Source organism: Tetrahymena thermophila, assembly GCF_000189635.1.
Source record: "Tetrahymena thermophila SB210 genomic scaffold scf_8254420, whole genome shotgun sequence".
NCBI classification, from domain to species: domain Eukaryota; phylum Ciliophora; class Oligohymenophorea; order Hymenostomatida; family Tetrahymenidae; genus Tetrahymena; species Tetrahymena thermophila.
Window position 1 is genome coordinate 157629 of NW_002476202.1, and position 144179 is coordinate 301807.

Sequence of the window (144179 nt, forward strand, 5' to 3'; positions counted from 1 at the left end):
AGTTAATTTCAAATTCTCTTTAAATGCCATCATATTTCTTCACATATTCCATAAATAATAAATACTAAAAATTTAATAAAACTAACTGAATACAAAATAAAAAACTAACATGCTAAGTCATTTACTTGCTCTATTAGTTAAAAACTTTTATCTTTGGAAAAGAGATATAAAAGGTACATTATGCGAAATCTTTGTTCCTTTGATATTTGCTTTATTCTTATACATCTTTATGGCTTAATCAGATACTTATGAAGTAAAATAAACAAGCTATCTAAATTAAGCAGTAACTCTCACTCCTGCATGGGATCCTTCTCTAATAAGCAACGGTATCTATAGCACAATCAAAAATTGCTCAGACCCTTATAGAGGAGGCAAAATAGGTATTGCTCCTAATATTCTCATTACCTAGAGAATCTCTTCAATCTTGTTAAGTAATTAACCTTAAATTAAAAAAAAATTTAATCCATATTTTAAAATAAAATAGATTATCCTGGAATACAGGTGCAATTTTTTGATAGTACTTAAGAGTTTGATGATCACATAACATCTTAAGGCTATCCTGTACCTAATTCTCCTTAAATTTGCTTTGGTATACTCTTTGACAGTTGGTAAAATGGAATATATAAGTATACTTTAGCTTTTAACTAAACAGATACTCAAGATATTCCAGAAAAATACAGAACCGATTATGTTGATTTTGAATAGAATGATAAATTTCTGCAATATATTAATTCTGGATTTACGAGAATCGTAAATTGGATAGATAATATCATTTTACAATTAGAGAGTGGGAATCCTAGTTTACAAATAGTACCTAATGTTGCTATAATGTAGACAGAAACATTTTAAAAGTCAAATTTATACTCTATTGCAGGAAATTTTATGAATGTCTTTATAGTGATTCCTATGATTGTCCCTTTCTTGAGATTGTCTTCTCGTATCTTAAATGAAAAGGAAAAGAGAATCAGAGAGGGTATGATGATGGTTGGTCTTGGAAAGACTGCTTTCTATTCAAGCTGGATATTAACATATCTTTTACTATATATAATAATTTCTATATTGGTAAGCATTATACTAAAAGCTTATTTTTTGACTGTCGTCGACTATGGTGTAATTCTCATCTTACATTTTTCTTATGCTGTTTGCAATATGGCTTAGAGTTTATTCATAACTGTCTTTTTCGATAAATAAAGAACTGGCATTATTGCAGCTACTTTTCTTTTTCTTATTTAGTTTTTGCTATCATCTAATCAAGGAGATGAACTAGTAATATAATTTTTATTTCTATCTATATTTAATTAATTTTAATTATAATTAAAAAGACCACAAATAATGCAAGCTATTAAGGGTAGGCTGCTATAGCTGCTAATGCAATTAACTAAGCTATGAGAATACTAGCTGTTTACCAATCTAGAGATGAAAATGTATCTATCGATATGATGCATTAGCTATGTAACAGATCTAAACTAATTTATTCAATTAATTCAAGTTGGATTAATTTTGCCTTGTTCTTTGTTCTTTTCCTCTATTTTGATTAAGTTATTCCTAACGAATTTGGGTAAAGAAAGCATTTATTTTTCTTTATTGGATGCCATTTAGAAAAAAAATCATAAAAAACCTAATAAAAATTATTGGAAGAAGAATAGTTCATAGAAAACATAGATATATCTTTGAAATAATAGGAAGTTTAAAATAAGGTAAAATAAATAAGTTTGGTTTAAAAAGTTGTTATTTAATTTAATTTTTTGAATAGACTATCAGAATAGAAGGTCTCTCAAAGCAATTTAAAACTGATGGAGTTATAAAAAAAGCCGTTAACTAGATAAACCTATAAATGTACTCTGGACAAGTGTTCTCTTTTCTTGGACACAATGGTGCTGGTAAATCAACAACGATCTCTATGTTAACAGGTATGATACCTCCTACATCTGGCACAGCATATATTAAAGGTTTTGATGTTACAAAAGATTTAGAAAAAATTAGAACTATTTTAGGTAAGATTGATCTTTTAAAAAATTAGATAATTTACAATTTTATTTATATAAATTAATGAATAGGTGTTTGTCCATAACATGATATTTTATTCGATTAATTAACTGTAAAAGAGCATCTTTACTTCTTTGCCACATTAAAAGGAATGCCTTTTAGAGAAATTGCATAAGCTGTTGATAAAATCATTAAAGATGTAGACTTAGTAGAAAAAACTAACTCTTTAAGTTGCAGCCTCTCAGGAGGATAAAAAAGAAAACTCTCTGTAGCTATTGCTTTTATAGGTATTTATTAACTTAAAAAATAGAATATTTTTATAAAATTATTAATAATTAAAAAAATTTTTTTTTACAGGTGATAGCGAAGTAGTTTTACTTGATGAACCTACCAGTGGCATGGATGTATAAGCTAGAAGACATATTTGGGAGATGGTCAAGAATTATAAGTAACAAAAAATTATCATATTAACTACTCATTTCATGGATGAGGCTGATTATCTTGGAGACAGAATAGGAATTATTTCTGATGGTTAAATTAAATGTGTTGGATCAAGTGTTTTCTTAAAGGAGAAATTTGGAAATGGATACAACTTAACATTTGTCAAAGAATAAAATACAACACCTTCTGAGCCTATAATTTAATTCGTATAAAAACATTTTCCAGACAGCAGTTTAATCAGTGATTATTCTGCAGAAATAGCTTTTTAAGTTCCCTATAAATATATTCCACAATTTGAATAGATGTTTAATAACCTAGAATTGTAAAAAGAATAGTTAAAAATAAGATCTTATGGAGTTTCTATAACTACACTAGAAGAAGTGTTTCTAAAAGTTGCAAGTATGAATGAAAATCATGTAGTACAAGCTAAAAAAGTCGCTATCAACTAATATATTGATATAGAAAACTAATCATTAAACAATTAGGATGAAAGAATTACAGATCCAGCTAAACTTTTTTTTATTCATTTTAAGGCACTTATAATAAAAAGATTAAACTACTTTAAAAGAGATAAGAAGGGACTATGCTGTGAAATGATTCTTCCAATTATTCTTATTGCATTTGGTCTCTTAATTCAAAAGGTATTAAACTTTTATGATTCTTCTGGGTATGACTTAACTCCCACAATATTTTTTGATGAAAACCCAAAGATTTATTATGGAGGTTCTTCGTCATACAATGCTATTGTTAACAACTTGTAATAATTTTCAGATACTACCTATACATAATTTAATGATATTGTGAGTTTATAATAATTTAACGATGAGTTATTTTCAGTTAAATCTACCGAAACTAAGTTTGGCTACTATTTTGATAGTAATTTAGGTGGTATTTATACATACACTGCTTTGATAAATACTGTAAGCTTAGATGGTATTCCTATGTCAATCCATCTCTTAAATAATGCAATAATCAAAAGTTTGACAGGAAAAGAAATTAAGATATCTGTAACTAATAAAGCTCTTCCAAAGACTTATAACACACAACAGTAATCATTAAAATTTTTTAATTATTAATCATATTTAAAATTATAAAATAGGTAACAAGGGTTGATATAAGGAATTAGTTCTGTTGTGTTTTTCTCAATGGGTATATCATTTATACCAGCTAGTATAATTTCTTTTATTGTTAAAGAAAGGGCTGAACATATAAAACATTAACAGATAGTCAGTGGCGTATCTCTAAAGTCTTATTGGATTTCTAACTTTGTTATAGATTATATAAAATTTTTAATTCCTACTATTTTGAGCTCTTTACTTGCTTTTGTGTTCCAAGTAGATACTATGACATAAGATGGAAATTTTGGATACTTTATTTTACTCTTTGTTTTCTATGGATTAGCTTTAATGCCATTCGTATATTTGTTTTCATTTGTTCACTCAGACTATGGCAATGCACAAATCATATAATTCTTTCTTCATTTTATGGTAGGAGGAATAGGATCTGTTATATTCATAATTTTAAGTTTTAGCGACTCAACTCATGATATTGGTGTAAATTTAGCTTGGGTTTTGAGAATATTCCCAAGCTTTGCTATTTATGATGGATTCAGTAGGTTATCAAGTAGAAAAAATATATAAATATAAGAAAATCTAAGCTAATTGCCATCATAAATGAATTTAAATGTGATTGGTGGTAATTTCATGTTCCTGATTATTTCTCTCTTTTTATTTACAGCAGGTCTAATTTATTTAGAGAGTATTAGAAATAAGAAGTCAGTTTTTTCTAATAATTTAGAAAGTAAATATCCATATAAAAAACCTTCTTACATCGATTCAGATGTTGAAGAAGAAATGAGTTATGTTCAAAATAGTAATCCAAAAGATTTTACAGTTCTTGTTAGAAATCTTCGTAAAGTGTTCCCTCCAACTGGCGGTTCTTAAGAGGAAAAACCTAAAATAGCTGTAGATAATTTAAATTTTGGTGTTTAAACTGGTGATGTATTTTGCTTTCTTGGTGTAAACGGTGCTGGAAAAACTACGACTATGCGTATGCTTACAGGTGAAGAAACTATTGGATCTGGAGAAGCTTACATTCAAGGGTGTAAAATTCCAGAGTAAATTTCAGAAGCTTAGCAGTATATTGGGTATTGCCCTCAGTTTGATGCATTGTTGGATAATCTAACAGCACGAGAACACTTGGAGCTCTTTGCTGCTATTAAAGGGATTCCTGCTAATTTAAGAGAATAAGCAGTGAATGAAAAACTGGATGAGTTAAATCTAAGAAAGTTCGAAAATGTTGTTTCAAGGACTTATTCTGGAGGTAACAAGAGAAAATTAAGTGTAGCTATTGCTATGCTTGGAAATCCTCCTATTGCATTTTTAGATGAACCTTCAACAGGTATGGATCCTGGAAATCGTCGTTTTATGTGGAATGTCATCAGCGACATAGCAACTAATAAGAAAAAGACCTCAATAATTTTGACAACTCACTCCATGGAAGAAGCTGAGGCATTAGGAACAAAAGTAGGAATAGTAGTTGGAGGTAACTTTTAATGTATGGGAAGTATTTAACACCTAAAAAATAAATTTGGAAAGGGGTATGAAGTATCTATTAAAACTGTAATCCCTAATCATTAATAACTTTAATAAATTGTTGGAGGTATGAATGCTACCACTCTTGTAACTTAAGAAAATCTGTAAGAAGTACTAAAATTTATTGGTTAAAGTTAATTTATTGAATAAATAAACGAAGAAGGATTTGCATCATCAATTTACTTCTAGTTAAAGTCGAAAAAGTAAAATGGGATAGAGCTTTAGTTGTTGGCTGAATCAATTTATAATTTCATGGTATAGCAAAGAATAGAATAATTTTTTGAAGAAAATTTTGATGGGTATGAGATTCTTGAGGGTTTAAATAACTATCTAAAAGTGAGAGTGCAATCTAAATAACATTTAGGTTATCTATTTGGAATTATGAATCGCTTTTATGTGGGCCTTAATATTGCTTCTTATACTGTCTGCTAAACTTCCCTAGAGCAAGTATTCTATGACTTAACAAAATAATCAGGACTTCTAAAGAAGTCTAGCATTTTATAAGAAAAAAAGTTAAGTTTAAATGAAAAATCAGTTGACTAAAACTAAAATCAAACTGCTAAAATAATGAATTCTCTAACCTAGAATATTTAATAAACATTGGTAAATGAGCAAATATAACCTATTTAATCTATTGAATTGAATTAAATTAAAATTAATCAATAAAGACTAAATAAAAATATTTGAGATCATTATAAAATCTAGTTTTATGAAAAAAAATATATTTTTTATTGTAAGAATAATTTGAGGAGTTTTTTACTAATTATTTAAACAAAATCTATTCATTTTTAGTATTTATTCAAATTTAAACATTTTAAATTTAAATTATAAAAAATGATATTAAATTTAAAATTTGGTATTAATAAATATTAATGAATGATATGAATGATACTTATGATAATAATCAATTACTAAACAATACCTCCTTTATAAATAAAAAAGAAATTGTATTTTTGGCACTATAGATTATGTAAGTTGAAGTGAATTTATCAGAATTAAATGAATGAAATTGATTCAATATATTAAATACTATTTGAATTATTTTATTATTTCTTTCAATTTATTGCTTTTAATTTTTTCTTTTCTTTTATAATTAACAAAGCTACATAAAATATTTTTTTATCAAAATTTACTAAGTTTTATTTTTTAATGTTTTTAATTTTAATAGAGATTTTTGTAAATAATACAAGAATAGATAAACTATTATTTTTACTTTTTTAAGGTTTTTATTTGAACAAATTATATTTAATTCGAGCGAGAACATTTTAATTTCCACATTTTTTTTAAAATTTAAATTTTTACAAAATATAATTTTTTTCTGATTCATTCTGAGATTAATTTGAATATCTAAAAAATAGATTAGTTCTCACCTTAAAATAAATTTATAATTTTTCAAACTTAAATTATACTAAATTCACTATTTTATTATTGTAAAATAAAGAATTTTTAAATAATTTACATTAATTACTAAATCTTGTTTTTTAAAACTATTTAAGATATTATTTGAAAAAGTTTAAATATTCATTGAAAAATTAGTTTAGTTTTTTATTTCTTGAAATGCTATTTTTATTTGATAATTTAATTTGAACGAATTTCTTTAATTAATAAAAAAATTTTTTGTATTAACAAATTCTAAAAAATCAATATTGCTTATTGTAATTAATAATATAAATTCTGTTGATTCCTTATAACTAAAACAAATAATTTAGATTAATTTATTAATCCAATAAATTCCATGCATTAATTTAGTAATAGTTCGATTTTTTCTTATAATTAGTATAAGAAATTTGTCTATCTTAATTTTAAATTTAATATTTGTTTGTTACATCAAATATTAATTTAAATAGCATTTTGCTAATTTTACATATAATTTTAATTTTTAAAATAAAATAAATAAATCTCAAAAATGATTACTCATATAATAGCTCTTATATTTAAGAACTTTTACCTTTGGAAGAGAGAATTGAAAGGAACGTTCTGTGAAATATTCACTCCCTTGATTTTTGTCTTTATCCTATATATTTTCATGTCTCAATCTGATAATTATGAAGTCAGTTAAACAAGCTATCTAAATTAGGCTGTTACTCTTACACCAGGATGGGATTCATCACTTATTAGTAATGGGATTTATAGCACTATCAAAGATTGCTCGGATCCTAAAATAGGTGGAAAAATTGGGATTGCCCCAAATATACCTTTGACCTAAAAACTATCATCGATATTATAAGGTATTAAAAATTTTTAAATAAAAAATTGTTTATTTTTTTATAATTTACAAATTATAAAATATTTTTTATTTAACATTAAAAGAATATCCAGGCATATAAGTAGAGTTTTTTGATTCATAAGATTAATTTGTAAACCATATCAAATCATCTGATTATCCATTCTCTAATCCTCCTCAAATTTGTTTTGGAATTCTTTTCAGCAGTTGGACTGATGGAGTTTATGAATATACTTTATCATATAATTTAACTGAGTCTTAAGATATTCCAAGAAAATATAGAACAGACTACATAGACTTTGAATAAAATGATTAATTTCTTAAGTATATTAATTCTGGTTTTACAAGAATAGTTAATTGGATTGATAACATCATACTACAGTAAGAAAGTGGAAATCCAAATATTCAAATTGAACCTAATATTACTATCATGCAAACAGAGTCATACTAAAAATCAAATTTATATACTTATGCTGGCAATTTTATAAACATCTTTATTGTAATCCCTATGATAGTTCCTTATTTGAGACTATCATCTCGAATTCTTCATGAAAAAGAAAAAAGAATTAGAGAAGGAATGATGATGATGGGTCTCGGAAAAATTGCCTTCTATGCTAGCTGGTTTATAACATATCTTTTTGTCTACGCTTTTATTTCATTATTGGTTAGTGCAGGATTAAAAATCTATTTTTTTACAACACCTGACTTTGAAGTTATTTATGTCTTGCATTTTGCTTATGGTGCCTGCCTTTTAGCTCAGAGTTTATTTATAACGGTTTTCTTTCATAAACAAAGAACAGGAATTATTGGAGCAACATTCCTTTTCCTCTTTTAATTTTTGTAAACTTTCAATCAAGGAAGTCCTGAAGTAAATTTTTTTATTCTAAATTACTTTTTTTCTTTTTAATTACTTCAAAAAGGAGATTTAAAAAATTAATTTTATTTACTTATTTAATTTTAGTTTTTTTGAAATAAAACGTTATTTTTTTTAATTAAAAGACTTTAAATAACAGTGCATACTAAGCTTAAGCTTTTATTGTTTTTAATGCAATAACATAAGCAATGAGAATACTTGTGATTTACCAATCTAGAAATGAGCATGTTAATATGGATATGCTCAGCCAGCTCTGCAATAGATCGAAGCTTATTTACTCAATTAATTCAAGTTGGATTAGTTTTATTGTTTATTTTGTTCTTTTCTTATATTTAGATCAAGTAATTTCTAATGAGTTTGGATAAAGAAAGCACTGGCTTTTCTTTATTGGATGTAAACTAAATAATAAAAATTAGAAAAAACAACAAACAAAAGTATGTGCTGATTAAGAAGCATAGTCTAATGTTAATGAAACAGTAGATATTTCTTTATAAAATCAGGAAGGGTAGAACAAAGTAATTAGATATTTATTTTAAAAATAAATCAAACTCTTATTTATTAATTTATATATAATTTTAGACAATCAAGATAGAGAATCTATCAAAAGAATTCAAAACAGAGGGTGTACTCAAAAGAGCTGTTGACTAAATCAACTTGTAAATGTATTCAGGTTAGGTTTTTTCTTTTTTAGGACACAATGGTGCAGGAAAATCTACAACTATATCTATGCTAACTGGAATGATTCCTCCTACTTCTGGAACAGCCTATATCAAAGGTTTAGAAATTACAAAAGATATGGATAAGATTAGATCTATTTTAGGTAATTTAGTTTTTTTTTTTTTAATTTTATTATTTTAATTGAATTATTTTTTAATTAGGTGTATGCCCACAGCATGATATATTATTTGACTCACTAACTGTTAAAGAACATCTTTATCTATTTGCTGTATTGAAAGGAATACCATTTAGAGAAATATCAAATGCTGTTGAAAAAATTATTAAAGACGTAGATTTAGTAGAAAAAACGAATTCTTTAAGCTCCAGTCTCTCAGGAGGATAAAAAAGAAAACTTTCTGTTGCAATAGCTTTTATAGGTATTTATTTATTAATTTTATTTTTATTTTAAACAAAAATTTTAATCAAATGCAGGTGAAAGCTAAGTAGTTTTGCTGGATGAACCTACAAGTGGTATGGATGTACAAGCTAGAAGACACATTTGGGAAATGGTCAAGAACTACAAACAGTAAAAAATTATCATACTCACTACTCATTTTATGGACGAAGCAGATTATCTTGGAGATAGAATAGGAATTATTTCTGATGGATAAGTTAAATGTGTCGGTTCTAGTGTTTTCTTGAAAGAAAAATTTGGAAATGGATACAACTTAACTTTAGTAAAAGAATAAAACACAACTCCTTCTGAGCCAATAGTACATTTTATCAATCATCATTTTCCAGAAAGCAGCTTAATCAGTGATTACTCTGCTGAGATAGCTTTCTAAATACCCTATAAATATATTCCTCAGTTTGAATAGATGTTTAATGAAATAGAGAGATTAAAACACTAATTAAAAATAAGATCATATGGAGTTTCAATAACTACTTTAGAGGAAGTTTTTCTAAAGGTGGCAAGTATGAACGACAATCATATTGTATAACCTCATAAGGCATAATAAAAAAATCAATATTAAGATATTGAAAATTAAGATGATCAAAAATTTATTGAAAGAATAACAGACCCCTCTTTACTATTTTTTACTCATTTTTGGGCCCTAATTAAGAAAAGAATACATTACTTTAAAAGAGATAAGAAAGGCTTATGCTGTGAATTGATCCTACCTATCATTTTAATTGCATTTGGTTTATATACAGCATATGCATCTAAATTTAAGGATTGGAAATCGTATGAACTTAACCCAACAATATTTTTTGATGAAAAGCCTAAAATTTATTATGGAAGCTCATTACCACCTTCTAATTATTAATCAATAATAAATAATTTTCAAAAATACGACGATACCTCATTTGATCAAATACAAAATGTTAATAGTATCCTATCATTTGATAATTCCTTATTATAAGACAAGACAACTGAAGTAAAATTTGGATATTATTTACAAAATACTCAAGGAAATAATATTCAATACACTGCTTTTGTTAATACTGTTAGCTTAGATGGTATTCCTATGTCTATCCATCTTATGAACAATGCAATTATTAAAAGTGTAACTGGAAAATAAATTCAAATAAACGTAAATAATAAACCACTTGCTATTACGGCCAGCACCAAAAAGTAAAAAATTATAATTTAAATAGTTGATTCTTAATTATTTTTAAATTTAAAAAGTCTTATTGGTATAGTTTAGGGAGTTAATTCAGTCTTGTTCTTTTCAATGGGTATTTCTTTTATCCCTGCTAGCATTATTTCTTTTATTGTGAGAGAAAGAGCTGAACATATCAAGCATTAATAGATTGTCAGTGGTGTTACTCTTAAAGCATATTGGATTTCAAACTTTTTCATAGACTACATTAAGTTTTTGATTCCAACAATAAGTAGCTACTTCTTAGCATATGCTTATTAGATAGATTCAATGACTGAAGATGGCAACTATATATACTTTGTTATACTTTTTATTTTTTATGGATTGAGTCTAATACCTTTTACCTATCTATTCTCGTTCTTACATTCAGACTATGGAAACGCATAGATCATACAATTTTTTATTCATTTTATGATTGGAGGGGTTGGAGCTGTAATTGTAGTTATCCTGCGCTTTTTTGACTCAACTCATTCAGTTGGTGACATAATCGCCTGGGTATTAAGAATATTTCCAAGCTTTGCAGTGTATGATGGATTTAACAATATTGCTAGTAGAAAGTTTATTTAATATTAATAAAATCTAAATAAGGAACCTCCTCAAGTAGATTTCAATGTAATGGGTGCTGATCTTATGTTTTTAATCCTTTCTTTCTTTTTGTTTACAGGAATGATTATTTTTATTGAAAAATACAGAAATAGAAAAAGTGTTTTTGATTCAAATATTTAAGATAAATATCCTTATGTGAAGCCTAATTATGTTGATTCTGATGTTGAAGAAGAAATTAGTATACTTCAAGATAGTAATCCAAAAGATTTTACTGTTCTTGTTAGAAACTTACGTAAAGTATTCCCACCAACTGGAGGTTCTTCAACAGAAAAGCCAAAGATTGCTGTAGATAATCTTAACTTTGGTGTTAAAACAGGTGATGTATTCTGCTTTTTAGGAGTAAATGGAGCTGGAAAAACTACTACTATGCGTATGCTCACTGGAGAAGAGACAATAGGCTCAGGTGATGCATATATACAGGGATGTAAAATTCCTGAATAAATATCTGAAGCATAGCAATATATAGGATATTGTCCTTAATTTGATGCCTTGTTAGATAATTTGACAGCTAGAGAACACTTAGAGTTATTTGCTGCTATAAAAGGAATTCGTCCTGATTAAAGAGAGTAAGCTGTTAATGAAAAGCTTGATGAGTTAAACCTCAGAAAATTTGAGAATGTAGTAGCACGTACTTATTCAGGAGGTAATAAGAGAAAGCTAAGTGTAGCGATTGCAATGCTTGGAAACCCTCCTATTGCATTCTTGGATGAGCCTTCAACTGGTATGGATCCTGGAAACCGTCGTTTTATGTGGAATGTGATAAGCGATATGGCTGCAAATAAAAAGAAAACTTCTATAATTTTGACAACTCATTCTATGGAGGAAGCTGAAGCATTAGGAACAAAAGTAGGAATAGTAATTGGTGGCAATTTTAAGTGTATGGGAAGTATTTAGCACTTAAAAAACAAATTTGGAAAAGGATATGAAATTTCTATTAAAAGTAATGTTCCTACTATAGATTAATTACAAAAGATGGCAGGAGGATTAAGTTTGAATACTATTATTGAAAAATAGAATTTATGTAAAATGCTTGATTAAATTAAATATAGCTAGTTTAATGATTAAATTAAAGAAGGAAAATTTGGATCTAGTATTTACTTTTAATTGAATTCTAAAAAATGTAATTAAGTTGAACTTGCTGTTTTGATAGAATCCATATATAATTTTAACACATAATAAAGAATAGAGCAATTTTTGTCTTAGAATTTCAATAGATATGAGATCTTAGAAGGTCTAAATAATTATATAAAAGTGAGAGTATAATGTGAATAAAATTTGGGTTACTTATTTGGAATAATGAATAGATACCAAAACGAGCTAAATATATGTTCATATACAATATCATAGACTACACTTGAATAAATATTTCATGATATAGCTAATCATGAAATAAAAACAAAAATTTAAGATAATAATTCAAACTCTATTAATATTGAAAGAATAAGTAATAATTAATTATAAACTTCATCTATTAACAAACAAATTAATTTTTAGGATTAAATTATCTAATATCCTCTCTTGAATAATTCATTCTAACCTATTCAAATTAATCACGTTTAAATACATTAATTTAAGCAATAAAAGAAATGATTATTTTCTAAACTTTATTCTCACTTAAAGTAAATAAAAATTTAGAATTTTAAGCTTTGTAGATGTGTATTTTTGTATTTTTTTCTATTTATAGAAAAATATAATGCATTCTAATAAATTATGATTTTTAAAAAATAAATTTTTTACTCAACATAGAAATCTTAAAAAATTTTTTTTTAACTTTTTAGTAAAAATTTTTAGCAAATAAATTGGTAAAAGAATAATAATTTTATATGTATTTTATTAAATTGAAAAATAAATTAAATATTATCATATTTAGTTTTTTATTAACTAGAACAGAAAATATAGATACAAGTCATAAAATACTGGATGTATAATTAAGATATATTAATTGATAACCGTATCCTTTAGAATTTAGATAAAACTATTAAAATTTATGTTTTCTATATCAAACCTTTTAAATCTATTTCAATATTATGCTTTCGGAATTTAAAAAGAAATCAATCAGGCTTACTTTTTAAAAATTTCAATAATAATTAACTAATATCACCTTTTGGTTTTCAAAGAAAAAAAAATTAATCCTATTTGTTCCTTCTTGAATAAGATAATATACTAAAAATACAATAAAACAATAAATATGATATCTCAATTTTATTAATTTTCTTTATTGATTAAATTTGAGAATTCTTTAAAAAAAATACACATATAAGATCATAATCTAAAATTTTATTACTATTCTAAAATTTTGAAAAGTAAAATTTAATTAATAATACCTAAACTATTCAGAAATATTTTACTGAAGATACAATAGTGGAAATAATATAGAGATGATTATTTGCAAAATAAAAATTATATTATAGCTTGATTTCTATTGTTAAAAGTTTAATAAATTTATCATAAAAAATTTGTTATTCATAGTTCAAATTTAAATAAAGAAATTACACATTTAATTTATTTAAGTGTGTGGTGATCAATAAAAATATTCAAAATTTTTTAAAATTTAAATTTATTTGAAATATTAATATTTTTCTAATCTATTCTGATATTATTTTAAATATTAAAATAATATAAGCTCACTTTGATTTTAATTAAAGCAAATTATTTTTTAGAATTATTATCCAAATTATGAAATCAGAATAAACTGTAGAGAAATATGAATTTTTGATGGGTTAAATTATTTAGTTTCACTTGAAGAGGATTTTATGATACATAAATGGATATTACATTTATAAAAATTATAATTTAAATTAATACCTTTTATTATTTGCTCATATACTTTTACTTTTTGCAAACTTGGTTTTATCTATTTTACTTAATTTATTAAAAATTTTGATTTTTTTTATTAACAAATTTAGGATATTTAGTATTATTAATTGTAATTTTTTTTTTATTGATTCTGTTAATTTCTAATTTCATTAAAAATCATTCCATTTCAAATTAATTATCATATCTAATAAATTCTTTTAATTATTTAAATGATAAATTTTTGTATTAATAACAAGTAATTATCTTTGTCTATCTCAATTTTAAATATTGTTTGTTGCTATGTTTAGCTAGTACTTTAAAAGTATATCTTAAAATTTATAATTTTTTTAAGTCATATAAAATAATTAATAAATAAATCCCAAAAATGTTTACTCATATACTAGCTCTTATTTTTAAAAACTTTTATCTTTGGAAGAGAGAATTAAAAGGAACTTTTTGTGAATTATTCACACCTTTGATATTTGTTTTTTTCCTTTACATCTTCATGGCTCAATCTGATAGTTATGAAGTTAGCTAAACAAGTTATCTAAATTAAGCTGTTACTCTTACACCTGGATGGGATACATCTCTTATCAGTAATGGAATTTATAGTACGATTAAAGATTGCTCAGATCCTAAAATAGGCGGAAAAATTGGAATTGCACCAAATATTCCTTTCACTTAAAGACTATCATCAATTCTACTGAGTATGAAATATTTTTAAATTTAACTTTCTTATTAAAAACATCTTGTCATTTTATTACTATTAAATAGATTATCCAGGTATCTAAGTATAATTTTTCGATTCCCCTGATCAATTTAATAATCACATTAAATCATCTGATTATCCTGTATCTAATCCTCCTTAAATTTGTTTTGGAATTCTTTTCGACAGCTGGACTGATGGTGTTTACAATTATACATTATCCTATAATTTAACTCAATCTCATGATATTCCTAGAACCTATAGAACAGACTACATTGACTTTGAATAAAATGACTAGTTTCTTAAGTATATTAATTCAGGTTTTACAAGAATAGTTAACTGGATTGATAACATCATATTATAGTAAGAAAGCGGTAATTCTAACATTCAAATAGAACCAAATATTGCAATTATGCAAGTAGAGGCTCACTAGTAATCAAATTTATACTCTTTTGCTGGTAGTTTTATGAATATTTTTATAGTAATCCCTATGATTGTACCTTTTTTAAGACTATCGTCTAGAATTCTTCATGAGAAAGAAAAAAGAATTAGAGAAGGAATGATGATGATGGGTCTCGGAAAAATTGCCTTCTATAGTAGCTGGTTTATAACATACCTTTTTGTCTACTCTTTTATTTCATTAATAGTTACTATAGGATTAAGAGTTTACTTCTTTACAAAAATTGATTTTGCAGTTATTTATGTTTTGCATTTTGCTTATGGAGTCTGTCTTTTAGCTTAGAGCTTATTTATAACAGTTTTCTTTGATAAGCAAAGAACTGGAATTATTGGAGCTACATTTCTTTTTCTCTTTTAATTTTTGTATTCTTTCAGTTAAGGAGATTAAGAAGTAAGTTCATTTTTTTATTTATTTTTAAATAATTAATTTTTAATTATTAGACATAAGATAACTCAAGCTATTAAGGCTAAGCAATAATTGTATCTAACGCAATATCTTAAGCAATGTAATTGCTTGTGATATACCAATCAAGAAATGAATAAGTAACTATAGATATGCTTAGTTAACTTTGTAATAGATCTAGACTTATTTACTCTATCAATTCTAGTTGGATTAGTTTTGTTGTTTATTTTGTCCTATTCTTATATCTAGATCAAGTAATTTCTAATGAGTTTGGACAAAGAAAGCACTGGCTTTTCTTTATTGGCTGTAAATTGAGAAATTAAAATTCAAAAAAACACCAAATCAGAGCAAGTAGTAATTAAGAAGAACAATCTAATTTCAATGAAAATGTAGATATTTCTTTACAAAATTAGGAAAGATAGAACAAAGTAATTAGCAAATTTTTCATTTCAAAAATTCTAATAAATTAATAAATAATATTAGACAATCAAGATAGAGAATCTATCAAAAGAATTCAAAACAGAAGGCGTACTCAAAAGAGCTGTTGACTAAATCAATTTGTAAATGTATTCAGGTCAAGTTTTTTCTTTTTTAGGACACAATGGTGCAGGAAAATCTACAACTATATCTATGCTAACTGGAATGATTCCTCCTACCTCTGGAACAGCCTATATCAAAGGTTTAGAAATTACAAAAGATATGGATAAAATTAGGTCTATTTTAGGTAATTTGCTTTATTATTAAATTTTTACTTATTTAATTGAAATTTTTTTTTAAATAAGGTGTATGCCCACAACATGATATATTATTTGACTCACTAACTGTTAAAGAACATCTTTATCTATTTGCTGTATTGAAAGGAATACCATTTAGAGAAATATCAAATGCTGTTGAAAAAATCATTAAAGATGTAGATTTAGTAGAAAAAACGAATTCTTTAAGCTCCAGTCTCTCAGGAGGATAAAAAAGAAAACTTTCTGTTGCAATAGCTTTTATAGGTATTTATTTATTTATTTATTAATTTTATTTTTATTTTAAACAAAAATTTTAATCAAAAACAGGTGAAAGCTAAGTAGTTTTGCTGGATGAACCTACAAGTGGTATGGATGTACAAGCTAGAAGACACATTTGGGAAATGGTCAAGAACTACAAACAGTAAAAAATTATCATACTCACTACTCATTTTATGGACGAAGCAGATTATCTTGGAGATAGAATAGGAATTATTTCTGATGGATAAGTTAAATGTGTCGGTTCTAGTGTTTTCTTGAAAGAAAAATTTGGAAATGGATACAACTTAACTTTAGTAAAAGAATAAAACACAACTCCTTCTGAGCCAATAATTTAGTTTATCAATCACCATTTTCCTGAAAGTAGTTTAATTAGTGATTACTCTGCTGAGATAGCTTTCTAAATACCCTATAAATATATTCCTCAGTTTGAATAGATGTTTAATGAAATAGAGAGATTAAAACACTAACTATAAATTAGATCTTATGGAGTTTCAATAACTACTTTAGAGGAAGTTTTTCTAAAGGTGGCAAGTATGAACGACAATCATATTGTATAACCTCATAAGGCATAATAAAAAAATCAATATTAAGATATTGAAAATTAAGATGATCAAAAATTTATTGAAAGAATAACAGACCCCTCTTTACTATTTTTTACTCATTTTTGGGCCCTAATTAAGAAAAGAATACATTACTTTAAAAGAGATAAGAAAGGCTTATGCTGTGAATTGATCCTACCTATCATTTTAATTGCATTTGGTTTATATACAGCATATGCATCTAAATTTAAGGATTGGAAATCGTATGAACTTAACCCAACAATATTTTTTGATGAAAAGCCTAAAATTTATTATGGAAGCTCATTACCACCTTCTAATTATTAATCAATAATAAATAATTTTCAAAAATACGACGATACCTCATTTGATCAAATACAAAATGTTAATAGTATCCTATCATTTGATAATTCCTTATTATAAGACAAGACAACTGAAGTAAAATTTGGATATTATTTACAAAATACTCAAGGAAATAATATTCAATACACTGCTTTTGTTAATACTGTTAGCTTAGATGGCATTCCTATGTCTATCCATCTTATGAACAATGCAATTATAAAAAGTGTAACAGGAAAATAAATTCAAATAAATGTAAATAATAAACCTCTAGCTATTACAGCCAGCACCAAAAAGTAAAATTTTTAAATTAAATTTTGTAAATTTTAAATATTAAAAATTACTAATTAGTCTAATAGGTTTAGTTTAGGGAGTTAATTCAGTCTTGTTCTTTTCAATGGGTATTTCTTTTATCCCTGCTAGCATTATTTCTTTTATTGTGAGAGAAAGAGCTGAACATATCAAGCATTAATAGATTGTCAGTGGTGTTACTCTTAAAGCATATTGGATTTCAAACTTTTTCATTGATTACATAAAATTTTTGATTCCAACAATAAGTAGCTATTTCCTAGCATATGCTTTTAAGATTGATTCAATGACCGAAGATGGCAACTATATATACTTTGTTATACTTTTTATTTTTTATGGATTGAGTCTAATACCTTTTACCTATCTATTCTCGTTCTTACATTCAGACTATGGAAACGCATAGATCATATAATTTTTTATTCATTTTATGATTGGAGGTGTTGGAGCTGTAATTGTAGCAATTCTACGTTTTTATGAATCTACTCACTCAGTTGGTGTCATAATAGCCTGGGTTTTAAGAATATTTCCAAGCTTTGCAGTGTATGATGGATTTAATAATATCGCAAGCAGAAAATTTACTTAACTTTAAGAAAACTTAAACGAGGAGCCTTCTCAAGTAGATTTCAATGTAATGGGTGCTGATCTTATGTTTTTAATCCTTTCTTTCATTTTGTTTATAGGATTGATTATTCTTATTGAAAAATACAGAAATAGAAAAAGTGTATTTGATTCAAACATTTAAGATAAATATCCTTATGTGAAGCCTAATTATGTTGACTCTGATGTTGAAGAAGAAATTAGTGTACTTCAAGATAGCAACCCTAAAGATTTTACTGTTCTTGTTAGAAACTTACGTAAAGTATTCCCACCAACTGGAGGTTCTTCAACAGAAAAGCCAAAGATTGCTGTAGATAATCTTAACTTTGGTGTTAAAACAGGTGATGTATTCTGCTTTTTAGGAGTAAATGGAGCTGGAAAAACTACTACTATGCGTATGCTCACTGGAGAAGAGACAATAGGCTCAGGTGATGCATATATTCAGGGATGTAAAATTCCTGAATAAATATCTGAAGCATAGCAATATATAGGATATTGTCCTTAATTTGATGCCTTGTTAGATAATTTGACAGCTAGAGAACACTTAGAGTTGTTTGCTGCTATAAAAGGAATTCCTCCTAATTAAAGAGAGCAAGCTGTTAATGAAAAGCTTGATGAGTTAAACCTCAGAAAATTTGAGAATGTAGTAGCACGTACTTATTCTGGAGGTAATAAGAGAAAGCTAAGTGTAGCGATTGCAATGCTTGGAAACCCTCCTATTGCATTCTTGGATGAGCCTTCAACAGGTATGGATCCTGGAAACCGTCGTTTTATGTGGAATGTGATAAGCGATATGGCTGCAAATAAAAAGAAAACTTCTATAATTTTGACAACTCATTCTATGGAGGAAGCTGAAGCATTAGGAACAAAAGTTGGAATAGTAATTGGTGGCAATTTTAAGTGTATGGGAAGTATTTAGCACTTAAAAAACAAATTTGGAAAAGGATATGAAATTTCTATTAAAACTAATACTCCTAATATGGTTTAACTACAACAACTGGCAAAAGGAATAAGCTTGAATACTATTATCGAAAAATAGAATATTTGTTAAATTCTTAATTAGATTTAATAAGATTAATTTATAGAATAAATAAATGAAGGAAAATTTGCATCTAGTATTTACTTCTAAATGGAATCTAAAAAAAGTAATTCAGTTGAACTTGCTGTTTTGGTAGAGTCCATATACAACTTCAATACATAATAAAGAATAGAGTAATTTTTGACTCAGAATTTTAATAGATATGAGACTTTAGAAGGTTTAAATAATTATATAAAAGTGAGAGTAGAATGTGAAAAAAACTTAGGTTACTTATTTGGATTAATGAATAGATATCAAAATGAGCTAAATATATGTTCATATACAATAGCGTAGACAACTCTTGAATAAATCTTTCATGACATAGCTAACTAAGAAATATAAATAAGAGTCGATGATAAAATCTAAAACTCTATTAATGCTGAAAGACTAAGCATTAATCAACTATAAATTTCTTCTATTAGCAAGCAAATTAAAGTTTAGGAATAAAATATCTAATATCCTCTCTTGAATAATTAATTCTAGCCAATAAAAATTAATCATGTTTAAATTCATTAATTTAAGCAGTAAAAAAAATGATTAAAATCTAAATTTTATACTTATATTCAAAGAATAACTATTTTGAATATTTATTGTTTTCATAGTGTTTAATTTTATGTTTTCAAATTTAATTTTACCTACATTAGATTTTACTAAAAATAAATATTTTTTCCTCTTCATAATGAAGTTTTTTGATAAATTTCAAAAACAAAACTTTTTTCTTAAATTTCAAATAATATTGAAATATTAATTTTTTTCTTATATATTCTGATATTATTTTAAATATTCAAATAAGAAATATATTTCATTTTAAATTATAGCAAAATATCCTCTTAAAATTATCATCCACATTTAAAAATCATTACAAACCATTTAGAAAAAAAATATTTTTGAGTGATAAATAAATCTATATGTGTAGGTTTACTATGTAGAGTGAAGTAAATTTATAATTTTTAAAATACAAAAAACCTAATTTGAATTAAAGTTTAGTATAATCATACATTTTTAGTTTTAAAAAACTTGATTTTATCAATTTTTTAATTTTTTCTAAAAAAGTATAAAAATTAAATTTTTTTTTATTAAAAAATTTTCGAAATTTGGTATAATTCATTGTAAATATTTTTTATATAATTCCGATAAATTCTAATTTTAATAAAAATCATTCAATTTCAAATAAATATTCATTTCCGATAAATTCTTTTCATTATAAAAGGAAGACAATAAATGTTTTAATAATAACAAATTATGTTTGTCTATCTCAATTTTAAAATTTGATATGAGTATTTGCTTCTTTAAAACTAAGGTTTAATATGTATTCATTTTTAGTTATATAAAATAATATAAATAAATAAATCAATAAATGTTTACTCATATACTAGCTCTTGTTATTAAAAATATTTATCTTTGGAAGAGAGAATTAAAAGGAACTTTATGTGAAATATTCACGCCTTTAATATTTGTCTTTTTCCTATACATCTTGATGTCTCAATCTGATAACTATGAAGTTAGCTAAACGAGCTATCTTAATTAGGCTGTTACTCTTACACCTTCGTGGGATAATTCTCTTATCAGTAATGGAATTTATAGCACTATTAAGAATTGCTCAGATCCTATAATAGGTGGAAAAATTGGAATTGCCCCAAATATTCCTTTGACACAGAGGCTATCATAAATTCTTTTGAGTATAAAATATTTTAATACCAGTATAAAATACATTATTTAATATTATTATTATTATTAAAAAGACTATCCGGGAATCTAAGTACAATTTTTCGATTCCACTGATAAATTTAATAGTCATATCAAATCATCTGATTATCCAGTATCTAATCCTCCTTAAATTTGTTTTGGAATTCTTTTTGACAGCTGGACTGATGGTGTTTATAATTATTCGTTATCCTATAATTTAACTCAATCTCATGATATTCCAAGAACCTAAAGAACAGACTACATTGACTTTGAATAGAATGATTTATTTCTTAAGTATATTAATTCAGGTTTTACAAGAATAGTTAACTGGATAGATAACATTATATTATAGTAAGAAAGCGGAAATCCTAACATTTAAATAGAACCAAATATTACAATTATGGAGGTAGAGGCTCATCAGAAATCAAATTTATACTCTTATGCTGGTAGTTTTATGAATATTTTTATTATTATTCCTATGATTGTTCCTTTTTTAAGACTTTCATTTCGAATTCTTCATGAAAAAGAAAAAAGAATTAGAGAAGGAATGATGATGATGGGTCTAGGTAAATTTTCCTTCTATAGTAGCTGGTTTATAACATACATTTTTGTCTATGTTATTATTTCATTAATTGTTACAATAGGATTAAGAGTTTACTTTTTTACAAAAGTTGATTTTGCAGTTATTTATGTATTGCATTTTGCTTATGGAGTCTGCCTTTTAGCTTAGAGCTTATTTATAACTGTTTTCTTTGACAAGAAAAGAACTGGAATTATAGGAGCTACATTTCTTTTTCTCTTTTAATTTTTGTTCTCCTTCAGTTAAGGAGATTCTGAGGTAAGCTCATTTTTTTATTTTATTTAATAAGATATTTTTATTTATTTAAAACTATTTTTTTTCAAATCAACCTTATTATTTAAAGTCTTAAAACAACTCCAGCAATAGAGGTTAAGCAATGATGGTATCAAATGCTATATCTTAAGCTATGTAATTACTTGTGATATACCAATCAAGAAATGAATAAGTTACTATCAATATGCTCAACTAACTCTGGAATAGATCGAAGCTCATCTACTCACTAAATTCTAGTTGGATTAGCTTTATTGTCTATTTTGTATTTTTCTTATATTTAGATCAAGTAATTCCTAATGAATTTGGACAAAGAAAGCACTGGCTTTTCTTTATTGGATGCAAACTAAGAACTAAAAATTTGAAAAAGCAATAAACAAGAGTAAGTGTTGATTAAGAAGAACACCCTAATATCTATGAAACAGTAGATATCTCTTTATAAAATTAGGAATTATAGAACAAAGTAATCACTTATTTTTCATTATAAAAGTTTTATTAATTAATGCATAATATAGACAATTAAGGTTGAAAATCTTTCTAAAGAGTTCAAAACAGAAGGTGTACTCAAAAAAGCTGTTGACTAAATCAACTTGTAAATGTATTCAGGTCAAGTTTTTTCTTTTTTAGGCCACAATGGTGCAGGAAAATCTACAACTATATCTATGCTAACTGGAATGACTCCTCCTACTTCTGGAACAGCCTATATCAAAGGTTTAGAAATTACAAAAGACATGGATAAGATTAGAACTATTTTAGGTAATTAAGTGTATTTTAAATATTTTTAATTAATATAATTGAATTCTTTTTAATCAGGTGTTTGCCCTTAGCACGACATATTATTTGACTCACTGACTGTTAAAGAACATCTTTATCTATTTGCTGTATTGAAAGGAATACCATATAGAGAAATATCAAATATTGTTGAAAAAATCATTATAGATGTAGATTTAGTAGAAAAAACTAATTCTTTAAGCTCCAGCCTCTCAGGAGGATAAAAAAGAAAACTTTCTGTTGCAATAGCTTTTATAGGTATTTATTTATTTCGTTTATTTTTTTAACTAAATATTTTAATCAAATATAGGAGAAAGCTAAGTAGTTTTATTGGATGAGCCTACAAGTGGTATGGATGTATAAGCTAGAAGACATATTTGGGAAATGGTCAAAAACTACAAACAGTAAAAAATTATCATACTCACTACTCATTTTATGGATGAAGCAGACTATCTTGGAGACAGAATAGGAATTATTTCTGATGGATAAGTTAAGTGTGTTGGTTCTAGTGTATTCTTGAAAGAAAAATTTGGAAATGGATACAATTTAACTTTAGTAAAAGAATAAAACACTACTCCTTCTGAACCTATAATATAGTTTATCAATCACCATTTTCCAGAAAGCAGCTTAATTAGTGATTACTCTGCTGAGATAGCTTTCTAAATACCCTATAAATATATTCCTCAGTTTGAATAGATGTTTAATGAAATAGAGAGATTAAAACACTAGCTATAAATTAGATCTTATGGAGTTTCGATAACTACTTTAGAGGAAGTTTTTCTAAAAGTAGCAAGTATGAATGGTAATCATATCGTATAAGTTGATAAAGCGCAATAAAATAATTAATAATAAGACATTGAAAATTAAGATGATCAAAAATTAATTGAAAGAATAACAGATACATATTTACTATTTCGTACTCATTTCTTGGCCTTAATTAAGAAAAGAATTCATTATTTTAAAAGAGATAAGAAAGGATTATGCTGTGAATTGATTTTGCCTATTATTTTAATTGCATTTGGCTTATATACTGCTTATTCTTTTAATTTTTAAGATTGGAAACCATATGAACTAAACCCAACAATATTTTTTGATGAAAAACCAAAAATTTATTATGGAAGCTCTCAACCATCTAGTAGTTATCAATCAATTATAAACGATTTTCAACAATTTGAGGACACTTCATTCAATCAAATACAAAATGTTTACAACATCTAATCATTTGATAATTTATTATTTTATTAGAAGACCATTGAAGTAAAATTTGGATATTATTTACAAAATACTCAAGGAAATAATATTAAATACACTGCTTTTGTTAACACTGTAAGCTTAGATGGCATTCCTATGTCTATCCATCTTATGAATAATGCTATCATAAAAAGTGTGACAGGTAAATAAATTCAAATAAATGTTAATAATTAACCACTGCCTCTTACAGCTAGTACCAAAAAGTAAACTTTCAAAATAAAATTTAATATTTTTAAGTTTATTTAAAATTAAAATAATCAGTCTTGTGGGCTTAGTTTAAGGTGTTAATTCAGTCATGTTCTTTTCAATGGGTATTTCTTTTATCCCTGCAAGTATTATTTCTTTTATCGTGAGAGAAAAAGCTGAGCATATCAAGCATTAATAGATAGTCAGTGGTATTACTCTTAAAGCATATTGGATTTCAAACTTTTTCATTGATTATATTAAGTTCTTGATTCCAACAATAAGCAGTTATTTCCTAGCTTATGCTTTTAAGATTGATTCAATGACTGAAGATTGCAACTCCTTATACTTTGTTGTACTTTTTATTTTTTATGGATTGAGCTTACTTCCATTTACTTATCTATTCTCGTTCTTACACTCAGACTACGGTAATGCATAGATCATATAATTTTTTATACACTTTATGATTGGAGGGGTTGGAGCTGTAGTTGTAGCAATTCTGCGTTTTTCAGATTCAACTCATTAAGTTGGTGTTATTATTGCCTGGGTTTTAAGAATATTTCCAAGCTTTGCAGTTTACGATGGATTTAATAATATTGCAAGCAGAAAATTTACTTAAGTTTAATATAACTTAAACAGCGAGCCATCTTAAATAGATTTAAATGTGATGGGTGCTGATCTAATATTTTTAATCCTTTCTTTCATTTTGTTTACAGGTATGATTATTTATATTGAAAAATACAGAAATAGAAAAAGTGTATTTGATTCAAACATTTAAGATAAATATCCTTATGTGAAGCCTAATTATATTGACTCTGATGTTGAAGAAGAAATTAGTGTACTTCAAGATAGCAACCCTAAAGATTTTACTGTTCTTGTTAGAAACTTACGTAAAGTATTCCCACCAACTGGAGGTTCTTCAACAGAAAAGCCAAAGATTGCTGTAGATAATCTTAACTTTGGTGTTAAAACAGGTGATGTATTCTGCTTTTTAGGAGTCAATGGAGCTGGAAAAACTACTACTATGCGTATGCTCACTGGAGAAGAGACAATAGGCTCAGGTGATGCATATATTCAGGGATGTAAAATTCCTGAATAAATATCTGAAGCATAGCAATATATAGGATATTGTCCTTAATTTGATGCCTTGTTAGATAATTTGACAGCTAGAGAACACTTAGAGTTGTTTGCTGCTATAAAAGGAATTCCTCCTAATTAAAGAGAGCAAGCTGTTAATGAAAAGCTTGATGAGTTAAACCTCAGAAAATTTGAGAATGTAGTAGCACGTACTTATTCTGGAGGTAATAAGAGAAAGCTAAGTGTAGCGATTGCAATGCTTGGAAACCCTCCTATTGCATTCTTGGATGAGCCTTCAACAGGTATGGATCCTGGAAACCGTCGTTTTATGTGGAATGTGATAAGCGATATGGCTGCAAATAAAAAGAAAACTTCTATAATTTTGACAACTCATTCTATGGAGGAAGCTGAAGCATTAGGAACAAAAGTAGGAATAGTAATTGGTGGCAATTTTAAGTGTATGGGAAGTATTTAGCACTTAAAAAACAAATTTGGAAAAGGATATGAAATTTCAATTAAAACTAATACTCCTAATGTGGTTTAACTAGAACATCTGGCAAAAGAGATGAACTTGAATACTATTATCAAAAAATAGAATATTTGTTAAATTCTTAATTAGATTTAATAAGATTAGTTTATAGAATAAATAAATGAAGGAAAATTTGCATCTAGTATTTACTTTTAATTGGAATCTAAAAAAAGTAATTAAATTGAGCTTGCTGCTTTGGTAGAATCCATATACAACTTCAATATATAATAAAGAATAGAGTAATTTTTGGCTCTGAATTTTAATAGATACGAGACTTTAGAAGGCCTAAATAATTACATAAAAGTGAGAGTAGAATGTGAAAAAAACTTAGGTTACTTATTTGGATTAATGAATAGATATCAAAATGAGTTGGATATATGTTCATATACAATATCTTAGACTACTCTTGAATAAATCTTTCATGACATAGCTAACTAAGAAATTAAAAAAAAAGTTTAAGAGAATCATTTAAACTCTATTAATAATGAAAAAGTAAGTAATAGCGAAATATAAATCTCATCTATTAACAAGTAGATTAATATATAAGAACAGAATATCTAATATCCACTGTTGAATAATTAATTTTAACCAATTCAAATTAATCATGTTTAAATACGTTAATTAAAGTAATAAAAGAAATGATTAAAATCTAAATTTTTATTTCTTCAAAGACAAAAGTATTAATATTTTGTGTCGTTTATTATGAAGTTATTCATTCTGATATTAATAAAATATTACTATAAGCTATTTGCTAGTTTTTGAGTTTCTATTTGTTTGTTTGATTGAAAAATGATCAAAACTTTAAAAATTAAGTAAAACTCTATACAAGTGAAATAACTTAAAGGATGATAATATTTTTCTTATTAATTATTTTCTTAATGATCTAGAGCTAATAATTACTTTTTTATTAAGAGAATAAAAAAATTTTTAAATAAATTTAATTAAAAATATTCAAATCTATTTAAACATGATTCATTTTTATAATATATTTGTATTTAAATTAATAAATTTTAGTAAAGCGATTTAATATAAAAATTTAATTTACATTATTTATTAGCTTGAAAAATTCTCCTTTTATGCAAAAATCTAAGCTATTATATGAAAAAAAAAAACAATTTAAAAAAAACTAAAATTATAATAGATTAAATAATACGCAGTAATTAAAAATGAATCATCTATTTGATGAATATATTTTCATTTACCCTTTTTTTGATGTACTTATTAGAGTTTTAAAAATAAATATATTATTAAAAGCATAGATATCCGTTTAATACTAATAACTTATTTGAATATTAATATTTAATGTTTTTTTCCAGTCAAATGAAATTTAATATAAAATTTGAATTTCTGATTTTTATTTACTAAATAATGTAATTTATTAAAATTTCATTAATTCTGAAACATTTGAACAATTCAAAACTTTGATTATTAATTAAATAAAGGTATAGTCTTTAACTAATCTTTATCTATTACTACTGATTACTTCTACACTCATATATAAGTAGGAAATTAATTTACTTAAAATCACAATTATTGAATTTAATACATTTTAAAATCCTCACTTTGAGAATTTTGTATAATATAAAACAATAATAATATATCATTAATTAATAATATTTAGCAATTATGATAACCCATACTGTAGCCTTGACAGTAAAAAATTTTTATCTTTGGAAGAGAGATCTGAAAGGAACTATATGCGAGATATTAGTCCCAGTCATTTTTGTTTTCTTTCTCTATATTTTCAAAGCTCTATCAAACACTGAGTAAGTAAGTTAGAGAAGTTTTTTAAATGAATCTGTTTCTCTTACCCCAGGATGGGATTCTTCTCTCATCAGTAATGGAATACATAGTACTATAAAAAATTGCTAAGATTCAAATGTTGGTGGAAAAATTGGGCTGGCTCCTTCAATTCAAATCACTTAGTAGCTTTCTCAAATTCTTTTAAGTAATAAATTTCTTAATGTTTAAGTAACTTAAATTATTTTTAAAAATACTTACTAAATTCGATATAGATTACCCTGGAGTAGAAGTACAATTTTTTGATAACCCTGACCTATTTATAAAACATATTACATCTTCCGATTACCCTGTTAAGGAACCACCTTAGATTTGCTTTGGAATTCTTTTTTATAGTTGGGAAAATGGTGTATATAACTATACTCTCTAATATAATCTTACCTAATCTTTTGATGTTCCAAGAACATATAGGACCGATTACATAGATTTTGAGTAAAATGATTAATTTTTAAAATACATCAATTCAGGATTTACCAGAATAGTGAATTGGATTGATAATATCATTCTTCAATTAGAAAGTGGAAATTCTAATTTAAAAATATTTCCTTAAATAACAATCATGCAGACAGAGTAGTTCTAAAAATCTGACCTGTATTCATATACAGGAAGTTTTATGAATTTATTCATTGTAATACCTATGATAGTGCCTTTCTTAAGGTTATCTTCACGAATTCTGGATGAAAAAGAGAAAAGAATCAGAGAAGGAATGATGATGATGGGTCTCGGAAAATTTGCCTTCTATTCAAGCTGGTTCATAAGCTATCTAATAATCTATGCAATAATATCTTTTTTTGTTTGTCTGTTCCTCAAAATCTACTTTTTTACTGTAGTTGATATGAGTGTTCTTTATTCTATACACTTTTCATTTTGCATATGTCTCCTTGCATAGAGTTTGTTTATTACAGTCTTCTTTCATAAATAAAGAACAGGAATTATTGGAGCTACTTCATTGTTCTTAATTTAATTTCTATATTCCTTCAGCTTAGGAGATTAAGAAGTAAATTTTAAATTAAAAATATTTGCAATAAATAAATTTTTTTTTTTTCTATAAAAGACAATATCAAACTCAGATTATTAGAGCTAAGCAAGAATTGTTCATAATGCTATCACATAAGCTATGAGAATTTTAGTTATACACTAAGCTAGAGATGAAAATGTTTCACTTGATATGTTTGGAGAAACTTGTAATAGATCTATGCTCATTTACTCAATTAACTCAAGCTGGATCAGTTTTATCATATACCTCATCTTATTCTTATATCTAGACTAAGTTATTGCCAATGAATTTGGTTAAAGAAAACACTCTCTATTTTTTATTGGATGTGAGTTGAAAAAAGAAAAATAAATACCAGACAACATTTAAAATTATAGATTTTAATAAGAAAATCCCTTCATTGAAAATGTCGATATCTCTTTAAAAAAATAAGAGACTGAAAACAGAGTAAAATAAATTTTTAATTCATTCAAGTTATTTTATATATAATTTTAATAATAGACTATTAAAATTTAATGCTTGACGAAAGTGTTCAAAACGGAAGGAGTTGAAAAATGTGCTGTTAATTAGATTAATTTATAACTTTACAGTGGTTAAGTTTTCTCTTTTCTAGGGCATAACGGCGCAGGAAAATCTACAACGATTTCTATGCTAACTGGGATGATACCTCCAACCTAAGGAACAGCTTTAATCAAAGGTCTTGATATAAGAGAGGATATGGATAAAATTAGAACAATTTTAGGTAAAAAAAATTATTTAAAGACAAAAATAATATTAATATTTTATCAAAAGGTGTTTGCCCATAGCATGATATATTATTTGATTCTTTAACTGTTAAAGAACATCTTTATCTATTTGCTACCTTAAAAGGTATGAGTTATTCTGATATACCTTAAACAGTAGAAAAAATCATTAAGGATGTTGATCTAGTAGAAAAGACAAACTCTTTAAGCAGCAGTTTATCAGGAGGATAAAAGAGAAAGCTCTCAGTTGCAATAGCTTTTATTGGTAAAAAACTAAAATATTTACTAGGCATAAGTTAAATTATTATTTTATCTTTAATAGGTGATAGTGAAGTTGTATTACTAGATGAGCCAACTAGTGGGATGGATGTTTAAGCCAGAAGACATATTTGGGATATGGTTAAGAAGTTTAAATAATAAAAAATAATTATATTGACCACCCATTTTATGGATGAAGCAGATTATCTTGGAGACAGAATAGGAATTATTTCAGATGGCTAAATTAAGTGTGTTGGATCAAATATATTTTTAAAAGAAAGATTTGGAAATGGATACAATTTCACTTTTGTAAAAGAGCAAAATAACACTCCTTCTGAACCAATAATTCAATTCATAAAATATTTTATCCCTGAAAGTAGTCTGATTAGCGATTACTCAGCTGAAGTAGCTTTTCAAATTCCTTAAAAGTACATTCCACAGTTCCCAAACTTATTTGATTAAATTGAAAAGCAAAAAACTAACTTAAAAATAAGATCTTATGGAGTCTCAATAACAACCTTAGAGGAAGTATTTTTGAAAGTTGCTAGTATGAATGAAAATCATGTAGCATAACCCAAAAGACTAAAAACAAAAAATAATTTAGGAATGTATGAAGATTCAGACTAGTAAAGTGATTGCGAAAAAATCACAGATCCTTCAACTCTATTTTTAACACATTTTTGGGCTCTTATCAAGAAAAGAATTCACTATTTTAGAAGAGATAAAAAAGGACTATGTTGCGAATTGATCCTTCCAATTCTTTTAATTGCATTTGGATTATACAAAGCTTACAAAACTAACTTTTTTGACTGGTCAGCCATTGAATTATGCCCAGACATATTTTTTGATGAAAATCCGAAAATCTTTTATGGAAGCAACTAACCAATTTCTAGTTATTAAAATATTATAAATAATCTGCAATAATTTTCTGATACAAGCTATAACTAAATAGGAAATATTAATTCTATCTAAGAATTTGATAACTAACTATTTAATAGAAAAACTACTGAATCTAAATTTGGATATTTCCTTTCAAATATGTAAGGAAATATATTTTCATACACTGCTTTTATAAATACAGTCAGTCTAGATGGAATTCCGATGGCCATAAACTTGCTAAATAATGCTATTATCAAATCTATCACAAACAAGCAAATTTAAATAAATGTTACAAATAAGCCACTTGCAACTACATCAAGCACTAAAAAGTAACTATACTTTTTATTATTTCTATTTCTTTTATTAATTTTAATTTATATTTATCTATAAATTCTAAATTTTAAATAAATTTATGAATTAAGAAGTATTAAAATTCAATATTTTTAACTATTTAAAACAGCTTAGTTGGACTTACTTAAGGCATAAATGTAGCTTTATTCTTTTCGATGGGAATATCATTTATACCTGCAAGTATTATTTCTTATATTGTAAGAGAGAGAGCCGAACATGTGAAGCATTAGCAGATAGTTAGTGGAGTTTCTCTTAAAGCTTATTGGATTTCTAATTTTGTAATTGATTATATAAAATACTTGATTCCTACAGTTATCAGCTGCTTTCTTGCATTTGCGTTTTAAGTAACTTCTGTAACTGATAATGGAAATTTTGGTTATTTTCTTTTGCTTATTTTCTTATATGGATTGAGTTTACTTTCTTTAGTCTATGTATTTTCTTTTCTACACTCAGATTATGGCAATGCTTAGGTGATTTAATTCTTCCTCCATTTTATGTTTGGAGGAGTTGGTGCTGTAATTTTTGCTATTTTGCGCTTTTACGATTCAACTCATAATTTTGCTGTGAAAGTTTCTTGGGTTTTCAGAATATTCCCTAGTTTTTCTATTTATGATGGATTTACAAATTTGACTGGAAGAAAGTTTACTTAAATTCAAGAAAATCTTAGCCAGCTACCTTCTCCATCTGACTTAGATATAGTTGGTGGCGATATATTATTTTTGATTATTTCTTTCTTTTTATTTATGGCTATTTTAGTTTTTCTTGAAATGTATAGAAACAGAAAATCTGTTTTTAATCGTAATTTGGAGTAGAAATATCCTTATGTAAGAACTTCAAATATCGATTCTGATGTAGAAGATGAGATGAATTAAATCCAATATAGCAATCCTAGAAATTATACTGTTCTTGTCAAAAATCTTCGTAAAGTTTTCCCACCAACAGGAGGTTCTTCTAAAGAAAAGCCTAAAATCGCTGTAGATAATTTGAATTTTGGTGTTAAAAGAGGTGATATATTTTGTTTCTTAGGTGTGAACGGTGCTGGTAAAACAACTACTATGCGTATGCTTACTGGTGAAGAAACTATCGGATCAGGTGAAGCTTATATTTAAGGTTGTAAAATTCCTGAGCAAATTTCAGAAGCCCAATAATATATTGGCTACTGCCCTCAATTTGACGCTTTATTAGATAATTTAACTGCAAGAGAACACTTAGAGTTGTTTGCTGCAATTAAAGGTATTCCATCAAATGAGAGAGAATAAGCAGTGAATGAAAAATTAGATGAGCTAAATCTTAGAAAGTTCGAGAATGTTGTTTCAAGAACCTATTCTGGTGGTAACAAGAGAAAATTAAGTGTAGCTATTGCTATGCTTGGAAATCCTCCTATTGCATTTCTAGATGAACCTTCAACAGGTATGGATCCAGGGAATCGTCGCTTTATGTGGAATGTAATTAGCGATATAGCAACAAATAGAAAGAAAACTTCAATTATTTTGACCACTCATTCAATGGAGGAAGCTGAGGCATTAGGAACAAAAGTAGGTATAGTGGTTGGTGGAAATTTCAAATGCATGGGAAGTATACAGCATTTAAAGAGTAAGTTTGGCAAAGGGTATGAAGTGTCTATGAAAACCTATATACCAACGATATAAATGTTATCATAACTTGTTAATCATGCTAACCTTAATACATTAATATTTAAATAAAATTTGCAATAAACATTAAGCTTCTTAAATTGTAGCTATTTTTATAATCAGATAAGTGAAAATGGATTTGCTTCTTCTATTTATAACTAATTGAACTCTAAAAAATAAACTGGTATAGAGCTTTCCCTCATTGTTGAAGCTATTTATAATTTTAATGTCTAAAAGAATATAAAGTAATTTTTTTAGATAAACTTTGAAGGATATGAAGTACTTGAAAGTCTTAATAATTACATAAAATTGAGAGTAGATTCTAAATAGACTCTAGGCTATTTATTTGGAATTATGAACTTACACCAGCATGAGCTTTAAGTATCTTCATACACTATATGCTAAACCTCACTAGAACAAATCTTTAATGATATTGCGAATTCCTAAGAAGGTTAAAATAAAGATAATTAACCTATAAATATTTATAATATGCAAAATAATCAAATGTAAGAAATGGATGTTATAAATAAATAAAACCAGATACCAATAGACTTAAAAAATATACAAATTAGATCCTAACAATTTAATAGGTAAAATAAATGAGATTTAAAAAACTCTAGTACCTAATTTAAATTTTTATTTTTTGTATGAGAATAATTTAATTTTTGTTACATTTGAAGGAAAAAAAAATTAAATTTCTTCTTCGTATTTTTTTGATTATTTTTATAAATAAACTATGATTTAAATGTTTTTTTGATATTAATAAATAAGTAAATTATTTTAAAAATATCAATTTTACAACTTTAAGCTATTTTATTGATTAATTTTTTTAATTTATTGTTTTCAATAATTCTTTTAATTTTTTGAAATACTTTAAATACTCATTCGTTGAGATACTATTTAATTAAAATCTTTTTATTTATTTTAAAAATATTTTTTTGATAATAAGATCTTGAAGAGCTTAAAAGTATTTGAAAATCAAGGGTCTTAACTGATGCTAACAAAAAGTTAGGTCTTATATAATTTAAAAAATACTTGATATCTATCTAACTTTAAATATCTAAATTATTAAAATTTCAATATTAAAAAATAATTATCTTTTAACTAAAAAAATATGCCTTAAAAAAATTAATTTAAGAAATGAATTAATTAATTTATTTGAATCAAATTATTTTTGTAGTAAATACTTAATTATGTATATAAAAAATACTTTAATTAATAGTGAGTAAGATATATTGATCTCATCATTATAAAAAAAAAATTTAAATTCTGTGTTTAATAAAATAATTTTAACTAAAATTTTAAAAACAGTAACTACAATATGTGAATTTTTTTCATCAAGCAATAGCAATAGATATATATCTATTTTATTACTACTTTTTACATTTTATAAAATTTTATTTAATTAATTTGAGATAGTTTTATTTATAGTTAATTCAATGGTAATTTTAGTTTGGATTTGTATCATAGTTATTTTGTCTATTTTTAGCTATTTTAATTCAAATTAAATTACTTTTAGTCTCTCATCTAAATATTTGTAAGAATTTAATCCTAAATATATCCATTTTGGCTCTGCTAATATCTAATTACAGGTGAAAATTATTATTTCTTTGAGAAATTTTACTACTGAAGATCTGATTGCTATATCATTTGATTATTACCTGCATAATTATTCATTAAAACTTTTGTGTAAGGGTTGAAATTTTAGTTAAGATTATTATTACTGTAATTTTATATAACGGTTGGAGTTTTAGAACCATTAGCGTTACTTATTTTTTTATTGATATTATTGCCACTATTGTTATTGTGTCCTTAGGCGCTTTAGACTCTTGCTGTACTGCTTCCATTTTATTTTTACTCATTAATGATCATTTCTTTCTAGTATTATGAGACTTAATTATATCCAGGTCTATCTGTTTGTTGCAAGTAAAGTTGTTAATCATTTTGAGTTTGTAAATATTATTATTATATGTTTTAATATTAATTATTTTTAGGAAAAATTTATTAACCTATTCCACTGTTATTCATTTCAGTGATTCGTGTATTCATAGTACCCTTAGTTTGATTCCAAAAAACATTAGTATTTAAGTTACCAGTATATTAAACAGCAGATACATCACTTTTAGTTTTTGTGTGGCCTTACGTAGTTAGTTAATTAGTAGATTTATAATTTAGCTTGTTTGTATTGTTACGAAGTTCATTAATTTATTATTGCAAATATTACTCATATTAAGAGCTTTTCTTATGTGGTTTATTAAAGTTTGTTTATATTTCAGACATTTTATTAATTTGACTTTTTGTATTTTGTTTTAATTATTATTGCTAATACATTTATATTTGTTATTGTACTTAACTATTTTTTTTTACATTTTAAGCATAATGAGTCCTATCAGTTAAAAATCCTGCTACTGGATTTTGAGCTTGATTATTATTTTTTTAATTGTTTATTAAGTATTCATAATTATTAATCTCGGTAGGTTGAATTATATTTATATCAGTATTTAATGTACCACCAGTATAGTTGAAGTTTGGATTTGTGTTTATATTTGAAACAACAGTTGACCCTCTGAGGCCACTTGGGTAAGCCTAACTGCTGTTGCTGATTAGGTTATTAAGGATAATATTTGAATTCAAAATTATGTTTTCTTAATGATTCTTACCATTATATTCTGTCATTAGAATAGTTGCTGCATTGTTATTTTATAAAGTGTATTACTTGCTACTATTAACACGAGACAAGATACTTTAGTTAGATTTTTATTAAAATTAATATTAATTTTTGGCTAGTCCATCAATACCTTTTGTTGAATTATTTCTTGAGTGATGAGTTGAGTAGGATTTTTACATTTTCTTATTTACATTTTGACCTTACTTTGTATTATTTTAAGCTACTTTATTACTGTTGCTGTTAGTGCTTCCTCCTATATTGCTGCTGGAGTTCTGCTTATTAAGACGACTTGTATCAGCTCTTTTCTTTTCTTCTAGTTATCTATTCGAACTGAGCAAGGGCTGCTAGTCGTTACTGCAGCTATTTCTTTATTGGAGAAGTGTTAAATTTAAGTTCAGCTTCTTAGGAATGGTTCTATCTTCAGCCAAGTTATTAGATAGCAAAGTTGAAATTAAACCTTCATTTTATTTATTATTATTCTATTGGTTTTCATTTACGATATTAAGCAAAGCTGAATTATTTGGTTGTAAATCATTATTATTTCTTGAAGATTCGTTATGACTCATTTTAAGATTAGAATTATCTCTGCTATTTGGCATAAAAGAAGTTCTGTTAGATAGCGAAGCTATTTTAGAAACTCCAGTTCCGTTACCAGTGATACCTGTAGAGTTTTTACCCAACCCGTTTGATGATGAAGTGCAATTATTATTCTAAATACCATGCGATATTCCAACAGATTTTATGTATGGTGATGCTTTACAATTTATAGAAGAAGGAGAACCTGAATTCAATTATGAAGATTGTATTAATTAGTTTCCACTGACTTACTGATTAGAATAAGTAAGATGGTTATGGTAAGATTTGTGCCTTCCTTTCAATATGTATGTTGTGGGGCCATTAAAAGCTTAAGGAGATTACTATCCAGTAGAATCAATTATATCTCGGCTGTTCATGATGGCTTTGTGAATTTTAGAATTTTCTTTATTTGAATCTAAACCACATAAACCTAATTGCTGTTGCTTTTTTTATAATTAGAAATACAAATTTTTTAATTCTTCAGTACCCTCATGAGATTTTGTCGCCTATGTTTTTGCTATATTTAATTCTTATGAATAAATAAGCTGCTTTTGTAAAATAGGATTAGCTAGTAGCTAGGAGTGGGAACCTACAGGTGAGCACTATGGAGAAACATTTTTAGATTAGTTGCGACTAGCATGAAGTCTTTCGCTATTCATTATTTGAAGGGAGGGATTATCATAAATCTTTTTTTAATAATTATTTATGATGCGGTTTTCAAATTTATTTTAAGGAGAGGTGCTGCGAGCATATTGAGGTTTTTAAGAAGGAGAATACTGCTGTATTTTGATATCTTCTTACTTATTATTTCGTGTAGTATAAAGAGGATTGTTGTTATTATTATGAAGCTGTTGCTACCCGTATGTGCCGCTTTGTTATACTGAATCTGACCTCTTACCCTGCAACTTAGTTTAGTTTTGGGGAGTTAGTTTTCCATGAAGCTGTGAATTTTATGTAATTAATTTATTTGGAATTTATTCTTACTACAATAAAACAGTAGAAGCCAAATTTAATTTAGGAATATTAGGGTGTTTAAAAGCAGCTTCTGTCTTTTAATTTTTATTTTATTGTAATTATTAATTTATATCATTATGTGAATTATTTAAAATTATATTGGGAGACTAATTTTGGAATAAAGGTTGAGAGTGAGTTGGACTGAGTTAGCCATTAAAAGTATTTAAGATATCGTTGTTTTAGCTCTAAAAAATATTAGATTGCTTTTATTTACTCACAAATAATTTTTTTAGGAGCTCCTTTTCTTATTACTTTGATATAGAATTGGTTTTAGATGAATTAAGCTTTTTCATTTATTCAAGCTGCTGTGATTTATTTCTTTTAAGTTCTAGTGTCAATTTTTGTGACTGACTACCATGCTAAAGATTTCTGTCAGTTGAACTACCGATATTAAGTTAATCTTAGTCTAGCAATAGCTAAGAAACGGGCTGGTTATTAATTAGATGTTATTATTCAGGTGTCTTTGAATAATTCTTTTGTGATGTAATCAATTTATTGATGAGGATATCTTTCTTTAAATTAATTTATTCTTGTATTTTTTACTGTATTACTTTTGATTTAGTATCCAGTTCACTTGTATTTGGTGCGTTATGAAATGTATGACTAGGAGGACGGTTTTAAATATTTTATTAGTTATTTTATAATTAATTTACACTACTTATTTGATTGCTTTTAGTCTAGGCTGTGCTATTATTTTTTGATTAATTGGAGTTAGAAAAATTTTAAATATTTTGCTAAATAACATTTTAAGTATTTAATTAAGCTAAATTCTATGTATTTTAATTTGTTGAATTATTTAATTATTTAGAAGATATTTATTTTGTTGGTAAAGTATTTTTTGCTTTTTCTTATAGATTTTCTAATATTCCACCTTAAAAATTTTTTGGCTGATGAGGCTGGTTCATTTACAAATTCTAGCTCTATGCAGGAAGACTAACTTAAATAGACTAAAGCTAGTAAGTTTAATTGTCTTATTGCTTGGCTGATACTTTTCTTTTATTATTTTAGACAGGTTTTTGATTGCAAAACTGCAAAAATTTGCTTAAATTTCCAAAACTGTTGTGTTCTCCATGGTTAGTGTTTAAGCTTGAAATAGTGCAAATACTGCTGTTAAGCATTTGCGAATTTTATTAATTTATAATTTAACCTAATTTAATATTTAAGTCATTAATAGTTCTGCAACTTTAATTAATTGCATGCTAACTTTTTGGATTACTCGAAATAAATTATTGGCTCTTTTAATTAATTTATTTATTCTATGTAGATATTAGCTTTTGCTCTTCTATCTGTTTATTGATTGAGTAATTCATTAAAAAGCTATCTAAGGGTGCAAGCAACCTTTCCATAGAAACTTCAGTTTATAAAACAATGTTCTCGTTGCCTTTCTTTTGATTTTATGCATCTGTAGGATTATTGTAAGTAGGGTTTGGTTGTCCAGATTCAGGACCATTTGTTGCGATTCAAGTTTACACCTTATCTTCAGCACAACCATTTTCCAATTACTGCTAATTTAAATTTTATTAATTTTTCTACTACTATTGTTGTTGTTGCATTTGCAGCATACGTGTAATTTTTACATATTTTATTTTACGCTACTTATCGTGATAGTAATTCATAATGTGACAAAGGGGTTCCATAAACATGCGAGGAATGTCATTGTGGAATTTATAATATTCTGTTAGATAGGTTATTTTTTTATCGTAAAGCACAATTTTGTAGAACTCTTGGAAATATTATTCTGTATCATCATCAAACTGACAAAAATCTTTGTAGCGAATCCAGCTTCTGGTATTTTCCTATCTGAAAAGAATTTCGTTGACTTCACGAGTATAGTAATAATTTTAGCTTGAAGAATATTTTTCGTATAAATTTTTATTAATCTATCTATAAATATCATAATATCCTCCATCTGCTTTGGAAAATTTTGTATACTATTTATTACTGTTAGAATTAATACTCATTCTTCAAATTAATATGAAAGTTATTCCTACTTTATTTAAATGAAATTATATGCAAATATGCGATGTTATTTCACCTTCCAGCTTTATAGTTCAATATTGTTAGCTTGATCCTATTCTTTCCCTATGTGGAATCTTAGAAGATTATTTTATTCTTAACCTTTTTAGAATTACTATTTCTCTCTCAAATATGAAATTGAAAAAGCTTATTGAATTTACCTAATATTTGTTATTTGATTGACTCTATTTAATTTATTAGGTGAATTTTGTGTTTAAAAGTTATTTTTTAATTATCAAATTTTTTTGTTTTTGTTATTTATGTTTTCTTATTTAGATTTGATATATCTTCAAATTAATTAAGTGACTTATTTATTTAATTTTTGGTTGTTAGGTAAAAAGCTTAACAAACAAACAAATACTCTACTTTCCTTGTTTTCTTTGAATGGTTATTTGATTTTGATGATTTATTGAAATTTATTTAAAATGATAAAGTACATTTTTGTTATTCTTCATGTCGTTATTATTAGGAAGAAGAACCTTTAAAATAAATAATAAATATAATGTTGAGTCACCAATTTAATATAAACAAAATTAAGCTTATTAATTATTATATTCCTAAAGTAATTTAAATCTGAATAAATAATATCTCTCATATTCAAATAACTTAACCTTTTTTTCTATAAATAAATCCTCTAACAGAAATTATTTAAAAACGATACCATATTTAATTTATTTAAAATATTTTTTTTTTGTTAATTACATATAAAAAATTACATACTACTAGTTTATTTATAAATAAATCATAATATAATAAACATTATTATTTTTAAATATGTTGAAAATTTTAATTCGCCAATACTTGATCATATTAAAGTGTTTAATATTGTTAGTAATAATATATATATCAAAAATTAAATGAAGTTTGTTATTATATAAATTCTAGATTCAAATTAAGAATAATTGTTAGTTAATATACAAATTTATGTATTGAAAAATAGTTTCAAAATAAATTATTTGTAAATGTAAACCTTACTTTTAAATAATGATTATTTTTACAAAGTTACAACAATGAGAAAATATAACAAAATTATAAATTAAAATGTCTAATTAATTTTTTCTCTTTAATTTATATAAATAAAAACTGTTTTATTATTTTATATTACACAAATATAATTAGTCTATCCAAAAAAAGTTGGTAGAAATTTAATAAAAATAGCTTCATTAAAATTAAATTAATATTCTAATAATACTAAATTACTTTTTTTGAGGAAAATAATTTCAAATTATAGTAGAGATATTGTATTTTTTTTTAACTTATTAGATTAACAATATAAATAATTTTAAATAACATTTATTATGAAGGTTGATATATAGAAAAATTAAAAAGCAATTATAAATAAATCAATGATCTATTAAAAATGATTCAATAACATATCTCATTCATTAATTTAGTAATTTATGTTTATTAAATCTAACAAATGAAACAAAACTCTTTTGATAATTAATAATATCGATGTAATTCCATATGAATTTATTAAATATTTATGTTAGTGGTAATAGTAAATGCAATTAATTAATTAGTTCATAATTAAAATAATTTGATGCATTTTTTATATTTTCATTAATTTTTTCATTGAATTAGCAATTTTAATAACAATAATTGATAAAATACACGCCCTTGACTAGCTTTTAATCTTTATCTAGTGATAAATTTTGTATACAGTTGAATTTGATGCAAATCAATTTCAATGGAAACTACTTAGCAAATTTAAAATGTTTAAACAAAATAGGTTGAAAGTATATAAAAGTTAATTATTCCTAAGATAGACATAAGTGGATTATCTCTAGATCATTCGAAATCTTAGTAAATACAAAAGAATCTAAGACAAAAATCTGATAGTAGCTAAAATAAATCTCCATTAAGCAATACTCTCAGTAAAAATGATGACTTAAAGAAAAGGCTGTTGAAATACCCATCAAATGACTTAATCTCAAAGAATGAGTTATAGAACAGTTAAATTCATTCAAATTTTGAAAATGATATTTCTGGTTCATAGACTCAGAGTCCTTTGGATGTAAAAAAATCTGGCTGCAATTTGCTAAAAGATTAAATAATTGAATAAAAAAGACATAATATAAAAGAGCAAATTATTCGCTAATTAACTTAACAACAATAAGTAGTAAGTGAAAAATATAGTAAAAATAATTCGGTTTAAGATAGCAATGATGGAAATCAAGATATCTCCCCAAAAGCTTTAAATTTAAACTAATTCTTGCTTAGAAAAGACTAGTATATTGAGTAGAAAAGAAACTAGGTTAAGTAGAAATTGGCTGAAATAGGATTGGAAGAAACAAAAAAAAATTTAGTTTAAAATATTAAGAGACAAAAATTATTTTAGAACAAGTAAAGATAAAATGAAAGCATAAAAATTAATAATATTGATATAAAATCAAATATGTCAAATAGAAATGCATAAATTAAGCTTGGAATTGGTAAGATAACTTAGAGCAGAAATAGTTCAATGATGGAAAATTCAAAATTGCTTTCTGTAAATAATACCTCAATAAACACACTAAAAAAATAGAGTATATCTTTAAATGGAAGTTTAGAAGATTAGTTTGACTAAGAGTAAAATAAATTGAAAAAAACTACTAAAGAAATATACTTTTCTAGTGTAATTGATCCTATTGTTGGAAGCTAAAGTGAAAGTACATAGAATTGTAATTAGATACCTATAAGAAAGAGAATTCCTAATATAACAGCTGATCCTTATATGAACTAAGCTTTAGGAATTTTAATGAACAAAACAAAAGAGTAAAGAAATGGAGAAGATATTCAAAATATAATGAGAGCAACTAAACAAATACCTTTCTTTAACAAAATAGAATCAAAGGTTTTGCTTTTTTAAAGCTTATGCAAAGCAATGTAGTACCAATATATACCTAAAGGAGGAATAGTTTTTTTTTATGGAGACTTTCCTGATCGCTTTTATATTACATTAAAGGGAAAAGTCTCAATTCTTATACCAAAAAAACCCGAAGAAATCCATAAAGAAGATTAAGTGGCAAAAGAGCTTAAATCAACTTAATAACTTATTTATACGATCCATAAAAGACTTTTGTATCGATCACTGCACAGAGCTTACAAAAGGCTTTGCAATATTTTGTATTTCGTTTTAATTGTTAAAGTCAAAGCAAACATTCTTCAAAAAATTCCTACCCAATAAAATTTTACAAAATCAAGAATTGATTTCACTCTCAATTCTCTAGCTGAGGAGGGAGAGAATCTAGAAAGTGAAGATGATTCATAAGAATCTTTGACTGAATTAAATAATAATTCGATAGTAATTTAAAATACCTAAAGTAAAGAGTAATTACGTTAAAAATCTAAAGTAGAGCTTGGTTAAGTTAATATTGAAAAAGAATTAGATAAAGCAATGTAAATTATCCGTTCATAAAACTCAGAGAAGAAGATTATGTTTAAACAGATGCATGCTTAAAGGTAATAAATTAAAATAATTTATTGATTATTTCAAAATCACTTAATTTTTCTATTGAAAAATTCAAATAATCTAATTTTATTTTGCTATTTTAAATGCAAATATTTAAATATATCTTAATATTTTAATGAATTTTTAAAAAAGATCAAGTTAAAAAATAGATACATCAAAGGCAAAGAATAGTTTTATGGACTTAAGCTAATCATCATATAGAAATATATAAGTGAATAATTAAGATTAAAAATAATCAATTTTAAATACATAAAGAAGCAGCAATTTGAATAACAGTGTAAATATTGACAGAAAATAAGTATAATTTGAAGTGAATAATTCAATAGAATAAAATGTTTAAAGAGTATACAGCATCCCTTAAAACTCTGCTAGAGGATAGAATTCAGATAGAGGTTAAATAGATCCTAATTTAATTGAAGCAAATACTAATAATTTTACGATGCAAAACCAATAAATTAAAAAAAAATATTAACCTATATTACCAGCTTAAAGTTACTATGAAATAAATAATTATTAAAACTAAAATTTTAAAAAAGATTAATAAATTTAATCATATTAAGTTAGTATTCTTTAAGAAGATTCTTCATATTCTGTTTTATAAAAGAATTAAAATGATATTTATAACCACCATGATTAAGAAAAATTTGAAGAGAAAGAATTTCGATAACCTGTGGAGAAGTTCAAAGATTTGTTGATAAATAAAATGGTTTAAGATGAATCATCTGACCCCATGTATAATTCTAATTAATTATATATAGCAAAGCTAGATAAAGATATGAAAGAAATTAGAAGACCTAGCTAATTGAATATAAATTTAGCTCCTTAAGTAGAAAATGTTCAACTCGCTCAAAAGTTATAAAATATTTCTCATAAAGTTGGAAGAAGGAGAAGTGTATTGAAAGGAGCTATTGATGCTTTTGTTACAAATAGCAGTAGTTCAAGTACTTACAAAATGTATTAAGAGCAAAAGAAGGTAATTGAATAGCAAATAAAAGGGCTTGATTTGGAAAAACTTGAAAACGGAGCTCATTTTTTTGTTAATAACACATTTAAGTACAATCATGCATTTACATCAGGAGATGGATTAGTTTTCGGAGAATTAGGTATCCTCAATAAAAAACCTAGGTATAATTTACTATTTACGTCAATTCAATTAAATAAATTAAATCATAAATTTTTATTATTTTATTTTTTTAAATTCAAATTTATAAAATTGCATCAATTTCAATTAACAGTTTATAATTATTATACTTTTATTAATAAATTTCATAAATTATAGCAAACTTTTTTATAATATTTATACTTAAATAGAGCAGCCACAATCATCTGTTTAGAAGACTGTTATTTCGGATATCTTTCTTCTTAAAATTATTAGCAGATTCTTATGAAAAAGGAGAAAGCATCCTTAGTTAAGAAAAGAGAATTTATTGAATCAACATTAATTCAAAACATGCTCTCAGGTGAGAAAATGTCTAAAATATCATATTACTTTCATAAAAGGAAATATTAAAATGGAGAAATCGTTTTTAAAGAGGGCGATGCAACTAAATATGTTTATCTGGTAAAAAAAGGAGAAATAGAATTATAGAAAGAAATAGAGATTACTTAAAACGAATAAGAGTCTACTAAAATAGTTATTCGTGTTGCTAAGCTGAGTTCTAGAGAGTACTTTGGTGATTGTGATATTTATTTTAATAGGAATCGTAAATTTACAGCTATTGTTACTTAATAATCAACATTATATTATTGTGAGAAGAATTAATTTATCAAGCAGTTGGAAGAAATGAAATAGTTTTATGAAAAATATGCTGAAAGGATAAAAACCAAAGAAGAGTATAGGAACCAATAGATAGAAGAATGTAAAAGAACGAGAAACTATGATAAAAATTTGACAAAATTAACTTCTCCAAAGAAAAAAAATAAAAGAAGTGTGAATCACTTGCAAATAGAACAGTAAAAAATGGATGCTATTATATGTGGGGTTCCCTATAATTAGTAAAATGATGGAGAAAATGTTAATAGCAACTCACCAGAATAAAATTACTACTTTCACAAGTAGCAATTTATTCCAAAATTGAATGATGAAAATGAAACGGAAGGTAACACTTCAGATAGATTACTTATGGTTAAATCTTCTTTTTAAACTCATCATCAAAAATCTCCTACCACAATAAAAGACACTAAATATGAACTGATAAAAAATTTATAAAAAGTTTAGCTTTACAATCAAATATAAAATTTGAGCAAGACAAGCTAGCATTCTGAAAGTAGTAAATAGTTTTTTACTCCCGTAAGAGATAAATAGCAAAATAACATTTAAGGAGAGAATGCTGGATACTTAAGTGCAAGATATCAAAATTAGGATTAAAAAAGTTAGAGATAAGATTAACCTACACTAAATACTGAAAGGCTTTAGCAATATAGAGTTCAATCAGGAGTTAAGTCAAAGTCATCAGCTAATTTAATAGATCAATAATTAAGAAATCTAGATTAAATAAAAGACACATAGAATCAAGATGATAAAATTGTAAATAAGATGTATACAGCAAGTGATTAAATTACAAGTAGAAGTGTATAAAATCAAAATAATAACAACATTTAAACAAATAATGGCTTAATTACAAACAGAAGTTAATTAAATAGTCAACTACAATCGAATAGAACTATAAGCATATTTGAGTAGTAAATGAATGATTTTGCCATGTAAGATTAAGCGAAAAAGCAAAGGATTGCTGGATAAATAGTTTAAAATATGCAATAGGATACTATATTACAAGAAAACTTGCAAAAAGAATAACTGTAAGAATTGAAGGAAGAATTTTTTTCAGGTTTCGAAATCTTAAAAAAATTGAAAAAGGACATTAAGATCAATAAAGAATTGCTTAAAAAGGGAACAAAACACTAAAAGAAAATAAGTGCACATGAACAGTATAAAATTACAAAGGAAGTTTGCATGTACAACGATGACTTTTATTAAAGGGGATAGAGAGTTAACTAAAATAAAAATAAAATTACTTAATTAGAAATCGAAACTGGAACAAGAAAATAAATTCATCATTAAAAAAGAGGCTCATAAATATGCTCTATCTATTCAAAATTATCATCTATGGAAGACAGGGCTACTTTCTAAAACTCACATGGACTAGAGCCTGAAGTTGTTGTCTAATCTCCAATTATTTCAAGAAAAAATTCAGGTCATGAATTTAATTTTAGCTAAAGATCTATTTATAATAAAGATTCATTGGTTTAAAGTCTATCAACAACTGCTTAAGAGGTTAAAAAAGTTTAATTAAACCAAGGAAAAGACACAAAATTGCATTTAATATAAGATATTTTATCCAAATAGCAATTTCAGTAAAACATTAATAACAATAATAATTATTCACAAAATTTATTGCCATAGTTGGGTCTTGCTTTAGACCAAAAAAGAAATTTAAAGAGAGTTAATTCTTCAATGAACTTCACTTCAAATAATTAACAAAACCAACTCATAAAGACTTCCAAATATTTTCTTTTGTAAGATAAATCATAAAGAGGTAATTTAAATATAGAAAGCTAATCAAGAGGAACTAGTAGATTAAGAAATCAGTAGATAGAAAGCTAATAAAACGAAGAATTGAATAAATCAGTAGGTGATAATCTAAATTAAATGTAAAAATTAAAAAAACCAAACTCTTAATAATCTTCTATAAAAACTGTAAAATCTTCTCCACATAACTTTTTCCCTATACATAGTGAAAAACTTTTTAGCAGCAATGGCTTCAAAAATAATAACAATTAAAATTAAATTGCTGTTAATAATAATAATAATAATAATAATATACAATAAAACGTGATAAATAAACTAAATCTAAAAGACAATACAGCTTCTTTCAAGAATATATCAATTTACTCTAAAACTTTATCAAATTTCAAAAGCCCTTAATAATTATAAAACAAAGGTTTATTTAAATGTGTAAAGCCATAATAAAACAAATAAAATGAACCAGATTAATAAGTAGACTCTATTGGCTAGTAATTATGTTTTGACGATAATTAAGTTTAAAAAGTACCAATTAAAAGGTTTGATATTAAAAAGAATTATTTAACTGCAAATAAAATAACAATTCTGAATCATATGCAAAAACCCATTTTTATCAAAAATGAATGAAAAAAAAATAATAAATATATTAAAATAATATTTTGTTGAGTTTATTAGTTTCAAATTATTAATTCTTGTTTGTGCTTGTTTATTTTCATTTTTAAAAATAACAAGATAAATTTATTTTATTTCTAGATGATATAAACGATGCATGAAAGCTAAATAATTTAATAAATGAATCAATCATTAAATATATTATAAATTAATACAAATTAAATCAGTAACTTTTAGTAAACTAAGTAATTATTGTTTATTAACATTTAAATTTTGTAAATGGAATATTTGGATATATTTATTTCATTCATAGGATTGGCTTTTATTTACATCAATCATTAAATTTATTTTAGTACTCCTGTTTTGTTTTTCAAATTATAAAATTTTCTTTTAAATATGAGGACAATTAGAAATATATTTGTTAAAACTTTGTTGAATCGCTGATTACGAAGTTATAGGATTGTCTCTGTTTAAATAATTTTAAACAATAAATTTAAGAAATAAATATTGATTTTAAAAATAATTTACTTTAATCTGATAGTGATATGAGTTAATTTTTAAAATTGTTCGAATGCTTGTACAAATAGTTCTGAGTTTGTTTGATTTATTTGGTTTTTGCTAAATATAATTTTTAATTTATAAGTTAAAAATTAATTTCAAATTTTATATTTTACCATAAATCAATGTAAATTTTTTCACAACTTTTTAATTATTAAACGAGCGTTTCTATTGTTTGATTATCCATTGAAATTCTGTTTTACCTAATATTTAAATCAATATTTTGAAAAATATAAAAATATAATTTAAATAATTTACTTTAACTTGATGACTGCTATGTTTAGCAAATGAGGATTAGTTATAGATTTAAATATTTGCTGTAAATTTTCATCATCTACTTAACTGTTTCTAAATTTTAAAAAGTAATTATTTTTAAAATTAAAGAATAAATTAATTACTTTATATGGAATTCTAACAGGTCTATATTTTAAAATTAGGAAAGTATACTACAGAATGTTTAAATATCCTATTTACTAAGGGTGAATTTTGAAAGTGGTGCTTTGAAGGAAACTTTCTATTTGAACAAACTTTCAATTAGATCATAATTTAGTGCATTCATTTAATGCTCAATTTATAGAGATTTTAGATCATTCATCAGTTCAAGTTTTACTAAATTTAATATTTCCTTTTTCTTCATAATTCCGTAATTTAAAATTTCAGTAGTCAAAAAGCAGGTTTAAATGTAAGAATGGTGTTGTATAGAAGACAAAATGCTATCTATGCTCAACTAATTCTAAAAGCTAGGGCTTATTATTTAATAAAAAATAATTTAAGAATGTTTTGATCAAATATTAAAGTATTGTCTAAAAAATTTTTAAAATTAAATCATCAAACACTTATTTAAATAATTTTTAAATTATTAACTAATTAACTTATTTATTATTTTATTTGTTTCTCATATTTGTTTTAAACAATATTTTAATTTTTAAAATAGGTTTATTTACTTTAAGTGGAGCTCTAGCCAATTTAAACTTATTGTTTCTTAAATAAAATTCTGTATTAAGTCAAGTATTTCTTCAGTGATTTCAATTTATCTAAAAATAAAATAGTTATTTTTCATATATTTGAATTTATTTATTTAATTTACTTGAAATGGAATTCTGCTATTTAAATAAAATTCTTATTTATTTAGCATTCGAAAATGTATTCTAGATCTTTTTGAATTATCAATTAATCAGTATTCCTGTTAAATAAAATGATTAATATTTTTATTGATGATAATTATTTTTTATACTTTTCTGGTCTATAGCTGATGTATTAGTCTCCAACAATTCTCTTCTAAGAAATACCATTAGTCCTACAATCCCATGAAGCTATTTATTCTCTAAGCTCAAACTCTCCTTTTGTAGTGGTTTGATTTTCACTATATAAATATTAATTAAAATTAAAAGCTGAGTTACTAAATCATTAAATTACTCATAAAGAAGTTCAAAACTTTTAAGTTAATGTCCTATTTTTGATAATATTATTTTAACCATATTATTTATTGTATCGTCTTTGATTCTATTGCATCTATTAAAAATATAAATACATTATTAAAAATATTTATGTCTTTTTTAACTAAATTACGATAATGAAAGCTTGACTTAAGTGGTATTTATAGCATTTGAGAAGATATACTAAAAGTCCTACAAAATTTCTTCGAAAGTTAGGTTTTTTCCAGGAATGTTTACATGTATACTTTTAATATCGATTAAACTATTTTCATTACAATTAGAGAGTTGATGAACTTTCTCTATTGTGTTCAATTCTATTCTTTCAGGGAAAGGAAAAACTCCGATTACTGAAAGCATCATATTTTATGAGATATTATTGAATCGTTAATTTTATTCGTTTATTTTACACTGTTTAGCTTTGGCAACATTAAAAAGTTATTCTCTCTTCTTTTCAATTTAGTTTATAGATGAGAAGAAGTACTGAAGTAACTCTTCCTCAAACAAAAAGGCATATAAGTAAATTATATTGGCAATGAAGTTGATTGCAGAAATAGTTAAGCAAATGTATCCAACAACCTATTCTTTCTAAGTATCAATTCCAATTTCGTTATTTACTATTTAACCTATTATACAAGGTATGACACTAAAAAGGAACTCAATGAAGTTAGAATGTGTAGTTATTAACTGATAATATCTCTCAAATAAGAACCGGTTTGTCTAAAATTTTTAATTAGCAGTTAGGCTTAAAGCATGTTCATCATATCCATTGTAAAGAGAACCAATCATAGTTGAGCTTCTAGTAAATTAATTTAAAAATTACTTACCACCATTTATATTATTATCTCCATCTAAATGAATTTCTCTACTGTTGTAATTTCCAAATGTAGTCATTGTAGGATCTATATTGCTATTTACTGAACCTCTTTAAGTCTTTCTTCTTATCTATTTATATATAAAAATAAATGCATTTAGCAAATTAAAATTATTGATTAAATTTAAAAAATAAATAAAGAATATAAAATTTATTTTTAATTTTCTAGTTTTTTATATGTTCTTTTAATACATTCTGTATACATCTAAAAAATTCTCTTAGTTTTTTCAAAATAAGGAAAATATTTATTTACTCCAAACTATCTGCTTTTGTTTTTGATAGGACTATCGACATCTAACTAGAAAGCTCTTCTTTTTATGGGAGTGTTGTACACATTCAAGTAATGGTTATTATTATTATTTATCTATATTGGACTTAAATCTTCATCTAATTCTCTTGTTTAGGTTTAAATTATTTTCTTTCTAATATTTTGACTCCTATTTTGCTACTTTGATTGGCTATTACTTTGCTAGAGCTATATTTAAATAGGATTTATAACTCTGCTATTGTTTACATTATTATTGGTAATAATAGCATCGTTATTGCTAACAACATTGTCTTTGGTGTTGTTGTTAATAAGAATTTCTAGATTTTTTTGTGGAGATATTTCATTAAAGTTGGGATGATTATTTACTCCACTCAAACTTAACTACTATTATTATAAAGGCACTATTTCATGATTTATATTATTATTATTTTATTTTATTTCAATGTATGTGTTTTGCTTTGAGACTGTTTTTTCTCTAGTTATCATTCCTATTGCGTTACGCTGATCTGCATCTATAGTCATAAGCTCAATTAAATCAGAGGTAAGCATTATTCCAAATTTACTGTAAATGTAATGAAAAATAGCATAGCCTGATAAATTGAGCTTCTGAAGGATGCTCATTAGGATACATAAAGGTATCCATGAAACTAATAAACCAATTTTTTTAAATTTAGGATGAGTAGATCTTCTTATTTCTATTTGTTTATTTTTCATTTCAACCTTATAAATGATTCTCATCCAATAGCAGAAATACAAAAAGTGTGGAAAACATATGCTCAATATTAAGATAGCTGAAATACTCTAAATTTAAATATCTATATATATCAAATAAATAATGCAGGAAATCAACTAAAGAATTGAGAGCACAATCCTTGATACTTAAGCCATAATTAAATGACTTTGACTCTAATTTTAAATATTTTGCTTCATTTTAAATTGAAATAATTACTGTGATTTATAAACGAATTAATAATACTTTATTGTTTATAAAGCTAATATTTTTCTTCTTTAATTGTTTTAATAGTGAAAAATTGATGGAATTTGAAAGCTCCATTCAAAAATATTGACTGAATCCTTCGATATTTATTAATTTTATATAAACTCATAAATCCAATTTTTAGGACTATTTATTCATAAATTAAATGGAAAACCACAATTATTTTTATATCTTATTGCCAATATATAAAAACAAAAACTCCAAAATCTGTTTTAACCATAAATTATAAATAATATTATCAAGGTATAATTTTAGTAAATATTTCTAACTTAATAAAATTAATCTGTTAATATATTACTTTATGAAAAAAATACTCATATTGAATCTAGCATTTTCGTATTAGATTTACAATTTTTTATGTCTTTTATATTAAATAAAGAATTTTTCTAGTAATAATTGCTAGATTTTAAAAAATATCCTAAATTTTTATCCTTTAAATAAAATACCATAATAGGATGTTAGAATGTTTTTTATTTATTTGTTATTAAAATATAAACAGATTAATAAAATTGTAAATAATTAATTAATTTTTCTCAATTAAAAATTAAAGTCATTTAAGTTAAAAAATATTTTTATTCATTAAAATCTTAAAACAATACACATATTTAAGAATTTAATGAATTATTTTTAGATAAACTTTTATTTTTAAAAATTGTTTAAAGTTTTAAGCATTAATTTTTGTCTTAAAAATAGCAAGAAGCAATATTTTAGAAAAATTAATTGGAAGCTGAGTAAAATAATAAATTTATTAAGTAAATTTTAATGAAGATGGTATAAACTACAGAAGTCTGCTGAATTTGTTTTAAATAAATTAAATGAAAAAAATTGATCTCAATTCTCTAAAAATACATCGAATAATTAAAGGTAAAAAATACTGTGAAGATTGTTTATTAATAACAATAGTTTTTTGTCTGTCTTATTATTTCTTTAAAATTTTTTGATGGATTTATCAAAAATTTTTTAAAATGATAACCAAGTAATTTAATTATTAGAAAAGAAGATTTAGCGTTTAAAATTTTGCAGAAATCTTGAAGAAAAAGCTTAAAAGATTAGTTTTTAAAACTAGAGATAATAACTAAAAAAATTTTTTTTTAAATATTTTAAAAAGTGAAGTCTTAGATAAAAAGGAAAGCAATAAAATATAAAAGAAAGTTGGTTTGTTTAATTGGTAGAGCGAAAAAAAAAAAATGATTTAATACATTAAAAGGAATGTATTCTTTTTTGTAACGCTTCTTACATCTTTGGTAAGTTTCAGTCTACTTTGGATCTTTTTTGGCTTTGGAATAGCATTTGGAACTTTATTCATCTACCAAGGGCTTTTAATGATTCTGCCTATATCTGAAGTATCCATTGAAAAGCGCTTGAAACTTTCTTTTCTTTTAACTGGATTGCTGATTGGACCATTAACTACATTAATTTATACATTTATTTGTTTGGATTATATATTTTAGCAACCTTTTGAGGAATTTTAGTTAATAATGGGCTTCGGAGGAAATCAAACTCTAATCTCTATAGCTTTCATAGAATATTCAATTTCTTTAGCTGTAAATGTATTATATTTAGTTTTACTATATATAGCCTAAAAAAGATATTTGCAATCTAGCAACCATCCATCTATCATTCTTTAAATAGATAACAATGTACTATATAGAAGCAATTTATAAGGCCCTAATTAAGATAGTAGAAATAATTAAATAGATTTACAGCCAATCTAAGATTAAAGCAGTCACGGCAGCAATGTGAACAGTAGCAACCACTTTGCTAACAGTAATAATTAATTTAGCTAAAATATGAATCGCAATTTCGTAAGAAATGTTATTGTAATCAACAATGCTGATTTTCAAAACATAATAAACGAAAATTAAAACGAGAATGGACATAGAATGTACAGTATTTTTTATGATAGCTAAATAAGATAATATTAATAAGACTAGCAAGATCGCAATTTATCAAGTCTTATTGAAGAGGAAGAAGAAGATAGCTTCTACTTAAATGGACAATACTATTTTAGAATCATAAAAATTGATGATGAAAGATAAGACACTATTAAAACCACTGTCTGCTCTAGAGATGCGCAGTCTTAAGATGAAGGTAAAGAATGTGCTATTTGCTATGAAGAGTTTGATAAATAAAAATCAGTAAATGATAAAAGAATTATTTCGCTAAATTGCAATCATACTTTTCATGCTACATGCATTAGAAATAGTGTTAACTCAATAGGATTAAAATGCCCTTATTGTCGCTAAAAAATAACTTAAAAAATTTCTAAGTGTAAATAACCTTCTCAATACAATGCAAGATACCTATAAGACTTTATAGCTATAAATGAATGATTGAGTTTTAATAATTTTAAATAAAATTCTAACAAAATGATAAATTAAATGAGAATTAATGAAGAAAAGAAATAACTAAACAGATAATATTTGTTAAAAATTTATAATATTAAAACAATAAGCTTCTCCTTCTTAATTTCTTTGAGTTAAAAATGTAATCAATATTAACATATTTATTAATAACCTATAAAACTACTACTAAAAGAGATTGCTTAAAAATAATAAAGTCTCTTTTATTTGAATTAAAAATTAATCAACTTCAAAATTAAAAATTATGAGCATTAATTAATAATTATAATACTACCTATTAAATAATGATAATTATTATTAATTAAATCTCTTAAACTAAATTGAGCTTCTTTTTCAAAATATAAATATATATATCTAAATGAATCTCACAATAAATTTATTTTAGTAAACTTTTATTTTACAATTAATTTCCTTTTATAAACATTTCATTAAATACATTTTTTCATTGATTTTAAAGTTGGCATTTCAAATAGCTATTTCGAAAAATTAAATTTATTTTGACTAAATGTTAAAAATTAATATTTTTGCTACTTAATGATGTAATTTTGATATAAATAAAATTACAGTAGCATTTAACAAAAACTTTAAATAATTTTTATATTTTTACTATTTTTTAAATTATATATAATAATAAATTTATAGAAAATAAACTCATTTAATTTGAAAAAATATTGATAAGATTTAAGTTAGTAAAAATTAAAATTACTGTGCTTAAATAAATATTTTTTTCACTTTAATACTCAATAGTTATCAAAAGTTAGCTTGGAATGAATAAATTATTAAAATAAAATATTTTAGATAAAATATTTAGACTTTTTTTATTAATGTATGTTTATAAATAGCTATATTTGAATAAGAAAATTTGTAATTAAAAATTAACCAAAATTATTTTGATAAAACATCTTGTTATTTTGATTAATTTTTGTTTAGTTTTCGAATAATATTTTATAAATTTTAAATTTATATAATTAATTAACCTTGATAATTATATTAAAGCATAAAAAACTTCAAGATGAAGGCAAATATTTAAGTTAAGATTTTACATAAGACTAATAAGAAAAACAAAATTCAGATTTTTAATATCTGAATTCTTTTTATAAATTTTAAATATTCAAATTAAAATAATTGATTTATTTTTATCAATCAAAAAAAGAGCTTACAACAAAAAAAAATTATTTGAATCAAGCTTATTTTTAGTCTCAAAATTATGATTGATTTTTTAATTTGAAAAAGCATTTAGATAATTTATTTTATTGTAATAAATTAAATTATTTTAATATTTTAAAAATTCAATTAATGTCAAAAAACTATTAATATGAAGTTTAAATTAATTTTTTTTCATTTTTATCAAATAAACTAAAAATTAAATAAATTTATTATTATTGTTTACTTTTAATAATTTAAACATAATTTTTGGCTTTATTTACTTGCAATTTTTCTCATTTTTCTAGTAGGAGTTTAAATAAAAATAAATTATAAAATATAATCTAATACAGAGTAATTATTTTGTAGAAAAAATGATATACAATTTGAACATTTAATAAAAATAAATTTATAAAGCTTTAATTTGAATTTTATCATTATTTTAACTTTTCAAATATCTTTTAAATTAAAATAATAACTTAGCTAAATTTTATTTCCATGAATTAGTTTTTCTAATTTTTTAAAAGCGGAAAAATAAAAAAAGGATAAAATATTCTCATAAAATATAATTTTTATGTTTATTAAGCATTTTTATTTGCTAAAAATTGTATTTATTCATTTAAAGCAAATTTTCAACTAAGCTTTTTCTAGTAAATTAATTTTTTGTAAGTTAAATATATGTTATTTTAATAGAAAGAAATGGGTAGCTAATTTTATTATTATAAATATTATTTCATAGATTAAAAACTTTTTTGTTTCATCTTTTAAAGAATTGTCTTATTGTAGTACCAAAATCATAATACTGCATAAATATTTTGATAATTTTAACTTTTATTTGTAATAAAATTTAAGAGTAAGATATGTCTTAAAAAAAAAATGCATAAATGATAATATATGTTAATACTTGAGTAAAACTGGTAGGAAAATAATTCAATATTAAATTAAAAAGCACTATAATAAATTTGTTATCTATTTAGTGAGTGATGTTAGTAAAGTAACTTCCTAGCAAGAAATGATTTGGTCGCTCAAATATTTACCAAATTAAAATAATTGGATTGTGGGACACTATATTTTGTAATAAATATCATAATTAAAAATCATCAAATTTTTTAGTAAGATTAAGATTATACTTTTGTTAATCTGAAGTAATTATTCAAGTAATTCTTTGCAAAGCTTGAATTAACAAAATATTAGATAGAATACATAAAATATAATTATGATACTCAACGATCCTGTTTTAGATGTTAGCTTTTACGACAAATAATCATTTTGCTGTAGAGAGAGCAGGGAGATTCCTATTCCTAAAGAATTAACATTAGATATGAATGTAAAGAGAGATTTAAAGTTTCCGAATTTATCTTAAAATTAAGAAAATCAGATTATGACGAATCCTTCAAAATAGTTTATTAGCCTATCAAAAATAGATACAGCTAATACTCCTGATTATGAATTTTAGCAAACAGCAAACTTCTTTTTTCCACAATTCGAATAGCAAACTTAGAAAGAACAAGCTAAAGAAAGTGATTTTGAATATATTTAAAAAGCGCGTGGCAATTCAGTATTTGCTTTTCCAATTGATAATGAGAATAATTAATAATTTCAATTATAATAACAATCATTATCAGGAGCAGAGAGTGATTCCATGAAAAAAAAGATAAGGTTCTCGAGAATATTAGTGAATTCACATGTAGTTTAAAATGAAGAAAGACAGGCTCCTGTTAAAACATTGAAAAGAAGTGTGATTAGCATGAGTTAGCCGAAGTTACATGGTTAAGGTAAAAGATAAAATTCTTTATAGAATTATATATATTAAGCACATACTACTACCATTCAAGTTTATTGTTAATCAGAAAATTTGATTTTGTTATTAAAATATTGATAAACAATTTATATTGTATTTTAAATAAATAAAAGGTGGTGGATCTTCTATTAACCAAAATTTTGAAAAAGAAATCTCAACACAAGACTAAATGGGATTGACACATAATTTAGAGAGAAATTTGAGCTAAAAAAAGATAGCTTTGGAGACTAGGGAAACAGCTAAAGTTTTAAGTCGTTAAAACATATAAACAGAGTAACTATAAAAAGAATAAAACTCACAAGTAATTTTATCTAGTACTGTTTAGAAGCATATGAACTAAAACAATAATAATAGCATATTGAATAACCAATACTTAACAAAAGATTAGTAAGATCTTCGTCTAAATAATTTTATCTAATTGATGAATGAGAAACAACCAATAAATCCAAATAGCCATAATTTTTAATTAAATAATATATTTCCTTAATCTACTTCTAGCATACAAAAATGCTCAAGAGAACTGTTTGGTAAATAATCTCAAAAATAATAATAGCCACAATAGTTAAACTTAGCTAAATATTAAAAACAAACATTAAAACTTCCAGATGAAAATAATGTAGTTGATAGCAATTAGGTTTTCAGAGAAATAAATGCTTAATCTTGCTAATCAAAATTAGGTTCGGGTCTAAATGAAAAATCTAAAAATATTAACAATATCTCACTATAAAATCAAATTTAATTTAAATCTAATATGAATTTGAATAAAAATATGAATCAAATTAGCTATGGAGCTTAAAACTTTTATAATTAATAAAATAAATGTGATTTACTAAATTAGTAGTAATAATCTACATTAAATTCAAATTAAATATCAAAACAAGTATCAAGAAAAGGATCCTCTTCTTGTCTTGAAGATATTTAGAAGAATTTAGTTGATGATAACTTTATGCAGTAGTTAAAGCAACAACAAATGAGTTTACTAAAAATCAGATATTAGCAAATCAAAAATTTTTAAGATTTAAATTCAAATGCTTCACCTATAGAAAATAATATTTAAAATTTAAATAATAATGGAAACCTTTTGATGAGACAAGACATAAAAGGATAGCTTTTGTACAGCTCATAGCAAGATTCAAGAAGAAATTATAGTAGTCTCACTAAAAGTCCTTTCTGTAATGTACAAAACTCCATTTCAAACGACCTTCGAAATTTGCAAGTATTAAGCAGCGATAATAAAAAAATGGGAGGAAACATTCTTAATTAAGAAGAGAATCAAAATAGATTTAATTTGAATTTAATTAATACGATCAAATAAAGAACAATTAATAATAAATAATAAATTGATAATTTCTATTCAAAAGTTCCAACAACATAAAAAAATTAAAATATTCACAATAATAATTAAATAGCTAATGATTTCGATGATAGTGAGGAAAACATAAAATTGGATGCAGATGCTGTCAGACTAAGTAATAAAAATTTATTTCATCGCCGTTCAGTAGCTGGTGTTTTTAACAGTCATTCAACTAAAAATAATGCTATTTAAAAAGTAAAAATTATTTTTAAAATTTTTAATTATTTGAAATAGAAAAAAAATAATTTATTGGAAAATTTTTGTTGTTTCATTTATTTTAAAATGATTATTTATTTATTAAATTAATTTTAAATCAAAAGGAGTAAAATGATGAATAAGCAATTTCTGAAATAGAAAAAGTAAGAAGATAAATTAAGCAAGCTATTACTAAAGGCGTTAGAAGCGATTTAAAAAATAGCCTGTAGACTTTACCTTAGCTGAGTAGTAATAATATTTAAATATAATAGTAATAAAAAAAAATAGATAGTCATAATATTAACTTTGCTATGCCAAAAAAAATCTATCAATCAATCAACTGTGAAGCACTTTAAAAAATATAAAATAATTTAGAAGATGTTACTGCTTCAGGAAGAGATATTGCAGCAGAATCTAACTTTTCTTTAGTCGGAAAGGTTGGTTAATGTAAGACCTTTTTATAGAGGAAGCCTTAGGAAAATATAGTTAATAAAATATTTTAGATCCCTAATGAAATAATACTTGAATGACTGAAAAATTTCAAAAAATTTTATTATAAAAATTCAAGTTAATTATTTTTTTAATTTCTTCGTTAAATTTCTTATTCTCTATAATTAATAAAATAAATATATATATATAATTATCTATATATAAGTATATAAATATGTCTATATTTCTCGAAATGTAATTGAAATTTGATTGAAATAATTTTCAACATAATTGATAGAAATCCTAAATAAAAAAAGAAATCAGGTAAAGCTAAAATATTATAATAGTTAAATTATAAAATAGATAGTTTTTTTAATTACTCATTTTGAAATTAGTAACAACATGATTAAATCTTTTTTTCTTCTTCTATTTTTAATTAAGCTGCAATCATTCAGAGAGATTGATTTTGTATCTATATTTAGTTACTTAGAAACTGTTTGCTTGCTTTTACTTTTTGATGGATAGATTTATTAAATAAGTGATGATTTATCCATTAAAATTTGGTTAGAGTTACAATGTTCCTTTTTTTAATTGGTATAAAATTTATTAAGCGATTGATTTAAAATTTGTAATTTCGTTTAAAAATTCATTCTAATTTATTTAGTGTCTATATTTTTTCATTAAAAAAATACTGAATTTCTTAATGTTTAAAATCCAATTAACTTATTAACAAATTAAGTTTTTATTAAATCATCAATATAAATGTCAAGGATATGTCTTTCATAAATATAAAAAGATAGTTAGATTTAATATTTGATATCCAATACTTTATAATTAAAAGAATGGTATTTAAATAACATGTTACTCTTTAACTAAAATAAATCATTAAACTGAAATGAAAGAGATTTTGTTAAAAATGAAAACTTTACTATTTTTAAATATATGAACATTTTAATATTTTTTGAAAGATAATAGACAAATAGAGATTTAGAATTAGATATAGAATAATAATTTATCTAATCTTCTCTGTTTATTGCTTATTAATATAGCATATTGAAGGCATTATAATATTTTGGTGATATTGCATAAAAGCGAATCAATTTTTTGTATTAAAAAATCATAATTTAATTGAAATTCAATAAATTTACAATTAAGTGAAAAAAAAAGTTTTTTAATAAAACAAAGGTAAACAATCAATCTATCTATCATAAATCATAAAATTTAAATATACAAATAAAAAAGAAATGAACTACAACAACAACGGAAATGCAGGATTTTAAGCAAATAATGATATTGAAAATTTTTAGATGATGGGATTTGCTGCTGCTAAAAATTAATAAATGATGAATTAGTAGCATAACTAGTAGCCAAACAATTAAAAAGGATTTGTTTAAAATAATAATTAAAGCGCTGATTAGATTTCAAATAATGAAGGAGTAGCCTTAACTGGACTTTCAAATTTAAATTTAAGGAGAAATTTTATCCGTAAAGTTTTGGGAATTATTTGTACCTAGTTAATCATAACATTTGCTTTTATTATTCCTTCAACATTAAGTCAAGATTATAGAGATTTCTAAAAGAGATACATTTTTATCGCCTACCTTTCTTTAATTTTGAATATCGCTACAATGATTACTCTTTATTGCTTCCGTAAGCAATGCATGAAGGTTCCTAATAACTACATTTTACTTTTTATATTTACAATCACTGAAGGTTATTTAATTTCCATGATAACTTCAGTATCTTAACCTGAAGTTGTTTTGTTGGCAGGAGGTATCACTTTTGCAATAGTCTTATTTATCACAATTTATGCCTGCACAACTAAAAATGATATAACCCAAAAGGTAACAGCAATTTTCTATGTAAGTATGGCTCTTCTTGTAATTATCCTTGTAGCTTCAATATTTAGAAGTTATATAATTTAAACTCTTATTGGTTTGGCTATTGTTGGAGTTTTCTGCTTTTACTTAGTTTTTGATATATAGAGATTACAAGGAAATAAATACTTATCATATTCTTATGATGATTACATAATTGCTTCACTTGACATATACATTGATATTGTTGTTATTTTCTAAACCGTTCTTGGCCTCGCTAACAGAGAGTGAAATAGTATATAAAAATCTTTCATAAATTTTATATAAAATAAACTTAATAATATATACACAAATTTATTAACCACTTAACTTAATCTTGGTGAAAAAAATAAATAAATTCAAAGTTATTTGTTTTTGTTTTATTTATTTTCATTCTATCTATTCTTGTTTTGTTAATTAACTAATTAATTTATTTCCTTTTCAGATATAAATAGATGATTTTGATTAATTTTTTGGATATCTATTTATCTATTTTTCATCATTTCTATTTAATATATAAACATTTTTTTGTATTTTTGGGGAATTAGAAACTTGTAAACTTTGATTAAACGGATGTTTATTTTTTCTCTCTATTATGCACCTGAATATAAAGCTCTAATTTATACCACAAATTGCTCTCAGTGAATTTATTAATTCATCAACCAGTAATTTTTTGATCAAAAGTTTTAAATTTTAAATATAAAAATAGATTTTGATTGCCTACTAAACAAGTAATTAAATGGTGAAACCAATTTAATAACATAAGATATGTGTTTTTTAATGTAGTTAGTAAGGAAATTTATTATTAACATTTATTTATATTAAATTTTTAAAACAACATTAGAAGAGATAAAATACAAAGATAGACTTATTAATTTATTTATTACTCAATTTGTTTTTTTGGGTTGCATTATTCTCCTGACTAAGTGAATTACCTAAAATATGAAGAATGTAGTGATAGAAAAAAATATCATGAATATATACTCAGCCTTAACAAAAGAGTTATTAGTGAAATTTATATTGAAGTAAAGATATATCAGTAAAAAGCTAAGAATCCAAGATAGATACCATCCTAATTTATTCAAATATGATTAAAATGGGATGATCCAATAAAGTGAAAATGGCTCAGAAGAATTTTTTAATTTATCATAGGCAAGAGATACCTTTTTAGAACTTAGGAAGTAAAACATAAAAGAATATATTGATAAGAAATAGTAGATATTGCAAATTGTACTATTTTATTCATATATTTCAAGGTTATCTGAAAACATATACACAAACAATTATAGAGCCAGTGATATAGTTACAGTGTAACCTTCAAAGTTCACAATAAGATTTATGTTTTTATCTAAAGCTTCCAAATGATTAGTTACCATCAATCTTATTTTTCTTTTAGTTTCTTAAAAATGATTAATTTACTCCTCTTAGTTTCTGATATTGTTATTACTATTATTAAAATTTAAGTTTTATTAATTTACTATTTAATTGCTGCTGTTAAATACATTTTAGTTATTGACTTACATATTGCTAACTTAATCAATTTAAATATCTTAATTGTTGTTAACAATTTAATTTGATTAAATTTAATAACTTTACTACATTATTAAGTTACTATTATTGCTTATGCTTAATTAAACCACATTCACCTATTGGTTTACTTATGGAATTTCTATGTTTAGATTATTGTTGTTCTATTATTGAGGAATTCTTTATTGATGCTAATTTTATGCAAATTACAATTTTTGTTACTTTTAAATTTCTTTATTGAGAGCTTTTAATGTGATTCTATTTAGCACTATCCTTGTCGAAATGCAAACTAGATAAAAAGAAAAAATTGGTTCAAACTATAAGATGTAATACTCTTTTCCTCTTTCTTAGAACAAAGCATTGAGCAATTGAAGAATAATAAATATGGAATAGCTGGAAAAAAATACTATTAAAAAAGCACAATTTTTTACTCTATTCATTTTAGTTGAAAGTTAAATATTCTAAGTAACTATATAGTAGTTGAAAAGTGCTATGTAAATAATACTCAAATAGTAGAAGCCTCCAAAAAAATAGGAATATTCTTACAATATTAACTAATGATTTTGCCAAGAGCTGCCAAATGCAATAATCTGAAGTACAAGAATAAATTCATAAATATAAATCATAAACTTCAAGTAATTCTGAACAGGGTCTTTAGCAAAAGTTGTCTGTATTTGAATTGCAAAATCAAAATTATAATGTAAATATTCATCAAACTCTTTTCTGTAGACAGGCCAAGAGGTTACACAATACATCAGAAGTTTTTTAATTGTTTTTGGGTGCTTGTTTAAGTAAAATATCAAAAACATTACCACTCTTAAATAAATAAAAACAAGAAGCAAATATCTCTAGTAAATATTATCTTCGTATTTGTTATTTTATATCATCGATATAATTTAAATGGATGATATAGCAATTAAACAAAAGAAGTAAATGTTGTTTAAGTTTTATTGCAGTTTCTCTTGCGAATATGCATTCCTAACTTCTTCCTAAGGTGGATTTTAAGGAAGAGGTAAGAGAATCTATTCTCTTTTTCCTTTTATCAATCTTAAAACATTTACCAAATTAGTAATCACACAGAAAGCTCCAACAACAAAATTACAATATTTTAGAAAATCTGACCAATCTCCACTTATTGATTGAGAATTTACAAATCCAGAAAGAAAGAAAAGGGTAAGCAAAACAGGATCTGCCAAATTAGACAGCCATCTATTTACTACTAAATAAAATAATCCTAAATTATTTAAATTTGCAATATTTTATTAGTTTATATGATGATTTTGCTAGTTTAAAACATCTTAAAAATTATCTAACTAGTTTTGATTGTTGGCGTTTAAGTTATTTTCTTAATTTCCATTTCCTGCTTAAGGAAAATAGTCTTAAATTTGTTAATTATTTGCAATATTATTTTGATCATGTTAATTATTGTTATTGTTATCGTTTTGAATATAGCTTTGAGATAATTCAAATATAATGCTAGTATTTTCAAAATCATCTTAACCTTCGGAATCTAAGTGATCTTATTCCTAACCATTTTCATTTGAAGCAAGCTCAGATAAAATTAGTGACTATGAATAATAGAACATTTTATAAAAATTATTTGTTATTTGAAAACTTAAAAGTAAAAAACTTGAAGAATTCTAAAAATATCTAAGATTAATTATTATTAAATTTCAATAGATTTTACAAAAAAATAATCATAAGTAAAAAAATAAACTTTTTTTAAATATTGAAAGAAAAAGTAGACATATTTTAGTAAATTTGTAAACATAAATAAACAATCAAATCTTAACTATTATTTAAAAGTTAAAATCTTACTTTTTTTTTGCTTTTAAAGTAAAAAAATAAAGAAACTCAAAATTTAAAACCTTTAAAATAATTTTTTTTGTAATTAGGTAAAGAGAGTGTAAACTTATTAAAAAATGAATTAGATATTTGTATAAATGCAAAAAATTTATTTTGACCAACTAAATTTAATATATTTATTTTATTATATTCCAAACATCTTTTAAATTATTTTATATTCAGTTCAGTAATTTAAGAATAATAATAAAAGAATCGAAGAAAAATTAATCATAAATATATTTTTTTTTAACAAAATAAACAAATAGAGTTATATTTAAAGATATTTTTTAAGCTCAAAATCTAATTTTTTAATTAAATTTATAAATATTAAATTTTCAATTTTAAATTAGTATAATATATTGTCAACTTTTCATTCTACCAAATCTTCAGTTTCTTCACCATTCTAAATTACATTATTTTATTGTTCCTTTTTATTAAAAAATTAAATATCATTAAAATCCAAAAAATAAATTTCAAAATACCATTTTGTTTACATGCTCATCGACTTTGAAGAGCTATGCTTCTAATTATTTAAGTTGGTCAAGTAGTCCTTGATTTTCTCTTGTCAAAGTGCTATTAACATTTTACTATTATTCTGTTTATTCTCTACGCTAACGGATAATATTTGAAAGGTTAGAAATTTCTTATTTTTGGCTCTCACTTATCTGTTGTAAGCTTAAAATTTGTGATTACAGAGACTATATTTCCTATTCCAACTCTTCGAACTTTTCTTCGTTTTCATGCAAAAGTACGTTAAGTGATTGGTTTTCTACAAGGATTTATTAGTTTTCTTATATCTTTAATTATATTTCTTTGTTAAGTAAAGCAGTCTGCTAACTATTATTTTTAATCAAATTATCTGTTTCTTACTTAAATTAGGCTGATTATTCTGCAACTAATTTTTCAAGTTCTTCTACTTTCTATTAATAAAGCTTAATTGATTATTATTAATCTTAGAGTAATTCAATATTTTCTTTTATCTATTAATTAAATTAATTTGCAGCATCCTTCTTTGATTTCTCCAATTCCATAATTTACTTTTAAAGAATTTCAAGCTTTTTATTAAATTCTTTCTATTCTTTAATGCGACTTTCATCATTATTATTTTTATAATCAATATGTTCTTTGTGGATTGTCTAATACTGATTCCTCATTTATTCGTATTTCTTTTCTAAACTTTCTAAAGTCTTAGCAAGTTACTCATTTGTCTATTAATATTCCTTTATTTTTTACAAATACTCATTATTTTATTTTTTCAATTCGTTATTTTCACCATCCATTTTTTTAAGTTCCTCTATAGCCTTTTCTAGATTTCTTTCACGTTTAGCTAACAATTCTTTGGTTTATGTTTGCTCAGTAGTGAGAGTTGTATTTTTTTCTGTAAGTTGCTTCTTTTCTCCTTCTTACTTTTATATTTTTTAAGTTGCTTACTTTATTTCTCCTGTTAATTTCTCATTTTCTGAAAAAAGTTTTTTTAATTTCTCTTCCGCCTTTTCAATCGTTTAACGTAAATTGATAGTCTCCTATTCAAATAATCTAAGCTATGCAATGATATTTTACTATTCTGTTATTTTATCTTCAAGAGATTTTATCTAGGTCTTCTTTTCACCAAACTTTACTGTAACTATTTCTTCAGTTTTTCTAGCATTTTCTTCATGCTTTTTAATAGTTTCGTCTTACTTTTTAATGGTATCTTCAAGTTTCTTAATATGTTCATCTTATTTTTTCACTAGATTTTGCAACTATTCACCTTTGCTTTAAGAACTCACTAGATCCCTCTTAAGCTTTTCGATTTCTGCTATAAAGTTAGCTATCTGCTCATCCTTTTTCATAACTATTTAAGCAAGATTTTAGTTTTTAGAGGATGCATCTTCATACTTTTATTCAAAAATCTTTGTTTGTTCAAAACTTTATTGCAATTTAACAAACTTATCTTGCAAAATGTTGTATTTTTCCACTAGCATATTTGACTGGGCTAAGGTGTTATTTATTTCTTATTGTTTTTCAGCAATGATTTTTTAGTAATTTTCTTCTTTTTCTTTAAGATAAAACATATTTTAACCTTTTTCTTTTATAAATTCAGATTTTTCATTTAGCAAGTCTGTTTTAGCTTTCTCTAAATCGGAAATGGTATTTTTCATTATTTAAATTTATTTATTTTCTTCTTGTGAGTTGAGTAATTAGTGCTTTAATTCACTATATTATTTTTCCAAATTATGGTATTGTTCTATTATTTGAGCTTATGTTTCTCTGAGTAATGATATTTCTTTAATATATTTCTTTGTTTCCTCATCTTATTTGCTAATATAATCAGTGTTTCTTCTTAACTCATCTTTATTTCTTTATGCATCTTCTTTGTTTCTGAAGGCATCATCTCTGTATTTCTATATTTCATCAGTAGCTTTTAGAAGCTCTTCTTTTTTCTTTTGTAATTCTATCTTTGTTTTGGATTATTCATCTTTTTGCTATTAGAGTTTTTCATTTAATAGCCTTCTTTCTTCTTTATAATTTTTTATTTCTTCATTTAGAATAGCATTCATCTTTTAAAGATTTTCTAAATCAAATCTAGATATTTTATAATTTAATTAATAATTAATAATAATAATAATAATAAAAGCTACCCTAATTGTGACTGTGTACCAGCTTATGTCTATAAAGACGAATTAATATTTTTATAAGCATCTGCTTCTTATTCTTTCATAGCAAGAAGTTGCTAGAGTTTGTTATTTTATTCAACTAGCTCAGAAGACTTTTCATCAATATTGGCAATGATTTCTTCTTATTCTGAGTATTAGTTTTTTAAATTTTAGTTTTCATATTTAAGATGCTCAATTTCATTTGTTTATTCATTAATAAATCTATCAAGACGTTAAATTTCTTCAAGTAGTATTCTTTCTTACTTATTTTGAGTTTATTCTAAATTGTTAGAACTTAAATCAATTGATTTAGAGCTATTGCTCTTCATGTCTAACAATTTATCATTTTCTTAAATGAGTATTTTCATCTTCTACTCTAAATTTTCTACATGCTTTCTCTCTTTTTCGAAACTTGCCTATTTTATAAAAATTAATTGTTAACACCAAAAAAAATAATTTTTAAACTTATTTTATGTGTGAGTACAAGCAATCATATCTAAATAATACTTAATTGTAATATATTTTACACATAATCTAAATTGTTCAAAAACCTAAAGTAAAAAGCATTAAATATTATAAATTTTAAAAGTCTACTTGAAGCAAGATATATTTTTCATTTAGTTTTTTATATTCTAAGCTTATATCTGAAGATATCATATTTTGCTAGTTTATTTGCAAAGGAGTGACACTATAATTTAAAATAAAATATTTTCAAATTACTGAAATTAATATAAATTCAATAAAATATATTTTAAATGGCTTTTTTTTATAGATAACTACTTAAAAAGTTATTGTTAATAAAATTAATTTACGGTTATGACAACTGAGATCCATTAACCTGATATTAATTATTTTGATTTTAAGTGTAATTAATACGACTTGAACCATGGGCAGGTACATTTTAATTATTATTAATATTATTACTACTTAATTTTTAATTTTGAATGCTTTGACGATTAGATTGAGTTCCTAACAATTAAGCTTATGAATTATTTTTTTAAAAAGGCATTGCTGTAGGTATAGGTAAGGCTTAAGTTTGCTTAATTTAGGTTTATTAATTGGCCATAACTCCTTAATTCAGCTATGATTAAGTAGTCTACGCTGAAATCCTACTGCTATTTACATTTTATTAATACATGATTTATTGTTATTGTTACGCAATTTACTACTATTACATATTATTCTACCCTATTATTTAACAACTTTTTCAAATTACTTGTATAAATTTTTTGCTTAAGTTATTATTTTTGAAAATATTAAATAAATTAATTAAAAACCTTTCTTTGTATAGAATATTTACTAATGATTTATCTCCTTTTAAAAATAAACAGTAATTTATTAAGAGAATCTATCAATAATTAGTTATCATTATTATTTTATATAAATAATTAATAAATTTCTTTCTAGTTGAAAAATAAGTCATTTAATCTATTGAAAGAAAAAACTCCAAGAAGATTTTCAAAAGTATCTTAACTGGAAAATTAAAGCATGAAGAGGAAAATATTAAAATAAAGAAATATTAATTAAGGACTAAAAATTTATTATCTTTTAAAAATAATAAAAAAATAAAATATCTCTTTAAAATACTCAAATCACTCTTTTTTTCTAAAACGAAGACTTTTAAATATTGAAAGCAGAATTCTTATTAATTTAAAAATTTAAGAAAATGTATTTCTATTCATATAAATTTTAACAGTATTTATAAATTATTCTTATTATGATTTGTTATAAAGTTTTTTACAACAAAAATTTTCAAAACTTTTGCTAATTATATTTTTCTTTATAATTTAAATTGTTTTTGTAAAATGCTTAGATTTATTTAAATCAACTTTTATTTATTAGACATTCAATTAAACTCAAAATTTAATAAATAAACTTTATAATAAAAAAATTAACATTTAAAATATAGATAATTGATTAAGTAAATTCAATATCTAAATAATGAAATTATATTTTATTAGATAATTATTTACAATTATTTATCAATACTTATTGAATATTATTTAATTAGTAGAATAAAACTTTTTATAATTATTTTAAAAAATATTATTTTTTCAGAACATTATTGATGAATACTTATTCTTATTTTATAGATCTGAAAAATTGTAATTATATTTAAGTGAGCAAACAAAATAATATATTTAATTAGCAATGATATATACAATAATAAAGGTAAATATATATTTCAAAAAAATATTTATAAATATATCAATACAGATTATTAATTTTTAAAAGGTAATCTAAAGACTTGAATGAATTGGTTATAAAATGGAAAATTAATAATTATTACTTTAGATTAATTTATTTATTTTTGTATTATCCTTTTAAGAGATACAATAAGAAGTTCGAATTAATTTATCAAAATTGAAAGCATAGTCTTTTTCGAAATCATTTTTTAGGGAAACCTGATTAAATCGATTAACTTAGTTGAGGATTAGGATTATTTTGATTTTCTTCTTACTGCGAAAATTTAAAATTTTATCCAGAGCTAAGAACATCAGTGCAAAGCTTTTCTGTTTATGATTAATTAACTTGAATTTTTTACAGAAGGTCATTATATTTTTATTTGTTTTTAAATAAAAGACTGTGATTATGGTTACTTGTATTGTTATTAGAAGCGCTGGTGGTAGTTGATTAATTAAATATATAATCTATTGATTGATTTTCACTTTATAGCCCATAATTTTAAGAGTTAGAGCTTAAATTAATAGCTTCATTATTGTAATTCTTTACAAGAGTGTTAATTTTACTGAAAGGATTTTCTTAACTTCTATAAATAATTTTATTTGTTGGAGAGGTCATAGAATTTATTTCTAATCCATCTAATTATAACTTTTAATTGCTTATTCTTAAATCCTCTAACTTTTTGATTTCTGCATCATATTATTACAAGTTAGTAGCTTAGCTTGTTGAATTTATTTATTATGCATTTTAAATTTGACTGTTATTTTAATAACTTGGAATTTAATTATTGTATAAATGAATATTTTGTGTAATATTTTAATTAAGCTGTAATGACTGTTAAGCTGCAATTCCACCAATACCTTGATTACTCATATTCAAATTAGAGTAATAATTTCCTTTTTTGCTAGAATCCTCATCTTCCATTGTTAGCAAGACTTGTTTTGGGGAACTTTAATATGTAGAATAATTATTTGGAATTAGTTGTGGTTTTGTAGATAAAGGAGAGTCACTTTATTCTTATTTATTATTTTCGCTTCCAAATGAAGATCTTTAAATAATATCTCCATTGCTAGAGTAAAAATGCTTACTTACAACTAAGTTATTATTTTATTAGTTTTATTGACTTGACTGCATTTAATTTTAAATTTTGTTATTTTACTAATTCTATTCTTCATTGTTGATAATTTCCTTAAATGTTAAAAATTAAAATCCATTTTATTATGATTGATGCATATTTAATTAATTTTATTGAGATAAAGTTGCTTTAAAGGAAGGAGATTGAGGTTATGTTTCAGGATGGTGCTGGTCAGTTGTACTATGAGCAGCGCTTTAAAAAATATCTCTATTTTCGAAGCTTACATAAATGGATTTAGGTTGTTAGTTGATAAAACTATTTTATTATAATTAGAACTATTGTACTTTGGCGTTAGGTTCAGTAGTTCCATAAAGTGTTTAGTTTGAACTAACCTAGCTTTTCTATATGTTTTGAGTGTAGGAAATAATTGTTAACAAATGGTTTACTACATCTTGCATCTTTTATGAAACTGAAGCCAATTAATTGCCATCGTTTGCATATTTTAATTGCTAAACTACGAACAACTAACTTAAAAACTTTTTTGTTCTTGATTCTTCATACTACTAAATTATCAAATTATATTGGCCAATAATATCATCTAAACTATCAATATCCATATCTCTTAATATAGAATCAAAATTGCTCATCAAGTCATTCTCAGTACAATTCAGGTAATTTAATATTTATTAAATCTCAAACTTGCTATTTTTATATTTTGCTAAATTATCGTTGAAATTATTAAGTAAAACTTCTTTTTATCGTGAAGCAACTTCTTCAATGACATTGACAAGAGACTTTTAAATGTAATCAACGCTTTCTATATTCTTATGATATTCCTATATCAGCGAATCGTTTTTTTCATAAAATTGTTTTTATAACTAATCAAAATCATTTTTTATTCTAAATAATTTGGCTTGAAAATCATTTAGCTTTTATCTTTTTATTTTTTCTTCTTCACCCATAAAGTCATTAATTTGATAAATAGGAGATTAAAATTTATTTAACTCATTTGATTAATAATTATTTGAGACTTAACTCTGCTTATCAAATAAAACATTTTAATTATTGTTAACTTAAGGGTTTTAATTATTTTGTACATCTTATAACGAAAAATTACTATTTTATGAAGTTAAAGATTAAACAGTGTCAAATGTTTGTGCAATCTAAGATTTAAATTCACTGAGAGCTTAAGAAATAGGTTATTAATTACTACTTTAAAAGTCTTAAGTATAACCATTTAATATTGGCTAATTTAAGTTATGAGTGTTGGATTATTATAAAATTTATTGATTAGGCTTTTATAATTACTATGAAATTTAATCATTATTTGTAATTTGCTTTTAATTTACTTAATTATTTGCATTTATAGCTTTTAAAGGAGTATATGAAGGTATATCTGCAATCTATTTAATATCTATTTTACTATTTATATATTGAGAAGATTATGGGATTTAAAATTCAGAAGATTTTTATTCTAGTGGTATTACTTAATTTATATAATTTGTTGTCTTTATATTAGCAAAATTTTAGAATTGATGCAATTAGTCTGTCTATCCTTTTTTGGTAGACTCATTTTATAAGCTTGTTGCTGGTGAATGATTATTAAGATCGGTTCTGAGATCTATTGTTTATAAATTGATAGGTGTAGAAGTAATATTTATTTTTTGAGGTGATAAGTAAGATTCTGCTGCACTACCACCTATACCTGTACTTATAGAATTATTTGTTATTGGGTTAGATGAATTAGAGTTGAATTTTGATTATTCTATGCTGCACTTAGAGCAGAAATACTATTTTGATATATCTGATATATTAATTTAGTAATTTGCTTTTTTAGTTTTACAGACTTAACATATCTAATTTGTGTTAGAGTCACATTCTTATAAAACATTTATTTATTATCTAGATTCTCTATAAGGGCTTAAAGATGAAGATTTTTACTGCATATCGCACTTCAGTTGTACAATTGTTGGTGATTACTGTTCATGATTTACTGATGTAACGTTGAGTCTTTTTTGAGAATCACTTCCACTAAAAACTTAATCTAAGCTTCTACTTTCTGTTAACTGAACTTAAATTCCACTTTTTTAATGATTAGAATCTTATTTCTATAGATAGCTTATTGGATTTGCATTCATACTAGATTTACTTGAAGTGACCGAGTTAGAGGTTAGTGGATTATTTAGCTTTTTTATATTATGGTCTTTGTCACTTTCTTGGCTACTTGTAATTATATTATGTTAATTACTTACAATACTACCAAACCCATTTTAAGAACTTTTTGATAAAAGTATAGAATTGTTAGACATGTTATTAAAAGGGTTCTAAGACGATTGATCAGTTTTGTTTGATTAATTTAAGTATGATTATATCTACTGTATTTGTTATTGCTAAGTTAATTATTGATGCTAATATTATAATTGAGAGCCTTATTTTTTTGATTAAATAGTTGATTATAAATCAATGTATTTAGTTTTTTATTGTAAATTAAATTTAGCATCAGAGCTATTACTTTATTGCTATTACAAAACATTTCTTACAGAACTTTAATTCTGTTATTATTGAGATCCACTTCTTAAATAACCAAAATAATTCTTTGAAGACTACATTTACTGTAATTAATTTGATTTTAGCAAACCATTCTCTGTATTAATTGCTGAAGATTATTTTGATATAGGCTGAATCAGAATTTTGTTGCTACTTTAATTATTATTACTATTACTTTATTAATAAGTAGAAGGAGATCTTTAAGGATTATTTGAACTCAATTCTAACTTATTATTGATATCATTTATGCTTTTATTGTTCGTATTGCATGCTAAATTTATATTTTAAAATAAATCTTGTTTGTCACACAGATTTATTGTGCAAATATTCTTATTATAATTTGATGGAGTCTAAAGATTATTGTTAACAATATTACCATAGGTAGTATTGGGTGAATTTTAAGTATTTTTATAGATAGAAGCTTAGTTCTATGATTGAGTGTATTATTATTAAGATTGTAATCCGATTTCATTATTTCCAGATTAAATATTAGTTTTAGATAATGATTAAGGTGTTTGGTACATGTTACTGTGATCTATTTTTTGAATTTATTTTTATTGAGTGTCTTTTAAGTAGCTTTAACTTGTTTATGGTTCTGTTGATTTAGATTCCTTGTTTTTATTTATCAAATAAGATAAATTTTATGTTGACTATTTCATTAATTATGGTGATAATAACCCATTCTTTTATAAATTTGTAGATTTTATGCACGGTGATAAAGAATTTTCACCTTTAGATTTATTTACATCATATTAACCGCCTCCTATGATCCCATTTCCATTTTTTAATAAAGAAGACGAAGTACCAATTTTACTGTTTACACTAGTATCTTCCTTGAAACTATTATGACTTTAATTCTTCTAATTCTACTTAAAAGAAGAATACTGTTTGTGTGTTGAATTTCTTGTTGGAGATATCGCCTTTTAGAGACTTCCTCTATTATTATCTTTTTATTGTAATTAAGAGCTTAGGTTGTTTTGATTAGCAGAAGTGTACTGCTAATAGGGTTATAAATAAGAATTTATAGCAGACTAGTTATAACCTGAAGGTCTTTAATTTTTATTTGCTAGCATTTATCTTTCTATATATTTGGTAACCTAGCTAATTTTCTATGCTTTAGTATGCTAATTCAATAGTTTAACAATAAAACCCTTTAATACTAACTTAGAAATTTAATTTATTTATTATCCTTTAAAAGAATTTAAACTATTCACTTTACTACATTAAATTTTCAAAAAATTCTTTAAATTATTCATCTAAATTATTATTCATTCACTTTTCTAACTTATTAAGCAAAGAATTCAATATATTTTCTATCATAAATAAATTTTACGAAATTTATTTTTTTTATCATTGTAATTTTCTATTCAAAACAATTAATTGCTGTTAACTTTCATATTAAAGTGATTGACTTAAATTAATGCGTGAAACTTATATATTATTTAGAATTATATGCATAGTTAGATATGAAAATTGCTACATAATATTTTAATAAACTTTATCATAATAAAATATTATTAAAAATTAGATTTTAAAAATTTGTAATAAATTAATTCAAATATACTTTTTGTTTAATAATAAAAAATTTATTTTATTTAATATGCATAATGATAAATTTTGATTGATGTTTCAGATCTATAATGGTAATATTTATTTATTATTATCAATTAATTATCTTCATAAATTAGCAAAGGTTTTTTTCTGCTAGTACTCTATTACTAATTACTCTCTTAGATTTATCACTTCTTTTTATTTATTTTATATTAATTTAATTAACACTTTAATTATTATTCATCTTTAAGTTTATTAAATTAAAGTAGTTGAATTTAACTGGATAATTGCTAAAATTTTCAAGCTATAAAGAATTTTATAAAAATAATTTTTAGGTACTACTATCTCAAAATTTACATAAATCAGAATTGTATTATATTAAATTGAATCCTTTAATGATGATAACACAATAATAAAAAAAGACTATTATTCAAAATGTAGCATATATGCTAAATTGGAATGATGAATTATTTTTTTGATGATGAAAAGGCTGTGAATAAAGAAATATTTATGAAGAAATTTTGTAAAACTCAAAACTTATTTTTCTAATCATTAAAATAGAAATTGGAAAATCAGAGTTCTTAATTTCGGATTATTATATTAAAATTGAAAAAAATTGTATTTAATTTAAAAAGCATACATAACATATGCTTATTCTAAAGAATGTGTAAGTGGTGATATTAAAAATTAAAATTTGTATAATTGTTTTAAATTTTTAAAAGTATTTAAATGTTTTTCAAATAAAAAAATAGATAAATTATGATATCAACTAAATAATCAAATTGTTTACTCATATACAAATCTCAAGTATTAATTTATAAAAATTATTATTAAAATTAAAACCTATTAGCTAAGAATATATTTACAAATATAAAAATAATAAAGAATCAATAAAATATAAAAGCAATAAATATTTTATTAATTTGCCTTTTATATTCGGCAATCTTAATAGCTTATCATAAAATTACCTATCAAGTAAAAATAATAAAAAATATATTTTTCTCTAATTTCAAACTTAGAAACTTAAACGTCTGTTATTAATATTTGAATTAGATAAATCTTCGAATTCTATTTCTTTTTAAATATGGGATATAGAAAGACTATTGTTTTTATCTTATTAAATTTGATTTTAGTTATGAACTTAATTTCTTCCAAATAATGTTTAGGAATAGTGTTAAATGTCTTACAATGTTAGCTAATTTAAATCACTCTAATTTTGTTCTTTAAGTTATTCTCTATTTAATTAAAATTTAGAAGCTTTACTTTTTTTTTCATTTTTTAACATTTGATTTGATAAGTTTATTTAATTTGCTGTTAGAAAAGAATTAGTACCAGAATATGAAAGTTTTAACTTTTTTCCTACTTTATCATCTGAATTATAAATTTCTATTTTTTCAAAGAATTTCTTTTTAATATTTACAAAATTTTTCAATAAATATATATTAATTTACATTTGATCTGTGAAAGTTTACTATCTCCACTTATCTAAAACTCTTCAAAGTCTTATATTTAAGACAGAATATTATTTTGCCTAATAAATTTTAAATTTTTATAAACTTTTCTCCATAAAAAAAGAATTTTAATTGTATTTCTTTTTTTTATTATTTGATCAAATATTTTTTTCCCTAGAAATGTTTTTATTAGGTAGTGCAAGCATTTATTTTGAGATTTCATCAATTTTATCTTTAATATTTAATATATAATAAATGTAATATAAGATAAATGTAAAATGATCACTACTAACTATATCAAAGGGATATTTTACTATTAAGATATTTTCTAAAATATTAGAGTAATTAAAACAGTTAAAAAGCTTAAGATTTCATATTTATTTTCATTTTTATCATTAAAAGGTTAGAGTTTAGAAATCATTCCCATATATAAATTAATTATGACTATGTTTATAATTTGTTGAATATTCTCTATAGAATTCAGTAAATTTGTAACTAACACAATAGATATCTTTACATAAATTCTTAAAAACTCCCAGTAAAAGAAATTATTTTTGTATTCGAGATAAAAATATCCATATTTTAGTTTGATTGAACAAAAATTAAAGCTTTTATTTGATTTGCTTTTTTCATATATCAGCATAATAAGTAAATAAATTGGAAATAAAGACCAAAATAATAGCATTGGTATAATTGAGTAAAGTTTAAATGAATAATACTCTTAATCACTACAACTTATGATTAAACTCGTTGCAACATAGGAATTGCTACCAATTTATCTGCAAGCTAAGGTACTTACACAAAAGGCTATACAGTTAGGTTAAAAAAAGAAAAAAACTATTATAATTAAAACCCATTTATAAAATCTATTTATCTTATTTTTTAAGAAAATGTTTAAAATTAAAAACGTATCCAAAAGAATGCAAATCATAATTATTGGTAAGATTAAATACAGCAAAGACCTAATTTTTAGCTCATTGTAATTATATAGTTCATAACCTAAGTATTTATAAAAACACTAGCTATTTACAGCAATACTACTAATAGGCTATCCTACAAATTATGATCCAATATTTATAGCTGAATAAATTAGTTTATAATCTATATTCACAAGAATTGAAGATACCTAAAGGTAATTGATTAGTGTTTTTATTATAAAGGTAGATTAATCTAATAGACAGCTGTTAGAGTAGGGTAGTATTTTTAAAATCCTTATATAAGTAAGAGTAGAATTGTAGACATATTATCTAATAAAAATTAAAGTTGAAGAAAGCAAGTAAACTAGTAAGACCACAATTAACAAAATAGCAAGTAATAATTAAAGTATTTCATCCCTACAAGCATTGCATTCATATACTTATGATCCTTATGCATAACTTTTTCCCTACCATACGTTACCAAAGAAATCACATGTTTCACATAGAGGTCCAATATGGCCTTCTATACATCCATTTTAGTTATTGCTATCACATATTTCTGGATTTATCTAATTACACTAAAATATTTAGTCAGAATTATTCGTTTCTCTCCAGTATCCTTTTTAAAGAAGGATTTTATCTTAAAAGCAACTTTAAGACCCTTCAGGGCATTTTTTGCATATATAATTGTTAATATATTCTTATAATTAATTTTTTATAGTTATATTCGTTTCTTACATAGGTTCTTATAGTGAATAAGTTTGGTTACTGCATGAAACACAATTAACTAAATTTGATGATATCATTTCGTAAACCTCTCCTTTGATGCAATTTCTAAATATTAAAGTAAATGGAATTTCTATATTTTATTGCCATTAACTAATAGTGATCGATAAATATGCTGTTGATATTTGTGACAAAGGAAAACCTGTTACTTGCAGATTATTAAATGAGAAACAATTTAAACTTTAATCAAAATTTAAAATTGTTGAGATAGAATTACCTTTTATCTATAGATCATTAGTAGTTAAATTAGTTTATACCTAAATACTATAATATTAAATTTCTTTCATAATAGATTCTGGATAAGCATTATTTATAAAAGATGATTTATTAATTTTAACTTCACTATTTAACTAATCAAAAAACTTAATTTTTAGGTTTATATTACCACCACTTTTAATATTTTGTAAAATTAAGTCATTTTTATTTTATTCAAACATGTATCCTGTGTATATTAAAGTTATTTTTGTAGAATTAGTATCAGAGCTTTTATAAACTAAATATTTATATATGTAAGTTCCTATATCATTTCCAAAAATAAATCCTTAATTTCCTTTAAATTAAGCTTTTATATTTTCAAAATAAAATAAATTACTAAATATTTGTTATTAAGTGTTTTAGATTCTCATAGCTCCTCCTATTTATGCAGTATTATTTTAAAATAAGGTATTCTTTTTAATTGTTATATTATTAGAATCTGATATGTAAATAGCTCCTCCATTTGCTAAAGCTATATTATTTAAAAATACTGATTATTATATTGTTACATTAAAGTTTATCTATTAAAATTTAAGGCAAGAACCATCAATACCAATATTATTGCTAAATTAGCAATGATTTATACTAACAATATCAGTATCTGTAATTATTATATTTCCTTTATTTTAATTAAATGATATGTCTTATATTTAAGCAAATGAATTTGAAATTTTTATTAAATTTTATTAAAAGTCTTTATTAAATAGCTTGTTAAAACTATTGTTTTTAAAATTAGATTATATTAAAAAAATACTATCTTAAAATAAAGTTTGTGAAAATAAGTTAGTATAATACTTTTTATTTGACCATATTAATGATATATCATTGTTATTTGTTGCGTTAAATTAAATAATTTCACTTCTGTTTACTCCCTACATATTTATGATGTATGTTAAATTAGGTAAATATGATATTTACTATAGCTGATTATTATTGTTGTTTTTTAGTATATTTTAGCAATTAATTACAGTAAAGTTTTGTATTCTCAATTTATTTACTTAAATAAGATTTATTAACCCGTTTGATAAAAAGCTGTCTTTAATAATTACATTTTTTAGGATTATTGTATCGATATTTTGATATATCATTAATTCTTAATATCCTATCTATTGAGTTATATTCTAAATTAAAAGGTTTTCAATCAAAACATAAGAACAGTTTTAAAATTAAAATAATTATTATTAATTAGTATTCACGTTTTAGTTTTATGATAAAGTAATTGAATTCAATTTCATTCCTATAATTTATATTTATTATATATTTTCAAATATAAGAGATGTTCCTAAGCTAATATTTTAATTTAAAATATTACAATTATAAATAACAATTTTTTATGATTACTACTAAAATTTATATTAAGCTGCTTAGTCGACAAACATAAAATCAAAATTCTAAATATTTATGTCTGACTAAATAAATAAAAATGAATCTTAGGATAAAAATAGCTAATTTTATTATTAATTTTAGGGACTTATTACGAATTCTATATTTGGCTTAGAAAGAAATGATAAATTCTTTATTGATTCACTCAATAAAATAGAAAAAAAATAACTGATTGCCTAAGAATTTTGAAAACTATAAATATATTAAAATTAAGCTTATATTTATTGAGTAGACTAGTATTTTAATTAGTATTAGCAAATATTATTTTGACTATTTTTATTATTATCATTATCAAATAAAGATACTTATTAGTAAATATAGTTTATACTGACTATCTCATCATAAACTCCAGCTTAGTGTAAAACTAAAATTTAAAGCTGTTAATTTTCTAAAATATTAAAATTAGCAATCTTAGGATATGTAAGCTAAATAGATTATATAGAATTTATAAAACCACTTAAATCATTGACAGCAATTATTTCAATTTAAGAAAGGTAAATAATTAATAAGATATTATCATTAATGACTACAATATTGTTTATTTGATTTTATTAGCTTTTCCTTAAATAATTTAAATACTATAGTTATTAATTATATATATTAAGTTAAAACTAACATGAGAGGATAATAAGTTTATTAGTTTTATCAACTCTTTTAAACTAAACATCTGGAAATACTAAATATTTTATGATTTTATTGTCATTTAGATTGTAAACACCTGCCTTATTTTCTGATATTATGCTTATAAAATATCTATTTTTTAATAAGTCTATTTCAAAATATTATATTTGATTTACTTAAATATCAATTTCATAGTTTATATTTTATAAAATATCATTTGTGATAAAATGTTTTGTTTTTTAGAAGCTACTAGTATCTATACTAATCAATTTACCAGTTTTTGTTACCAGGATAATTTAATTATTAATATATTTAGATATTTAGGAAATATAATCATTAAATACAAGATTATGAGTGATTGAATATTATTTTTTAACCAAATCTATTTTAATAATATCACCTGAACTCAATGATATAAATAAGTATTATGATCCATCCACTGCTGTTACGTTAAGTTGAGAAGTAATTAATTAGTTCTATGGTAATTAAATTTATAATAAAATATTCTAATCTATAAAATCGATGTCAATTAATTAATTGCTAATAGTTTGAATTAAGACTACATTTTAATCAATAAATAAAAAGGATTTTAAGCTTATATTAATTTAACATTCTAGCTATAATAAATTTTAATTAAAATAAATGGCTATTTAATTTGTTGTGCTCACCAAATAGATAGTTTGATTTTTAAATATAAAATTTCTCATATCAATAATATTTTATTATGACTATGTTAAAAATTAGACAACTTAATTTTAGTAAAAATAAATATTATTTTTTTAATCGCAATAAACTAATTAAAGATTATTTTATTAACCTTAAAGAGTGAAGTAGTATTTTTAATTATAATTCATGACCTTTTTACCAGTTTTTATTAGCAAATTATAATATGCAATCCAAATCGTATTTTTGTTGTAAATATACATCTAATTAGTATTAAAATCTACCAAAAAATTTAGAGGTATAGAAATTAACTATTGTTAAAATTCATATACTCCAATAACGTTAAATACATATAACTAAGATCCATAGAGAGTATAATAAAAATTTCCATAAGTATCAGCATAGACAAAGGCATTATTAGCTTAATCATAAAATATATTAATAAGATTACCAATACCTAAATCAGGAAATGAGCTTGAAACACTTCCTGTCGATTACAATGTATCTAGGCTATAAAATTTAACTTATCCATATCTTATTTCATTTGTTATATAAGCAAGAGTATTTATTTCAGAAAAATAAAAGCCTTTGACTAATGTTGCTCCTGGAGGTTTAAAGCTTGTAATGTATTATTGAGTTTATCTAGAGAAAATAAATGCTCCTATTTTTAAATTAAAAAAATATTTATAAAAAATAGTGTTTATTATACAAAAAAGTAGTAAAAAAATTAAAAATAATCATTTAATCTAAAATATTTACCTATGCTTGTAAATGTTATAATATATTGATTGGTAAATATCAGTTAAATTATATTTGAAGAAATTTAATTTATTCTAGACACATAATTACCATTAAAACTATAAATTTCTATGTTATTTGAATAGATTAGTATGTTCTGATATTAATCATCACTTTTTATACTAAATGATTAAAAAGCTGTAATCTAAATTAACTAAATTATTTAAAATTGCTATTATTTGTTATAAATTATAACTTAATTAACATTCATCTAGCAAATAACTACATTAATTTAGAAGAGGCATACTTAGAACTATTATTAATTAGGATATGATAAAATTTTATACTAAGTGAGATTCAGATTATATCTTAAAAAAATATTACCATATACAAATACTGAATTAGATGGTTCATCATATTAGCAGCCATTTATATACTTTAATTTAGAATTTTAAACCAAAGTAGAAATTTGGTATTCTACTTAATTATCTTCATTTTTTAAGATCAGCTATTAATTAGAAAAAGCTAAAACTAAATTTGGAGATGAGTATACTTAGATTTATTGAATTTAGTTAATAGATGTTAAATTTTAGTGAGCATTTGCAAAATCTATTCTTGAAATTAGCTATTAATTATGTATATTAAAAGTGAAAACATAATAATAAGAAACAAAATAAATCAATCCAAGATTAAAATTTTATTATACAAATTAGAGTGAATCATTCTAAATTAAATTTAGAGTTTAAAATATTTATTTAATGTAATAATCTTTGTTTTCTGGGATTACTATAACTGATCCTGTGGTTGAACCTGCAAAATAAAGTGTTTTCTAAGAATTAGTAACACACTTTGGAATTTGATCATTAGGTGTTTGTATTTTCTTTGCTCTTTATATACCATTAGTTATTTAATAAACTCTTCCTTCTTATATTGTAGAAGTGGGACTTTGTGGTTAAAGAATAATCATCTTAGAATACGGCTAATTTTATGAATACATTACAGAATTCAAGATTTATGTACCAGTAATTAAATCATAATAATATGTAAACTCAATTGTTTTATTTAAGTATATACTAGAAGTATAGTAAGGATATCCCTAGTTATATAAAGGAGCGTACAATAAAATAAAATATGTTTTATCATCATACTAGTATATGTCAACTGTTTTATTTCCATTCAGTAAATAAGGCTGATATAATAAATTCAAATCATAGTCATATATAAAAAGCTGATTTTCCAAATTTGAAAACATTAATAAAGAACCTTTTAAAATAAAATGTTAACTTAAAATTAATTAATACATATAATAGAAAGATTTTACCTTATTAAGATGATAAGTCAAATAAAGAGTTAAATGTTAATGATTTTATTTCAAGTTATTTAAATTAAATTTGTGAAAAAGAATAATCATTTGAATCAAAGTCTATGAACATCATATTATATATATGATCCATTAAATATACTCTAAGGTTATGAGAAACGTATGAATACTTTATTAAAAAGGTAAATCTCTGTTATTTTATTTATTATGATAAATCTTTCCAAACAGAAATTTATTAGTTGTAGATAAGAATGATAAAATATTTATTTACAAAAATATTTGAATAGGTGTTTGAGTTAATCTAAATTATTTAATTAATGCCGCTATTATATATATTAAATAAAATAATGGATTTTGTAAATAATCCAATTCCTATCTAGCTCTAAAATATTAAAACTTTCAAGCACATTTAATCTGTTATTAATTATGATGAAAATATTGGATTCAATGGGTCTAAAAAATTCCATACAATTATTTTTCCATCATTTGAGCAACTTAACAGCAAATTAGAATTGTCATCAAATTAAATACTATTTATTTGATCCACATTGTAATTCTATTTTTCTATATAACTTATTGATACTCCTATGTTTTGATCTTACATTAAGTCTACTATCTAAATATCTGAAGACACTATGCACATAATGATTCTATCAATTAAAATTTAGTTTTAAATTAGTAGTAATTATGTTGGATTACTTATGTACAGCTATTATGTACTATTCTTACTCATAGAAATATTTTGATTGATACTGTTATAAAAAATATCATATCTCTCTAATTGTTACTAAAAATTTAATACATATAACCTCGTTTCATTTTGGTTAAAGCTTTTTAGGATAAAATCTAAAGGATATGAGGTAAGATTAAATTAAAAATCATTTTAATTTTCTTCAATATCATAGAAATTTATTACTTTTAGCTCACTAAATAGTATTAAAATTCTTAACTTATAAACAGTTTATAATTAATCTTCATTAATATAAAATAATTATATTTTTAATGGCTATAAAAAGTTTTAATATAAAAGTTTGCATGACTAATCTTATTGAGATAATAATGCAAACCCATTTGTTTATGTAAATATTACAGCAAAAAAAGACTGCTACTGAAATAATATAGGAACCATCTATTAAAATAAACCATTTATTCCATAGCACATATAATCGCTAAATAAATTTTTTATTTCTATTAAATTATTGGTTATTTATAAAGACGCGATCTATATTTAGTAGTTATTATTTTGTAATACAATATAGTTATTTGAAATTTGAGCATATTTTAGGTACTAAAGCTATAAACTTTAATTTTATGAATTGAGTTCAGTAAAATAAATTGTTTTATTTAAATTTTGGTATGAAGAAATAAAAATTGTGTTTTATTAACATTCGCCAGTAACATCTAAGCTTTATAACTAAATAAATCCAGAATTAACATTAAAATTTCCTTTTTATACTTAAAGTAGAAGTTTATATTAACCTGTTTCTTCTATCCATTCGAAAACTTAGTTTTGATCACTTAGAAGATAGATAGTTTCATTTAATCTGAATATATATTAAATTGATGAATTAAATGCCTGCTGTCTAATATAATTTCCAGTTTAAGAGTCAAAATAGTTAAAAAAATTGCTATAGATTACAATTAGATAACCATTTTTATGTAAAAAGATATCTGTAATATTTCTACCCTAAGAAACTTCAGTAAGCTATAAATATTGATAGGAACAAATATTTGCAGATACACAAGATTTACTAGACTGTTGAGGAACAAAGCTATTTTTACAGATAGCCATGCAGTTTTAATTATTTGTAACATATTAATATTATTCGCAAATTGTTTATTCGCATATTTAAGTTGAATGATTAAGCTAGTATCCATCTACACACTATAAGCAAATTTCCTATAAATTTTACTATTCACAAATAAGACACCCAATGTAGCAACATTTTATTATTTCTAATAAAAAAGCTATATTGATAAATATTATTTTTTTTCTTATTAATGTCATTTTTAAAAAGTAGAATCTGGCAAATTTTTATTCTTTTTCAATTAATTATTCTTCTAAGCTATTACTTCTTTCTTGTTTTTGTTATAATATTTACTTAAATTTAAATAACGAATATATAATGAATTAATTTTCATTATAAATTTTGAAGCTTTAGAAACTATTAAAAAGCAAATGATTTAGGTACTAAAAGTTTTAAAAATATTGAATGGTCTTCAATTTCAATTTTACCAATCTAAGTTTTAAAAAATTTTTTTTAATTTTCTGAATTCATTTTAAAAAATGATTAATAGATCATTTATTTTTTAATGAATTATAAATAGAAATATTTTATGAAGTGAAATTATTTGTTTAAGAATTTGCTCTCATTGTTAGCAAAAATTTAATTTTACTAAATATGTTATGAAGAACATATATTTTCTAATTTCTATTGATATAAAAGTTGATAAACTAGATAATAATAAAATTTAGTATACACATTTTAAAACTTAATTTTTCAAGAAAATCTAATTTATTTAATAATAATCTTTGATTAAATTTCTTAATCTTATAAATAGATTTGAAAAAATCTTAACAAATTTATTCATATAAGGTTCAATAAAATGCTTGATTAGTAGCTATCTTTAATAATTACAATTTAAAAAATAATTTTATAAATATTCTGAAACACCATTATCTTTTGATTACCTATTACTCCACATCAAAATAAATAAAATACTTTTGATAGGTATTTTTATCTATCTGAGTTGTTATTTTATTTTTTTTGTTTAAAGCTATATCTTCAATTACTATAAATTTTCATTTTTTTTTCAAAACTATTATTTGCTTCTTTATTATTTATTAACTAATTAATGTTAATCCTTGGTTGTTTACAGCTGCAAATAGGGCATTTTCTTCTTTTATTTTTAAGTTTATTTATTTTAATTAAGCAATTATTGTTTCTAAATTATTTCCTATTATAAATTATTTATTTTAATTTATAATTTTTATATCCTACTTCTTTAATTTTTTAATTTTTTATGAGTAATTATCTGATTTAACAATATTTTATGTTTATCAATAACTATCTTTCTTAACATTTTCTTTTGAGTGATCTTTCTTTTATATATATATATATAAATAGTACCCTAAGGTACTACCTTTTTCAAGGCTACATACACGAATGTTAACTATTAGTAGAATTTTTTCAGAAATGTGTAAAAAAAACTTGAGAAAAGTCATTAAATACTATCAAAATTTGTTAATATAACAAAGTGATAAAAACAATTAAAATACAGAATGAACAAAATTAGTTTAAACTCATATAAATTAAATGAAATATTGCAATATGCATCAACACAGTTAAAGATATTTTAATTTCAGGATGAGCAATATTTTAGGTGTTTTTTCAAAAAATTATTATAACTATAATCTAGATTATTTTAATTAAGTTAATCTTTTTAAAACTGCAAGGTACTTCTTCTATCTTAGTAAAATTTTATATTTTTCTTTTGTATAAAAATAAAAAAAAATGCTCACTTCTTCTCAAGCTCAATTTTGGAAGGGTTTTTCATATTAATCTTCTAAGTCTAACCTGTAATACAGCTTCCTTAAATCTATTAATTAAGATTATTGATAGATTTTAATATTATTCTTTTTTATAAGGATAAATAGGAAACTTTTATTATAAATTTTCTTTTTTAGAAAAAAATCTCTATTATGATAAAAGTATTTGTATTACTGAATTACACAACTTCTTATTATTTTATTTCAAAATATTAAAATTTGCATACAACAAAATAAAATTCCATTGCTTTTTATATTTCTTCATTCAAAACTAATCATTCTTCAATTGAAAAAGAGGATTAATACAAATACGAAGATATTATCGGTTATTTACTATTCCTTATATCATTTTAATTTACTAAAGGACTATAACCTTAAAATTATTATTCTTGTAGGAAATATTTATAGTGTTTAATAATTAGAAAAAATTGCTTTGACATTTTTCCTAACTGAAAAAAAATTTAAGTAAAACTACAGAATTGGAATTACTCTATAAATTTTGTATTCTAAAAAGTTACATAATTAATGTTAAAAAGAAACAAATAAAACAAATGAAAGAATTATTTTAATATACACTCACACTAAATCACTAAAATACATTTTTTGAATTACATCTTGTTATGCCACTTGAATAAATTATATTAGGTATTTCTTATTCTTCTATATTTTAATTTGAAAATATGTTTTTTCTGTATTTTTTTAAATCAAAATTAGGGTTAGATACTTTTTTAAAGAATTTATTTTATATCTATGAATCCTAATTTTCTTTTTTATTCATAGATATTTTTTCATCTAATACGTCTTAATCTCTGAAAGTTAAAATAAATCTAGAGTTTTTGCTAATAGGTGCTTCTATTTATGGAGATTACTTTGGAGATTGTTAAGAATATGTCTAAGTAAGCATTTTAAAACTTTATTAAATCTAATCCTAAGTAATTAGTTCTAATTTTTAAAAATAAAAATATAAGTAAATTAATAAAACTTGAATGTTAAATTTTATTAGTTAATTAGAATAATTGTTTTACATCTTTAAGAACTGTAAAATTTTTCTCTCTTCTATGAAAAATTCTATAAATATTCAATTTAATTTATAAATAGCTATTTTCTAATATAATCTAAATTTATGTAAATCTTTCTCCACAAAAACAATGCTCTAAAACTATTGTCTCTATTTTTGAAATATTTTTTAAATACCCGATTACCAAGTATACATACCAATAAGCTGTTTAAGTATTTATTATTAGCAGAAACTACTTTCATTTTTAGAATAATTAGAAGTAAGAAAATAGTTAGTAAGATGTGAAAAACGAATATTGATAACTATATTCGAGGATAGTTTAATGATTAAGATATTTACTAAAGCAGGAACATTATAAGGATAGTTACAAAACTATACAATTCATAAAGGTTATTATATCTATTCAAAAATGGTTGATGTTGCCTAATGAGAGATATATACACACTTATCACTACTATATTTAGAGTTTACTAAATACTGTTAATTTAATTCAACAAATTTGTAATTAATACAATACAAATTTTAGTGTAGATTCTTAAGAACTCCCAATAAAAGAATTTATTTTTATATTCCATATAAAAATATCCATATTTTAAATTTATTGTGCAATAATTTAAATTTTTTGCTTTTTTATAATCCCTAAAAAATCTTATAAAAATATAAATAGGAAATAAAGACCAAAAAAGCAATTGAGGAAGTAAGGAATACATCTTAAGATGCTAATATGATTCATCATTGCAAAGAAGTGTTAGGTTTGTTGTTACATATTATTTATTTCCTATTTATCTACAAGATAGGGAACTAACAAAAAATGCTATACTATTAGGCTAAAAGAAAAAGAAAGTTGTAAAGCTCAAGACATATTTGTAGAACTTATTTATTTTCTACTTATAGAAATAATTAGCAATAATGAAGAAGAATTAAAGTAAAAAAAAAACAAATAAAGGTAATAAAAGGTAAATATAAGACCTTATCACTAAATCATTTTGACTGTTTATAGATGATCCAACATACTTGTAAAGGCATTATCCATTTAAAACAACACTAGTTACTGGAGAGCCTGTATATAAAGGAATTATATTTAATGTACTTGGTATCAATTAGTAATTAAGATTTATTAAGACTGCTGATATTTAAAAATAGTTTACTAAAGTTTTTATTACAAAATTAGATTAGTCTAAAACACAACTATTAGAAAAAGGCACAGTTTTTAGTAATCTTAAGTATGTCAGTGTACATGTATAAACATATTATTTGATAAAAATAACAGTTGATAAGCTTAAATATACTGCTAAAAGGGATAGAAGTAATATTACAAAGAACAGCTATAAAATATCTGAGCTACATTTACTACATTCTATTGTTGACATACTCTAAGAATATGTATTTCCTTTGAATACAACTCCAAAATAGTCACATGTTTCACAAAGAGGTCCAATATGGCCTTCCATACATCCATTTTATTTGGTAGGATCACATATATCTGGGTTTATCAAATTGCATTAAAATATTGCATCAGTTTGATTGTTTTCCCTCCAATATCCTTACTAAAGGATTATTATGTCTGAATAACAGCTTTCTGAACCTTCAGGGCACTTTTTACACATATAATTGCTTATATTTTGCTATAATTTATCATAAATAGTAATATTTGTTGCATCTATTGGATCTAAAAGAGAGTATGTTTAATTACTACACTATACACAATTTACTATATTTTTTGAGACTTAATAATAATATTCACCTTTTTTGCAATTTCTAAAATTTGATGTTATATTTAAAGTAATATTTTATGACCAATCATTTACCTTAATTTAAAGAAAAGTAGAAGTTATCTGATACAAAGGGAAACCAGAAATTTAGAGATTATCAAATAAAAAGCTATTTGAAATTTGATCATAACTATGTAAATTCGATATACTATCTCCTTTTATTTCTATGGTATCTTTAGTAGAATTTGATAATATTTCAAAACTATATTTCTATAATTCTTGGATTAAAGTTGAAGGATAAAAGTTGCTCATAAATGATTATTTATTAATTATAACACTTTAGTTGTACTAATCTTACAGCTATAGAAAGAGTTTAATACTTCCTCCGCTCTATATGTTTTAGAGAATTAGATTATCCTAATCTATGTTAAATAATTACCCTGTATAAATCAGTGATTTCTTATTAAAATCATTTCCTTAATAAATTAAATACTAATAAGGATAAGTCCCAATATCATGTCCATAAATTTATCCTAAATTACTATCAAATTATGCCTAAATTGTTTTAAAACTGTATAGGTATCTCTAATACATTTACTAACTATACAAAATTCTCATAGCTCCACCAATTTAAGCTACATTATTTTTAAATTTTGTATTTTGATCAATTGTAATGTTGCTAGTATCTAATAAATAAAGAGATCCACCACTAGCCGAAGCTACATTTTTAAAAAAACTAGATTTTTACATTATAAAATTTTAGTTATTTAAAAGTTAAATACATGAACCCTCAATACCAATATTATTATTAAATTAGCTATTATTTATCTCAATTAAATCAGAATTATTAATTATTATATTTCCATAATTATTATTGTAGTCCAGGCTATCTATCTAAATATTGGAGCTTGAAATAGATAATAAATTATATTAAATGTCTTTATTTAACTATGTTGGAAATATATTGTCATTAATTTTTGATTATTTTATAAATATTTTATCCAAAACAAGAGTCATAGTATATTAATTGGTAGTATACTATCTATTTGATTTAATTAAGCACAAATCATTATTATAATAAGCATTAAAATTTATAATCTAGCTCAATACTATTCCTTGCAAATTTATTAAATAGAATTGATTTGATTATTATAATTATCTATTTGATTTTTAGTTTTGTTATTCTTAAATATTTTTGCAGTTTATGATTGTAAAGTTTTATATTTTTAACAAACTTATTTATACAAGGTTCAATAATGTGTTTGATAAATAACTATCTTTAATGATGATATTTTAAAAAATAATTTTACCAATATTCTGAAATATCATTAGCTCTTAATTCCCTATTTATTATGTTAAATTTGTAATAAATAGATTTTCAATTAATATGTATGAAATATTTTAAAATTGAAATAGTTATTATTATTATTATTAACTCAAAACACTACTTTAATTTGAAATTAAAGAGATAGAACTTATATTCATATTTATAATTTATATTTGTTTAACATTTTAAAATATTAAAGATGTCCCTTAGATTATGTTCTAATCTTAAATATTGCAATTCTAAAAAATAATACTCTATGATTATTATGAAAATGTATATTAAGCGCTTTAGTTTAAAAATATCATATTGAAATTATTAATACTAGCATTAGATTAAATATTCCTAAATGAATTTTAAGTTAGAAACAATTGATTTTCTTAAACATTTTAAGGACTTAAGATGAATTGTATATTTTGTTTTGAAAGAAAAGATAAATTATTTATTTTTCTATCTACTAAAACAGAAAAGTAGTAATTTGTTGGCTACGAATTTTAAAAGCTGTAAATATTATTAAATTAAGCCTATATCTACTAATCAGAACTGTATTGCATCTCATATTAGCAAACTTATTAATTATTAGTATTATTTATAGAATTATTTATTGATTATTATAAATAATCTAAACTAATTATTTCCTCAAATACTCCAAATTAATGTAAAATTAGTATTTGTAATTATGAATTTCTATTTATATTAAATGAGGCTAACTTCGGATAAGAAAATTTAACTTAATTGATAGAATTTATAAAACCACTTGTTTCATTTAATAAAATAATTTCTAGTTACTAAAGATAGATGATTAGTAAGATATCATCAGTAATTGGAATAATATTAGTTATTTGATATTAATTACTTCTTCTGATAAAATTTAAATATTAAAGCTATTAATTATATATATTTAACTAGAATTAGCAATACATAATAATAAATTTCTTTGTTTTTGCAACATATTTAAATTAAACGTCTGGGAAAGCTAAATATTTAATCAGACTATTATCACTTAATTTATAAGCTCCTAGCTTATTTTCAGAAATAATACTTATAAAGTATCTATCATTTGGTTAATCAACTTCAAAATACTAGATTTGATTAACTTTTAAATCATTTTGAGCATTAATGTTTTGCAAAATGTCATTATTTATTTATAAATCTTATTTCTAAAAAGTTGTTATATCTAGATTAATCAATTTTCCAGTTTTTGTTATCAAAATAATTTATTCTTAAGTGTATTTTGCTATTTTAGAAATAATATCATTCAGACCTAGATTTTAGTTAATCATAAACTATTTCTGAAGTAAATCTATTCTCAAAACAGATCCTGTACTAAGAGATAAAAATAAAAAATAAGATCCATTTGCTGTTGTCAAATTAAGCTTAGATGTTATTAATGAGTTTGCAGGTAATTAGATTTATTATAAAATTTAATTATTTATAAAATCAAAATCAATTAAATAATTATTAATAGTTTAGATCAATATAACATTTTAATCAATAAATAAATATTATCTCAAACTAATATTTATTTAATATGAGGGTTATTATAAGCTTAAATTTTAATAGACTTTTATTTAATTCTTAGTACTTATTGTATAGATTGCTGTATTATTATATATGAAATTTCTCATGTCTATGATATCTTATTACTATTAATCTAGAAATTTAACGATTTAATTTTAATATAAAAATATATTATTATTTTAATCGCAATAAATTAATTGTTTATTATTTTGCTCATTTAAAATGGAAAAAAAATATTTATAGTTCGATTAAATCATTTTTTTTCCAGTTTTAATAAGTAGGTTATAGTAGGCAATCCAAACTGTATTTTAGTTAAATATATACATCTAATTTGTCCTAAAATCAACGAAAAAGCCGATAGGAGTACTTATTAATTGCTGCTCAAATTCATAAATTCCTATTACATTGAACACATACAGCTAGGACCCATAAAGAGTGTAATAGAAATTTCCATATGTGTCTGCAAATATAAATGCACTGTTTGCTGAGTCATAGAATATATTTATAAGAGTACCAATACCTAATTCTGGAAAAGTGCTTACTACACTTCCTGTGGATTACAAGGTATCTAGGCTATAGAATTTTACTTATCCGTATCTTATCTCATTAGTGATATAAGCTAAAGTATTTATTTCAGAAAAATAATAACCTTTAACCAAAGTGGCTCCTGGCGGTTAAAAGCTAGTAACTAAGATAAGATTTTATCTCGAGAAAATAAATGCTCCTTTTTAATAGTATATATAAAAAAAATAAGAATTACTAAAGGTATATATATATATAAACATTTTTAAAAAATTGTATTTTAAAATATATAAATTTTATTTAAGTTACCTAGTGATGTGAATGCTATAACATGCTATGTAGTCATAATTATCTATGATATATTTGATTATATAGAACTTATTCTTGAGATATAATTACCATCAAAACTATAGACTTCTATATTATTAGAATAAACTAAAATATTTTAATATCGCTCATCCCCTATCATGCTAAAAGTTTAAAATGTAGAGATTTATATTATTTAAACTATTTAAAACTATTATTATTTATTATAAATGACTATCTAGTTAGAATTCATCTAACATATAGTAACAATACTTTAGAATAAGCAAGCTTAAAATTTTTGTTAATTAGGTTGTGATAAAATTTTATACTCAATTAAATCTAAGGTATATTATAGAAGTGCGTTTCCATATACTAAAATAGTATTTAATTAATAATCATAAGCACAACCATTGATATATGTTAATTAAGAGTTTTAGTTGCTAGTTGATATTTAATAAGCTTTTTAAGTATCTTCGTTTTTTAAAATAAGCAATTGATTTGAAAAAGCCAAAACTAAATTTGGGGATTAATAAACTATAATTTGTTAAATTTTATTATTAGAAGTTATGTTTTATTGAGAATTCACAAAGTCTAATCTGTAATAATACTACTAGGTATGTAAATTATAAGTGAAAATATAATAGCTAGAAACATAGTAAATCAATCCAATATTAAAATTTTATGAAATAGACTGTAAAGAATCACCTTAAACTAAATTAGGCATTTAATATATTTATTAAATATAGCTATTTTTATTTTCTGGAATTACTATTAATGATCCCGTTGTTGAACCCATTATATAAACTGTTTTCTATTTATTTGTTACAACATTAGAAATTTTATCATTTGGAGTTGATATTTTCTTTGCTCTCTGTAATGCTTAAGTTTGTGTATAAAATCTACCTTCTCCAATAGTAGAAGTGGGACTTTATGGTTGGGTACTAATTATTTTAACAAATGGATATTGTTGCTAATAAACAGCAACATTTAACATCTGAGATCCTATTATTAAATCGTAATAATGGGTGAACTAAATAGTTGTATTCAGAGTTATGCTAGAAGTATAGTAAGGATAACCTTAATTGTATAGAGGAGCATACATTAAGACATAATATGTTTTGTCATCGTACTTATATATGTGCATAATTTGATTTCCAATAAATTAATAAGGTTGGTATAATATTTTCAAATCTTAATCAAATATAAAAAGTTGGTTTTGTAAATTACTAAACATTAACAAAGAACCTTTTTAAATAAATAAATAATTTTAATATAAATTTTTGAATAAAAATAAAAATTTACCTGCGCTTGTAGATAAATTGAACAAAAAGCTATAAACTAATGACTTTATGCCTAACTGTACTATTTAAGATATTTTAAATTATTGAAGATTTGGATCAAAATCTTAGAATATCATATTGTAATTTGAATCCATCAAATATACTCTCATCTATTGTGAAATATATGAATATTTTACTGTTTAAGTAAAATTCAATTAACTTATTGATTATGATAAATCTGCCCAAACAGATATTTATGAATTGTATAGTAAAAATATATAAGATCCTGAGGCTAGAATATTTGAATAATAATTTGGATTAATAGTAATTATTTAGTTAATGTTACTATTGTATACATTAAATAAAATAATAGATTTAGTTAACAAGCCTACTCCTATCTAGCTTTAAAGCATTAAAACTTTTAAGCATTACTAATTTGGAAAAATTATTTGGGAATAAAATATAGGGTTTAATGGATCTAACATATTCCATACAATAATTTTACCATCCTTGGAGCAGCTTAATACTAAATTAGAGTTTTCATCATAGTTGATACTATTAATTTGATTGGTGCTATAATTTTGTTTTTCAATAAAACTTGCAGTCACTCCTATAATTTAATCTTTTATTAAGTCTATTATCTAAATATCTTAAGAAACCACACACATAATTATTTTGTTGTTTATCATTAAGTTTTGGGATAAAAATAGTTGAGATGGATTATTAATATATAATTATTGAGTATTTATTTTATTTATTGTTATGTTCTAATTTAAAGAATCATATTAAAATTAATAGCTATCTAATTATTAATTGATATTTAGCGCAAATAATTTATATGCGTTATTATTCAGATTTAATTAGATTAAATCAACAGATTAATCAGTAAGGGAATATTAGAATTCGTTTAGTTTTTAATTAATATCATAGAAATGCATAATCTACGATCCGTTGAATATAGTTGCTAAAAAATAGGAATAAGCATTTTGATCTGTTAGATAAATTGGTAGAAGCAATATTTTGAGTGGTTATTAATAACTTTAAAACAAAATTTGGCATGATTAATTTTGTTAAGATAATAATATAAATCCATTTGTTTGAGTAAATGTGATTGCGAAATATAATTACTACTGGATTTGAATATTAATCATTTACACAAATATGCCATTTATACCTTAACACATATAATTATTAAAAAGGGTTCTAATTTGTAATTAATTATCAACTATTTATAAATTAGCCATCTAAATAGTATAGTTACTATTTTACAATAATATATAATTATTTGAAAGAAAAGCATAACTTGGGTAGACAAGTTTTGAATTTATATTTTGATAACTAAGACTAGTAAAATAAATTGTGTTATTTAAATTTTGGTAGGAAGAAATAAAAATTTAATTTGTTTAATCGTTATCAGTTGTTAATTAATTCATAACTGAAATTAAACCAGATTAAGTATAGAGTCTTCCCAATTCAATTCTAATTAAGAATTTTTGCTAAGCAGTTTCTTCAATCCACTCAAAAACTTGATTTTAGTCATTAAGAAGATAGATAGTTTAATTCAACCTGAGTATAGTTTAGATTGATGAATTGAATGTTTGTGATCTTATATAATTACCTGTCTACAACTCAAAATAGCTGAAAAAGTTGTTGTAGATTGCTATGAGATATCCGTTTTGATGTAAAAATACATCTGTTATATTTCTACCTTATGATATTTGATTTGGTTGTATGTACTGAATAGGACAAGTATTTGCTAATTAGCAGGATTAATTAGATTGTTAAGGAATTTAGTTATTTTCGCATAAAGACACACAACTTGATTGATTGTTTTCGTTGCTAATGTATTGATATTATTCACAAGTACTTTTCTCACATTTTGAAGATGAGCTATTATAATTATATCCATCAATGCATAAAGTACAAATCTCCTCTTAAATATCTTGATTGCATATAAGGCATCCTTCTTCACACCCAAATATTGTGAAAAAGCTCAAGATAAAGCTGAAAAAAATTATTTTTTTGTTAAATAAAAACATATTTATTTAAATTTAAATAATATTTTGATAACTTTTTATTCTAGTATTATTTGCTTTTTTTCTTTCCTTTTTACTTATTAATAATAATTAATTTAATAATAACTATATTTTATTTCAAGCCAAAAATTTAAGGTAAAAATAAAATAAAACATCTTGATCATTGCTGAATGTACTTTTAAATTTATTAAAAGAAATTAACATTTTTTTAATTATTGAAATCACATAACTGAAAGGAAAATTGTTAGATTTCTAAATTTTATAGCTGGCTTTATTTATTATATTTTGGTTCTAATTTACTTTCAAGTAAAATAAACTTCCTATTTGTTTTAAGTACTAAAATTTAAACTTACTAAATATTTGAGTTGGGTTGAGTTAAAAATGCAATCAATTGATTCTAACGTGATTTATATAAATAATGATTATATTTAGTTAAAATAAAACTATTTTAGGACTTAAAATAGAAAAAGAAATTGAAATCATCATAAAAAGTAATTAATTCTAAATTATAAATTAAGGTTTTTCAGATCATTTCTAAGCATGAAAAGTGAAAAATGACTTTAAAATATGTTTATCACTTTCTAAATTTATTATAAATTTTACAGCAATGATAAATTCATAGATAATACAAAACTAAATTGACTAATTATTTATTTATTTATTTATTATTTGTAATTAATTATACATAATAAGAGTTTATCGGATTTAATAGTTTTTCATATAACTTTAATTATTTCAAATTTGATATGATGAAAAAAGCATAGTGATGAATTCATTTTGTTGGCTTTATATTTTATACTTAATAGGATAATTCAAAATAGATTTTTATAAAAATATTTTTTATTATTTTTCTTCAACAGGTTTTTATAGGTAAAATTTAATTCTGTATATATAAAGCTTTTCTTCTTCTTTTTAAAAGCCTGAACTCATAATAATTTGAAGTTAGCTAAAAATTTATTTTTTATTTGCTTATTTTTCTAAAAATTTTCTTAAATTCAGCTAATAAAATAATCTAATTGACTCATATCCATCTATTTCTGGCATTTATGCGTCTATAAAGAGAAAATAATAGCATTTTTATATCTTAGCTAACCCTCTAATACACTCTTCTCCTTAATAAATAGTTGTAAAGTAAAGTAATAAATTTTTATTAAACTACTTTAATGTAGAGGTAATTATTATTTTCAAAACAAAAGAACTAGATTAATCATCATCTACAATTAAAATATTAATTTCAGTGTCAAAAAATGTAGAATACTATTTTTACTCGTAGAAATCTTCATTATAATCTCTTAAATTCTTTGAGTGATTCATTTTTTGAAAAAAACTATTTGCTGTTTGATTTTTAGAAATAAGTTTATTAGTTTTATCAACTTTTTTAAACTAAATATGTAGAAATTCTAAGTATTTTATGATATTATGTCATTTAAATTGAAAACACCTGCCTTTTTTATGAGACTATGATTGTAAAATAACTTATATTTAACCTATTATTTATTAATTTTGATTTACTTAAATATCTTTTTCAGAGTTTATATTTTATAATTAATCATTTGTAATAAAAATTTTCGTCTTTTTAGAAACTAATAACATCTATACTAAACAATTTACCTGTTTTTCATAGTTGGAATTATTATTTGATTTTATAAATAATTTAATATTTCCTCGAAGATTCCAGCTTAAAGTAAAAAAGTATTTGAAATTATTGAGATGCTATAAATGATATATTTTTAGCTATAATTAGTAAGAAAGAATAATTAATTTCTTTATTTAATAAGGCTACTATCACTTAATTTATAAACTTTTAAATTATTTTCTGAGATAGTACTTATTATTAATAATTTTTTAAATGGTATTAGCATCTAGATTAATTAAGTTTCCAATTATTTTAATCAAAATAATTTATACTTAAGTATACTATTTTATTTGTGATATAATATAATTCAACATTAAATTTAAGCTAAGATAAACTATTTATAAAGTAAATGAATTCTGATTCTAAACCATGTAAAGAGAGACAAAATCAAAAAATAAAATTCATTTACAGTTTTCATATTAATCTTAGATATTACTAATGATTTTACAGGTAACTAAATTTATAAAAATGTATATTTATTTATAATATAAAAATCATTAGATAATTATTAACAGCTTTATTTAATATGCAAACTTGTTTATTAATTCACAGCTAAAATAAATCATGAATTAAGATTGAGTCTTCCAAATTAAGAAAATTGATAGTTTAATTCATCTTGAGTATATTTGATATTGATGAATTGAACAAGTGTGATCAAATATAATTTCCTGTCTAAAAATTAAATAGCTAAAAAAATTATAGTAGATTAGAATGAAATATCTATTTACATGTAAAAACAAATCAGCTATTTTTATACCTTACAAGATTTGTGTTGATTATATGTACTTAGATGGGCAAATATTAGATTCTTAGTAGGAATTATTAATTATTAAGGGAAGAGTTATTTTTATATATACACAAAATTTGATAAATTATCATAATTATTGATGAATTGGTATTGTAGAAAACTTAAATATTCCTATATCAACTTATCAGATAACATAAAAGCTACAGGATTAGATAATTTACTAATTAGTATATATATTTAATTATATCAATAAAATAAAGGGTATATCAGTGTATTAAGTGAATTGAGATAATGCAGAGTTACTCTTTAAAAATATTTTATTAACATGAAGGCTTATATTAAAAAAGGGTCAATAAGTGCCATAAATATACATAAATTTAATATTGAAGGAAATTGATGGATATTTCTCAATATTTATTAATTGTGAATTTCTTTTAATTAATAAAATACCCAATTTAATGTCCACTTTATTTATACTTTAATACCTCTACTTTTGTATTAAATTGATTTAATAAGCACTATAAAGCAGGATTATTTTAATTTTAGTTCATTTTTTTAATTCGCTAGGTACAAAAGGTTTTTTAGATTGCTCTTCCTAATTTTCATTATTATTGAAAAGTTTAGTTCTTAGAGCTTCAATATCTATTTAATAGTTGGAAGATGCTTTTTCAAATGTTTCTAATTTAATCATAAATTATACTCCAGGTTTTTAGAAAGTAGGATTAGGTAGGTTCATTAGTTTGCTAGATCAAGAAGATATTTTGTACTAATCAGCTTCATTCTGTCTTAATTGACTGGGTAAACTAGTGAGGATTTTATAATATAGATGCAGCTAATTGATTTTTTGAAGGGGATACTTTTTCCATATTACATTAAAATTAATGGATAAAAAGCTAGTGGTAAGATCATCTAAAGAAATTTCTTATTGGTAATTTTAGCTGCAAAAATCTTAGAGTTATTCATTGATTTAGCATATTTAAGGAAAATCTGGTATTTAGACTTTTGTGTTTTAGTTTAAATTCTGAGTTTAAAATGGTAAGTGATTGAATTTTTTTGTCTTTCTTAAAGATATTGATAAATAATTTACCAAGAATGTATTAAGACAAATGAGTCATACAGGATTTTAATGAGGTAGTAAATTTTTACTGAGTATGTTCAGAAAACTAATTTTTAAGTATATTGCTTTTTTAGCATAATTTTTTAATTTATAAGTCATCTTTAAATATTCATATTTTGTAAAATTACAGATACTTTTACTTTTATTTAGAAATAATTAGATTTAATAGTTTTTCAAACTAGTTTTTAATTATTTCTTATTTGAAATTTAAAAATAATATGAAAATTTTCTGATGATGTCCTTTTGTTTTATTTTATTGTAGACCTCAAGAAGTATCAAGAAGGAATTCATCATATTTATTAAATACTATTTATTATTAATTAAATTATAATTATCCTCAACAGCTTTTATATGGATAATTCTGTTAGTTTTAAGTGTTACTTCCTATTTTAAAACCTGAACACGTGATAATTTGAGTTAACTCAACATTTATTTTATTTTTTTCTATTTTATTAATAATTTATTACTTCTTAAATTTAGTTAATCAATTTATCTAATTGACACATATCTCTCTATATTTGGTATTTAAACATATTTAAAGAAATATGAAAAGTATTTTTATGTTTTAACTAGCTCTACCAGAAAAAACTTTATTAAAATAAAACTAATTTTTATTGAACTACTTAAATTAATATGAAATTTTTATTTTTATTATTGTAGAAGTTAATAATAGCTTTTAAAAATTAGAAAAAATTGCTTTGCCATTTTTCTTAAGTGAAAAAATAAGTAGAGTAAAAAGACTGAATTGGAATTACTCAAAAAAATTTTTTAATTATTTAAAAAATAAATTTTATTATAAAAAGATACATAATTAATGTTATTTAAGAAATAAATGAATCAAATAAAATAAATGTTTAAATATACATTCAATCACTAAAATAAATTTTTTGAATTACACCTTGTTATACTACTTGAATAAATTATATTAGGTGTATCTTATAAATCTATATTTTTATTTGTAAAAATATTTTTTCTTAATTTTTTTAAATCATATTTACTATTAGATAAATTTCTAAAGAATTTATTTTATATCTATAAATCCTAATTTTCTTATTTATTTAAAGATGTTTTTTCATCTACTACATCTTAATCTCTGAAACCTAAAATAAATCTAGAGTTTTTGCTAATAGGTGTTTCTATTTATGGAGATTACTTTGGAGATTATTAAGAATAGGTCTAAGTAATCATTTTAAAACTTTATTAAATCTAATCTTAAGTAATTAGTTCTAATTTTTATAAAAATAAATATAAGTTAATTAATAAATTTTTAAAAATTAAATTTTATTATTTAATTAAAATAATTGTTTTACATTTTTAAGAACTGTAAACTTTTTCTCTCTTCTAAGAAAAATTTTATAAATATTCAATTTAATTCACAAATAGCTATTTTCTAATATAACCTAAGTTTATGTAAATCTTTCTCCACAAAAATAATGCCTTAAAATTATTATCTCTATTTTAGAAAAAATTTTTAAATAACCTATTACCAAGTATACATACCAAGAATTTATTTATGTATTTATTATTAACAGAAACTATTTTCATTTTTAGAATAATTAGAAGTAAGAAAATAGTTAGTAACATGTGAAAAGCGAATACTGATAACTATATTATAGGATCATTTAATTATAAAGATAATTATTAAAGCAGAAACATTACAAGAATAGTTATAAAGCAATACTATTCATAAAGGTTATTATATCTATTCAAAAATGGTTGATATTACCTAATGAGGGAGATATATATACTTATCACTACAATATTTAGAGTCTACTAAGTATTTTTAATTTAATTCAACAAATTTGTAATTAATACAATACAAATTTTAGTGTAGATTCTTAAGAACTCCCAATAAAAGAATCTATTTTTATATTCCATATAAAAATATCCATATTTTAAATTTATTGTGCAATAATTTAAATTTTTTGCTATTTTATAATCCCTAAAAAATCTTATAAAAATATAAATAGGAAATAAAGACCAAAAAAGTAATTGAGGTAGTAAGGAATACAACTTAAAATGCTAAAATGATTCATCATTGCAAAGAATTGTTAGGTTTGTTGTTACATATTATTTATTTCCTATTTATCTACAAGATAGTGAACTAACAATGAATGCTATACTATTAGGCTAAAAGAAAAAGAAAATCATATAGCACAAGATATATTTGTAGAACCTATTTATTTTCAACTTTAAGAAATAGTTAACTATAATTAAGAAGAAATAAAGTAAAAAAAAGACAAATAAAGGCAATAAAAGGTAAACATAAGACCTTATCACTAAATCATTTTGACTATTTATAGAAGATCCAACATACTTGTAAAGACATTATCCATTTAAAACAATACTAGTTACTGGAGAACCTGTATATAAAGGAATTATATTTAATGTACTTGGTATCAATTAGTAATTAAGATTTATTAGGACTGCTGATATTTAAAAATAGTTTATTAAAGTTTTTATTACAAAATTAGATTAGTCTAAAACACAACTATTAGAAAAAGGCACAGTTTTTAGTAATCTTAAGTATGTAAGTGTACTTGTATAAACATATTATTTGATAAAAATAATTGTAGATAAGCTTAAATATACAGCCAAAAGAGATAAAAGTAATATTACAAAGAACAACTATAAAATATCTGAGCTACATTTACTACATCCTATTGTAGACATGCTCTAAGAATATGTATTTCCTTTGAATACAACTCCAAAATAGTCACATGTTTCACAAAGTGGTCCTATATGACCTTCAATACATCCATTTTATTTGGTAGGATCACAAATACCTGGATTTAATAAATTACATTAAAATATTGCATCCGTTTGATTGTTTTCCCTCCAATATCCTTATTATAAGATTATTATATCTGAATAACAGCTTTCAGAACCTTCAGGGCACTTTTTACATATATAATTGCTTATATTTTACTATAATTTATCATAAATAGTAATATTTGTTGCATCTATTGGATCTAAAAGAGAGTATGTTTAATTACTACACTATACACAATTTACTATATTTTTTGAGACTTAATAATAATATTCACCTTTTTTGCAATTTCTAAAATTTGATGTTATATTTAAAGTAATATTTTATGACCAATCATTTACCTTAATTTAAAGAAAAGTAGAAGTTATCTGATACAAAGGGAAACCAGAAATTTAGAGATTATTAAATAAAAAGCTATTAGAAATTTGATCATAACTATGTAAATTCGATATACTATCTCCTTTTATTTCTATGATATCATTCGTAGAATTTGATAATATTTCAATACTATATTTCTATAATTCTTAGATTAAAGTTTAAGGATAAAAATTGTTCATAAATGATTATTTATCAATTATAACACTTTAGTTGTACTAATCTTACAGCTATAGAAAGAGTTTAATACTTCCTCCGCTCTATATGTTTTAGAGAATTAGATTATCCTAATCTGTGTTAAATAATTACCCTGTATAAATCAGAGATTTCTTATTAAAATCATTTCCTTAATAAATTAAATACTAATAAGGATAAGTCCCTATATCATGTCCATAAATTTATCCTAAATTACTATCAAATTATGCCTAAATTGTTTTAAAACTATATAGGTATCTCTAATACATTTACTAACTATACAAAATTCTCATAGCTCCACCTATTTAGGCTACATTATCTTTAAATTATGTGTTTTAATCGATTGTAATGTTGCTAGTATCTAATAAATAAAGAGATCCACCACTAGCTTAAGCTACATTTTTAGAAAAATTTGATTGATATATTATTAAATTTTAGTTATTTAAAAATTAAAGACATGAACCCTCAATACCAATATTACTATTAAATTAGCTATAATTTATCTCAACTAAATCAGAATTATTAATCATTATATTTCCATAATTATTATTGTAGTTCATGTTATCTATTTAAATATTGGAGCTAGAAATAGACAATAAATTATTTTAGATATCTTTATTAAATTATGTTGGAAATTTATTGTAATTAATAGCTGATTATAATATAAATATTTTATCATAAGCAAGAGTCGTGGTTTATAAGTTGGTAATATACTATTTATTTGATTTAATTAAGCATAAATCATTATTATTGATAGCATTAAAAAATATTATTTAGCTCAAAACTATGCCTTACAAATTTATCAAATAGAATTGATTTGATTATTATAATTATCTGTTTGATTTTTATTTTTGTTATTCTTAAATATTTTTGCAGTTTATAATTGTAAAGTTTTATATTTTTAATAAATTTATTTATGCAAGGTTTAATAATGTGTCTGATAAATAACTATCTTTAATGATGATATTTTAAAAAATAATTTTATCAATATTCTAAAATACCATTAGTTCTTAATTCCCTACTTATTATGTTAAATTTGTAATAAATAGATTTTCAATTAGTATGTAGGAGATGTTTTAAAATTAAAATAGTTATTATTATTAACTCTAAACATTACTTTAATTTGAAATTAATGAGATCGAACTTATATTCATATTTATAATTTATATTTGTTTAACATTTTAAAATATTAAAGATGTCCCTTAGATTATGTTCTAATCTTAAATATTGCAATTCTAAAAAATAATACTTTATGATTATTATGAAAATGTATATTAAGCGCTTTAGTTTAAAAATATCATGTTGAAATTATTAATACTAGCATTAGATTAAATATTCCTAAATGAATTTTAAGTTAAAAACAATTGATTTTCTTAAACGTTTTAAGGACTTAAGATGAATTGTATATTTTATTTGGAAAGAAAAGATAAATTATTTATTTTTTTATCTAATAAAACAGAAAAGTAATAATTTGTTGGCTGCGAATTCTAAAAGCTGTAAATATTATTAAATTAAGCCTATGTCTACTAAGCAGAAGTATATTGCATCTCATATTAGCAAACTTATTAAATATTAGTATTATTTATAGAATTAATTATTGATTATTATAAATAATCTAAACTAATTGTTTCCTCAAATACACCAGATTAATGTAAAATTAGTATTTGTAATTATGAATTTCTATTTATTTTAAATGAGGCTAGTTTCGGATAAGAAAATTTAATTTAATTGATAGAATTTATAAAACCACTTGCTTCATTTAATAAAATAATTTCTAGTTACTAAAGATAGATGATTAATAAGATATCTTCAGTAATAGGAATAATATTAGCTATTTGATACTAATTACTTCTTCTGATAAAATTTAAATATTAAAGCTATTAATTATATATATTTAACTAGAATTAGCAATACATAATAATAAATTTCTTTGTTTTTACAACTTATTTAAATTAAACGTCTGGAAAAGCTAAATATTTAATCAGACTGTTATCACTTAATTTATAAGCTCCTAGCTTATTTTCAGAAATAATACTTATAAAGTATCTATCATTTGGTTAATCAACTTCAAAATACTAGATTTGATTAACTTTTAAATCATTTTGAGCATTAATGTTTTGCAAAATGTCATTATTTATTTATAAATCTTTTTTCTAAAATGTATTTATATCTAGATTAATAAATTTTCCAGTTTTTGTAATCAAAATAATTTATTCCTAAGTATATATTTCTATTTTAGAAACAATATCATTTAGCACTATATTTTAGTTAACCATAAATTATTTCTAAAGTAAATCGATTCTGATAACAGATCCTGTACTCAGAGATAAAAACAAAAAATAAGATCCATTTACTGTTGTTAAATTAAGCTGAGATGTTATTATTGAGTTTGCAGGTAATTAGATTTATTATAAAATTTAATTATTTATAAAATCAAAATCAATTAAATAATTATTAATAGTTTAGATCAATATAACATTTTAATCAATAAATAAATATTATCTCAAACTAATATTTATTTAATATGCAGGTTATGAAAAGCTTAAATTTTTATAGACTTTTATTTAATCCTTCGTGCTTAAAGTATAGATTGATGTATTATTATATACAAAGTTTCTCATGTCTATAACATCTTATTATAGTTAAAAGAGAAATTTAACTATTTAATTTTAATACAAAAATATATTATTATTTTAGTCACAATAAATTAGCTGATTGTTATTATTTAGCTCATTTAAAACAAAGAAAAAATATTTATTGTTTGATTAAATCATTTTTTTTCCAGTTTTAATTAGTAGGTTATAGTAGGCAATCCAAACTGAGTTTTAGTTAAATATATACATCTAATTTGTCCTAAAATCAACGAAAAAGTCGATAGGAGCACTTATTAATTGCTGCTCAAATTCATAAATTCCTATTACATTGAACACATACAACTAGGACCCATAAAGAGTGTAATAAAAATTACCATATGTGTCTGCAAATATAAATGCACTGTTTGCTGAGTCATAGAATATATTTATAAGAGTACCAATACCTAATTCTGGAAAAGTGCTTACCACACTTCCTGTGGATTACAAGGTATCTAGGCTATAGAATTTTACTTATCCGTATCTTATCTCATTAGTGATATAAGCTAAAGTATTTATTTCAGAAAAATAATAACCTTTAACTAAAGTCGCACCTGGTGGTTAGAAGCTAGCTACTTATTCAAGATTTTATCTAGTGAAAATAAATGCTCCTTTTTTAAAAGTATATATAAAAAAATGAGATTAGCAAGTAGCTAGTATACACAAATCACTTTAATAAAAAATTGTATTTTAAAATATATATATTTTATTTAAGTTACCTAGTGATGTGAATGCTATAACATGCTATGTAGTCATAATTAGCTATGATATATTTGATTATATAGAACTTATTCTTGAGATATAATTACCATCAAAACTATAGACTTCTATATTATTAGAATAAACTAAAATATTTTAATATCTCTCATCCCCTATCATGCTAAAAGTCTAAAATGTAGAGATTTATATTATTTAAACTATTTAAAACTATTATTATTTATTATAAATTGCTATCTAGTTAGAATTCATCTAACATACAGTAACAATGCTTTAGAATAAGCAAGCTTAAAATTTTTGTTGATTAGGTTGTGATAAAATTTTATACTCAATTAAATCTAAGGTATATTATAGAAATGCGTTTCCGTACACTAAAATAGTATTTGATTAATAATCATAAGCACAACCATTGATATATTTTAATTAAGAGTTTTAGTTGCTAGTTGATATTTAATAAGCTTTTTAAGTATCTTCGTTTTTTAAAATAAGTAATTGATTTGAAAAAGCCAAAACTAAATTTGGGGATTAATAAACTATAATTTGTTAAATTTTATTATTAGAAGTTATGCTTTATTGAGAATTAACAAAGTCTAATCTGTAATAATACTACTAAGTATGTAAATTATAAGTGAAAATATAATAGCTAGAAACATAGTAAATCAATCCTATATTAAAATTTTACTAAATAGACTGTAAAGAATCACCTTAAACTAAATTAGGCATTTAATATATTTATTAAATATAGCTATTTTTATTTTCTGGACTTACTATTAATGATCCAGTTGTTGAGCCTATTATATAAACTGTTTTCTATTTATTTGTTACAATATTAGAAATTTTGTCATTAGGAGTTGATATTTTCTTTGCTCTCTGTAATGCTTAAGTTTGTATATAAACTCTACCTTCTCCAATAGTAGATGTAGGACTTTATGGTTAGACATGAACTATTTTAACAAAGGGGTATTATTATTAATATTAAGCAACATTTAATAATTAAGATCCTAATATGAAGTCATAATAATGGGTGAACTAAATAGTTGTATTCAGAGTTATGCTAGAAGTATAATAAGGATAACCTTAATTGTAAAGAGGAGCATACATTAAGACAAAATATGTTTTGTCATCATATTAATAAATGTATACAATTTGATTTCCAATAAATTAATAAGGTTGATATAATATTTTCAAATCTTAATCAAATATAAAAAGTTGGTTTTGTAAATTACTAAACATTAACAAAGAACCTTTTTAAATAAATAAATAAATAATTTTAATATTAATTTTTGAATAAAAATAAAAATTTACCTGCGCTTGTAGATAAATTGAACAAAAAGCTATAAACTAATGACTTTATACCTAACTGTACTAATTAAGATATATTAAATTATTGTACATTTGAGTCAAAATCATAGAATATCACATTGTAATTTGAATCCATCAAATATACTCTCATCTATTGTGAAATATATGAATATTTTACTGTTTAAGTAAAATTCAATTAACTTATAGGTTGTTAAAAAACTGTCCAAACAGAAATTTATGAATTATAAATTAAAAATATATAAGATCCTGAGACTAGAATATTTGAATAATAATTTTGATTAATATTGATAATTTAATTAATGTTACTATTATATACATTAAATAAAATAATCGATTTAGTTAACAAACCAGCTCCTACCTAGCTTTAAAGCATTAAAACTTTTAGGCATTGCTAATTTGGAAAAATTATTTGGGAATAAAACATAGGGTTTAATGGATCTAACATATTCCATACAATAATTTTACCATCCTTGGAGCAGCTTAATACTAAATTAGAGTCTTCATCATAGTTGATACTATTAATTTGATTGGTGCTATAATTTTATTTTTCAATAAAACTTGCAGTCACTCCTATAATTTAATCATTTATTAAGTCTATTATCTAAATATCTTAAGAAACCACACACATAATTATTTTGTTGCTTATCATTAAGTTTTGGGCTAAAAATAGTTGAGATGGATTATTAATATATAATTATTGAGTATTTATTTTATTTATTGTTATGTTCTAATTTAAAGAATCATATTAAAATTAATAGCTATCTAATTACTAATTGATATTTAGAGCATATAATTTATATGTGTTATTATTATTATTCAAATTTAATTAGACAAAATCAACAGGTTAAGCAGTGAGGGTATATTAGAATTCATTTAAATTTTAGCTGATATCATAGAAATGCATAATTTAGGATCCTTTGAATATGATTGCTAAAAAATATTAATAAGTATTTTGATCTGTTTAATAAGTTGATAGGAACTACATTTTTAGTGGTTATTAATAATTTTAAAACAAAGTTTGGCATGATTAACTTTATTAAGATATTAAAATAAATCCATTTGTTTGAGTAAATGTGATTGCGAAATATAATTCCTACTGGATTTGAATATTAATCATTTATGCAAATAATCCATTTATACCTTGACACATATAATTATTAAAAAGGCTTTTAATTTATATTTAATTATCAAATATCTATAAATTAGCCATCTAAATAGAATAATTACTATTTTATAATAATATGTAATTATTTGAAAGAACAGCATAGTTTGGGTAGGAAAGTTAGAAACTTTAACTTTGTTAATTAAGACTAGTAAAGTAAATTGTGTTATTTAAATTTTGATATGAAGAAATATAAATAGAATTATCAGCTGTTAATTAGTTCATAACTGAAATAAAACTAGAATAGGTATTGAGTCTTCCAAATTCAATTCTTACTAAGAATTTTTGCTAAGCAGTTTCTTCAATCCACTCAAAAACTTGATTTTAGTCATTAAGAAGATAGATAGTTTAATTCAACCTGAGTATAGTTTAAATTGATGAATTGAATGTTTGTGATCTTATATAATTACCTGTTTAAAATTCAAAGTAGCTGAAGAAATTGTTGTAGATTACTATGAGATATCCGTTTTCATGTAAAAAGACATCTGTTATATTTCTACCTTATGAGATTTGATTTGGTTGTATGTACTAAATGGGACAAGTAATTGCTGATTAGCAGGATTAATTAGATTGTTAAGGAATTTAGTTATTTTTGCATAAAGACACACAACTTTTTTCATTGTTTTCCTTGTTTATGTATTGATATTACTCACAAGTACTTTTCTCACATTTTGAAGATGAGCTATTATAATTATATCCATCAATGCATAAAGAACAAATTTCCTCTTTAATATCTTGATTACATATAAGGCATCCTTCTTCACACCCAAATATTGTGAAAAAGCTCAAGATAAAGCTGAAAAATATTATTTTTTTAATAATTAAAAACATATTTGTTTATAATTATAATGAAAGAATTTTTTGATAACTTTTTATTCTAAAATTATTTTGCTACTATTTTATTTTCTAAATTTACTATTTATTATTAATTAATTTTCATATATTAAATTTATTTATTTCAAATAATAAAAATTTTAACTAACAATATGAAAATAGAAAATAATCTAATGGTTATTGTATATTTATTTAAATTTTTAAATGAAATTTAAATTTTCTTATTTATCAAAATCATATAATTGAAAGGAAAATTTATTGTTTTCTAAATTTGACAACTAGCTTTATTTATTTATTATATTTTGTTTTTAATTTACTTTCAATCACAATCCAAATTTGCTTTTTACTTTTTTTGATCAACAATTTTTAAATATGCATATATTTTCAAATAATACATAACATTTAACTACAATAAATAACTTTTAACATAAATATTAGGTTTTCTAAAAGTTTCTAAAATTATTTGAGGTTGTATTAAGTTAAAAAGTACAATATTAGATTCAATTCATTTTATTAATGATTATATTATATGAAATCAAAATAAAGTAAATTTTCAAAATAACCATAGCATATGAACATTTTATTTACTCCTTATTTAGAATATAAAGGTAGAAAAAGAAATTGATATTCATCTTTTAATCGCAATTATATTTAAATTATAAAATAATGTTTTTAAGATCTTTTCTAAATATGAAAAGTGAAAATGACTTTAAAATTTGTTTGTCACTTTCTAAATTTATTAAAAATTTTACAGCAATTATAAACTCATAGATAATACAAGAATAAATGAATTGATTATTTATTTTTTTTATTTACTTATTATTTATAATTAATTATTCATAAAAAGAATTTATCGGATTTAATAGTTTTTCATATAATTTTATTTATTGAATTATTTCAAATTTAAATATAATGAAAAAAACATTTTGATGAATTCATTTTATTTAATTTTTATTTTAAACTTCTTAAGGTAATTCAAAATGTTTTATGGTTTTCTTAAAAATATTTTTTATTATTTTTAAAAACTATTTATTTTCAACAGGTTTTAATAGTTAATAATTGATTCTGTATATATTAAGTTTTTCTTCTTCATTTTAAAAGCCTGAACACTTAATAATTCGAAGTTAGCTAAAAAATTATATTTGTTATGTTTCTTTTTCTAATAATTAGTTAAAAGGTAACCCATTTATCTAATTGTCTCGTATCTATCTATTTCTTACTATTGTGCGTATTATAAGGAAAGGGAAAATTAATAGTATTTTTATGTCTTATCTAGTCTCTAAAACACTTTTCTCCTCAATAAACAGTAGAAGAACAACGTGATAAATTTTATTAAATTAATTAAATGCTAAGGCAATTTTTGTTTTCAATACTAATGAACTAAATTATCATAATTTGTGATTAAAATGTTGATTTCAGTATCAAAAAATGTAAAATACTATTTTTTTCTCATAGAACTCTTTTTTATAATACCTTACATTTCTTGAGTGATTTATTTTTGAAAATAAAAATATTTGAAGTTTGATCTTTAGTATTAAGTTTATTAAATTTATCAACTCTTTTAAACTAAATATATAGAAATTCTAAGTATTTTATGGTATTTGTGTCATTTAGATTGTTAACACCTGCTTTTTTCCTGAGAATACGCTAAAAAAATATCTATTATTTAATAAATCTATTTCAAAAATATTATATTTGATTTACAGAGTTTATATTTTATAAAATATTATTTGTAATAAAATTTTTGGTATTTAGAAATTATTAATATCTATACTAATCAATTTACCAGTTTTAATTATTATTTAATGTTTATAAATAATTTAATATTCACTTGAAGATTCCAGCTTAAAGAAAAACTAGTACATTAAATTATGAGTTGCATAAATTATATATGTTTATCTATAATTCGTAAGAAATAAAAATTAATTTCTTTATTTAATAAGGCTTCTATCAATTAATTTATAAGCTCCTACATTTTTAAAATTAAATTTAAATTTAATCAATAATAGTGTTTCCTCTATATAAATTAAGATATGATGGATAAATTGATTTGCTTAAGGATTAAATTGAAAGAAATTATTTAAAAATATTTAAAATAAATATGATAATTATTGTTTAATTTATGCTTATATGTTATAGAGTTATATAAATATAAAAGAATAAAATAATGAAAAACGAGGAACAGTTATATCTTAATTACTGATGAATCGGTATTGTAGAAAATTTTAATATTCCTATATATATCATCTAAACAGATAACATATAAGCTACATAATTAGATAATTTACTAATTAGTATTAATATATTATTAAAGGAAATTGATGGATATTTCTCAATATTTATTAATTGTGAATTACTTTTAATCTATACGATAGACAATTTAAAAACCACATATTATACTCTAATACCTCTACTTTTGTATTAAATTGATTTAACTAGTACTGTGAAGCAGTAATAATTTAGTTTTAGTTGATTTTTTTAGTAGGCTTAGGGACAGTAGGTTTTTAGATTGCTTTCCCTAGTTTTCATTATTATTGGAATGTTTAGTCCTTTGAGCTTCAATATCCATTTCTTAAAACAAAGGTACTTCTTCAATTATTTCTAATTTAATCATAAATTATACCCCAGTTTTTAGAAAGTGGGTTTAGGCAGATTCAGTACTTAGTAGATCAAAGAGAAATTTTTTACTAATCATTTAGCTTCATTCTGTCTTAATTGACTATGTTAATTAGGGTGAATTTGGTAATATAGCTCTTCTTATTGGGTAATTTAGTTGTTATTTTATTTTTATTCTACTTATTATTATTAATTAACTTCTGATTTATTAACTTAAATGACAGGTTTCTTCTAGCTCTCTGTTTTTGCTAGGAGCTTATAGGGTACGTTAATATCAATGGGTAAAAAGCTAATGATAAGATCACCTGATAATACTTCATATTAGTAATTTTAGCTGAAAAATCTTAGAGTTATTCATTGATTTAGCATATTTAAGGAAAGCTTGGTCATTAATGTTTTAGGTCGACTTTTGAGCTTAGAATGGTAATTAATGGAGTTTTTTTACCTTTCTTAAAGATATTGATAAGTAATTTGCTAAGAGAGTAGTAAGACAAGTGATTCATAAAGGTTTCAAAGAGGTAGTAAATGTTTACTGAGCATGTTCAAAAAAATTTTTTTTATGTGTTTTGAGAGTAATAGTTTTTCAAACTAATTTTTATTTATTTCTTATTTGAAATTTAAAAACAATATAAAAATCTTTTTGATGATTTCCTTTTGTTGTATTTTGGATTTAATGAGGAAATAATTATATTTTTCTATTAAAATATTTATTATTATTTATAAAATTTAATTATTTTTAAAAGGATTTTATAGATAATACTTGATTATGTAAGTTTTAAGTTTTATTTCTTATTTTTAAAAAACCAGAATACATGATAATTTGATTTAGCTCAATATTTATATTTCTTTTGTTTATTTTTCTATTAGTTTATTTCTTCTAAAAATAAGTTATTCAATTTATCTAATTGATTCAAATATGGCTATTATTTGCCTTAATACATATGTATAAATAAATTAAAAATATTTTTATGTATTAACTAACTCTCACCAGTAAAACTAAATATTAAAAGAATATTAAACTTTTATTAAAGTACTAAAATTTATAGGAAATTTCTATTATTGTAGTAGTTAATTAAAGTGTTTAATAAATTAGAATAAATTACTTTGGCATTTAACTTTTAATTGAAAAAATAAATTAAGTGAAACTATGGGATGGAACTACAAAAGAATTTTTTTATAATTAAAAAAATCAATTTTATTCTAAAATGAATATTATTTAAGAAATTAATAAAATTAGTATTTTAATAACACTTAATCACTAAAATAAATTTTTTGAATTACATCTCGCTATGTTATTTGAATAAATTTTATTTGGTGTATCTAATAAGTCTATATTTTTATTTATAAAGATATTTTTTCTTAATGTTTTTTAATCATATTTACTATTTGATAATTTTTAAAAGAATTAATTTTATGTCTATAACTCCTAATTTTCTTTTTAATTAAGAGAATTTTAAACATCTAATACATCTTAATCTCTTAAACTTAAAATAAATCTAGAATTTCTGTGAATAGGTGTTTCTTCTTATGGTTTTAGCGGAGGTGATTATGTATAGGTCTATGAAATCATTTTAATTTTTTATTCAATCTAATCTTAAGTAATTAGCTCTAGTTTTTATAAATAAAAATATAAGTAATTTAATAAAATTTTAAATATTAAATAATATTATTTAATTAGAATAATTGTTTTACATCCTTAAGAACTGTAAAGTTTTTCTCTCTTCTGTGAAAAATGCTATAAATATTCAATTTAATTCACAAAAATTTATTTTCTAATATAACCTAAGTTTATATAAATCTTTCTCCACAAAAATAATGCTTTAAAACTATTGTCTCTATTTTTAAAATATTTATTAAATATCCGATTACCAAGTATACATACCAAGAAGCAGTTTAAGTATTTATTATTAGCAGAAACTACTTTCATTTTTAGAATAATTAGAAGTAAGAAAGTAGTTAATAACATGTGAAAAGCGAATATTGATAACTATATTAGAGGATCATTTAATTATAAAGATAATTATTAAAGCAGATACATTATAAGAATAGTTATAAAGCTATATTATTCATAAAAGTTATTATACCTATTCAAAAATGGTTGATATTACCTAATGAGAGATATATATACGCTTATCACTACAATGTTTAGAGTTTACTAAGTATTCTTAATTTAATTCAACAAATTTGTAATTAATACTATACAAATTTTAGTGTAGATTCTTAAGAACTCCCAATAAAAGAATTTATTTTTATATTCCATATAAAAATATCCATATTTTAAATTTATTGTGCAATAATTTAAATTTTTTGCTTTTTTATAATCACTAAAAAATCTAATAAAAATATAAATAGGAAATAAAGACCAAAAAAGTAATTGAGGAAGTAAGGAATACAACTTAAAATGCTAAAATGAGATATCCTAGCAAAGAAGTGTTAGGTTTGTTGTTACATATTATTTATTTCCTATTTATCTACAAGATAGTGAACTAACAAAAAATGCTATACTATTAGGCTAAAAGAAAAAGAAAATCATATAGCACAAGATATATTTGTAGAACTTATTTAATTTCAACTTAAACAAATAATTAACAGCAAAGAAGAAGAAATAAAGTAAAAAAAAGAAAAATATAGGTAATAAAAGGTAAAGATAAGACCTTATCACTAAATCATTTTGACTGTTTATAGAAGATCCAATATACTTGTAAAGGCATTATCCATTTAAAGCTACACTAGTTACTGGTGAACCTGTATAGTAGGTAATTACATTTAATTTACTTGGTATTAATTAGTAATTAAGGCTTATTAGAACAGCTTATATTTAAAAATAGTTTATTAAAGTTTTTATTACAAAGTTAGATTAGTCTAAAACACAACTATTAGAAAAAGGCACAGTTTTTAGCAATCTTAAGTATGTCAGTGTACTTGTATAAACATATTATTTGATAAAAATAACTGTTGATAAGCTTAAATATACTGCCAAAAGAGATAGAAGTAATATTACAAATACAAGCTATAGAACATCTGAAGCACATTTACTACATCCTATAGTAGATATGCTCTAAGAATATGTATTTTCTTTGAATACAACTCCAAAATAGTCACATGTTTCACAAAGTGGTCCGATATGACCTTCAATACATCCATTTTATTTGGTAGGATCACAGATACCTGGATTTATCAAATTACATTAAAATATTGCATCCGTTTGATTGTTTTCCCTCCAATATCCTTACTATAGGATTATTATATCTGAATAGCAGCTTACAGAACCTTCAGGGCACTTTTTACATATATAATTGCTTATATTTTACTATAATTTATCATAAAGAGTAATATTTGTTGCATCTATCGGATCTAAAAGAGAGTATGTTTAATTACTACACTATACACAGTTTACTATATTTTTGGAAACTTAATAATAATATTCACCTATTTTGCAATTTCTAAAATTTGATGATATATTTAAAGTAATATTTTATGACCAATCATTTACCTTAATTTAAAGAAAAGTAGAATTTATCTGATACAATGGGAAACCAGAAATTTAGAGATTATTAAACAAAAAGCTATTTGAAATTTGATCATAACTATGTAAATTCGATATACTATCTCCTTTTATTTCTATGATATCATTCGTAGAATTTGATAATATTTCAAAACTATATTTCTATAATTCTTAGATTAAAGTTTAAGGATAAAAGTTGCTCATAAATGATTATTTATTAATTATTACACTTTGATTGTACTAATCTTATAACTATAAAAAGAGTTTAATACCTCCTCCGCTCTATATATTTTCAAGAATAAGATTTTCCTATTCCTAATTAAATAATTACCCTTTATAAATTAGTGATTTCTTATTAAAATCGTTTTCTTAAAAAATTAAATAATAATAAGGATAAGTTCCAATATCATTTCCATAAATTTATCCTAAATTACTATCAAATTATGCCTAAATCGTATTAAAACTATATAGGTATATATGATACTTTTGCTAGCTATACAAAATTCTCATAGCTCCACCTATTTAAGCTACATTATTTTTAAATTTTGTATTTTGATCAATCGTAATATTGTTAATATCTAATAAATAAAGAGATCCACCACTAGCTTAAGCTACATTTTTAGAAAAATTTGATTGATATATTATTAAATTTTAGTTATTTATAAGTTAAAGGCATGAACCCTCAATACCAATATTATTATTAAAATAGCTATTATTTATCTCAACTAAATCAGAATTATTAATCATTATATTTCCATAATTATTATTGTAGTTCATGTTATCTATTTAAATATTGGAGCTCGAAATAGATAATAAATTATTTTAGATGTCTTTATTAAATTATATTGGGAATTTATTACCAGTAATAGTTGATTATTTTATAAATATTTTATCCAAATCAAGAGTCATTGTATATTAGTTGGTGATGTACTATCTACTTGATTTAATTAAGCATAAATCATTATTATTATGAGCATTAAAAATTATTATCTAGGTCAAAACTATACCTTACAAATTTATCGAATAGAATTGATTTGATTATTATAATTATCTGTTTGATTTTTATTTTTGTTAAACTTAAATATTTTTGCAGTTTATGATTGTGAAATTTTATATTTTTAATAAATTTATTTATATAAGGTTTAGTAATGTGTTCGATAAATAACTATCTTTAATTATGATATTTTAAAAAATTATTTTATCAATATTTTGGAATACCATTAGCTCTTAATTCCCTACTTATTATGTTAAATTTGTAATAAATAGATTTTCAATTAATATGTAGGAGATGTTTTAAAATTAAAATAGTTATTATTATTAACTCAAAACACTACTTTAATTTGAAATTAAAGTGATTGAACTAATATTCATATTTATCATTTATATTTGCTAAATATTTTAAAAAACTAAAGATGTCCCTTAGATTATGTTCTAATCTTAAATATTGCAATTCTAAAAAATAATACTCTATGATTATTATGAAAATGTATATTAAGCGCTTTAGTTTAAAAATATCATATTGAAATTGTAAACACTAGCATTCGATTAAATATTCCAAAATGAGTTTTAAGTTAGAAACAATTGATTTTCTTACACATTTTAAGGACTTAAGACGAATTGTATATTTTGTTTGGAAAGAAAAGATAAATTATTTATTTGTTTATCTACTAAAACAGAAAAGTAATAATTTGTTGGTTGTGAATTCTAAAAGCCGTAAATGTTATTAAATTAAGCCTATATCTACTAAGCTGAAGTGTATTGCATCTCATATTAGCAAACTTATTAATTACTACTACTTCTATTATTATTATTATTTATAGAATTATTTATTGATTATTATAAATAATCTAATGTAATTATTTCCTCAAATACTCCAGATTAATGTAAAATTAGTATTTGCAACTATGAATTACTATTTATATTAAACGACGCGAGTTTTGGATAAAAAAATTTAATTTAATTGATAGAATTTATAAAACCACTTGTTTCATTTAATAAAATAATTTCTAGCTACTAAAGATAGATAATTAGCAAGATATTATCAGTAATTGGAATAATATTAGTTATTTGATATTAATTACTTCTTCTGATAAAATTTAAGTATTATAGCTATTAATTATATATATTTAACTAGAATTAGCAAGACAGAATAATAAATTTCTTTGTATTTACAACCTATTTAAATTAAACATCTGGGAAATCTAAATATTTAATCAGGCTATTATCACTTAATTTATAAACTCCTAGCTTATTTTCAGAAATAATACTTATAAAATATCTATCATTTAGTTAATCAACTTCAAAATACTATATTTGATTAACTTTTAAATCATTTTGAGCATTAATATTTTATAAAATGTCATTATTTATTTATAAATCTTTTTTTTAAAAGGTATTAATATCTATATTAATTAAATTTCCAGTTTTTGTAATCAAAATTATTTATCCTTAAGTGTATTTTGTTATTTTAGAAATAATATCATTCAGCCCTAGACTTTAGTTAATAATAAACTATTTCTAAATTAAATCTATTTTGATAACAGCTCCTGTACTAAGAGACAAAAACAAAAAATAAGACCCATTAGCTGTTGTCAAATTAAGCTTTGATGTTACTAATGAATTTGCAGGTAATTAGATTTATTATAAAATTTAGTTATTTATAAAATCAAAATCAATTAAATTATTATTAATAGTTTAAATCAATATCACATTTTAATCAATAAATAAATATTATCTCAAACTAATATTTATTTAATATGCAGGTTATGATAAGCTTACATTTTAAAAGACATTTATTTAATCCCTCGTGCTTATAGTATAGATTACTGTATTATTATATACGAAGTTTCTCATATCTATGATATCTTATTATTATTAATTTAGAAATTTAATGGTTTGATTTTAATATAAAAATATATTATTATTTTAGTCACAATAAATTAGTTGATTATTATTTTGTTCATTTAAGATGGAAAAAAAAAATTTATAGTTTGATTTAATCATTTTTTTTCCAGTTTTAATAAGTAGATTATAGTAGGCAATCCAAACTGAATTTTAGTTATATATGTACATTTAATTTGTCCTAAAATCAACAAAAAAGTCAATAGGAGCACTTATTAATTGTTGCTCAAATTCATAAATTCCTATCACATTGAACACATACAGCTAGGACCCATAAAGAGTGTAATAAAAATTTCCATATGTATCTGCAAATATAAATGCGCTATTTGCTGAATCATAGAATATATTTATGACAGTGCCAATACCTAATTCTGGAAAAGTACTTACAACGCTTCCTGTGGATTACAAAGTATCTAAACTATAGAATTTTACTTATCCGTATCTTATCTCATTAGTGATATAAGCTAGAGTATTTATTTCAGAAAAGTAATAGCCTTTAACCAAAGTGGCTCCTGGTGGTTAGAAACTTGCAACTTAGACAAGATTTTATCTAGTGAAAATAAATGCTCCTTTTTAAATGTAAATATAAAAATAATGAATTATAGCTAGAAGTATACATAAATGAAATTTAATAAAAAAAATTTATTTTAGTTACCTAGTGATGTGAATGCTATAACATGCTATTCAGTCATTATTATTTATGATATATTTGATTATATAGAACTTATTCTCGAGATATAATTACCATCAAAACTATAGACTTCTATATTATTAGAATAAACTAAAATATTTTAATATTTCTCATCCCCTATCATGCTAAAAGTCTAAAATGTAGTGATTTATATTATTTAAACTATTTAAAACTGTTATTATTTATTGTAAATTACTATCTAGCTAGAAATAATCTTACATAAAATAACAATATCTTAGAAAAAGCAAGCTTAAAACTCTTAATGATTAGGTTGTGATAAAATTTTATATTAAGTTAAATCTAGCGAATATTATAGAAGTGCATTTCCGTATACTATAATAGTATTTAATTAATAATCATAAACACAACCATTGATATATGTTAATTAAGAGTTTTAGTTGCTAGTAGATATTTGATAAGCTTTTTAAGTATCTTCGTTTTTTAAAATAAGTAATTGATTTGAAAAAGTCAAAACTAAATTTGGTAATTCATAGATTAAAATTTGTTAAATTTTATTATGAGAAGTAATGTTTTATTGAGAACTAACGAAATCTAACCTCGAATAAAACTGCTAGGTATGTAAATTATAAGTGAAAATATAATAGCTAGAAACATAATAAATCAATCCTAAATTAAAATTTTACAAAACAGATTGCAATGAATCTCCTTAAATTAAATTAGGCATTTAATATATTTATTAAATATAACTATTTTTATTTTCTGGAATTACTATTAATGATCCAGTTGTAGAGCCTATTACATAAACTGTTTTCTAAGCATTTGTTACACAATTAGAAATTTTGTCATTAGGAGTTGATATTTTCTTTGCTCTCTGTAATGCTTAAGTTTGTGTATAAACTCTACCTTCTCCAAAAGTAGAAGTGGGACTTTATGGTTAGACATGAACTATTTTAACAAAAGGGTATTATTGCTAATATTATGCAACAGTCAAGAGTTAAGATCCTAAAATGAAGTCATAATAATGGGTGAACTAAATAGTTGTATTCAGAGTTATGCTAGAAGTATAGTAAGGATAACCTTAATTGTATAGAGGAGCATACATTAAGACAAAATATGTTTTGTCATCATACTAATATATGTGTACAATTTGATTTCCAATAAATTAATAAGGTTGGTATAATAATTTCAAATCTTAATCAAATATAAAAAGTTGGTTTTGTAAATTATTAAACATTAACAAAGAACCTTTTTAAATAAATAAATAATTTTGATATAAATTTTTGAATAAAAATAAAAATTTACCTGCGCTTGTAGATAAATTGAACAAAAAGCTATAAACTAATGACTTTATGCCTAACTGTATTATTTAAGATATTTTAAATTATTGAAGATTTGGATCAAAATCATAGAATATCATATTGTAATTTGAATCCATCAAATATACTCTCATCTATTGAGAAATATATGAATTTTTTACTGTTTAAGTAAAATTCAATTAACTTATAGGTTATGATATATCTGCCCAAACAAAAATTTATGAATTGTATATTAAAAATAAATAAGATCCTGAAACTAGAATATTTGAATAGTAATTTTAATTAATCTCAATTATTTAATTAATACTATTATTGTATACATCAAATAAAATAATAGATTTAGTTAACAAACCAACTCCTACCTAGCTTTAAAGCATTAAAACATTTAGGCATAACTAATTTGGAAAAATTATTTGGGAATAAAATATAGGGTTTAATGGATCTAACATATTCCATACAATAATTTTACCATCCTTGGAGCAGCTTAATACTAAATTAGAGTCTTCATCATAGTTGATACTATTAATTTGATTTGTGCTATAATTTTATTTTTCAATAAAACTTGCAGTCACTCCTATAATTTAATCATTTATTAAGTCTATTATCTAAATATCTTAAGAAACCACACACATAATTATTTTGTTGCTTATCATTAAGTTTTGGGCTAAAAATAGTTGAGATGGATTATTAATATATAATTATTGAGTATTTATTTTATTTATTGTTATGTTCTAATTTAAAGAATCATATTACAATTGATAACTATCTAATTACTAATTGATATTTAGAGCATATAATTTATATGCGTTATTTTTATTATTCAAATTTAATTAGACAACATCGACAGCTTAAGCAGTGAGGGTATATTAGAATTCATTTAAATTTTAGCTAATATCATAGAAATGCATAATTTACGATCCGTTGAATATAATTGCTAAAAAATATGAATAAGCATTTTAATCTGTTAGATAAATTGGTAGAAGCAACATTTTTTGTGGTTATTAATAATTTTAAAACAAAAATTGGCATGATTAATTTTGTTAAGATAATAATATAAATCCGTTAGTTTGAGTAAATGTGATTGCGAAATATAATTACTGCTGGATTTGAATATTAATCATTTATGCAAATAAACCATTTATACCTTGACACATATAATTATTAAAAAGGCTTTTAATTTATATTTAATTATCAATTATCTATAAATATGCCATCTAAATAGAATAGTTACTATTTTATAATAATATGTAATTATTTGAAAGAAATGCATGGTTTGGGTAGGAAATTTAGAAGCTTTAACTTTATTAATTAAGACCAGTAAAGTAAATTGTGTTATTTAAATTTTGATAGGAAGAAATATAAATAGAATTTGTTTATTGATTATCAGTTGTTAGTTAATTCATAACTGAAATAAAGCTAGAATAGGTATTGAGTCTTCCAAATTGAATTCTTACTAAGAATTTTTGCTGAGCAGTTTCTTCAATCCACTCATAAACTTGATTTTAGTCATTAAGAAGATAGATAGTTTAATTCAACCTGAGTATAGTTTAGATTGATGAATTGAATGTTTGTGATCTTATATAATTACCTGTTTAAATCTCAAAATAGCTGAAGAAATTGTTGTAGATTGCTATTAGATATCCGTTTTCATGTAAAAATACATCTGTTATATTTCTACCTTATGATATTTGAGTTGGTTGTATGTACTGAATGGGACAAGTATTTGCTGATTAGCAGGATTAATTAGATTGTTATGGAATTTAGTTATTTTTGCATAAAGATACACAATTTGATTGATTGTTTTCGTTGCTAATGTATTGATATTACTCACAAGTACTTTTCTCACATTTTGAAGATGAGATTATATAATTATATCCATCAATGCATAACGAACAAATATCCTCTTTATTATATTGATTGCATATAAGACATCCTTCATCACACCCAAATATTGTAAAAAAGATCAATATAAAGCTGAAAAATATTATTTTTATATTAAATAAAAACATATTTGTTTAAGATTACAGACTTTTTTGATAACTTTTTATTCTAAAATTATTTTGCTATTTTATTTTCTAAATTGACTTTTATAATTAATTAATTTTCAATTATTAAATATATTAGGTTTCAAATAATAAAAATATTAACCAACAATAAGATAATACAAAACAATCTATATTATTTTTAAATATATTAAAAGAAATTACAATTTTCTATTTATAGAAATCATATAATTTTTTTAAATTTTACAAACTAACTTTATTAAGTTATTATATTTTGGTTTAAATTTATTTTCAAGCAAAATCCAAATTTTCTTTTATTTTTTTGAATGAACAATTTAGATATCATATTTTTATAAAAATACAGGGTATTTAACTTCAATCAATGAATTTTAACATAGATAATACGTTTTCTATAAGTTTATAAAATTATTTGAGGTTGCGCTAAGCTAAAAAGTACAATATTAGATTCTTTTTTGATTCATTTTATTAATGATTGATAATATTTAATGTAATTAAAATTAAGTAAATTTTCAAAAACAAAGCAAATACACATTTTATTATTCATGATTTTAGAATTTAAAAGTAGAAAAAAAAATTGATACTCGTCCTTAAATAGTAATGAATTTAACATTAAAAATTAAACTTTTAAAAATCTTTTATTTTTTTTGAAAAATGTCAAATGACTTGAAAATTTGTTTGCTAATTTCTTATTTTTTTAGTAGCATTACAGTAAAGATAAATTCATAGTTAGCATAGATATAAATGAAAGCTTGTTTATTTACATATTATTTTTAATTAATTATACTTAAAAAGAATTTATCGGATTTAATAGTTTTTCATACAATTTTATTTATTGAATTATTAAAAATTTAAATATTAAGAAAAAGACTTTATGATGAATTCATTTTGTTTAATTTTTATTTTAGACTTCTTAAGGTAATTCAAGATGGTTTTCTATAAAAATATTTTTTATTATTTCTAAAATTTAATTATCTTCAACAGGTTTTTATAGGTAATATTTAATTCTGTATATATTAAGTTTTGCTTCTTCTTTTTAAAAGCCTGAACACATAATAATTTGAAGTTAGCTAAAAATTTATTTTTCTTTTGTTTCCTTTTCTAATAATTGGTTATTTCTTAAATTAAGCTAATCAATTTATCTAATTGACTCGTATCCATCTATTTCTGGCATTTGAGCATCTATAAAAAGAAATTAATAACATTTTTATGTCTTAACTAGCTCTCTAATACACTCTTCTCCTGAATAAACAGTAGTAAAACAAAGTGCTAGATTTTTATTAAATTACTTAAATGCAGAGGCAATTTTTATTTTCAGCGCAAAAGAACTAAATTAATCATCATCTGCAATTAAAATGTTAATTTCAGTGTCAAAAAATGTAGAATACTATTTTTTTCTCATAGAGCTCTTCTTTATAATATCTTACATTCCTTGAGTGATTTATTTTTTTGAAAAAAAATATTTATCATTTGACCTTTAGTTGATAATATTTACATCTTATTTATCACTTATCTGTAATTATATTTCTTTTAAAAGTAAGCTAACTTTATATTTTTAATTATCTTAAATATACAAATAACTATTTTTATCGCTTTAAATTGGAATTTCTTCATTTTAGGGACACATTTCTGCTATATACTTGATATTGTTCTTAATTTTTTCTTAGTTATCATTAAAGCTTGATGTATAACTTTAAGGGTTATCATCAAATGAATCTGGCTCGCTTTCGATTGCAGTCTAGCTTCTTTCTTAAATTTACTAATTAATGTTATTGATAGATCCATTTTTATATGATTCTTTTTAAAAGGGATAAAGAAGTTGCTCTTATTATAAATTATCTATTTAAGAAAAAACTGAAGTTCTTTTATGATTATGGCATGGGCTTTTACTGAATTATGCAACTTCTTATTATTATTTTAATTCAACTTATTGAAAATTATATACAAGAAAGTAAAATTCAGTGCCTTTTTATACTTCTTCATTCAAAATTAATCCTTCTTCAATAGAAAAAGAGGATAAATATGAAGGTGCTATTGTTTATTTACTATCCCTATTATCTATTTTATTTCCTACAGAGCGATAACTGTAGGAAGATTATTATTATTATTAGGTAGGAGTTATTTAAGAACGTAAATGATATAATGAACTATTTTTTGGGATAAATATTGCATGTTGGCTCAAATTCTATTAATCAGGCTTTAAATTCTTAGCTATAGTATTACTAATCATTAAACCAAGTCCAACTCCTTGAGGGTTATTTTTAGTTTAGGATTCAGTATCATCAAGTTTACCAAATGCTTAAAATAACTTTTATCTAAATTCTTGCTTGATTCCTACACCTTCATCTCTAACAGAAATCCTAAAATAGCGATCATCTAGCCTTTCTTGTGTCAAAGTAATGTAAATATTACCACCATACGTGTATTTGATAGAATTACTTATTAAATTTATAAGTATTTAGCGTATCCTGTATTTATCAGATTAAAAATTGGCTACTTTATTTTAAATAGCTTCTTCTACTTAAAGAATTATCGTGTTTTGTTTATTTTTAGCTAGAGGTTGCATCATCTGTTATATTTCTTAGAGTATTTAGCATAAATTAAATTATTCTATTACTAATTTGAATTTTCCTGCTTTTATTTAAGACATATCAAGTAAATCATTTAATAAGTTAAGCAACAGTTTACTACTTTATAATGCTGATTATGTGCAATCATAAATTTAATTTTAACTATTTTTTGAAATCTATATAATAAAATTTTTAATTTAATAAACATTTGGTATTTAGAATTCAACATAATTAATTAATAATAATAGTATAACTTTGAAAAATTATAAATAATAAAATATAAAAAATAAATAAATAATCGCTGTTTATAAAAAGTGTGATTGAAATATTTTTGAATATTTAATTAATTAGAAAATATTGCTATAATGTTTTTCCTAGCTAAAAAAATAACCTCAGTAAAAGTATAAAATTTGAATTACTCAAGAAATTTTTTTAACTGACTCAAAAATAATTTTAATTTATTAAAAAATATTTGTTTTTTTGAAAATAGTAAAATTTAAAGTTAATAAAAGTTGATAAATTGATTAAATAATACCGATTGTATTTCTTCGAGCATCGCTATAATACAACTGATTGGGTTTCTAATTTCATGAGATACTTGTGATAGCATTAATGATTTATTCTTATTTAGTGATTCTAATACCTTTATTTAGTTAAAATGGGTTACATCTTCTATTATAAATAGAATCTACCATATTTTTTTAACTAATATAGGAGCCATAGTAATTTATATTATTTTTTCTTTTTATTATGGTTGATTTAGACTAAAGGATGAACTTTTTAGATATAGATTTTAACTATTTTTACAAATAGATATATTTTTCGGAGCTGCTAAAAATTTTATTTTAAGAAATTTTAAATCTTATTCGTTGTAGATCTTATTTTTGATAATTTGAATAATTTCATCAATTTAAGATTTTAAAAGGTATTAATTAGAATAAAAAGACTACTTAAGTTAAGATTCACCTTTTATATATAAAAATAATAATTTTTTATACTTTAAATCATATTAAAAAATAATATCCTTACTTTAGTTTTAAGGTTATAAATTTTTTATAGTACTTGAGTTTTAATCCAAAAATTCACCATGCTCATTATTTAAAATTGATGCTAAATTTTACATATTTTGTATTGAAGCATTAAATTTAATACTTTAAAATTGTTAATCAGTATTTGATTTAGGGCGTTAGGAAATACAAGCTAAATCCTAAAATAGCTCATTTGGTACTAAATCAAGATTTCTAGTTGTTTAAAATTTTTTAGCAAACTCTTTTTGGTTAGGTTTCATGTAGTTTCTAAAAGTTTTCATAATATTAAGTATTTCTGAGCTGTCTTTCTCATTAAAAATGTCTTAAATTTACTTGTTAACATAAGTAACATTTTTGCTATTAAACTAATTAAAATATAAATTAAAAAAATAAAAATCATCTATTAAATTTACATCATAGCACAAGACTCCTAAATTTATGCTTTCTAATATCATTTATAAAGGAAATTCCTTTTTTACTTATAAAAAGCTATTTTTCTTAATTTCTTAAAAACCAACAGTCTTTAGCTTGGCTATCTTTTTCTAAATAGAAAACTTGGATTTATTTAAGCTTTTCGTTATCTTATTAGGTTTTTAAAAGTGTTAGCCAAGATTTATATTGTTACCAAAAAATTAAAATTAATTATAAGATGTCATAGAATTTTTATTGCTTTCCAAATTATTTTAGCTTCCTTTTCTTGTAATAAGTTTTGAAAATTTTTCATCAGTATTTTAATGAGCAAGCTCTATGATATTTGAATTTTCAAAACTTTAAGATTTTATATTTATCTGACAATCAAACGCATATTTATCTGGTTTATTTAACAAATTCTGATTCTAAAGCAATTAGCCATTTTCAAGTTCTAATTTAACTATAGGAGAACTACTTTAATTTTAAAATTCTAGCTATTACTAATGATTGATTATATTTAATTGATCATGTTTATTATAGGACTTACTAGCATTATTTTAAGCAATAAAACTCATATTTATTAGGTTATTTATACAGATCTTATTATTGATATAGTATTTAAACGTGTACACAGAAATAGCCAATCCAAAGTATAGAGTTGCAAAAATATCATTTAAAGTACTTTTCAAATCTATATTTAAAAGGCATAAATAAAATAAAAAGATATAAAAAATTGTTTTTAACATTTTTTTTTGCAATCTATTCAATATATTAGCGCATAGTAAACACTCTAATAATGCGATCATTTTTAAGATTTCATACTATTAGTAATCTTGATATAAAGAATCGCTAGCTGTAACATAAAAAATATTTAAAAATATACACGAAAGTAGCAAGTTAATAAAATAGATAGCAAAAATCAATATCCTTTAAGCTTTTTAAGCTTTATGCTTTAATATTATTAACCCTAGTAGAATTATTAAAAAAAAGCAAATGATTATGTCTGAAATCCTAAAATAAATAGATTATTCCTTAATTTTTTCATCTTTTATGTTTAAATCTTGATGAACTAAATAAGATAATTGTTTTATTATTTGAAACACTAAGTAAGATATTGTTGGAATCCATTTTTTTTGTTTTTAGCTAAATTATTCCATCTAATAAATTTATAATTTTTAATTTACAAACAAATATTATAAAGAATAAAGCTTTTTCTTTTTTACTATCTAAGTACAAATAAATATTTAATTTTTATACTGAAATGAATTTTTAAGACTGATTTTTATATGAATAATTTTATAAGTTAAAAATTTAATTATAAAGTTAGTGATATTGTTTTAAATTTGTAAATTATTTTAAATTTTAAAGTAGAATTAAATCAAAAAATTTTATTGAAAATTTAAATATGAAGAAAAATAAAGTTTATTTCATTTAATTTAAGTTATTTTCTAAATTTAGAAAAAATAATTTAGATTTAATCAATAAATAGATATTTTGGGTAGATAAGACACATTAAAAGCATATCAGTTTTAGATAATTAAGCAATATGTAATGATTATTAATTGAAATGATATTTTATTTTTTAGTTGCAAGACTATTTATAAAATAGCCTTTTCATCATACATAGCCATTTATTTAATTTTATCAAGAATATATTCATAAATATATATTTTTTCATTTAAGATCAGGAAATACTTTTTAAAATTTAAAACAAAAACTTTTATGTCAAAAAAATTTATCTTAATTAAAAATTGCTTTTATAAGTATAAAAATTAATATTTTTTTGAATAATAATGTTTGTTTTTTTATATCTATTTAATAATTAAAAAATTATTTTTTTTTTTTAAATTTTAAACTAAGTTATTTGATATTAAAGTGACTGAATTTGTAAAATATTTATTAATTTATTTTATGTAATAATCTGAGCGTATACTTCATAATATAATTTATAACTATAGTTATTATTATATTGCTCATAAATAATAATTAAATTAGTTATTTATAAGTTTGCTTTTAATGGTTATATTTTATTTATAAAAGTAAGTGATTATTTGATTAAAAAATTATTTATAAATTAAGAGTGAAAAAAACTGAATATCTAATGAAATTTAAATCCCTTTGTCTAAATGATTGAGAATAACTTCTGATTAATATATATATAGTGTGTCGATAATTAAGAATTTCAATTCTTATAGATTATAAATTTTAATAAAAAATTTTTAAAAATAAATTCCCACCTAAAACCTAGATGCTTTGAGAGGTAAAACTACTTTAATAAATAATTGCTTTCATTTATAATTTTTAACTCAATAAAATTAATTTGATTCAGAAAATTAGAAGGCACGACTGACTACTTACTTTCATTATGGTAAAATAATTTATAAGAAGTAGAATGATTTCATTTTTATTTATTTTAATATTGCATAGTGGGAGAGTAAAATTGAACATAATAGGAGGAGCTAACATTTCCTATCTTAAAATAATTTCCAAGACAAAAAAGAAAACATTTAGTAGCCCCCTTTCAAAAACTATGTTTTAGGAGAAAAAACATAAAAAGTACAGTAAATTAATTAATTGGAAACACAAGAATTCCAACAAAGAGGAACCAACAAACATAGAGTATTTGGAAGGGTCATAAATGAAAATGGAGTAAATAGCAATAACTATTTTCATAGTTAGCCTTTACAAAAGCAATTTAAGGTTTTTAATCCGTTTGCTTAAGACTTCAACTTACTTCAAGACGATCAAAATAAAGTAAATAAAATTTACTTCTAAGAAGCACTTTTTAAATATTTAAAAAATATAGGAAAATGTATTAACATTTTAGCACAATTTTCAGAGTGAAGTTCATAAAAATCAATAAACGAAGAATATTAATCAAGAAATTAATAAAGAATTAGCTTAATCTGAAAAAAGCTTTTAGATGATTGATGAGAGTGAAAAAATTAACTCCTCATCAGAAAGTTAATTGATATAAAATATTTTAAATCTTGACCTTTTAAACACTTCTCAAAGTATGATTGAGTAAAATCAAAACTAATTAATTAATTTTTGCTAAGAAAATGACAAATTGAAAGAATTTCACATTATCAACGAAACAAATTATAACACACTCAAAAGTACTTAAATAGAAAAAATTAATTTTTTTGATCGATAATTCATTTCGAATCCAATTTATGTAGCTGAATATGCATAAGAAATATTCGAATATTTGTAAGCTCATCAAGTAAACAAACAAATAAACTTACTTAAAATAGCTTAAAATTTTTAATTGTTTTATTTATTACATAAAAGGAGAGATATTTATGTAAAGATAACGTAGACCTAAAAGACATGCATACTTAGATAAATGAAACTATGAGATGTATTCTTATTGACTGGCTTACTGAAGTTTCCATAAAATACGAATTGAAAGAAGAAACCATCTTCATGTGTATATACATGCTAGATATCTATTGCAGACTATGCTATCAGGATGGAATACAAATATTAAGAGACCACTATTAAAAGATTGGTGTTTCTTGCTTGTATATTTCAAGCAAACTAGAAGAAATTTATCCTCCTGGAGTAAAAGAATTTGTTAAAATTTGTGATGGAGCTTACAAACTAAAAGATATTATAAGCACAGAAACAGATATATGCCTAAAATTATAATTTAACTTCTCCTTTCCTACGCCATTTACATTTTTTGTAAGATATTCTAAAATTCTAGGTCACAGTAATCTGCAATATTATCAAGTTAATTATTTCATTTAGAATAAATTTTTCAACTTATTACTTACTAAAAAACTAATAAAAACTATTTTAATCTTTTTAAAATAGGGATTATTTATCTTGTATCTTTGTTTTATGCACTCTGAACTCAGTCCAATGTACGTTAAATCCTCAATAATTGCTTCTTGTAGTTGCTTTTTAGTTGAAAGCGTTGCTGAAAATATTTGGGACGAAAAAATTAAATCTCTTTCCTCAATCGTCTACCTTCACCCTACTTCTGATTTTTAATTCTTAATGCCAAGCATCCATAAACTAATTTAACTTTATTCGAATCCTTAGTTTCCTTTTGAGGCAATTAGAAAAAAGTTTTCATCTGATTCATTTTGTAAAGTTTCTACCACTTTTACCTAAAACATTTCTGATAGCTAAAAAAATTCCTAATAATAATCTTAACAACTAACCAATATTTGAATTTGCTAAAAATATTTTTTTTTACTAAGACCTTAATTTATCTATAATCTCATTATTTCTATATTAAGCACTACTTAATTTACTTTTTCTCTTTAAATATCTTAAGAGTTTCCTCAACTGAAATAAAGATGAAATAGAGCCATAAAACTATACTTATTGTTGATTATATTGTATTTATTTATATATATATATATATATATATATATTGTATTATTTTAAGTATTAGTAAAGTATTTAAAAGGAGTCTGATAAATATGGATTTATATAACATATATTAATAATTATCTGATCAATCTTTTCTATATATGTTTAATAAGAAGTGAGTGAGTTTATAAGAATGAATAACATATATACATATATCTTTAAAATAAATAATAATTAAATTAATTGCAAATTACTTTAGTACATTTATAATTAATTGTTTGTCTTCTTTAATAATAGTAGGTAAAAAAAATTAGTAGTTCATAAAAATAAATTATGAGCCAAAAACAAGTTGTAATTTAGTTTAAATATAAAAATAATACCTATGAGATCTATGAGCACCCCATAGATTTGACTAGAATAAAAGAACTAATTAAAAAAATGATAAAATATAATGGAGATATTTAATTAAGTTGGATGAGAGTTCCAAATTCAGATTACATTAATATTATAGATGATATAAACTTATAAAGATGTTTTGAAAAGCAAATTAGTAGTTAACAATAGTAAAACCCATTAGAATATATAATTAATCTAAAAGTTAGTGAAGATTATTCATCTAGCTCAGATTAATTCAACATCAAACCTTCTGAAAAAGATTTATCTAAGAGCACACAGTTATAATATCCTATTGGATAGAAATTTATAGTAAATATATTTGCTTTATTTTTTAAATTTAAAATTATTTCTTAAAATTAGAACTCCTCACAAGACGCTTAATTTTAAAATATTTAAATTGCGCCTCCTCAAACTGAATATGATAGATCAAAATATACTGATTACACTTGCTATAATTGCGGTGGCGATAATTCCCAAGTTCAAGGTGATTAAAAGTGTTAAATCTGTCAAGGTGTAGGAAAATTACTTAAAACAAAAGAAATTGAAACCATAGAATACTTAATTGAAAAAAAGCTTTGTTAGCTATATCCGGAATTAAAATAAATTTATAAAAGATTTTAGCAAAATGGAAATAATGCAGAGGATATCGCTCCTTCCTCTTTAGGAAAAACTGAATAAATCTAACAGTAATAAGCTCAGATTTAACAATAATAGTAGTAGTAGCAGCAATAACAACAATAACAATAATAAGTAGTTTAGATTTAACAAGATAGTGAAGGTTAGCAATAAGAAAATAAACTAAATGATTAAAAATAATCAGCTGCACCTGAATAGTAGATTGTATTAGAATAGGGATAATAATAGCAATCATAAGATTCTAAAAAAGGTAACCCTAAAAAGAAGAAGAAAGCTATTTTATTTGAAGAGTTATTCTCAAATCCACCTAATGAGCAAGCCTTGACAAACAATTTTGGATTAACTCCGAGTGGAGAAGATTAGTAAACTTAAGTTATTAATAAATTGCAGCCAGATTTATTAAAGCAAGACAATATTCCTGCAATTAATTTGTTAAAGGGTTCTGATGAGCTATTTTCTTTTGATGTTTTTAAACATCCTTATGATAAAAATGAAATAGTTTTTAAGCAAAATGAAAAGTAGGTTCTTAACTTTGAGATTAGAAGAAAATCAAAACAGTGGCCTATTTCTAAAATGTTTATTGAAGAAGTACCAGAAAAATACTTTGATAACTTAAGCGAAAAGAAAGAGTTTGATTTTTCTGCTAATGAAGAAATTTAAACAATTTAACTTATATTAAAACCTCTCCCTACAATTTAAGGTACAATTATATCCAAGTGGAAATTATATTACATAGATAGCAATAATGAGAGGAGATCCATAAGTGGTGTTATACCATTAAAGGCTATTATTTAAAATAGCTGATAATATTGTCTTAATTAACTAACTTAAATATTACAATAAAATATACTCAATCAATAGCTCTAAAAATTAAAATAAAAAGTAATGGTGTTTGCTTGTATTTATTTATATTATTGCTTAAAACCATTTTAATTTATTTGCAAGATTTAATATTTTTCTTTTAAAAATATACCAAATAAATATATTCCCATCCATCATTTTGATTTAACAACTTTATCTTAAGATATTTTCATATTTTTTTAAAAATCTAATATTCTTTTAAAAGGTTTTATCTATTAATTCTTTTTATAATTAAATAAGATTTTGAAAATTAATTTTAATTTTTTTAAAGTCATCTAATTAATTTTTTTATGGATTGAAGTAAAATATCTTAGTTTATTTTTAAAATAATTTATTTATTGCCATATTTCTAATTAATTTATCTAAAAGCAGTGAATTAATAAATTATTAAACATATTTTAAATTCCATTTAAAAACTTATTAATATTTAATTTATTTAGAATACCCTATGATCAGGAAATAAATTATTAAAAAAATATTATTATATTTTTATGAAAAAGCAAATATTACATCAGATACATCAATTTCTAAAAAATATCTTACCTTGTCTAATCAAATTTAATTAATATTTATTCATTTGAAATATAATTTTTGTATAACAAAATTAAAAGATATTTAAGATTCAACATTAGAGTGATTTAAAATGCTAAATAAGTCATCAAGCTTGATTAAAAAATGTTTTGGAGTTGTTAATAAGAATGACAACTTCAAATATGAAGTTTTAAACGATAAGAAAATAGGTATCTTAACATTATGCAATCCCAAGAAAAGAAATTCTTTGAGTATTTAAATGGTTAAAGATTTGTCTGAATAATTTAAGGATATAGCTGCTTAAGACTATGCTAGTCAAAATTATGCAAAAGTTATCATTTTAAAGTCAGAAGGAACTGTATTTAGTGCAGGTCATGATTTAAAAGAAATCAAAGAATTATAAGATAAAAATGCACACGAAGAATAAAAATAGTTATTTTAGAGATGTGCTAATATGATGGCATATATCTAATAAAGTTTGCCTTAAATTACAATCGCTTAAGTACACAATTTCGCAACAGCAGCCGGGTGTTAGCTAGCATGTTCTTGTGATTTAATTGTAGCCTCAAAAAGTGCTTCATTTAGTTGCCCAGGAGTTAAAATTGGGCTCTTCTGTTCTACGCCAGGAGTTGCTCTAATAAGATCAATGGCTAATTAAAAAAAAGCTTTTGAAATGCTTGTTACAGGTATATTTTAAAGCATGTAAGAATAATATTAAAATTTATTTTTTTTAAATTTTCAAAGGTGATCCTATAAGTGCACAAGAAGCTTATCAACATGGTATGATTAATTAATATGTTGAAAATAATGAGGACTTAGAAAAGGAAACTTTTAAGCTTGCAGAAAAAATAGCTTCTCATAGTGGAGAAACATTAGGATTTGGAAAGCAAGCTTTCTACAAATAAAAAAACATGAATGATTTAGGATAGGTTTATGATTTTGCAAGTTCTGTTATGGCCTAAAATTTAAGAATCGAAGATTGTGTTGAAGGAATAAAAGCCTTCACTGAAAAACGTCATGCCCATTTCAAAAAATGAATCTAAAAATAAAATAAAATATTTAATAATTAATAATAATAAATGTCTTATTTTATGTGAATATATTTTTAAAAAAAATTGAATTTAGTAATTTCGATATATTGAAAGTCTTATTTTTTTGGTATCTTTTCAATTCTTTAAAGAATAAATTTTTTAAAAATTAAAGAAGTAAAAAGTTTTAGCAGAGAGAGGTTTCGATCCTCCGACCTTTGAGTTATGAGCCCAACGCGATTCCACTTCGCCACCCTGCTAAGGACAAAATATAGATAAAAAAATAAGAAGATTTTCTTTTTTTGACAATGTTTTATTACAGTACGCTGATCTTATATTTTAATATTTTTGAAAAATACAGTAAAATTTAGTTATTATAAAAGAAATTAATAAGATTAAAAAATAATATAATGACTAATCTTAAGCATAAAATATTAATTATTATGTCTTTTAAGCTAATTTATTTTGACAAATGTAAATAAAATATTGAAAATTAACTTCAAAATAAATTTGTTATTTTTGGAATAAAATTTTAGAAATTCAAAAAAATATTTCATAATTTTAGATACTGTTTTGTCTTAAAAAACTATTTATCATATTAAAAATTTTGTAAAAGAAACATAAATTTAAGGAGTTTCTTATAATAGTTTAAAAAAACTTTACAATAAACTAGATAAAGTCGACAAAGAATTGAAATTATGAAAAATTGTTGATAAAATAGATAATTTAAATTTATTTGTTTTGAATTTTTTGAAATTTTTATATTATAGAAAATAAAATAATAGAATTGTTTGCAATTGTATTAGTGGATAATTTTTTTTATTGACATCAAAGATTAACACATTTAATATATACAAAAACGAAATAGATTTGAAAAGAGATTAAGAACTAAAGATTATTTTTTTAAATTTTAATAAGTTAATAGATAAAGTTAAAAATATTTGCTTAGTTAAAGAAGTAAATGATAGTGAATAGCCCTCAATTGTCATCTAGTTAATCAAGTAAATCTAAATCTGAGGTGTGTTTATCAATTTCTCCCATTGAATGAAATGGATTATATTTAACTTGAAGCTTTTATGTTTCTTTGGGAAGAAATTCTTTTTCTTTAGACTTAATAAAAAAGGTATGAGACAATTAATTAATTAACATTTTTGAGAGGATATTTTAATTTAAATAACAAAAAATTTAATCTTTCTTTAAAAATTTATATTTTATAGTAAAGCTTACAATAATAAAATGGTGTTATGGGCCATGAATACTACCAGGTCTAACCATCTTTATGTATGCTATTAATGACCTTGCTGGAAAATAGTATTATTTCATACAGTAAAGAGCTATCATAGTACCAGTTCTACCGAGCCCTGCTTGGCAATGCACAGCCACATTACCTTCTGTTCTATCAACTTCTTGAATAAATTTTTCTACTTGCTCCTATAATCATATTCAATTTTTAAAACTAAGTAAAAAATTATTATATTACATTCGTTGGTATGCCACCATCTGGAAAAATTATTTTAACATGCTATATTCCTGCTTATGTAAACTTAGATTCATCATATTTTTCTTAATTAAGCTGAATAACTTTTTGAATGTTAATTTATTTAAAAATGCCTACAAAATCTTCTGGTTTTGCTACGTTTATCTAATTTTAAATGTAATGTTTGTTGTTTAAATTAAGATTTTTATAAAATTAAAATTTTTACCCCATTTTCTCTCACATTTCTTGGTCCTCTGAAAGCATATATTTTATTTGGTACAACTTCTGAAATATCACCATTTTATATACTTGCAAGGTGATCATATTTAATATGATTGAATTATTAAGTATCGATCCATTTTAAACGACGTGCCTCTTCAATACCCTTAAGACAGTCTAAAACCTAAAAATAAATTTTTTAAATTTAGGTTCGAGCTATAGAAAAAATAATAATTTGTTTTAAAAGCTGTTAAAATTGAAGAGTTAATGAACAAATAATTAAATTACATAGCAATCATACGTTGAGTAAATAACATTAATGCAATCACGAAATGGAATTATGGGTTCTTTTAATTAAGAACTTACTTTTTTCCAAGCTTTTTTAGGACTATAATCTAAATAAAGTACCTTTTTATTAATTAAATATTTATTTAAGATTATTTTTTTGCAAAGTTACACTTGAATATTTTAGATAATAAAATGGATCTTAATTAATCTGATTAATATTTACCATATAAGCGCATATAAGAACAGCTGAGTTAGCTTTTTTATCAAAATCCTATCCACATTGAATGATTATCTAAGTGCTTTTGTATGAAGGATTTTTCAATAAATAATACATCTCTTAGGAAAAGTTCATTATTTGGGAAATATCTAAAGGACCAAAATCAAAATTAAATCCGATGTATTCGTAAATCTATATTAAATATTTGATTAGTAAAGATTATTAGATTTATCATTAAATATATATAAGTATAGTTAAATATATAATATATTATTTTTTAGTTTACCTCATCTACCCTCATCACAAACATATTTTTACTTTTTCTCAACAATTTATCAGAGCATATCCAATACAGGCGATCTTTATTTCAAATAAAAGAAGCTACTTAATCAGTAACAGTTATAAAAGAAATTTTGTTCAAAAGAAATCTAAATTTTACCTTGAATGATTTCAACAGATTCTTCTACTTATTTAGTCACATAAAATATATTATTGTCCATCCAATAATTTCAAGATGTTAAACAAATGTCCTTGTTTTAATTTAATGATTGAAGATTTAGAAAAAGCTTTTGTTTAACTTTGGAGTTTAAAGATGCAGCTAGAAACTTTTTTATTCTATTATGATTTGTTTTTTGCGCTTCTTTTGTTATTTGTTTGTTTAGCAATTATTAATTAATAAATTTATTATCAAAATGAATTTTCCTTATTTTTGCCTAATTACTAACTATTTTACTTTTTTTCTAACTAAATTAACATTTTAGATATTATCTTTAATGATTGATTTTTAGATTTTCATCATTCTCATTACATTCTTAAAAAATTCTTTATATTTTAAAACAGGAAATTTATTAAACTTTACTCTAAAAATAGTAAATTCCTTAAGTAATATCCGCTTTATGCATTTTTTAAGCAAGTTTTTTCAATAAAGCAATCTTAAAAAAGTAGTTGAATTCTTAAAGGAACAATTTCAAAATTAGTTGTAAAAATATACTTATTTAGAAATTTTAAAAAATAATAAACTCCAATTTAATCTATGAGAAATCTCAACATTTTTCTTCTTATTTTAAGTGTTTTAAAAATTTAATATTAAATATATTTAAAAAGCAAACTATATAGATAAAATTGTTATTAAGTAATACAAAACATTTTTTAAAAAACTAAGTAAATTTGCAAAATAATAATCCTCCCTCAATAAATTTTATCAAATGAAATAATCCTTACACAAAATATTATGTATGACAACTTAATTAAAATACATTTGAGTATTAAAAAATTAATTTGTGATTATCATAACTGAAAGCATTTAATTAATTTAGTCAAATTTATATTTTATTGTAAATGCAATATTTAGTTAATTAATTTTAAAATCATCTATTCTATATAAACAACGAATGGTAATTCATTGATTAAATATTTATATTTAATTATTTGTATTTATAATAATGTAAGCAAAAATAAATCATTTTCAAATGTCTTTTTATTTTTTTCATTTCTTTAATATGTTTTACTTATTATTTTTTATTAAATACAACTTATGAGCAAATATTTATTTGAATTTATCAAAAAGAAAATAGTCATTTTGTATTTTTATTTATTGTTAAAAAACTAATTTTATTAAATCAATTTATTGTAATCGCTTGCTTGTGATTAAGATTATTTGAATACTTTCTAACAAATGATTAAATAGATAAAACTGCAGTTGAAGTTAGGATTATATGGATTGGTATTTGCTATATCATCAATAGTAATAGCAAGTCTGTTTTAAAATGGTTTCGATTGTAATAAAGGGCTTGTTAAAGGTTACATCAAAAATAATTTTGATAACTAGCATGATCCTATTATAAAAAAAAATTACATAATTTTTATTGAATCTCTACCTCTAGAATGGCTCTTTTAGAATATAAGGCTGCTCTACAAGAGCTAACATCAATTTCACTATGATCTTTTAAAAAAAGTAGGATTTGAAGAAAGTTTTTTGTTAAACTCGACTCTTTAAAAAGATTAAAAAGATTAAAATATAAACAAGACTTCTAATTTTTTTGTGTAGGAATTAAAACCTTCTAATTCAATTTCAAATCAAGACTTAGTTATCGAATTTTTGCTTGGTGTTTCAATGTAAAATTTAGTAAGCTCAAATTACAATGATGTTTAATTTTTTTAAAATTTTGATTCTTTACTAAATCAAATTCAAAGCAGTAATAAAACCTGCCAATATGAAGATATTTCTTTTTCAAGCATACAATTAAGTGAGTAAAGATATAAAATAACAGAAATGTTCTAAAATTTCTGTTCATATGACGATCTTTTAAGCTAAGAAGAGAGTATTTTAGATTAAAACATTGAATTTTGTAATTATTTATATAAAAAATCATTCATTAAAACTAATAATTTATTAATTATAAAATTTAGATTACTCTGGATCTAGCATTAGTTAATAAGCTGACATAACTTCTGATTAATTTAAAGATGAAATAAATTATCTCATTTAATAAATACAGAAAATAAAAAATAAAGTTTAAAAAGATGAGCTTTTAACCATAATAAGTCTTTATCAAAGAAATTCCTATTCGAAAAATCTATGTGTTGAATCTAAAAGTTGTGTTGGTTTTAGTTTACAGTATTCTCCTTCTTTTGAGCTTCGTAATATTGAATTTAGTATAAAAGAAAAGGTTAAAATACCAGATATTTCAGCAACAATATCACTAATTTCAGGAATCATGATTCCTCTTTTATCATAAGGAAGATATTTAAATACTTTTTTAAACAGTTATATAAAATTAAGCAATAAAAAAATACTTGAATTAAATGCAAATTATCAAAAAATAAATCTTTAACAGCTCAGCTAGTACTATGAAAAAGTTTAGTAGAATTCATATATTTTCAATGATTATACAACTTTGTATGAAAAAATATAAACTGCAATGAGAATTGAAGATTAAAAATATTTTATTTAAGAATCTTAAAATCTCATAGACTAACTTGTTAATGAAGAATTCAAGAAAATAAATCCATTTTAAACTCAACTCCTTAGTGTTTCGACTATGATTATGATTATTTTAGTTATATTCATATGGAGTTGCTTGATTTATTTTAATTCTAAATTATAGCAAATTAATATTAAAAATTATGGAGTAGCTAATTTGATAAATTAAACAGATTTAGTATTAGATAAAGATGATAGAGTTAGAGTTTAAATACTTGTTAATACATTTTTATAGGCGCTATATTTTTTAGGTTATTTTATTTAATAAATATCATTTTTGAATTCATAAAAATGCATATTTTTAAATCCAAATTCACGTAAAAATAATTTTAAATTAAACTTTTTATTCATAAAATATATTTTTAAAAGAAAGATATCTTTATCAGGAAACAATTAGAGATTAATTCTTACTATTTATATGCTTCCTTTCTATTATTTCTCTCCAAGCTTCATTCTTTACTTATGTCTAATAAATTTAAGAAGCTAAGCGATATTTATATTTAACATTGTATTTAGCTATTATTAGTGCTCTATTTTTTGTAAGCGTTGATGAAAAAATATAAGAGATAATCCAAATTAATTCTATAGTTACTCTTCTTGAATAAAATGTATTTTATTGCGGAATTTAGCTTTACAAATATTACTTTGTGTATAAAATTGGTATTGCTTATGCTTAAAATTCATCAAGAACTAAGAAATTAATAAAAATCATCTGCTTTATTCTATAGGATCTACTTTTTTTCGTCCCTCAGATAATTGAAATGCTATTTAAAATATCTATTTAAATAAATACCCCTATTTCATTTATAATAAACATAATTATCTTTACAGTTATTTTCTATCTAATAGAGAAGTCTAATTTTTAAAGCACATTAATAATTTTATGCTTTAATTGCATAAATTTTATTTGTCAAACCTAGTTTATTTAAGATAGTTCCTAAAAATTAGAATATTTATTTTGCTATACAACATTTATGATAATATTCCTTTTGATAATAAACCAGCTGAATATACTATCAAGTATTAGTGCACTAATCGGAGTATATATGATTAAAAATATTTTCTTTTGCTAGATATTTAGATGCAGCTATGTTAACTAGTATATCCTTAGTTTTAATAGCAGTAGTTTATAATAAATATGCTTTTTATTAACTGAAATAACTATAATAGCAATACTCTCAATGATGGCTTAACTTAGAGATGAAGTTAAATAAAAGTATGGAATAATCTTCTTTTTAAAATCCTAAATTTTAGAACTCAGATTTATATATGATATTTTAAAATACATAATATTCTATTTCATCCATTTAGTCATTCTTTAAATTAATATTTTAACCTAAATCGATAGAAACGAACATATGTCAAAAAATATTTATCCTAAAATAAGCACATATGAAAAATTATCATTCAGTTACCAAATAATAGTAATTGCATCAATTTTACTAATTTTAATATAAATCTACTCTAGAAAAAAATATTTCATGTATAGAGCAACTAAGAGTGAAATAATGAAAACAGACGAAGAAAGGATTGAAACTAACCAATAAATCACCCTTCAAGATATATGAGAGAATTGCTATTGTTTATTAAATTTATATTTCTTAGTTCAAAATTTATCAAATACTTAAAATTAAATATATTTATGGCTCAATAAAATAAATTGACCATACAGTTAAAATATTAAATTTTATTCCATCAATTTATTAACAAATTAATATAATTCTTTTGATATGTGATAATATATTTATATAAGTAGATTTAAATTAGAAATTAAAAAATAATAATAAATTTTAACATTATTTTTATAATCTAGATTTTGTAAATCTTTAATAAAAGTTTTTAAATTTTCATTAAGTATTTTTTAAAATTAATTAAGCTTCACTTTTAATATTTAATTTTAAAAACTGAGGCATTTATACCAAAAATTTTCAATTATAAATTTAATTATTTTAAAATATTATTTTTATGTGGAAAAAATAATTAATAATGATAAACATATTAGTTATTAATTTTCTCATGATTTTAATTAATTAATGTGCTTTAAATCGATTGGAAATGAGAATGTTAACAAAATTTATATAGATGTAAGTTTTTTAGTAACAAAAGTATTTATTTATTTATTAATTATTTTATATTTATTCAGATATACCATCAATTTTTACTTTTAACGAATTTTTTATTGTTAATTATCAACTAATTTTAGTTGAAAGATAATTTAGATAAAAAATTAAATTAATATTAGCATAGATGAATATAAATACAAATAGCTTACCTCTTGGACATGCAAGCCAAAAGACATCAGATAGCTTTGTGATTGAGGAATTTTTTAAAGGACATAAAGATATATTTAACTCAAAGAACAATTACAATTTAGCCATAGATAGCAGTAGTTAGATACAAAAGAATCTTATTAATGGAAGTACAAATAATTTAGAAGGAAGTACAAAAGAAGAAGATCCTCAATAAATTTAAGAAACAATTAATTAGCAAACAGATAATCAAAATAGCTAACATGATGAAGAATGTTTGAACTAAATTGACTGTGAAAATAGTTTAAATTAGAATGAATTTTACAAGAAACAAGAGGCTTTACAAAAAGAAGAAAGAAATCATGGAAGTTATTTAAATGACTTAAAGCACTACTAAGAAAAAGATAAAGATGAAGAAAATAAAAGAGCGCTCTAAACTTTTAAGTTTTTGTTACAAAAAAGCAACAATAATATTGATGAGTCAGGATTAAAAGATGAAATAGTTCCATTTTAATAGGATATTAGCCAAATCGATCCAAAATATGAACAGAATCACACATATAATTTAGAAAATGAAAACACAGAATATATATTAAGAAATGCTGAAAAATATTTAGATTCACCTGATTATGATTAAGAGGATTAATAAAATGATAAAAAGCATTAGTATCTTCCTGAGGATTACACAGGGAATATTCCTGAAAGCTTCGAGGAAAAATAAAAAGATTCTTTGTTTTTATCTTAAATCAAATCTCAAAAATAATAAATACAAGATCTTTAAATGCAAGAGAGGGAAGAAAATGAAATTTCATTTCATTAAGATCAAAATCAATTTACCAATTAAATTAATGAGAATTAAACTTAGATCAATGCTGAAAGTAAATTACAGCAAGACACTTCACCTCTTCATAAAAGTGACTCTCAGATAACTTTTGAAAGGTGTTAGAATATTGAAAAGATTATTGAAGAATATGAGAGAAGCATACAGAACTTAAGTTCAGTCGAAGAACAGCCTGCCGTTTTAAAGAGTAGATCTGATTTAAAATTATAATCAAGATCAAATTCTAAGCAATAAGACCAAATGCTTGAAAAGTAATCAAGCTAATCTTCAATAAATTAAGCTTAAAAAGCACCTTCTTCAATACTTACACCAAGTAAATAAAATTCAAATACTAGCATAGCAAGCAAGCCTCCTAAAGATTAATCTAAAAGAGAGTCAAATTTAAAACTAAATAATTAAGAATCTTAAGAAAAAACAGAAAAAGACATAAAATATTAATTCTAAATATAGCTTCTTGAATCTGAGAATCAAGACCTAAAATAGCAAATTCATTAAGTTTAGCTTGAAAAAGAAGCTCTTCAATTAAAAATAGACAGACTTGAATCCAAAAATGAATCGTTAACAAAAAATATGAGTTAATTTAAAGAAAAGTTATCCTTAATTGCAAGTATTGATTCTGAAATATCATCCAATTTAGAAATATTATCAGTAGAAAACCAAGAATTATCATCTCAAAATGAATAGTTTTAATAATAAATAAATGCTTTGACAAATTAAAGCAATGCTCTATAATTCGAAAATAAGAATTTACTAGAATCAATTAAAAATATGAAGACCTAAATCCAATATTTTTAGGAAAAATTAGATGAAAAGTTTGATATTTTAAACAGTGAGCACACAAATAAAAATAAAAAGTTCCAAGAAGATGTTATAATAAAATTTTAAAATGTAAAAGAATCAATAAGTAACTATATTCATTAAAATTCTGATTTGAATTAGATTTCCAAGGAAGTTTTAAAGGCTTATGCTCCATAAAAGTTATAAACTAAAATAGATATTAAAATTAAATAAATAGAAAAAAATTCATAATCATATTATAGTCAAATAGATTAGTCATTAGATAATTTATTATCTCTAATTAATGATTTTACTTCAAATATAGATGAAGTGTGATTAATTTATTAAATATATTATTTATGTTTAAAAAATTTAAAGATTTATTAATTTTCAATTCAAATTGAGAAAATTTACAAAATTGAATTTTACATATTATTATATTATTGAAATAGTTAAAATTTAAATTTCATGTAAAATTTTTGAATAAATTTACAAATTGCTTTAAATTTTAAAGGTAATTTTTTTCTCAAAGATAATTTTAAATGAAAATTTTGCTTAATAAATATCTAAAAAACTAAAAAAAATATAATTATTAATTTAAAGCTAATTGATAAGATAATAGTGATTCTGTAAATAAATTATTATATAAAAAAAATTTAAAAATTTTAAAATATAAAATCTGCTCTGTTCAATATACATTAAAAAAAACATCTTAAATTTTAGATTAATTTTAGTTTATATTTAGATTTTTTATAATTTTAACAAAAAATAATACAGATGATGTTTATAAATTTCAATTTTTTTTTATTTCTATTATAAAAATATTAAGAGAAAAAAAGAAAAAAATTAAATATTTTATAAAAATACAAATTAAAAAAGTATATATTTGTATTAAATTTAATCATAAAAGGTTTATAAAAACTATGACATATAAATTTCATAAAATTTTATCTTTAAAAATGTTAGAAAATTTAACTTTTTTTATTTAAAACTTTTATTTATTTCTGACAAAAAGCTTTTAGAATAAATTTAGAATTTTACTTTTATCTAGAAATAATAAAAGAAGATTGAAAAGAAATAATATGATAATACAAATTTAAAAAAGTCTATTTTGTGAATTTTATATTTAAAAGATTTAAATTTTATTATTAAAATCGTTTAAAAAGATACTAAGTTAACATTTTTAATAGCAAATAAGATTTTTGTATTATAAAACTATTTATTTATTTTTCTTGTACCTAAAAATTATGATCAAATAAATAAATTTATTTTTTTTTAAATGTGTTTTTTAATTATATTTATAGACTATTTCTAATTTCAAAATCTTATTTGTGTATTGATAAATTATTCTTTAATAAAAATAGTAAATAAGTTAGTTAAGCGATAATTGTAAATGTAAAGCAGTACCCCTTTTTTACTTTCTGAATAAGAGACTCAATAGTTTTTAAATCTTCTTTAATTAGAAAAATTGAAAGAAGGTGAGTGTAAGTTAAAGTATTTGGAAGCATTGGTATAAAAAACTTAAGAAGTTATTCCATTTTAGAATCTATTTTTACTTCAACATAAATTTGAATAAAGAAATTAGCTGAGCTTCTAGGAAATAAAGAAATTAGTCTTAACTGGTACAGGTGGATATTGTTTAGTTATAAGTCCTGTATTTTGTGGCTTATTACAAAGTTTAGGATATTAAGCTTCCTTAATTTGTGGCTCATGTAGAGGAATTCCTAAAAACCACGCTGCAATATTAGTAAATAATTTGTTAGAAAATGAAGACAAATACTTAGTCGAAGTTTCAATTGGGTTCAAAAATAAACCTTTAAAAATTGATTTTGATAAGAAAAGCGAATTATATAATTACTCTTTTGGATAATTTTATTTTGAGTGGTAAAATGATTAGAAACAAATTTTAAATAGAATAGATGAAAAAAATTAATTTTTTTGTTAATATTCACTTAACATCACATTCAAAGATTATGAGGATTTATTGTTTAATGAAGGGAACGTTTATACAGATGTAAATAAATCTCCTTTTCACAAATTTTTAAGGATAATAAGATTTCCATCTTCTGGTGCAGTTTGTATAAGAGATAATTAGCTATTAATAGAAAATCTTTCCACAAATAAACTAGAAATTAAAGACACAATAAATAGTATAGATCAATTTAATAGGCATATTTAAGAATTATTTCCTTAAATAGATAAATAAATGTCTACTTTAGCTTACAAAAATTTTTAGCTATCATAAAATTTAGTTTAAAATTGAATATATGATACATAAATTATTTATTTATAATAAAGATATTCATAATTTAAACGAATAAAATAATTTTTAAATTTAATACAAACGTTTTATTTAAATACTATTTAAGTATTTCATTCATTTATTTTTACTTCATATTTTTATCACTTAAAATATTTTGTAAATAAACAAACTAGAATCAATGTTTAAAATATTATTTTAATTATTGAAGCATATAAAATTATAAATTAAATTTTAAAATTATTTTAGATTATCTTCTTTATTTAAACATAAACACTCAGTTAAATTTTAAAAAAAATCAATCCTATTTTATTAAATTGGAATTTTAAACAACTAATCAAGTATTTGGTA

At 22.6% G+C, this 144179-nt stretch overlaps 36 protein-coding genes across 36 annotated transcripts; 15 read left to right on the forward strand and 21 right to left on the reverse strand. All coding sequences in view use genetic code 6, as the record gives it.

Moving 5' to 3' along the window:
* Window positions 1-109: 109 nt before the first annotated feature.
* On the forward strand, window positions 110-5708 carry TTHERM_000693287 (ABC transporter family protein; the record flags this gene model as incomplete). The annotated part of the gene is made up of 7 exons (XM_012799840.1): window positions 110-431; window positions 485-1266; window positions 1323-1697; window positions 1754-1994; window positions 2058-2273; window positions 2344-3475; window positions 3527-5708. 7 exons carry the CDS (start codon window positions 110-112, stop codon window positions 5706-5708), a joined length of 5250 nt encoding a protein of 1749 aa, XP_012655294.1.
* A 1219-nt stretch (window positions 5709-6927) lies between these two features.
* TTHERM_000693288 (ABC transporter family protein) lies at window positions 6928-12636 on the forward strand (the record flags this gene model as incomplete). The annotated part of the gene is made up of 7 exons (XM_012799841.1): window positions 6928-7249; window positions 7332-8113; window positions 8245-8634; window positions 8699-8939; window positions 8998-9213; window positions 9269-10412; window positions 10467-12636. 7 exons carry the CDS (start codon window positions 6928-6930, stop codon window positions 12634-12636), a joined length of 5265 nt encoding a protein of 1754 aa, XP_012655295.1.
* A 1711-nt stretch (window positions 12637-14347) lies between these two features.
* TTHERM_000693289 (ABC transporter family protein) lies at window positions 14348-19840 on the forward strand (the record flags this gene model as incomplete). The annotated part of the gene is made up of 7 exons (XM_012799842.1): window positions 14348-14549; window positions 14617-15398; window positions 15449-15838; window positions 15894-16134; window positions 16193-16408; window positions 16472-17615; window positions 17671-19840. The coding sequence occupies 7 exons, from the start codon at window positions 14348-14350 to the stop codon at window positions 19838-19840; spliced, it is 5145 nt and encodes a 1714-aa protein (XP_012655296.1).
* Window positions 19841-20660: 820 nt separating this feature from the next.
* On the forward strand, window positions 20661-26224 carry TTHERM_00693290 (ABC transporter family protein; the record flags this gene model as incomplete). The annotated part of the gene is made up of 8 exons (XM_001023594.2): window positions 20661-20982; window positions 21046-21827; window positions 21913-22302; window positions 22355-22595; window positions 22653-22868; window positions 22921-24064; window positions 24123-26142; window positions 26198-26224. 8 exons carry the CDS (start codon window positions 20661-20663, stop codon window positions 26222-26224), a joined length of 5142 nt encoding a protein of 1713 aa, XP_001023594.2.
* A 1052-nt stretch (window positions 26225-27276) lies between these two features.
* Window positions 27277-32909, forward strand: TTHERM_00693280 (ABC transporter family protein; the record flags this gene model as incomplete). The annotated part of the gene is made up of 7 exons (XM_001023593.1): window positions 27277-27598; window positions 27666-28447; window positions 28505-28891; window positions 28946-29186; window positions 29237-29452; window positions 29510-30653; window positions 30785-32909. The coding sequence occupies 7 exons, from the start codon at window positions 27277-27279 to the stop codon at window positions 32907-32909; spliced, it is 5217 nt and encodes a 1738-aa protein (XP_001023593.1).
* An 861-nt stretch (window positions 32910-33770) lies between these two features.
* TTHERM_00693270 (hypothetical protein) lies at window positions 33771-37910 on the reverse strand (the record flags this gene model as incomplete). Its single annotated transcript, XM_001023592.1, has 1 exon — window positions 33771-37910. The coding sequence occupies one exon, from the start codon at window positions 37908-37910 to the stop codon at window positions 33771-33773; it is 4140 nt and encodes a 1379-aa protein (XP_001023592.1).
* A 114-nt stretch (window positions 37911-38024) lies between these two features.
* TTHERM_00693260 (hypothetical protein) lies at window positions 38025-38525 on the reverse strand (the record flags this gene model as incomplete). Its single annotated transcript, XM_001023591.1, has 1 exon — window positions 38025-38525. One exon carries the CDS (start codon window positions 38523-38525, stop codon window positions 38025-38027), a length of 501 nt encoding a protein of 166 aa, XP_001023591.1.
* A 1745-nt stretch (window positions 38526-40270) lies between these two features.
* On the forward strand, window positions 40271-46184 carry TTHERM_00693250 (cyclic nucleotide-binding domain protein; the record flags this gene model as incomplete). The annotated part of the gene is made up of 3 exons (XM_001023590.1): window positions 40271-42024; window positions 42167-43159; window positions 43346-46184. 3 exons carry the CDS (start codon window positions 40271-40273, stop codon window positions 46182-46184), a joined length of 5586 nt encoding a protein of 1861 aa, XP_001023590.1.
* A 253-nt stretch (window positions 46185-46437) lies between these two features.
* TTHERM_00693240 (transmembrane protein, putative) lies at window positions 46438-50277 on the reverse strand. The gene is made up of 11 exons (XM_001023589.2): window positions 49288-50277; window positions 48297-49105; window positions 48144-48239; window positions 47962-48090; window positions 47815-47910; window positions 47672-47761; window positions 47126-47473; window positions 46986-47075; window positions 46844-46930; window positions 46698-46787; window positions 46438-46635 (listed from the first exon to the last, which is right to left on the reverse strand). Exons 1-11 carry the CDS (start codon window positions 50230-50232, stop codon window positions 46473-46475), a joined length of 2943 nt encoding a protein of 980 aa, XP_001023589.2. The 5' UTR covers window positions 50233-50277; the 3' UTR covers window positions 46438-46472.
* Window positions 50278-52512: 2235 nt separating this feature from the next.
* On the reverse strand, window positions 52513-52914 carry TTHERM_000693219 (transmembrane protein, putative; the record flags this gene model as incomplete). The annotated part of the gene is made up of 1 exon (XM_012799843.1): window positions 52513-52914. The coding sequence occupies one exon, from the start codon at window positions 52912-52914 to the stop codon at window positions 52513-52515; it is 402 nt and encodes a 133-aa protein (XP_012655297.1).
* A 2107-nt stretch (window positions 52915-55021) lies between these two features.
* TTHERM_00693220 (hypothetical protein) lies at window positions 55022-57685 on the forward strand (the record flags this gene model as incomplete). The annotated part of the gene is made up of 3 exons (XM_001023587.3): window positions 55022-55580; window positions 55720-57155; window positions 57281-57685. 3 exons carry the CDS (start codon window positions 55022-55024, stop codon window positions 57683-57685), a joined length of 2400 nt encoding a protein of 799 aa, XP_001023587.1.
* Window positions 57686-58828: 1143 nt separating this feature from the next.
* Window positions 58829-59692, forward strand: TTHERM_00693210 (inhibitor of apoptosis-promoting Bax1 protein; the record flags this gene model as incomplete). Its single annotated transcript, XM_001023586.3, has 1 exon — window positions 58829-59692. One exon carries the CDS (start codon window positions 58829-58831, stop codon window positions 59690-59692), a length of 864 nt encoding a protein of 287 aa, XP_001023586.1.
* An 849-nt stretch (window positions 59693-60541) lies between these two features.
* On the forward strand, window positions 60542-60805 carry TTHERM_000693198 (hypothetical protein; the record flags this gene model as incomplete). The annotated part of the gene is made up of 2 exons (XM_012799844.1): window positions 60542-60621; window positions 60697-60805. 2 exons carry the CDS (start codon window positions 60542-60544, stop codon window positions 60803-60805), a joined length of 189 nt encoding a protein of 62 aa, XP_012655298.1.
* A 277-nt stretch (window positions 60806-61082) lies between these two features.
* TTHERM_000693199 (transmembrane protein, putative) lies at window positions 61083-62553 on the reverse strand (the record flags this gene model as incomplete). The annotated part of the gene is made up of 2 exons (XM_012799845.1): window positions 61083-61158; window positions 61514-62553. The coding sequence occupies 2 exons, from the start codon at window positions 62551-62553 to the stop codon at window positions 61083-61085; spliced, it is 1116 nt and encodes a 371-aa protein (XP_012655299.1).
* Window positions 62554-63182: 629 nt separating this feature from the next.
* TTHERM_00693200 (hypothetical protein) lies at window positions 63183-66625 on the reverse strand (the record flags this gene model as incomplete). The annotated part of the gene is made up of 5 exons (XM_001023585.2): window positions 63183-63239; window positions 63295-65377; window positions 65434-65864; window positions 66043-66136; window positions 66261-66625. The coding sequence occupies 5 exons, from the start codon at window positions 66623-66625 to the stop codon at window positions 63183-63185; spliced, it is 3030 nt and encodes a 1009-aa protein (XP_001023585.2).
* Window positions 66626-67836: 1211 nt separating this feature from the next.
* Window positions 67837-72327, reverse strand: TTHERM_00693190 (hypothetical protein; the record flags this gene model as incomplete). The annotated part of the gene is made up of 1 exon (XM_001023584.1): window positions 67837-72327. The coding sequence occupies one exon, from the start codon at window positions 72325-72327 to the stop codon at window positions 67837-67839; it is 4491 nt and encodes a 1496-aa protein (XP_001023584.1).
* A 2654-nt stretch (window positions 72328-74981) lies between these two features.
* On the reverse strand, window positions 74982-77092 carry TTHERM_000693179 (transmembrane protein, putative; the record flags this gene model as incomplete). Its single annotated transcript, XM_012799846.1, has 7 exons — window positions 74982-75093; window positions 75210-75873; window positions 75943-76139; window positions 76217-76223; window positions 76345-76452; window positions 76552-76833; window positions 76969-77092. The coding sequence occupies 7 exons, from the start codon at window positions 77090-77092 to the stop codon at window positions 74982-74984; spliced, it is 1494 nt and encodes a 497-aa protein (XP_012655300.1).
* A 1522-nt stretch (window positions 77093-78614) lies between these two features.
* TTHERM_00693180 (hypothetical protein) lies at window positions 78615-81073 on the reverse strand (the record flags this gene model as incomplete). The annotated part of the gene is made up of 5 exons (XM_001023583.2): window positions 78615-78694; window positions 79036-79542; window positions 80004-80244; window positions 80407-80882; window positions 80941-81073. The coding sequence occupies 5 exons, from the start codon at window positions 81071-81073 to the stop codon at window positions 78615-78617; spliced, it is 1437 nt and encodes a 478-aa protein (XP_001023583.2).
* Window positions 81074-85076: 4003 nt separating this feature from the next.
* Window positions 85077-92841, reverse strand: TTHERM_00693170 (transmembrane protein; the record flags this gene model as incomplete). Its single annotated transcript, XM_001023582.2, has 9 exons — window positions 85077-85432; window positions 86860-87956; window positions 89466-89870; window positions 90390-90789; window positions 90897-90939; window positions 90987-91004; window positions 91129-92138; window positions 92196-92343; window positions 92530-92841. The coding sequence occupies 9 exons, from the start codon at window positions 92839-92841 to the stop codon at window positions 85077-85079; spliced, it is 3789 nt and encodes a 1262-aa protein (XP_001023582.2).
* A 2103-nt stretch (window positions 92842-94944) lies between these two features.
* TTHERM_00693150 (ATPase, histidine kinase-, DNA gyrase B, putative) lies at window positions 94945-95523 on the reverse strand (the record flags this gene model as incomplete). The annotated part of the gene is made up of 1 exon (XM_001023580.3): window positions 94945-95523. One exon carries the CDS (start codon window positions 95521-95523, stop codon window positions 94945-94947), a length of 579 nt encoding a protein of 192 aa, XP_001023580.2.
* A 1316-nt stretch (window positions 95524-96839) lies between these two features.
* TTHERM_000693128 (transmembrane protein, putative) lies at window positions 96840-97199 on the reverse strand (the record flags this gene model as incomplete). Its single annotated transcript, XM_012799847.1, has 1 exon — window positions 96840-97199. The coding sequence occupies one exon, from the start codon at window positions 97197-97199 to the stop codon at window positions 96840-96842; it is 360 nt and encodes a 119-aa protein (XP_012655301.1).
* A 2787-nt stretch (window positions 97200-99986) lies between these two features.
* TTHERM_000693129 (transmembrane protein) lies at window positions 99987-101610 on the reverse strand (the record flags this gene model as incomplete). The annotated part of the gene is made up of 3 exons (XM_012799848.1): window positions 99987-100073; window positions 100330-100710; window positions 100822-101610. The coding sequence occupies 3 exons, from the start codon at window positions 101608-101610 to the stop codon at window positions 99987-99989; spliced, it is 1257 nt and encodes a 418-aa protein (XP_012655302.1).
* A 2057-nt stretch (window positions 101611-103667) lies between these two features.
* On the reverse strand, window positions 103668-106348 carry TTHERM_00693130 (WD domain, G-beta repeat protein; the record flags this gene model as incomplete). Its single annotated transcript, XM_001023578.2, has 5 exons — window positions 103668-103709; window positions 103972-104291; window positions 104400-105641; window positions 105703-105850; window positions 106037-106348. 5 exons carry the CDS (start codon window positions 106346-106348, stop codon window positions 103668-103670), a joined length of 2064 nt encoding a protein of 687 aa, XP_001023578.2.
* A 755-nt stretch (window positions 106349-107103) lies between these two features.
* Window positions 107104-107502, reverse strand: TTHERM_000693107 (hypothetical protein; the record flags this gene model as incomplete). The annotated part of the gene is made up of 2 exons (XM_012799849.1): window positions 107104-107199; window positions 107293-107502. The coding sequence occupies 2 exons, from the start codon at window positions 107500-107502 to the stop codon at window positions 107104-107106; spliced, it is 306 nt and encodes a 101-aa protein (XP_012655303.1).
* A 2546-nt stretch (window positions 107503-110048) lies between these two features.
* TTHERM_000693108 (hypothetical protein) lies at window positions 110049-110411 on the reverse strand (the record flags this gene model as incomplete). The annotated part of the gene is made up of 1 exon (XM_012799850.1): window positions 110049-110411. One exon carries the CDS (start codon window positions 110409-110411, stop codon window positions 110049-110051), a length of 363 nt encoding a protein of 120 aa, XP_012655304.1.
* Window positions 110412-112990: 2579 nt separating this feature from the next.
* Window positions 112991-114746, reverse strand: TTHERM_000693109 (transmembrane protein, putative; the record flags this gene model as incomplete). The annotated part of the gene is made up of 5 exons (XM_012799851.1): window positions 112991-113077; window positions 113181-113728; window positions 113939-114007; window positions 114110-114619; window positions 114698-114746. 5 exons carry the CDS (start codon window positions 114744-114746, stop codon window positions 112991-112993), a joined length of 1263 nt encoding a protein of 420 aa, XP_012655305.1.
* Window positions 114747-116553: 1807 nt separating this feature from the next.
* On the reverse strand, window positions 116554-118840 carry TTHERM_00693110 (hypothetical protein; the record flags this gene model as incomplete). Its single annotated transcript, XM_001023576.2, has 7 exons — window positions 116554-116701; window positions 116908-117307; window positions 117394-117418; window positions 117484-117501; window positions 117626-117762; window positions 118138-118635; window positions 118693-118840. 7 exons carry the CDS (start codon window positions 118838-118840, stop codon window positions 116554-116556), a joined length of 1374 nt encoding a protein of 457 aa, XP_001023576.2.
* A 1265-nt stretch (window positions 118841-120105) lies between these two features.
* Window positions 120106-120369, reverse strand: TTHERM_000693089 (hypothetical protein; the record flags this gene model as incomplete). The annotated part of the gene is made up of 2 exons (XM_012799852.1): window positions 120106-120201; window positions 120295-120369. The coding sequence occupies 2 exons, from the start codon at window positions 120367-120369 to the stop codon at window positions 120106-120108; spliced, it is 171 nt and encodes a 56-aa protein (XP_012655306.1).
* A 1241-nt stretch (window positions 120370-121610) lies between these two features.
* On the reverse strand, window positions 121611-125311 carry TTHERM_00693090 (ATPase, histidine kinase-, DNA gyrase B; the record flags this gene model as incomplete). Its single annotated transcript, XM_001023574.1, has 4 exons — window positions 121611-123473; window positions 123833-124263; window positions 124327-124690; window positions 124739-125311. 4 exons carry the CDS (start codon window positions 125309-125311, stop codon window positions 121611-121613), a joined length of 3231 nt encoding a protein of 1076 aa, XP_001023574.1.
* Window positions 125312-127101: 1790 nt separating this feature from the next.
* TTHERM_00693080 (amine-terminal domain cyclin) lies at window positions 127102-128921 on the forward strand (the record flags this gene model as incomplete). The annotated part of the gene is made up of 5 exons (XM_001023573.2): window positions 127102-127104; window positions 127164-127490; window positions 127543-127962; window positions 128031-128474; window positions 128559-128921. 5 exons carry the CDS (start codon window positions 127102-127104, stop codon window positions 128919-128921), a joined length of 1557 nt encoding a protein of 518 aa, XP_001023573.2.
* A 387-nt stretch (window positions 128922-129308) lies between these two features.
* TTHERM_00693070 (hypothetical protein) lies at window positions 129309-130901 on the forward strand (the record flags this gene model as incomplete). Its single annotated transcript, XM_001023572.4, has 2 exons — window positions 129309-129770; window positions 129822-130901. The coding sequence occupies exons 1-2, from the start codon at window positions 129399-129401 to the stop codon at window positions 130899-130901; spliced, it is 1452 nt and encodes a 483-aa protein (XP_001023572.4). The 5' UTR covers window positions 129309-129398.
* Window positions 130902-131601: 700 nt separating this feature from the next.
* Window positions 131602-132526, forward strand: TTHERM_00693060 (enoyl-CoA hydratase/isomerase; the record flags this gene model as incomplete). The annotated part of the gene is made up of 2 exons (XM_001023571.3): window positions 131602-132175; window positions 132234-132526. 2 exons carry the CDS (start codon window positions 131602-131604, stop codon window positions 132524-132526), a joined length of 867 nt encoding a protein of 288 aa, XP_001023571.1.
* A 969-nt stretch (window positions 132527-133495) lies between these two features.
* TTHERM_00693040 (dual specificity protein phosphatase CDC14A) lies at window positions 133496-135218 on the reverse strand (the record flags this gene model as incomplete). Its single annotated transcript, XM_001023570.2, has 8 exons — window positions 133496-133627; window positions 133745-133948; window positions 133998-134159; window positions 134221-134397; window positions 134502-134621; window positions 134725-134910; window positions 135005-135078; window positions 135158-135218. 8 exons carry the CDS (start codon window positions 135216-135218, stop codon window positions 133496-133498), a joined length of 1116 nt encoding a protein of 371 aa, XP_001023570.2.
* A 1135-nt stretch (window positions 135219-136353) lies between these two features.
* On the forward strand, window positions 136354-139457 carry TTHERM_00693030 (transmembrane protein, putative). The gene is made up of 3 exons (XM_001023569.2): window positions 136354-137066; window positions 137128-138018; window positions 138071-139457. The coding sequence occupies exons 1-3, from the start codon at window positions 136394-136396 to the stop codon at window positions 139267-139269; spliced, it is 2763 nt and encodes a 920-aa protein (XP_001023569.2). The 5' UTR covers window positions 136354-136393; the 3' UTR covers window positions 139270-139457.
* A 491-nt stretch (window positions 139458-139948) lies between these two features.
* On the forward strand, window positions 139949-141904 carry TTHERM_00693010 (hypothetical protein; the record flags this gene model as incomplete). The annotated part of the gene is made up of 1 exon (XM_001023567.1): window positions 139949-141904. One exon carries the CDS (start codon window positions 139949-139951, stop codon window positions 141902-141904), a length of 1956 nt encoding a protein of 651 aa, XP_001023567.1.
* A 1057-nt stretch (window positions 141905-142961) lies between these two features.
* TTHERM_00693000 (arylamine N-acetyltransferase) lies at window positions 142962-143831 on the forward strand (the record flags this gene model as incomplete). Its single annotated transcript, XM_001023566.2, has 1 exon — window positions 142962-143831. One exon carries the CDS (start codon window positions 142962-142964, stop codon window positions 143829-143831), a length of 870 nt encoding a protein of 289 aa, XP_001023566.2.
* Window positions 143832-144179: the final 348 nt, after the last annotated feature.